At 42.5% G+C, this 143,060-nt stretch overlaps 1 protein-coding gene across 1 annotated transcript; it reads left to right on the top strand.

Annotated features, from left to right (window-relative positions):
- Positions 1-22,860: 22,860 nt before the first annotated feature.
- On the top strand, positions 22,861-104,723 carry EHD2 (EH domain containing 2). The gene is made up of 5 exons (XM_089684234.1): positions 22,861-23,489; positions 34,288-34,385; positions 62,792-63,204; positions 100,008-100,172; positions 102,605-104,723. Exons 1-5 carry the CDS (start codon positions 23,086-23,088, stop codon positions 103,139-103,141), a joined length of 1,617 nt encoding a protein of 538 aa, XP_089540360.1. The 5' UTR covers positions 22,861-23,085; the 3' UTR covers positions 103,142-104,723.
- Positions 104,724-143,060: the final 38,337 nt, after the last annotated feature.

Below are 143,060 nucleotides of genomic sequence, written 5' to 3'. Positions count from 1 at the left end.
TGTACTCACAAAGTGAAAAAAACAAGAAGCGCACCAACCTTGCGCATTACCTCAGTAACCAAAATTTATTAGTAAGAGAATGGTACTCACAAACGACGAATAAAAACAGGCATGTAAGTCCTCCAAGGGACTTCAGAAACAAGAGGCCAGCGCGAATCCCATCATGGGGGTAGACACTCAGTACAGCTGACGCGTTTCGAAGGACATACCTTCTTCCTCAGAGCTCAGGTACGTCCTTCGAAATGCATCAGCTGTACTGAGTGTCTAGCCCCATGATGGGATTCGCGCTGGCCTCTTGTTTCTGAAGTCCCTTGGAGGACTTACATGTCTGTTTTTATTCGCTGTTTGTGAGTACCATTCTCTTACTAATAAATTTTGGTTACTGAGGTAATGCGCAAGGTTGGTGCGCTTCTTGTTTTTTTCACTTTGCAGTATTGTTCGGGCTTCCCCAGCCTTGCTTTGGAGCTGCACGACCTTCTATGCTCTGGTGGTCATTTCCTTTGGGTTTGATTTCACCTACTCACCACCGGCCTGGGTCCTGGAGCGCAGGAGGAATCGTATTTTGTAAACTGTACTCACAACCAGGGGCGGACTGACAACTCATGGGGCCCCCGGGCAATAGGGGATCATGGGGCCCCTGTGTCCTTGCCCAAACAAAAAAGCGTATGAAAAAGGTACCATGGGCATCCCGAGTTTCCAAATGGTCAGCCCCTGCTCACAACACCCTTTTGCCACATTTAGGCAACTGCCATACTACAAGAGACTATAAAAGTATTGAGACCTCCTAGTGACACAGCAACTGCCCACACTATTTCCAACAATGGTACTCAGTTAAAAGGAATAAGGTATCTTACTTTTGCTAACCTGATTCTAGATAAATTCTACATGCCTGGTTGTCATCCTGATCTTTGGACCTCAATACTGATGGGATCATTTACCCAAGACAAGTATCCAGCTGGAGAAGTATTAAAACTGATGCTTTTTTGGGTTACCTGAATTTCCAGAACACAGACAGGTTGCATTTTGATTGTCAACAGCTGCAAAAACCACCAGTGTAGACAAATTCAGTATACCAGCTTTGGGTCAGTGAATAAAGCCGGCCATACATGGGTCAAATTCCAAAAGAATTTTCTTTTGAAAATCTTTTCTAAGAATTTTGGTTTGAATTTTGCACCATAAGGCTGGCCATACACTATACAATTTTCTTATAATTTCTTTTAGATTTACCATCAACTATGTAGTGCAAGGGCCTGTCTAATTGGATACAACTGAAAGTGTTGTTTAGGTCTGAACTCATATTATATGGTTTTTGGTAAATCTAAAGTATAATTCTCAAGCAAATTGTATAATGTATGGCCAGCCTTAGGCTGCCAATGCAAATATATATTGGTCATACAGTATACAGCTCTTTGCATCCTCTCCTTTTCTCTCTCTACTCCTTTTTATTCTTTCCTTTTTTTGTTTTTTGTCTGTGTTTATTTTCTTCCAGGGCTCCCGGGAATTGTGATGGAAGGCATCTTTTCATTTTTCCTTCGCCATGACGCTGAATTGGCTATCCTTAAATGTCCAGGGGATGAATTCCCTCCAAAAGAGGGCAAAGGTATTTAAATATCTTAGGACATGTCATGTAGATATCGCTTGCTTAGAGGAAACCCATTTCTCCTCAACATCCAGCCCGAGATATTTTGATGCTTGCTATCCTCAAGTTTTTCAAGCCACAGGCCCTACCAAACAATGGAGGGTCCTTGTCGCCTTGCACAAAAAGACCCCATTTACCTCTTATTACAAGGTACGATCCATGATGTGGATTTCACAATCCTGACCTACTATGCCCCCAATATTAATCCAGGGCCCTTTCTGACTCATGCCTGCTCCTTTTCTGGCAACCCATCAACAGGGTACCCTTATGGTAGCAGGAGACTCGAACTTGGTGTTGAATCCTAATCTCGATAAGTACCCCTCAGATGGTTCCCACCCATCCGCTGACCCTAGCACATTCTCTCAAGCTTTATGGATTCATGATCTGGTAGACCTCTGGTGCGAGCTCCACCCTGTAGACAGGAACTACACCCACAACTCTCACCCACATCATTCCCACTCTAGAATTGGTCATGCTTTTATGCTACATAAGCATCTCCCTATGATACACTCAATATCTAGTCTTACAGTATCTTGGTCTGACCATGACCCTATTTTTGTGGTTTGTCATTCTCATCTCTGTAAACCTCCGTATTCCCCCTGGGTTATGAATGACTCTCGCTGAAAGAGATTCAGACAGACCTCCTGCATAAATCTTTGGAATATTTTCAATTTAACTCAGGATCTGTCTCCTCTTCAGTAATGCTATGGGAAGCGTACAAAGCTGTCCTCCAGTGCCATATTATACAGATGGCATCAAAACGCAAAAGAGAATGACAACACAAACAGCGCCAACTTGAAACCCAACTGGCACACCTAAATTCATAATTTAAACAATTACCTACCCCCTCTAATCGTAAATTGCTGGATTAGGCCCAGACTGAATTAGACCTCTGTCTTACAGATGGAGCCGAGTGCTCCTTGAGCTGGACCAGTCAGAAATGGTATATTAAGGCAAATAAGCCGGATTCTATGCTAGCCCGCAGACTACGTTCTTTTACAAACAACCCCAAACTTTGTGTACTCGCCATAACATTCTTACTAGCAACCCCTTAAAAGTGTTAGAGGAATTCTGGTATCGCCTTGCTAAACTTTATGCAGATCCCACTCAAACTAACCCTCAAACTGTTACTAGGCGCATAAAAATCTTATGGACCGTGATATCCAGATAACGGAAGTCCTACAATGTATTGCAGACCTGAAGATGAGTAAATGTCCAGGCCCAGATGGTTATATGGCTTTGTACTATAAAAAGCTGGCTGACATCCTCGCACCTCAGTTAGCTGCCATGTAGAATTTGGTAAAGACGGGCTCGAATTTCACTTTGAATTTGCTAACTGCTAATATAGTTATGATTCCGAAACCAGACTGAGATCATTCATCTTGGGCTAATTATAGACCTCTTTCATCAATATAGACATGAAAATCCTTACTAAAATTGTAACTAATCACCTGAATTCCTTTCTCAACCGATTAATTAAAAAAGACTATGGGATTCCATTAAGTATTTGGCAGGTCTCATTTCATCACATATTCCTTTAATGCGTCTTCTCTACAATCTGTTATTTCCCCCGGGTTTTGACAACCCAGGACAATTCACGTTGGTTCCTATGACGTTTCAATAACGTTCACTCTTTACTCTCCCCTACTAGGATTCTCTCCTTTGATGCCCTTTGGTCATCCCATAACATCCCACTGAGGGAGCATTTTTGCTACCTTCAACTTTGCCATTTTATCACTACACTACTACATACACAACCCATGCCTTACAGATTGACTCCTTTTGAAAGCCTCTGTAGAACCAGACTTCATTCTCTGGGACTGATATTACTGATCTATTCTTCCATTATTTCCTACGACCCTATCACCAACTTCTGCAAACTGGATTAGGGGGCCGACTTGACCAGCAGGATTGGATTGGCAGATCATGACCCAAACATTATCCAAATGCTTGAAAAATTTACTTTTTTTTAGAAAATGCCTATAAAATACTCTATAGGTGGTACTATACACTAGCTTGACTGGCCCGTTTCATTCTATCTTACTCAGTGAATTATTTTCGATGTTGCCAACAGATCGGCAGCATGGCACACATTTGGTGGTCCTGTCCCAAGGTATGCAGACTCTGGGTCAGGGTCTGTGTCCTCCTTCGCATTATGTTTCACGCAAATATTAAACGCAACCCCTATAAGGCACTATTATTTAAACCAATAGAAGATCTACTCCGCCCCAAGCAACAATTGGCATAACATTTATTCACAGCTGCCAAACTGACAATTGCGAAAGCATGGAAGACCCTCGTCCTCAGTTTCAAAGCAGTCAAAATCAGATGAACTTTATAATGGTTAATGAGAAGTTAACAGCTATACTGCTAGACACACATGATAAATTCCTCTGGATTTGGCAACCTTGGATTAACATAGCCCAGCCATCTAGATTTGACAATGCCCTTCTGTCGCTTTAACGACCCTCTACTGTGATCCAGAGACCCTTTTTCTCTTCCTTAACTTTTTCTTTCTTCTCATCTGCTCTTCCTTTTCATTCTGTAATTGAGCTGAATATGATTTTTTATTGGAATCTGAAGTGTTTTGTATAATCGCTCGACCCATTTTTGGCCCAAAGGATTGGTGTATTCACACTTCTCTCATAGCTCTGTTTTCATGTTTACCTACGGATTCAAACTGATGAATCATAGACCTTCACATGCTAATCAATGCTGCACTTTGTTATGTATCTTATCATTTAAATACATATTGTATTTGCATTTCTTGTTTGCTTCTGTAACTCAGTGCATTTATTATGCTTTATGTTAACCTGAGGAACTATATGTTTATTTCCTCTTCACTGTTATTTCTACCCTTGGATTTATCCGATGACTTGATACTATCAATAAACTCCATTGCAAAAGAAAGTATTGAAACCAATGGATCAGCATAACAGCCAGGGAACTAGCATTTCCCAACAGTAAGCCTACATATTTCTGTTAATTCTCTGGTACAGTCACTCTTCTGATGAACACTAATAATTATAGCTGGAAATCACACTCTTTGGCTACTTTCACACTAAGGAGTTTTTGAAGCGTTTTTGCGTAAAAGAAAATGTGCCTGAAAAGCTCAAGAAAAATGCTTCCCTATGTATGTGAGTGTATACCTATGTATGTTTTCACACTAAGGCGTTGCGCTTGCGGTGCGGTGTAAAAACTCCTGCTTGCAGCATCTTTGGGACAGGTTTGGTGAGTTAAAAAAATGCCCCAAAAACACCTCTTCCCATTGAAATCAATGGAAAATGCCTGAAAAGTGCCACAAAATCGCCTCTGAGAAGTGTTTTTGGTGCAGTTTTTAAGTCACATTTTCTTTAAAAAATGCTCAGAAAGCACGGCAAAAACGCAGTTAAAACGCCTATGCATTTTTGCGGCGGATCAGTGTGAAAGTAGCCTTAATATAGTCATCCAATTCTAATTTACATTCATATTGTTGACCATTTCCATTTCAAATGGCAGCCAATTCTAAAACCTGACCACCTTTTCAGTTGTAAATTCTCCCATCTCCTTATTAATTTCTTCCTCCTTTCATCCACTGTCAGTAATGAGAAGACGGTTTTCCTTGGATTTCTGATCACGATACACATGGGCTGGGTCCCTTTCTTCTACCAAGACAGGATATTGCCAAACCTAACTATAAAGGTGTACTAAGTTATGAAAACTCATCTGGTGTCCATTATATACATTGGTGTGTAATGACCACTAATTAGGAACTTGCTTCAACATTTAAACAGCTTCCTGGAAATATATAGACTTGCTAAACCTATCCCTGTTTCCTGGAACATTAAATCTGAAGAAGGAGCCAGCCGAATGTGGATATTCAGGACAACCTGTATTCAGTTGAATGACAGATCAAACATTATCCATCCCTCATAAGTGTCTTTTGTTGGTACTGTTAGGAATGTATTCATAGTTGTAAAATGAACAAGGTGCGATTCAGACAGTTATAGGGCAGATTTGGAAGCCATTGTATACAGTATGTACTCTGCAACTCTAAAATAATCAATTGTCCTGGATGGGTTTTCCCAAGCAATCACTAATGTCACTGACACCATTACACCACAAAGTAGTAATAAACATCTACCAAAATTTTTATTAATTTTCCCCAGACACGAAGCAAGCAGCATACCTAAGCCAGTTTCAGAAATTTTTGGAAAACCACAGTGCACTACAAACCCAACATATCTCATTTACTAAAAAATACTTTAATACTTTATGTTAAAATACTGACTGAGAAAGGCTAGAGAATGAGTACACTTTATTTTCCATATTAATGGGTGAGTCAATGATATTTTTGGCATAGCTGAATCCTACAGGGCTGTGTCTTGGTCTAGCTTCTCAAATGTTTTAGATTTAGATAATCCAACTCTGAAATTTCCCTGACATAATTTCTTGACCACTTGGAAGTTTCGGGTGTTGTTGCCCACCTTTATGTGGTTCAGCACCTTCTAATACATTCTCAATAAAATAAACAAATTCCAACAGGGACAGGCCTCATAATGACCAAAGAATGTGTGCAAACCCAGAACTTAAACACAGATATCTCACCAAACATATCCCATAAAAACAAAATATTGAGAGGGCTGAATATGCTTTAGATATTGCAATGCTTTAAATTCACAGAACCGTTTACATCAGTCACTATGCACAAAACAGCTTACCCCTACCTTTGAAATACATCTGCACACACCCTGGCACCTTTGACGGGATTCACTTCATAAGCAGTCCACCTGTTCACTCAACCGAGGCTAATTGCAGGTACATAAATTTGTGAACTGAATTTCCACTGGATTTCTTAGCACAATTCCACAACTGGAGATTCACTGCTATCCTAATGAACATTGAGTGCAAGCTAGAGGACACTTACTTAAGCTAACCATACATGGTTTAGTTTTGTTTTTGATCAGCTGGCTAACTAAAAAAAATGAACCGATTCCCCCATCCACACATTGTATGGATGTGGAAATCCTCCCCTTTGTGTCACAGTGTTCTGGCAGCAAGACTCCCCCACTGTCAGATTACACTGTAGTTGATTGGTTGCATGCGCTGACTGAGTGAAAATTTACCAAGTCAGTTCATGAGAAGTCAATCAATAGTTTGACTTTTCATGAGCAGGAATGACCATACATGGGTTGAAATTTGGCTGGTTCCTGCTGAACTGGTCAGAAATCTCATAGACCCCTTTACCAGTCCAGTGATCAGTAAATCATATAGCCAGACTGATTGAAAAATGAGCACAAAATTCCAATTCCAGTCAATTCCAAATAAGCACACTCATTCCATTCCTTCCAGAATGTTTTTGGTGGAAACCCATGCAAACATTGGAAGGGATAAAAACTGCATACAGGTGGTGGCCCTCATGGGACATAAACTCAGGATAACAGAGCCGAAGGCAAGAATACTCATCATTTAGCCTTGTACAAGGTAAAATTTACATTAATCCTAGATTTTATTCAAAAGTCGATTGCTGTTTTTAACAAAAAAATATTATACATTAATAGAGAATACATTTCCAATATACATTTATTTTATACTGACATCAAAAGCTATCATTAATCATCAGGTTAATTTTCTACTAAAAAGATAAGAGAATACAACCAGCTTTCACATAAAGATAACTGTTGCCACATCTAGCCAGATAGGATTAGATCTGGATTCAACAGGCACTCCCTTTGCACTCCCAACACGCACTGCACAACAGTTTTCTTAGAACCAATAAGCTGTTTTGAATTTTTCTTGCCTTTTGCTACTGTTTTCACCTGAGATTAGCTGGCACTGGGAAGCTCTCTTTACTCTCCCCTTACTCTTCCCATAGGCATAAACATGCATGCTTGGCCAATCCCAAAGTGGTTATAGAAAGATCTTTCATTGGGGCATTCCTGTTTAGGGCAGAAGTTGTACCAAAATATGCAGTGACAAGGTTAGCTATTGAATCCGTGTTTAAAGATTCACTGATATTTGAGTATATAGCCAGTTTACAATCCTTTTCACTTGTGGAACTTCAAACAGCCCTGCTGCAGAAGAGCTGGATTTACCCATGGGTATCTGATCAGTTGGTTTTAGATTGTTACATTTTAGGAGTATATTGTGAATTTAATCATATCTAATATGTGACACATTGAGTGACATTTTGATTCACTTCAATTCCTTGACTGTTCAAAACCTTTAGTCGATAGTTTAGCCAAAAAGGTTTTTAAAAAATCAGCATGAGGAACATTACTTATATCTTCCTACCACTCCATCCCCCACAGCCACTTCCTCCTGTACCACTACCCCCTCCCTCCTAGATTGTAAGCTCAAAAGAGTAGGGCCCTCTAACCCCTCGTGTGCTGTTCGTAGTTGCTGTACTGTTTCATGTATTGTCCCCCCCTCTATTGTACAGCGCTGAGTAAACCCTTTGGCGCTATATAAACTCGATGTAATGTAATGTAATATCAGGGGTACTCAACCTTTTGAACAGCACGGGCCATTTAAGTGATTTTGTAACCAGTTGTGGGCAACAATGAAATGATCTGGCACGGTTTACCAGTTGGAATATTTACATTTTTATTAACAAAATCACCATTAATCCCACTCTCACTGTAACGTGCCTGGTGGTAGAACCTGAAGTGCAGAGGAAGGCCTCCCTTACAGCTCTGGCTCAGGGGCCCTGGTAGAGTAACAGGGAGTGTTCCGGTACAGAGGTGCACAAGTGCCTGATAGGACTTCTGCGGATGGATGTTGACGTGCATCAGGAATGCAGGAGCAGCTAAAGATGGATCACTGACAGAAATGCAGGAGCAGCTGGCAGATGGCACGTTGGCAGAAGTGCAGGAACGGCTTGGCAGTTGAAACTCTGGCAGAGGTGCAGGAGCAGAGTAAGGCAAGGTCAGACAGTCCGGGTCAGCAACTAGCAGGCAGAGTAAGCATAAACGGCAGGCAGAAGAATAGTCAAAGGGTAGGCCAGGGATCGGTACAGGCAACGTTCAGGCAGGGTCAATAACAGATCAGCAACAGAATCACAGGTAACAGGATGCACGGGTGCTCAAAGGTATTAGACCGAACAGCACTAATGCAAGGCACTAGCCCAGCTTAAATAGCCCATCTGATGCCAATGCGCCGTCACGCTCACCTGTGTGCGCGATCACACATGCGCATTTGCCAAATGGCCACAAGCAGGGCTAATAGGGATTCTGCGCCTGCACATAGATATGCACAATCGCTGACACTCACTCTATACCGGGGACTTTGCAGCCATCCCTTGAATTGCCAAAAAAAGGACTGTGGACAATCTAAACAAAAAACAACAGACCAGGGAAGCGCATGCCCTGCCTAGTGCAATACACTTCTTTATTATTATAATTTTTAGGTGCCATCAACTCATGTTCGAGTCCTAGCGACTTGATGAATAAGAGCTCTAAAAATAAATCAGCTTTTGCTAGTCTGGGGAGATCTTCCAGTATCATCTCCATACCTGTAGTCAATGTGTCCAACCACCTAGTAGTCTCCCTCTTTGCCTGGTTCCTAAGAAAGATCTTCCTAAATATTATTTAATCTCCAATGATCTCTCCCTTCTGATAATGTGACCAAAATATGACAGTCACAACATCATCATTCGGGCTTCTAGTGACATAATCAGTTTGATCTCTTCCAAAATTGATCTATTAGTTCTATGGGCTGTTCACAACACAAATAAAATCCTTCTCCAGCACCGAAGCTCAAATACATCGATCTTCTTCCTATCCTGTTTCTGTAGTGTCCAGCTTTCACAACCGTAATTGACAACTGAGAAAATGTGAGCATGGCCAGGTCTGATCTTTTTTTTTAGTGTAATTTCTTTGCATTTGAAAACCTTGTTGAGAGTCTTCATTGTGTAACTACCAAGTGCAATTCTTCAGGATATTTCCTACTTAGTTGCTTCCATGTTTATGAGAGATTCCAGGAGATTAAAATTCTTTACAACTTCTATTCTTTCACAGTCAAGTTCAAAATTGTCATAATTTTCTATGTTCTTCGTCTTGTTTATATTCAGTTCTAATCCCATGTTATGGCTTTTCTCAGTAAATACAGCATATCTTCCTTTGCTGCTTGTGATGTGCGTTGTGTCATCTGCATAGGGTGTTTATGTTTCGGCCTCCAACTTTGATACTGACAGACTTTATTTCCAAATGTACTTTTCTGAAGATGGCCTTTCCGTATAGGTTGAACAGGTAAGGTGGCAAGATACATCCTTACCTGTTGCCACATTTTATCAGAAACCAATGGGTGTTGCTGTATTCAGTTCTCAGTGCAGCTTCTTGATTTTTTTGTAGAGGTTTTTTATTATTTATTAAGTCCAATCTTTAACAAGCTCGTGCAGACTCCACCTCCGCAACATCGCCAAAATACGCTCGTTCCTAACCCCAGAAACCACTAAAGAGCTCATCCACTCCCTCATCATATCACGACTCGATTACTGCAACTCCCTCCTTACTGGCCTGCCTCGCCACAGGCTATCCCCGCTTCAGTCGATCCTGAATACGGCTGCCAGACTCATTCACCTTTCCAACCGCTCCGTTTCCGCCACCCCTCTCTGCCAATCCCTCTACTGGCTTCCGATTGCGCAACGGATCAAATTCAAAATCCTAACACTGATGTATAAAGCTGTCCACCATACTGCCCCGAACAACATCACTGACCTAATATCCAAGTACCACCCAGCACGCACACTCCGCTCCTTACAAGACCTCCTTCTCTCTAGTTCCCTGGTCTCCTCCTCCCATGCCCGCCTCCAGGACTTCTCCAGGGTGTCACCCATCCTCTGGAACTCCCTGCCCCAACCCATCAGATTATCACCTACTCTCCTCCCCTTTAGGCGCACCCTGAAAACCCACCTCTTCAGGGAAGCCTACCCCACCCCCTGCTAACTTGCCGACCTCCTCCACTCTTCCTACCACCCCATCCCTCACAGCTATCTCCTCCTGTGCCACCATCCCCTCCCTCCTGGATTGTAAGCTGGAAAGAGTAGGGCCCTCGATCTCCTCATGTTTTGCATTGTATTGTTGTTGTTCTGTCACATGTTCTGTCCCCCTTTGTAATGTACAGCGCTGAGAGAACTATTGGCGCTTTATAAATACTGTATAATAATAATAAAAAATAATAATTAACTGTGTTATGTGTTTAGGTATTCCCATTTGCAACAGAGTCCTCCATAATTTATCATGATCCACACAAACTATTTTCTGTAGTCAATGAAGCAAAAGTATACGGTCTTTTGGTATTCTTTGCTCTTCTCTAATATTAATCTAACATTGATAATAATGTCTTTTGTTTCTTGGCCTTCTCTGAACCCAGCCTGAGCTTCTTGCTCAATATATGATTGTATTCTTCTTTGTATTTTTTTCAGTGAAATTTTGCTGGCATAAATGCAATTGTTCCATAGTTTTTACAATCTTCGGCATCGCCTTCCTTCAATATATGAATGAACAATCATCTTCTACAGTAGATTGATCATGTTTTTTCCTACCAGATCCATTGACATAGCTGAGTAAGAGCAAAAGATAAAATGACACGCAATGCACTCACATGTTCCTAGAATGACACCAAGCTCATCACACAACTGTGAGAACCCACCTTCAGAATCCCTGTATGGATGCCACTGGATGTAATCCACTCAGATAAAGGCTCTTCTCCCCGCATTTTAAAACCCTACTAAAAATTATCAGCATGTATTCAATCAAACTGAATGTTTTTTTTTTTTTTATATTCAACATGAAATAATCAAAATGATCAGAAACAACTCTGCACACAGGATTTGGTTAACTGATGTCCAGCTGGACTAAATTGGAGAATGTGTAGCAAGCGGTTCTCTTACGGCTGCATTGAAGACTGAAAAAAGTCTTATTTTATGTCTAGTATGATCACAGTTGAGTACTGCCAATGATCATTTCTATTGGCACTAACAGTTAAATTTCAGGATAAACTTTTGATGGTTTACCTCTTAGTTCTAAGATTCAAGTAGTACTCATTTATGGCCAGTGGGAAGAATGCCCCTTTTATATACTGTATAGCTAAAAAGATAATTGGTTTCAGTGGGAACTTATCTGAGAGGCAAATGTTGTCCCTTGCTCAAGGAACGCTTAGCAACCTTTGAAGAAACTCTGGTTTTGAATGGCTGATCTAGTTCAACAAGTCTCTACCTCCATCTAGTGTACATGAGTAAATACTACATGTACCAAATTGCCTTTTATAATATGCTCCTTCATATCATAATTTTGTACTTTTTCCTTGTGTGTCATAAATTAGTGCAGTGAGAATTTCCAGCTATGTAGCCATGTGTTTGGATAGTAAAAACAAAAACATTTAATTTAAGGGTACTTGACGAGGAATCTGTGATGGAGAATAGGCTCCCAATAAAACTAAAGATTAAAGTAACAGAAGTGGCGCCTTCTAAATGCAGCAGCTTAAAAACCATTTATTAAAATGAGTGGTAGATGACTCACAAGACATATGATGGGAAAGCGCTTTAGTAATACAGTGCATCCGCTGTGAACCGGAGGGAACACGCATGCTCCGAACGCGTTCCACCTCCCGCTACCTGGATGACCAGAAGTGACTGCGGCACAACCTCCTAGTGTACCCGAACCCACAGGAAGCGCTGGGAGCCACCAGCACCGCCGTGCTATTCGACCATACACCACTGGACAGGGCTGCACGATCTGAATCACAGCAGATGCACTGTATTACTAAAGCACTCTCCCATCATATGTCTTGTGAGTTATCTACCACTCATTTTAATAAATGGTTTTGAACATACTGCACTTAGAAGGCGCCACTTCTGTTCCTTTAATCTTCCCACAGAGTTTCTTCTAGCTCTTTCTCAGCTGGCGGCTTCCAAGTCTATGGATTTATACTTCATTTTCCTTTATGAACGTTCATCCAAGAACACTTCTTACAATAATTAAGGACTTATTTATATACCTTGCCCTTGTCTATTACTCATTACCAGGTCTGTTTCATACCTCCCCCAGAGTGCGCCAAAATATTTGGTATTATTATTGTCATTATTCACAATAAAACTACAATCATTACTATTTAAAGTGATATTAAGCACAAAAAGTGATAGCAGCATTAGTTTTCTTTTTTTAGGTGTTCTTTCTCTTATTTTCACCCTTTGATCTGGCAAGTAAGTGTGTTGTTTTTCAAAAGAAAAAGTTCTCTGGCAGATGTAGCAGCTATAGGGATGAGACAAACCACTTACCACTGACAGGGATGCTTATGATGACCAGCTTTTATTTATTTATGGAAATATGGATTTATTTAAGGAAAAACAATGTTTTCTGTAGCTGCTTATAAAACGTTAGCTGGAGTTTGGCTTCAATTTGTTAGTGTATCTAAATCTGCTAGTACATCTAACACTCCCTTCCCTGCAGACTGACAATGCTGCTGTCCAATGTTGCTCCTTCATCCAGAGTGGGGGCACTTTAGCACAGGAGATGTGTAACTGGTCGGATCACCAGGTGAAAACAGAGGGGAAAAAAGCCAAAAAAGAAAACTATTGCAGCCACCACATCTAATGGTTTGGTAAGCTACAATATATTACATTTTTGGTTTTGTGGTTAATACCACTTTAATGGAACTGTTAAGAGATGTCTAGATCTTATTTAACAGAGCAGTGATACACAAAACAGATAAACAGGCTGCAAATCCACCTCCAGCAAATTCTAATTCAGTTCCCTCATCTTCTACCTACCAGAATGTTTTTGGAGCAGGGGCGGACTGACAACTCATGGGGCCCCCGGGCAATAGGGGATCATGGGGCCCCTGTGTCCTTGCCCAAACTCAAAAAAGCCTATGAAAAAGGTACCAGGGGCATCTCATGGAGCCCCCTACCGACCCTGGGCCCTCGGGCAGTGCCCGAGTTTCCAAATTGTCAGTCCGCCCTTCTTTTGGAGGGAACCCATGCAAACATGAGAGAGGATAACAACTGCATACAAATAGAGTCCCCACTGGGAGAAGAACTCAAGAATTGTAACCATCTGCCACTGTACGTGTCATGAGAGAAATCTTGCATTATATCCAGAAGTCAATCACATTATCATACATTTCTAGGGGTATACATTTATAAAGAGACCAATGACACATAGAAATGATGGTTTTTATTATACTGAAAAGCTATGATCTTTCATTGGGTTAATCTTCTACTAAAGATAACAGAATACAAAGGTAATTCTACGCCTCCGTGAATCAATATTGACGGTTATAGGGAATAAATTGGTTTCACTGCTTCAGAATGATAGAACCCAGGCATGACACATGCGGTTCCCACAGTCACAAGACATTCATTGCCACATCTAGCTAGATAGGATCAGATCAGGAAACAACTGACACTCCCTGAACACGTCTGACATCTGCTTAAAGACACATTTCTGAGAACGAATCGATCAGCTGGTTTAAATTTATTGCTTTTTGATATTGTTTTCACTTGAGCTTAGCTGGCACTGTGGAAATGTCTCTGTTTTCCCCCCCCTCACTCCTCCATAAGGATAAACATGCATGCTTGGCCATTCCCAAAGACCATGGTTATAGAAAGATCTTTCATGACAGCAGTCTTGTTTAGGGCAGAAGTTGTGCCAAAAGATGCGCTGACAACATTGGCCGTTCACTGCTGTATATGGCCAGCTCTTCAGGGACTGATGTGAATGTATAGTCTATAAAGCCCTGCATACATTGGTGGCCTTATATAAATATCTGTAATAATTTAGCCTATATCAGCCAATTTACTATCTAAAGTGATTGTTTAAAGGCAGATAATCAATGCTATTAACCCCTATTAGCTAGAAGACCGCTCTAACGTAGTTTAACTTTGTTACTAGGGACTTAAAGTGGTTGTAAACCTTTACCCTAGGTTCACACCTAAGCATTTTCTGCAGCATTTTGCAGAATCGCAGTACAGTCCATTTAACATGGTCTCCTATGGGATATGTTCACACCTGCGTGTTTTCACCCGGTGCGTTTTTTGGAAAGGGTCAGGGACTTTTTTTAACTCAAAAAGTTGTGTCTTTGTTTCTATAGACTTCAATGGAAAAGCTGCTGAAAAGCATGTATTGCTTTTTTGCTGAGTTTCTGTCATGTTTTTGATGTGTTTTGCATTTTAAATCTGCCTAGCAACAAGAAAATTTTCAAAAATTAAAAGAAAAAAATGCAAGTGCAAAAAACGCAATGCAGAAACAGCTCAAACCAAACTTGCCTAGCCTTACATATAGCTACTACTCTCAGATTATACACAGTGATGAAACAAATCTTCCTAAATATGTTGTACCTCTTTATCTACAACCATTTATTCTGTACAGCAGTTCAGCAGTTCGAAGTTCAGAATTTGCATAACATTTGTAGGCTTCAGAAGGCAGGGGGCGGAGAGCTGAAGTTTAATTCTGCAGAGCTCAGTGAGAGCTGATTGGAGGGAGGTGACACCCCCCTTCACACAGCATACAGGAGGCTGTAATCAAAGTCTGTGTGCTGGAGGACCCTCCCCTGTCACCTATTTATCTCTTGGTGTCAGGAAAACTTGTCAGGAGTGATTCATGCAGATAGCAGAGGAATTCGGCAGCAGAAAGAAATTACAGACAAGTACACACTATAGAGGGGTATGTTTTGTTCATATTTCATGTCAGGAGTTTACAACCACTTTACAGTCTGAACTAAGCCCTGTCCAACTGCCTCCAGTCTGGTGAGAACACCTTAATGGCTGTTGGGGGCAGTACATGGCTCTAAACAGAAGAGTTAAGTGTATTCTTACTTAAATTTTGGTGTGCTTTGTGCATTCCTTCCAAATCTGTGCTGTAATCTAGTGTGAACCATTGCCTCTGTGCAGGAGCTTCCTGTAATAAAGACTGGTCACTGATGCTCCCTCACCCTGTGCAGCCTGTCTTGTCTCATCTCCCTCCTGTAGATTTCTGCAGGCAGCTTGTAGTGAAGCTTCTGTGTCCCTTCCACAGGCTATGTACCACACAATGATGATGTCACTGCTACTTTTACAAAGTAATATTTGGCTTTGCAAAGGAATTTGATGAATACAAAGTGGGTTTATGCCCTTTGTTGCTATGGAGTTCGGCTTTATATTTTAAAATAGTTAGTTTTAAATGATCACAGAATTTCAGATGGTAATTTTAAAAGCAGTCCACTCTTGTGTATAAATAGCTACATTTTTGTCCTTATAAATCCTTATGGTATAGCCCTAACTTGTAGAAGACTGTAAAAATGTTTTCTCCCCCTACATGGGGCTCACAATTCTGTTTACAGCTCCAATGTAAGTATTTGCCAGAAGCCAAAACTAAGTGTATTACCTGTTGGGACAACAGGACGGTACAGCAGTGTAGAAATGTATAAGCATCATCATGTATTGTTTTATTGGTTAAAACTGAAGTTGAATCTAATATTTGCCTTCCCTCTTTTCTCCCTCCACCCTCATCAACATGTTCATAACATTTTTAACTAAAACCAGTTTTCATTACATGCCTTATTTTACACTCTGTGCTGTCACCACTCTGCACTTCTCTATGCAATGCAGGCATATCACGGCTTGTGGGAGGGACAGCACGATGCTTTACATAGCCTCTTGAAAACATTTCAGGACTCTGCCTCAGTATTCCTCTAACAAGTCCTCCACCTTATTTCAAGTAGTTGGTTGATTCTTGGAAGCAGTTATGCCCCCCTGGGCCTGACCACTAACATTTCCCAGAGCCCGCCTACTGGCTGTACCACCAAAACCGCCCACTGGCTGTACCACCTACTCTGCCCACTGGCCATCCCACTGAGTCCCATTGTCAGGATTTGTGCCATTACTTGGATCACCTGTTGGTGGCACTGTGGCTCTCAGAGTCAAAGGGCACAGTTGACTCACCAGCTGGTGTCTCCCAGCACCTGGGCTGCCCAAATAATTAGGCTGCACCTGACGTGGGCTGCTGGGAGCTGCATAAGCCTACCCATACCTGAGGTTCAGGGCTTCAGTATTTTTCCTGCAAGCCACATCCCTGCCTGAGCCTTGTTTCTAATCCTTGTACCTGACCTTGAGACCTGCTCCTGTGACCTGCTCGCTGTAGCCTGCCTTTTGTTCCTAGTACCTGGCTCCCTGCTCCCCTTGTCTCTTGTCCCTGTCCGGACCTTATCCTGTGTTCCCTCCATTTTGTAAATAGTTAGGTTGTTATTTGAGGTTTGCATGATCACGTTTTTTTTGTCACTTGCATCATTTATGTTTTACTGGTGTTGGAAGTGTGTTGTTGTCTCAATAAACCTATTTAAATCGTATTCCGTTTGGTTCCTGATTCCTTAAAGTGCAGCCAACTGATGTAATTATCCTTGCTGGATGCCTGCATCCCTGACACCCATCCCAAGTTCTCCTCCTTCTCCATCCCATGTCCTCCTCCTCAATCCCATGTCCTCTTCCGCGTCCAGTCCCATCTCCTCCATCCCATGTCCTCCTCCTCCTCCAGTCCCATGTTCTCTTCCTCCTCCAGTCCCTTCTCCTCCATCCCATGTCCTCTTCCAGTCCCATCTCCTCCATCCCATGTCCTCTTCCTCCTCCAGTACCATGTCCTCTTCCTCCTCTAGCTCCATCTATTCCAACCCATTTCCTCTTCCTCCTCCAGTCCCATCTCCTCTATCCCATGTCCTCTTCTTCCTCCAGTCCCATCTCCTCATCCCATTTTCTCTTCCTCCTCCAGCCCCTTCTCAATACATGTCCTCTTCCTCCTCCAGTATTATCTCCTTCATCCCATGTCCTCTTCCTCTTCCAGTCCCATCTCCTCCATCCCATGTCCTCTTCCACCTCTAGTCCCATCTCATCAATCCCTTATCCTCTTCTTCCTCCAGTCCCATCTCCTTCATCCCATGTTCTCTTCCTCCTCCAGTCCCATCTCATCAATCCCATATCCTCATCTTCCTCCAGTCCCATCTCCTCCATCCCATGTCCTCTTCCACCACCAGTCCCATCTCATCAATCCCATATCCTCTTCTTCCTCCAGTCCCATCTCCTCCATCCCATTTTCTCTTCCTCCTCCAGTACCATGTCTTCTTCCACCTCCAGTCCCATCTCCTCCATCCCATGTTCTCTTCCTCCTCCAGTCCCATCTCCTCCATCCAACTTCCTGCTCCTCTTGCAGTCCCATCTCCTGCATTGTATGTCCTCTTCCTCCATTCCCATTTCCTCCATCCCATGTCCTCTTCCTCCTCCAGTCCCATGTCATCAATCCCATGTGCTCTTCCTCCTCCAGTCCCAACTCCTCCACTGGGACAGGAGGGGGCAGTGTCACAGGAGGGAGCCAGTGTCACTCTGATCACTCACACCTTGATCCCCCTAGGCAATGCCCACAGGTGATACTGTGCCTCCATGATTTTTAGAATGGAAATGCAAAAAAAGAAAGGGGCAGGTCAGGGACAGTCAGGCTGGGAAGCAAAGAGCTTGATGATGCTGGAAGTCCTCCAGCTAAGAAATGAAGTGGCCTTATGCTGACTTGCTGCAACTTCTAATACACACTGTGAGACGCTCAGAGTGTGCAATGAAATCAGACTAAGTTATTTAAGTACAGGAGAGGAGCATGTTCAGCTATGCAAGACAGAAGATAAAGTTCAGCTTTAAATATATTAATGTTTTCATTGTTATCTACTGCGATTTATCCGGAATGACACCTGTAAGTGTTGCAATGGTTTCCACTGGATATTCATGCACTTCTTCAGTTTTTGGTGTTTAATATGCACAACAGTTCAACTACTAACGGCAGCAAAAAATATAGACACCATAAGATTAGTGAGATCACTGATATCAGTAGTAACAACAGCTGGATACGTCTTATAGCTTTGTGAGGTCTGTATAGGTCAGCCAAATGTACAGAAGCATTAGTCTGAAAATGAAACTAAACTGCAAGCCACAGCTAAACCCGCCTGGCTTGATGTCAAACAGTGTGTTAACGTATTAAATGCCTGGCCTAAGCAATGCCAGCCAACTAAAACGTGATCAGTGGTGGCTGGTGTGTCCTCAATAACAACAGGGCATGCTACAGGTTATGCACAGTGCATGCCTATAATAAGTTCAGTTTAAAGTCTATTTAGCTTCAGCAGCAGGAAATCATGGTGTCAAGTATATTAATATTTTCACAAAAGTTTCATTTTCCTCCCCTCAAGGGGTGTCACCATTTATGGATGATACGGATAATAAAAAACATTAGCAAGGCAACCTGCTTAAAGCGGTTCTTCACCCTAGAAAAAAAAAACTAAGTCAGTTACAAATACTGTAGCTGCTGACTTTTAATAAAAGGACACTTACCCATCCAAGGATCCAGCCCTGTCCTCACCCAGGACGGTTCTTCACCGGTCTTTGGCCTCCAGTGCCGGCACATTAGTGTGGGAAGCCAGCTGTGACTGTTTGCGGCTTCACAGCCAGCCTCCCACTGCGCAAGCCACGCTACACTTTGTGAATGTTCCCACAGCCTGCTGGGACCTTTGACGTATCCCAGAAGGCTGTGGGCAAAGAGGGGGGTCTAAACTTCTGCTCGGAGTCCCTAGGCGATCCGAACGGAAGTGAGAGCGGGTACTTTACAAAATTTGGTACCTGTTCCCCCCCCAAAAAATATGTGCCAAATGTGGAAGGTGGTGGGGGGAGAACTACATAAAGCGGGACTTCCCCTTAAGGGTGAAGTTCCACTTAAAGTACATTGTATTCAAGTGTTATAATATATGCATTAGGCTTCATGCACACGGCTACACAGGACATTCCCAAGACTTATTGCCGCCACCTACAGCCACCCATTGAGATGCATTAGAAAGGCGGCTGTACATAGTTGTGTGCTGGGGGGGTTGCTGCTCTAAACCCAAATAGTGTGTGTTCTGAACATACATCAGTGTGCATGCAGGGCTTTATTGAACTTCTGGCACACAGCCGTTTAGAGCCGCCTCAAGGGGCAAACATATACAGCGGCAGTGGTAATGTCATTACACAGGCTATGCATGCTGTACGGCCATGTGCATGAGACCTTAAAGTGCAACCAAGTCCCCAGCTTGCCCCATGAAATTGCACAGCATACTAGCACATTATGGCAGGCTTACCCTTTACTGTTCTCTAGAGGTCCGACCTACCTGTCATCACTTCTTCTGCCAGTTTCCCCTGGCCTTCTGTCCGATGTCTTTCCTTCTTAACAATTAGGAGGTCACATGTTTTGACGTTACATCATCTAGGCATCTGTGTTCAAAATAAAAAAAACTTAATATGACACACGTAAAGGAATTTTGTGACAGAAGAGATTATTTTACAAAACAATCTACCCATTTTTTTCTTTTTAAAGTGATTTTAAAGGCTTATTTTTTTAAAATAACAAACATGTCTATACTTACCTGCTATGTGCAGTGGTTTTGCACAGAGCAGCCCAGATCCTCCTCTTCTCGAGTCCCTCACTGGTGCTCTTGGCTCCTCCCTCCTGTTGGGTGCCCCCACAGCAATCAGCTTACTATGGGGGCATCCGCTGCTCAGTGTGTTCTTTCACACATGGAGCTTTGCTCATCCACGCCCCCTTTATCTTCTCAGTGGCTCACTGGCTCACTAGACAATGGCTCCTGCTTCTATCTCAGCCAATGAGGAGAAGGAATCCTGGGCTGGCCGAGACTCCAGTGCACATCCATGGATCAAGAGGGGGTTTAGGTGAGTATTAGGGGGGCTGGGGGGTTGCTGTACACAGAAGGTTTTTCACCTTCATGCATAGAATGCATGAAGGAAATAAACCTTGAGCCTTTACAACCACTATAAGTTTAGTTCTGTTTTAAAGGTGCAGTCACAGCAGTGGTGGAGGCCCTACGATAGGGTCCCAGCCAGATTCTGCTTAAATGATAAGTTCGCCTTTTGCACAAAAATAATAAATGAGCATTCTTTTACAAGTAAAAAAATGTGCATTTATTATTTTTGGCTGCAGGAGTCTGTAAAGCATTGCACAAGCGATCAGCAGATTGCTGGTGCCATGCAGGTCTCCTGCAGACCTGTCAGTATATCTGATTGTCCATAAAGGATGTACGGGCAAGTAGATATACTGACAGGAAGAACCTATTAAATACCATGGTGCTCTACAGCACTGTGGTAGTTAATTGAGAACTACAAGCTGACAGCCTCTAAGGCTGTCGGGACTTGTAGTCCATTCATTCACAGAACACTGTGAATGATGCCGCCATGTGGGCGGAGTCCCGCACAGCCACGCTGTTTTTGAAAAGTGACAGCTCATACTGCTGTCACAGGGAGGGAGGGCAACAGGTGGCGGTTGCAGCATTGGGAACATGTTACGTGTTCCACCCTAAAAACGGGTGGAATATGTAACATGTTCCCAAAGGTGAACTTATCCTTTATGGCAGTGGTCTCCAAACTGCGGCCCTGGGGTCGGATGTGGCCCTTTGCTTGCCTTTATCCAGTCCTTGAGACATTAATCCTGCCACGGACACCAACAATGGGGCATAATTCTTGCCACTGACATCAACAATGGGGCTCTCTATTCCTTCCACTGACACCAACAATGGGGCATAATTCCTTCCACTGACACCAACTCTTTCCCCTCCTAATAACAAAGATGGGGCATTGTTTACTCCCACTGGGCACAGTCCGGCCCCCCTAAAGTCTGAAGGACAGTAAACCATCCCTTTCTTTAGAAAGTTTGGAGACCCCTGCTTTATGGCATGAACACAATTTGGTCTGCTACAATTATTATGATCTGTTAATAATCATAATAATGATTATTATTAATGCGTATTTGTTAACCATAATAATATTATTATGATTAGTTCTTATTATTATGATATAATATGATTATTTCTAATCAACTCCCAAGTTAGCTAATTGCCATATTATCACATATAAAATGGAATATACATTGTTCAGAAATATGTAATGCAAAATTACCTTTACAGGAACAGTCCACCTCAAATGCAATCTCAATTAAAGGTGAAGACTAGTGTAATGAGTAATCCTCTGGTTTCTTGGATTTCTTGGGGATTCTGGTGGGGACATTTCCCTCTTCTAGTTCCTGGCTCTATTACTGTCCACTTTGCGGGTACAGTGTATTCACATATGCCTTTGGGTGTTCCCATTTCTCCTTTGCAATACCTTAACATAAAACAGATTACATATCCATTGGTAAAGCAGAATGCCTTTTGATGATAGATATGCAGACTTGGGAACTTAAAGGGTTTGTAAAGGCAGAAGGTTTACCTTAATGAATTCTCCGCATTACAGGTAAAAACCTTCTGTGTTCAGCTTCGCCCCAGCCCTCTGTAAATGCTTACCTGAGCCCGATCTCGATCCAGTGCTGGGCCCTAGAGCAGCAGCTCTCTCATTACTGGACTTGGAGGCAGCAGTAGGAGCCACTGGCTCCTGCTGCTGTTAAACACAGCCTATGAGGAGGGTGCGGGGGGCGGGGCTGAGCTGCACTGTGTGTGTATCAATGGACGCACAGAGCCTGGCTCAGGATCAAGCCCCCATAGCAAGCGGCTCTCTATGGGGGAACTCAGAAGCAGGGGGGGCCAGAGGTGCCGGTGGGAGACCCCCAGAAGAGGAGCATCGGGGCTTCAAAACCATTACACAGAGCAGATAAATATGACATGTTTGTAATTTTAAAAAGAAAATGATTTTACCTTTAGAATCACTTGAAGTGTGAGATTCTAAAAGAAATATACGATGTGGTTTAATTCTATAGAATCTACTGAAAGCTGTGATTGGGATAGTCTGAGCCTTTACCTATGGGACTATGGGAATTTTTGGCAATCATAAAATCTATTGCCGCAGGTCAATGAACACCCAATCAAGCACTAAACAAAGACATTTACAAAAATCCATTTTGTTCAAACCTCCTTGTACTATTTTATCTTGTAAAAAGTATCTGCAACTTTCATCCCACTAGGTGGCATACGATTTTGCATTATACTCAGCATGACAGTTCCATTAGTACAGTACATTCCTTTGGTGGGGTGGGCACCCAGGGAGTGTAATGCAGGGCAGACCTCCTCTCCAAATATACATTCTTTCCTGCACAATACATCTGTTTTCCACCGTTTTTTTTTTTCCTGGCTTCATACTTAGTTTGGAACGTGAAGTAAGCTTCCCCCACTTTTTGTTAACCTATTAACCCTTTGCACAGAAATGTTAAAGTGGTCCTAAATTCCCCACCCTCCTGCCCCTCCTGCCTCTTTCACACACACCCTGTTCCTGCCTGCCCTTTTTTCCAGTGGTTCTGTGAGGTTCTGGGATAGACTTTAGCTTCAGACTGACATCACAAGAGGAGAGTGCAGGCTTAGAAGAGCAAGACAGCCACACTAAGCAGACATTGCACAGAGACAAAGACTTATTAATATAGCCAGAAGGTGCAGAAATAAGAAAATAGCCTATTGCCTCTCTACATTGCTGTCCGTCTACATTAACTGTGAACATGTTCAGCTGGATGAAAAAGAATGACAAGAACAAGAAGACCCCTGAAGTCATCCACACTGTGACCGAGGGTCTCAAAGACCTGTATAAGAAGAAGCTGAAGCCGGTGGAAGAATACTACCGCTTCCATGACTTCCATTCTCCTGCTCTGGAAGATGCCGACTTTGATAATAAGCCCATGGTGCTGGTGATGGGCCAGTACTCGACTGGAAAGACCACCTTCATTAAGTATCTCCTAGAGCAGGACATCCCAGGTAGTCGCATTGGACCTGAACCCACAACCGACTCCTTCATTGCGGTCATGCATGGAGAGACCGAGGGTGTCATCCCTGGGAACGCGCTCATGGTAGATCCCAACAAACCCTTCCGCAAGCTCAACCCTTTTGGGAACACCTTCCTGAACAGGTGAGTGGATATGGTGTAAAGGCTGGGTGGTACAACTCCTGTATTAGTGCTCAATGCAGACAACTTCCTAGGAAGGTATGGGGCTTTTTAAGTAGGTCATATTTGGGTATCAACATCTACCCAACTACAAGTGGCATGGATGCACTTTCTAAGGACAGTTTCAGGTGATATTTAGGACCAACAGATGTCTTTCCAAGAATTATTATACTAAAGCATCCGCCCATCCTTGGACCTTTAAGTACCTGACATGAGTATTTGTACAAGACAGCTAACATGAAGCAATGGAGTAGTCATAGTTAACTGTTTCCTTGCCTCTTTTGCAATTAATTAAAGTATATACAAGTCCGTGTAAAACAACCCATTCAGTTTAAAAAGAAATGAAGGGCAAAACAATTGTATACAGATATAAAAAAAAAATTCTAAACACTTTTTTCCACCTTTTTTTTTAATAAGTGATCATATTCCCTCTGTTCTCAGCTGCATAAGGACTTAGGGGAGGAGAAACAGCAGAACACTGGTCTTCCTAGTGACTAGCTGTGCGGGGGGGGGGTTGGCATGTCAGCACAAGTCTACTCATTCGAGGAGAGTAAGCTGAGTTCCAAGCACAACTAGAATACTGACCGCACTGTGCTCTCCTGCCTAGTGTAGTCAGTTTTTAATAGGAAAGCAGAGGGACCAGCAGGAACACCAGGGATTTCACACAAAGGAAGCAGGAAAGAATACAAAGAGAAGAGGATACTTTTTCATACAAGTAAATGGTACAGCAGGCACATATCAGGAATATGAAATGTTGGGTTTACATATTCTTTAAGGCGTGGTTCACACTGTTGCGGGTGCAGGAATCTCAGCCTTTCCTGCAGCTGCAATCACCCACAGTCAAAACACACTGCTGTTTAAAAATGCACGGAGCTGCAATTCATTCTTAATGGCACTCCTATTCATCTAAAAACGCATTGCATCTGCGCATGCAAGAACCGACAAGACCATGTGACTACCCAGCTGCTGCATTTTTAAAATGCTGCAGGAATCTTCTTCCTGTGTGAAATGCAGGCACAGCAGCCGATTCAAATGAATGGGCTGCCATGCCGCGCAAACATAGGCCGCAAACCTGCAATAGTGTGAACCAAGTCTAAACAATAAGGCCCCAGCTCTCCCCAGTAAATCCCAGCAGTATAAGTTCTCATATACACTTGACATTTTTACAGTGTCTTTTTTTGGCTTTTGACATTTTTTTCTACAGCCAGTAAACCCCCCAGCATGTTATCCTATGTGTCCATGCACACATAGACTGTAATCAATGTTTTTTTGGCTGGGACGTTTTTTGGCTGGAAAAAACCCCAGGACTAATGGGTTACTAGAGGAGTTTTTTAGCTGTAAAAACGTTTTAATGCTGAAAAACGCGACAAAACACGGTAAAACGCCCAAAAAATTACGTTTTTGGTAAAAAAAAGCTAAAAACCACAAACGTGGAAAAATGCGGCAAAACACTGCTAACACTAATGTAAAAACACTAAAAAAAGGATGCAAAACTCACATTTTTAATGTGATGTTACACAGCTAACGTTACCAGCGTTATCAAAACGTCCCGTGTGTATGAGGGCGTAGGCTCCATACACACTGGGCTTAAAAAAACGCCAGTTCCCTTGGCAGAAAGAAAATTACCTCTGGCAGGAAACTCCAATCAAAAATGCAAATCAAAGTGTTTTTTTCAGCCTCCAAATGCTCAGCTTAAAACATGCCTCTAAACATCCAAATGTGCATGGACACATTTAACCGAGTTTTTTTAAGCCAGTGTGCACGGAGCCTTAAACCCAAAAACAAACACTGATTATATTGCAGCCTCCTGATTCTTAGATGTGATGGCTGCATTAGTTTTCTTTTTTAGTCTTTTTTGCTTCTGTTTTCATCTGGTGATCTGGCCAGCACATCTGCTGTTTTTCACAAGAGCAAGCTCTCTTCCAGATGTATCATTTTACAGGGATGGGACAAACTGTTTACCACTGGCAGTGGTGCTTAGAATGACCACATTTTATTTAGTCTTGTAAAACCTTTATCCCAAAAGGAAAAATCTGTTTGCTGTAACTGAATATACAGTGCGTGCTGGAGTTTGGCTTCAGTTTGTTAGTGTATCTAAATAGGCTAGTACATCTAACACCCCCACCCCGCCAGACTGACAATATTGCTGTCCAAATGTGCCTCCTGTGCTCCTTCTTCCAGAGTGGAGGCACTCTAACACAGGAGGTGTGTTACTGGCCAGATCACCAGGTGAAATCAGAGGGGAAAAGGCCTAAAAAATAAAACGAATGCAGCCACCACATCTAATAATTAGTAAGCTGCAATATATAAAATTTTTGGTTTTGGGTTTAATACCACTTGAAGGAACTACACACTAACATAATTGCTCAAGTAAAACCTTTGAAGTATATAAAGTACAGTGTCAAAGTTGAACATAAGTATAGAGATCATTCTGACATCCTGATTGAGGCTGGGTTTACATCTGTGTGGGTGGTGCCCCTGCAGATCTGCACAACAATCTGTGTAGCCGCACCACCCACACAGAAGAATGCGGACCCGCGGGCGGGGTGCCATTAATTCTAATGGACGCCGCCTGCACTGGAAATCGCAACCGCACTGGGAATCGAGGTTTCCGCGCGGGCTGCGTTTTCAGAAGTGCAGGGACTTCTTTCCTGCGTGTCCCAGGGCACAGGAGTCCATTCAAATGAATGGGCTCTCGTGCCCGCGCAAAATGTGGCCCGCAGGAACGCGGATATGTGAATCGGGTTAAAACACAAAAAGGTAATGTGCACAGTATATCTAGGCAAAATAAAAAATAAATATGCAATACATGAAAAACTTACCCATATTTGAATTTCAATTTCTGTACACCCTGCCTGTGCTGATCTGAAATCCTAAGTAGTGTTGTCATTCCTGCCCAGTTCTCCCCTTTCATACTACAGAACACCTCCTTACTATGTAAAAGAGAGAAGGGGGTATGATCTGTAGTCCAAAAAAAAACTGGGCAGGGCTAATAACACTTCCATGGATTTCTGTACAGCACAAGTAGAATGCACAAAAAGTTTGGAGCACACTTTCTGGCAGATCATTTTTCTGTACTTGCATGAGTTTTCCAGCTGCTTGAGATTGACATCTTTTATGGCCTAGGTAGTGGCAGAGACACAAATACCTGATGGAATGTCTTGTACTTGAATCTTTAAGAGGTGGGCCCTATTCACATATAGCATAGCGGGAACAAGAGTGAGTATCATGTGATTTTGTCTGTCATATAGGGCCAGCCCTTCCACTTGAAGAGGCTGCCCCGTGCACGTTTTTTGCCTGAAAAAAAGCTTCTGCTCCTTTTTGGGCAACAAGCTTCATGCAATTTTTAAAGGCACAGCTTGACACGCGATCCTGTTGTGCAACAGTCGCAAAAGAATCGCATTGTGTTTTGGGTGGCATCAAAGAATAATGGCACTAAAATGTGTGTTGCGTGTTGTGCGGCAACTGCCACGTGATTTGAAATTGCACAGATTCTGCCTACGATTCCAAATTGCCAAGTGTGAATGGAACTTCAGGGTTATTTAGCCCAATGGTGCCCAGTCAAAACTGGAAATTGGGTGGAGTTGAAGGAGTAAAACTATTTTAGATGCAAAACTAGTGACAAGAGGGACAGGAAGTGATGGGAAATCTCTCCAATTGGGATGCAGACAACAACTTTTAAACACTTTTATCATAGCATGGGCAAGGGTTAGAACTACTAAATGTAATTTGTATCTCAAATGGCTTATCATTGTAAGGGGGGGGGGGGGGTAGTCACAGATCCTTTTTCAGGTTGTCATGTCCCACATTACAAATTAGCTTCTCTTTGCTATAGGAATATCGCCAAATGCGTTAACTTGTAAAACAGTGATTTCAACAGATCTTCATATCAAAACAATATCCAGTTTTTTTCACTTACATACTTTCATGTACAATGAACATTTGTTGTTTAAATAGAACTGCAACCAGAATTAGGCTCCATGCACACTAGTACTTTTTATAAGCACAAAAAATGCTAGAAAAAAAACGCTGGATGAAAACCGCTGATAATAGCGTTTCTGTGCTGGTTTTTAGTAGTGTTTAGGAGCGTTAGCATTTTATTAGTGTTTTACAGTTCATGAAGAAAAAAAAAGCTCAATGAAAGCTGTTAATACAGTTTTAGTAGTGTTTAGGAGAAAAACAGGGAAAACACTCACAAAAACAATTTTATTTCTGCTCCTAAAAGCTGAAGCTTGAAAATCGCTTCTAGCATAAGATGGTGTGCATGGACACAGAAGATAACCCTATTAGCTTCTAGGAGCAGAGAAAACAATGTTCATAACAGCCAGTGGTGTATTTAGGTTTCATGCTGCCCTAGGCAACACAAAAATTCCTTGGAGAGACCCTGACACTGACAAATACCCCCCTCCCCCATGATAGGAGCCTGACATTGACCAACAACACCCCCCCATCCCTCCCACCCAAGAGAGCCTTCTACTACCACCTCCTCCCATATACTGGTAACTCCCCCCCACCCCGTTGAGAGAGAAGACACTCACCTTCACAGCTCTGGACATCCACGAGTTAGGCTCTGAATACACCATCAAGCAGCCCGCAGCCTCTCTCAGATCCCACCCGGTCTACATGCTGCATGTGTCCTTTCTTCCATCTCCTCTTTTGGGGGCAGTGCTGCCCCCTTGAAAAATGCCACCCTAGGCAAATGCCTTTTTTGCCTTGTGATAAATACGCCCCTGATAACAGTTTCTAGGAGCTTAAAGAAACGCTAGTGTGCATGAAGCCTAAAGAGACACACAAGGCAAAACATCAGTGTGCCTAGGCCAGGGGTGGACTGACCATTTGGAAAGTCGGGCACTGCCCGAGGGCCCAGGGTCAGTAGGGGGCCCCATGAGATACCCCTGGTACCTTTTTCATAGGCTTTTTTGAGTTTGGGCAAGGACACAGGGGCCCCATGCTCCCCTATTGCCCGGGGGCCCCATGAGTTGTCAGTCCGCCCCTGGCCTAGGCTCGAGTGGAAGCAGCAATAACCTGATTTGAGTTATATCTATTAGTTTCATGACAGCGATCTGAGAAATAGGATTCACTCCACTGTCCTGGAACTAGCATGCAGCCCATAGGTCAGGGAGTCGCTTCTTCAATCAAAGCCTCTTGACAAGTCCCTTTATAAGCAACCTGCCAGAATAGGAATATATTGAACAAGCTACCATTATGGGCTTCTTTTATTTTTTTTTAAAGAAGCAAGCCACAGAGCTGTCATTCTTATCCTTCCTTCACTACTTGGCAAGTCACTGAACTAGAATATGCGTTTCAGGTTTCCTGGTGCTTCACTGGTTACATGCTTGTTGCAGGTCAGTGACATTAAAGGCTTGTGTCAACAGGCTTTGGGCTTGTGTTGATGGCATACGTTTCACATCAATTTAGGATGATTCTGAGATCATCCTGAATTCACTGACAGGTGCGTTTGTCCTGCAGTTTACCTCCTTCTGACCTGCTGAAAGTGCATTTTGCTTCCTAATAGACTTGAAGCAAACCAAAGTTTGATGACACAGGCACTTAAAGTGAAACTTTATTCTGAAAATTAGGTCCTGCTAGATCTGTTCAGGCTGAGCCCTTTTGCAGGTATAGCTATGTAAAACTAAAAATAAGAGCCTATACTGTTTGAAATCCAGTAATACACTCTCTCGCCCAGCCTGCACATGCTCAGTTGCAGTCTCTATTTTTTGGCACTGTGTAAAACATGTAGAGACTGATCTGCTGACAGCCTAAATATTTACTGCTGCTCAGGTGCTCTGGGATTCAGTAAACTGGCAGCCTCCAGAAAGAAGGAACAATGCTGGAGGTAATTTACAGCACGCACTAATTTTGGTAGCATAACTATTAATGTGCAATGTATGTTCCTTGCTAAAGAACATTATTTTTTATCAAGTTGTTATGGGTAAAGTTCCACTTTAAAGTACACCTTAAAGTACACCTAAAGCTTCATGTAATCCCCAGTACAGCAGCACTGAGAATGGGAGGGGAGAGGCAGAACTAGAAGCCAGTCATGTGTCTTTGTAAGACACATATGCTAACATGGAACATGCTGACAGCAGGAGAGAGCAAGTTCACCTCAACAGTCTGTAGCTGCCAACCAATGGCTAGCAGCAGGGAGGTGACCAAACTAGCTCTAATATACAAAGGCAGTAGACTAAAGTCAGCCATAGATGGATTGAAATTCGACTGGTTTAGCACCAACCAGCCTTTTGGATTTTTTTGGTGTGATCACTGCAGGCAGCTATAGCCACTTTGCTGCCGGTGGGGAAGGCTCCCTGCCACCAGAATACAATAGCTCCGCAGTAGGGATTCCCCCATCAATAATGGTATTCTACCTGTGTTGAAGGAAACCACAGATGGAAGAGAATTATCTAATGTATGGCCTGCCTAAAGCCCCGTATACACAATGAGAATATTGGACGAATGATCGTCCATTTTATTTTTTTGCATGCTAGTCTCATATCAAAAATGAAGAAGTTACTAAAGTTACAAAAATTCTCGTATGACAAAATGCAACTTCGAAAGTGATGTAATCTATTGTATTGTATTTCATTCTGGTATCATACAAGAAAAAATGTTGCGTTTCTCCCTTCAGCTATTGTTGCATTGTCACGATTGGCTCTCAAAATCTGTGTATTAATGATCAGATTATCAGACAATCACTGTGAAAGCGGAATTTTTCATCCAATTTTTTCAACATGTGTATGAACCTTAAGTCAGGTCACCAAGCTGGCTGTTCCGTATGGCAGAGCAGTGTAAATCCTAAGAATGGCTGGCCAAAAATACAAATCCTTTGGCAGGTAAAACACCTCCCTTATATGTATTTCAATTGAGTATTTAGCTGTTTCTATTGAACTCCGCTTTAAGTCATAAAGCAAGGAAGGAGAAAGATGACAACCCAAGAGCTTGAACCATCAAAAAACAGCCAGCAATTGAAGCTCCTAAAATTCTGTCCTGGCAGGTTCTCTTTTTACAAGGGATTGTAAATAGGTAGCCAACAAATAGGTGTCAGTACCAAGAAATTGTATCATATATGGTGTAAATACTTGGAGAGAATTCTAGAAAGAAGAATCTTCTATTTGTTCTGCTCTGAATGTTGCTGGGATAGATATACCCCGCTCTCCACAAAGTAGCGTGCAAATGAAGTTATATGTTCAGACCACTTAGACATTTCCTAAGATTATATGATCCTGGGTATTATTAGAGTGACAATGTTTATATTTGCTGGGAATGGCTTCCTCATACACGTACATCTAGGATGGTTTATAAACAATGGGTCCTGAATGTACCCAGAATCCTCTATTCCAACCATCATTTTCAGGAACTGTCGATAAGATCACTCAGCAGTGCTAAGAAAGGAAAACGTCTGCACTGCTCCTGTTAGCCAATCAGATTCCAGTGGTCATTTTTCCGAGTCAGTAATACCAAACTCACTCACTAAAATTTCATATAAGCCTCAACATGTTGATGTATTTCAAAAGTTGTTTTTACGCTTGTGCAGGTTTTCTTACTTGGTTATTCTGCCATGAAAGCTCTTATTCTTGCACTTCCTGTTATAGGGTGACAACTGCCTCTCATTTGTGCTTGTACATTGCCACACCATCACATGGGTCCCAGATTAAAGCAGAATTAAACCCAAAAGCAAACAAACAATTATTATATTGCAGCTTACCAATTCTTAGAAGTGGTGGCTGCATTCGTTTTTTTTTCTAGGCTTTATTTCTTTTATTTTCCCCTGGTGATCTGCCCAGTAAGTCTGTTGTTTTTTAACAGAACAAGCTGTCCTGCAGATGTAGCAGTTACAGGGTTCAGACAAACCATTTACCGCTGACAGGGGTGCTTACAATGAGCAGGTTTTATTCACTTATGTAAAACCTTTATTCCAAAAGGGAAACAAACTGTTGCTGTACTTCTTATAGTGTTAGCTGGAGTTCAACTTTAAATTGTTAAGTGTCCCTGTTGCTCATTCATCCAGAGTGGAGGCACTCTAATACAGAAAGTGTGTTACTGACAGATCACCAGGTGAAAACAGAGTGGAAAAAGCTTAACAAAAGAAAACAAATGCAGCCATTACATCTAAGGATTAGTAAGCTGCAATATATTACATTTTTGGTTTGGAGGTTAATACTGCTTTAAGCCTAGAAGCTGATAGACATTGCAGAGGCAGGGTCCAGTGCTATCTCCATCAGGACATCAAGAAGTTGGTAGGGAGCACTGGTGTGCAACTGCTGCCGGAGCAAGTACATGCATTCAGGAAGTAATTGAAATAGACTGGAGGAGATCAGCAGCACTGAGAGCAAAGAGCAGAAAAAATACACAGGGCAACTCTACAGCTTTTCTATCCACATTATTTATTTATTTCAGGTACTTATATAGTGCTGTCAATTTATACAGCGCTTTACACATATATATATTGTACATTCATATCAGTCCCTAACCCTCAAGGGGCTTACAATCTAAGGTCCCTAGCTTACATTCATACATACACATATTAGGGCCAAGTTAGACAGGATCCAATTAACCTACCAGCATGTCTTTGGAGTGTGGGAGGAAACCCATGCAAGCACAGGGAGCACATGCAAACTCCATGCAGGAGGTGCCATGGTTGGGAATCAAACCCATGACCCATTTACTGCAAGGTAGATGTGCTAACCACTAAGCCACTGTGCCGCCCCATCCACGTAACAACAAATTGCAAATACATGCTGAAGTTCCAATTGTACAACCGCTAGATCGACAGCATTTGTTTCAGGCACTAGTTATTTTCCTGAGGCAAGTGATGTCACTTTGGATGCAAGGAGACAGAACATGTCAGCTACACTTCCAGGAAATAAGACCACACAGGTGCACTTGCAACCGAGCAAAGCTGTGTGGTGTGTTGAGGGGTGCTTCTGGGTTTTGTTTGTGTGAATCATATCAGTGTGAACAATAGGCACACTCAAGAGGTACACTCACTACACAGAGGGTGATGGCAACTGAGCTCTGCCACCACTCAGCATATAAAATGCACACAAATCGGACTTCTATCAGGGGAGGAGCAGAGGAGGTGGACAATTATAACTATAGATTGGATTTTCTTCATAATATACTTGTGGTTCAAGACAAAGGATGGTAATTATTAATTGCTTACCTGCTGAACAGGGGCGGACTGACCATTTGGAAACTCGGGCACTGCCCGAGGGCCCGGGGTCAGTATGGGGCCCCATGAGATGCCCCTGGTACCTTTTTCATAGGCTTATTTGAGTTTGGACAAGGACACAGGGGCTCCATGATCCCCTATTGCCCAGGGGCCCCATGAGTTGTCAGTCCGCCTCTGCTGCTAACCCATAGCAGGGCGGCTTCACTGTGCAAAATTATATTAATATATGTGATTTTGCATTTCTGAGTAGGTGGCGCACACCGTCCTACCCTCGCCACTATTGACTCCTGAGGATGTTAATCACCGGGTTCCGGCCAACGATAAACAACACAGGTCTCTCTCCTGTCAGCGTGGACATGCTGCTTTTTATCTCTGCACAGCAGAGATAGAAAGCAGCATGTCTCCTAACACTCCCTAACACACAGTTAACCCTTAGATCGCCCCAGATGTTACCCCCTTCCTGCCCAGTGTCATTAGTACAGTGTCTGTGCTTTTTATTAGTGTCACTAGAGATGTCAGTGGCAGTCAGTTCCCACCCAGTGTCAGAATGCCCACCGCAGCCCGCTAAAGGTTGCTTATCGCCACCATTACCAGTATGAAAAAGTTAAATTCCAGTATATATACCATCATTTGTAGATGCTATAACTTTCACGTAAACCAATTAATACACACTTATTGGGATTCATTTTTTTTTATTTTTTATTGGATATGTTGTATAACAAAAAGTAAAAAATATTGTTTTTTTTCCAAAATTGTTGCTCTTTTTTTGTTTACAGCGCAAAAAAATAAAAAACGCACAGGTGATCAAATAGCACCGAAAAAAACTCTACTTGTGGGGAACAAAATGACATATATTTAATTTATGTACATCATTGAATGACCGCACAATTGTCAGTTAAAGTAATACAGCGCCATATTGCAAAAAAGTGTCTGGTAAGGAAGGGGGGGGGGGGGTGAATCTTTCGGAGGGCAAGTGGTCAATGTATTCACCAGTATTTAATTTTTTATTCATCATGAGGGTTCTTCTTCAAACAGCATATTCATGCACAAAGTCAAAGCAAAGAGTGAATAACTAATGCATACAGCAACACTCTTAATACTGCAAAATGCATTCAGTTTATCTAAATATGAGTTCTGCTGAAGTGTGCTGTAGCCAGAATCCAAGGAGCACCTCACAGAGTCATTGGGAGTGCAATTGTGCAAAGTCCTCTCTCACTGCTTCTTTTATCACAAATCACATGAAAACTTCCATGGCAGGTCTCAATATCATTAGTTGCTGTAAAAATGACTGTTTTTACATTCGGTTTTTAACCCATTCACCCAATCAGTAGAGACACTTGGTTGGGTTAAAGCAAAGCACAAGTGGGTGGACTTTTCAGGTCATAAGATTGGTAATAGAAGGACTATAATTCATTATTATTATACAGTATTTATAAAGCGCCAACAGTTCGCTCAGTGCAATTCATCACAGCAATTTCTGGAATAATTTTAAGCTTTGATTTTTAATCAGTACTTTGTAATGTATACCTCTTTTCTCATCCACAGACTTTTGCTTATGTTCAGTTTTTCTAATTCCGCTGTCTTCTGACACAGGTTCATGTGTGCCCACCTGCCCAACAAAGTCCTGGAGAGCATTAGCTTGATAGACACTCCTGGAATCCTGTCTGGTGCCAAGCAGAGGGTGAGCAGAGGTGAGTACATGTCATGTACTAAAGAGAAAGTCGCTTGTTACTGTACACATCCAAAAACATCCTACTGCTTTGTTAGGAAACACTAAACGGAGTCATACTACAGTGTATCTAAATGCAATGGGGCTGGTGTACAGAAACTTCACCATTAGCATCTATTTTATTAACGGTTGTAACGGTCTTTGCAATATGCATTGTTCTCAGTGGGGTACTTAGCTTGTTTTTATTGGGATTTATCTTTAGTAATTTACAATTACGTGACTTTGCAATTTTTGCACATATAGGGCATTCCATTGTGTCAGTTTCTACTTGCTTGCAATCAGAAACAATTTGCACTGTGCAAAAAGGATACTTCAAGAGCCTTTTTAGGAATATGAGGACGTCTTAAGTACTAAGTAGTCTAATGCCTCACTGCATGACACAGGGTCAACAAAGTGGAAGGAAGCTGTAAAGTAGGTAGTTTTAGATTTAGGATTAGGTGACTTTGAGGAAGATCTGTCCAGTGAGATGGGTCAGACACAGTGCAGGATGTCCTATCCTGTGTGTCTAGAGAAGGGAAGGGCAGAGGGCAGCAGGAATCTGCACCCATTAACTGATCTAAACATAATCCGCTATTGTTTATGGAAATATCCCCTCTACATAGGAGCGGCTCAGGCTCCAATTCTGGCTTTGTGCCTCCTGGCTCCACTGTGTAAACACTTAGTAATAGGAGCCAGCAGCATAGTGTACGCCCTTAGGAGATGGGCTACCTATTGCTGATGTGCCTATCTGTTTAATAATTCTATCTAAAAAAGTCAATTACATCCAAAAACGTAATAATGTAACTGGTGGCTAGCAACTGGGACTTGCAGGACCAGAGTCCTGGGAATGGTTACCAACAGAGAAACTATACTGTATGTAATCTCTAAGTGTTTCCAGGTGCCTAATGCTAACCATGCATACATTGATTTCTCTTGTTTAGCCTGTGGGCTGCAGAGAAATCTAATAGATTCCTCCATCTTTGCTAAACAGTGTGGATGAAGGAATCTCCCCAACACCTACTGTATTCAGACAGCTGCAGTGCCTGCAGCTGTCTGAATATCCAAACACTGACATCTGATAGGATGCACTCACTGATCGCCTAACATTTTCCTACCTGGATCCTTTGATTTTTCTGTTGAAGTTTGTGGATCTGGAAAGCGCTGAAAGGACTTGAATTTTGTTGAATCTGATAAAATTCAAGCAATGCATGTCCAGCTTTAGTGTTTTCCAACAATGCAAAAAACTAAATAGGTAGGTTAACTGGCTTTTAACTCACAGTTAAATGCAGTCAGATGTAGAGGAGGAGAGGTGCTGGCAGTATCTGTTTCAGAGGGTGAAGCATGGCCTGGTTGGTCTGGTCCCAAGAGGGAAGCTCCGTTCCAGGATAGCAAGCCCCTAATCTTTTCCTCCTAGTCAGAAACCTTTCCTTATCACTAGTTACTGTCCCTAACAAGCAGGGTCTTCTCCCTATACTAACCACATGCAAGAAGCACACCAAAACCCAGGGGCAGGGACTTAAATAGACCCTGCTGACCCAAGATGGCCACCAAGGGCCACATGGTTTCAGCTCAGCCAAGCAGGATGCTGCTCCATTGACCCGAGAAACCACAGAAAAATTTTGTTTCCCTGGACTACAGGCTGTGGTACCACTTGATTGAGCAGCACCCACAGTGGAGGATATAGACTGCACCTTCCTACAAACATATAAGTATAACCTAGTTTTATTAGACAGTGTTCTATAGCATATAGAAAGGGCAACCTACCACTGTTAGAGTAGCCAGTAGAAGGAGCCTATGGTCTGGTGGATGTTCAGGGGCCCCAGCTACAACCTTCATGATCCTGCAGTCAACCAAGTGGATAGTGCAACTAATCCAAACTGTGGGTTCACAATGGAAGATGTACTTGACGTCTGATGAGTCTATGCCATGCCCCAGCAAATATTGTGGCTTCTCTGTACCTATTACATTTCTTATCAATGTCAGTCAAAGGGATAAGGCAGCCAAAGCTGCTCTCTTGCCTACAGCTCCTTTCCACCATAATTGATCTGTGGTAGGTAGATATTTTTTAGTCCTTGCAGCACCGGCATCTGCTACATTCTCACCCCAAAGTGACAGTGATAAAGTGAAGAGAGATAGAGTGGACCTCATTCACAGGAATTTCCTATCTAGTTGAAAAACTCCCTGTGCTATATGGATGGTTTGGTGAAGCACCTAGGACACGTCAAACACAAGGCCTGCTTTTCAAATGTGGCACACCAGGTCATTTCATGTGGCCCTCGCACCACTCCTGAAGTTGTGGCACTCTCCTTGTCCCTGCCCCCACCTTGTCTCAGCAGTCAGCAGTAGAGAGGAGGACAGAACTCTTCTGCCAGATCCTGAGCTTCTCCATGCAGCTGTGGAGAGGCTCATCTCTGCCCCCTATCTCAGCAGTCAGCAGCAGAGAAGAACACAGAACTCATCCTACAAATCTTGCACCTCTCTGTGCATCTCCGCCTCCCCTGGTTTCCATATTCATCAGACTCCAGCCCTCCTCTGGTCCTCCTGTAGACCCTTCACCTTCTGCTTTCCAGCTCCACCACCAGCAGCACACGGTATGGGGGGGTGCACTGTAATGTAACAGAGGGTGGTGGACTCTTGACTTCTGATGGTGGGGGGCTCTTTACATTTGATGTAAGGGGAACTGGGGTGCTCTGGATATCTAGCCTTGCAGATACAACTGACCCTTTGAGGACAACCATAATGCTGATATGGCCCACAATTAAACCCCTGACTTAGGAGATCAGAAACAACCAGATAATTGGGAATGTTTCCTATTCCTATGAGACCTATTATAGATAGCCTAAGCCCTCATTCACACCTGTAAGGGTTTTGTTGTACAATTCCTAGAAGAATCCTATTATTCTCAATGGGCCCGATCTCACTCAAAAAAGCACATTAGCTTCTTGAGAGCAGACTTGCAATTCTGGCCCTATAGACTTTAATGGAAGCATCTCAAAAACATGTGTTTGTGTACCTTTTTCAAGTGCTCTCATTTAAACACCTATAGGGTAAAAAATGCATGATTCTGCTATTAGGACTCATGCACACTTGGTTCATAGTAAAACGCTGTTTCTCCTGACAAGAGAAAATCAACATTTAAAAACTCACCTAAGCTGTGTTTTTTTTTTAAACAAGTTTAGCAGAGTTTGGTGTTTGGGTGTTTATTTATTTAATTGGCCAGAAATGTAATTTATTCTGGCTATTGAAATGAATAAACACTGAAGTGCTAAAGGCGCCTAGCGTTTGGACATGTTTAGATGCGTTTAGCAATGTCAAACATTTTTTCTGCCAAAACTCTGCTGCTCCTGGACACACTGGCAGAGGGGTTTTTTTCCTGCCTCTAAACTCCCCTGCCACTAAATGCTGCTAAAAGCCTATGTGTACATGGACACATAGGCTAACATGCAGAAGTGTTTAGAGGCAGGAAATAAAAACGCTGGATGCCCCTAGGAGCAGCTGTAAAAATGTCCAGTGTGCACAAGGCCTTATACTACAAGTTTTGCGTCCAAAAAAGCACAAAAGGCTCTAAATGGCCTGGCTACGCTCACGCTAAGTGTGAATGGGGGCCAAGGCTCTGTCCTGTAGAGTGTCAATTGAGTAACAGTCTACTGGGGGTGCTTACATTACATCCAAGATGGTGGTGCCCAGCCAGGGGCGGACTGACCATTCGAGCACTTGGGAACTGCCTGAGGGCCCAGGGTCAGTAGGGGGCCCCATGAGATGCCCCAGGTACCTTTCATTGGCTTTTTTCATAGGCTTTTTTGGTATGGGCGAGGACACAGGGGCCCCATGATCCCCTATTGCCCGGGGGCCCCATGAGTTGTCAGTCTGCCCCTGTGCCCAGCAGAAGTCTCTTGGCTTTTGGATGTCTACACAGTAAGGCTTTCACGGGTCAATAACAAGCATGTAATATGTTAAAGGCACATACAATCTTATAGGAAGATTTTTTTCATTGAAATAAGGGATCTGGTGACAGGATGCCTTTAAAAGTGTACTGTAATGTATGTAAGAAGCAGCCTAGAACTGTGAGGTTCTGCATTATTATATATTGGAAAGGCAGCTTGCTACCGTCAGGTGGTGTACTGTATTTTGTCTGTGAAAAAGCATTCAACGGTCAAGATTCTGTACTGTTATATACTGGAAGGGCAGCCTGCTGCTGTCAAGCTTTGTACTGGTATATATTGGAGGGGCAGCCTACAGCTGTCAGGCTCTGCACAGTCTTATATTAGTGGGGCAGTCTGCTATTGTTATGCTCTGTGTTGTTAAATATTGTAAGGGCAGCCTGTTACTTTCAGGCTCTGTACTGTTATATATTGAAGGGGCAGGCTGCTACTGTCAGGCTCTGTACTGTCATATATTGGAGGGGCAGCCTGCTACTGTCAGGCTCTGTACTGTCATATATTGGAGGGGCAGTCTGCTACTGCCAGGCTCTGTACTGTCATATATTGGAGGGACAGTCTGCTACTGTCAGGCTCTGTACTGTCATATATTGGAGGGGCAGTCTGCTACTGTCAGGCTCTGTACTGTCATATATTGGAGGGGCAGTCTGCTACTGTCAGGCTCTGTACTGTCATATATTGGAGGGGCAGCCTGCTACTGTCAGGCTCTGTACTGTTATATATTGAAGGGGCAGGCTGCTACTGTCAGGCTCTGTACTGTCATATATTGGAGGGACAGTCTGCTACTGTCATGCTCTGTACTGTCATATATTGGAGGGGCAGTCTGCTACTGTCAGGCTCTGTACTGTCATATATTGGAGGGGCAGTCTGCTACTGTCAGGCTCTGTACTGTCATATATTGGAGGGGCAGGCTGCTACTGTCAGGCTCTGTACTGCCATATATTGGAGGGGCAGCCTGCTACTGTCAGGCTCTGTACTGTCATATATTGAAGGGGCAGCCTGCTACTGTCAGGCTCTGTACTGACATATATTGGAGGGGCAGTCTGCTAATGTCAAGTTATGTACTGTAGTACCGGGTGATCATTCAATCACTGTGAGCTCTGTGTTGTATATTTGAGAATCATCCTGGTACTGTCAGACAATATAACATAACACACAGCAGGAATAGCCTACCACTGTAATACTGATATATGCTCGTGGAGCAGGATGATAGAAGCTGACCACTGTCATGCTCTGTATAATAATACACAGGAGGAGTGCAACCCTGCCAGCTGTGAGACTCTGTAATGCAATACCTATAGTGACAAGGGGCAACTTGCCAGCATTGTGCTCAATAGAGTAATATTTGTATATTCCATATTTGTGGTACATTTCTGAACATACTGAAACATTACTCATTAATTTCCATTTGTGGCCTCTGTTGCTATGTTTTTGCATCACTGTGTTATATATGAATACAGGCTCTGTTGGATGTTGAGCATTGGGCAGGGCTGTTTAGCAGCAGCTGTTTAACGGTTTGCCTGCTGGCTGACAAAGATGAAGGATGCGTACTAGCATAGAAGAAGAAATTTCTGGTTTGGACATGGTTCTAAATGTAGAGAAGAGTGAAGAGGAAAGAAGAGTAGAACTAACTTTGCCCATGTTACTTTTTTCTGTATTACAAACATTCATACTGAAACTCTTCTTCTGCTAGACATCTCAGCACTTTAACTGGGGTTATTATAAAAATAGCTCTGCCAGTGGAGAATCCTTTGCAGAATCCAGCAGTTGTATTACTCTCTGCTCTCTGCACGGCTCCCCCCTACTGATCTGAGCTCTGTAATGGACTGTTACTAAGCAGCGGCACAAACAGAGGTGTTCCCCAAGACTGGGAGAGAGAGCTCTAGCCTAGGGCAATGATAATATTATTCCTTCACTAAGAACTCATAAACATTACTGTATGTACTTGGTGGGATATTCAAAGCTGGGGGTAATCTGTCAGAATCCTTGCACTTACTGGAATGATGGCTCTAATTACATTAAATATATAGGGAGTGGGAGATGGAGACAAAATTACTCTTCATATCCTTGTGAACAGGGTTTTACTGGTACCACACCCCTAATGAGAAATGTATTGAATAAGACCCTAACCAAGAAAAACTAATGGGGCTTTTAGGGTACCAAACCATATAAATCAACACTGGTTATACAAAAATATATAAATACAATTAATAAAATTGAACACCTTTTATTGGCTTAAAAAACCACCAATAGGTGGAACATGACCATCAAACACATACATAGAGGATCATAAAATTCAGTTAATTGCCAGTGGTGTCCTAGACGCAAAAGGGCGTCACTGGCATCAGCTACAAGTCAACAGCAGCTACAACCTCAAAACATCAAGGCTAAACTGTGAATGGTTAATGACACCTAAATAAATGGTGTCGCATCATAAGTAGCAATAGACATAATGGTGCATAGCTTCAGCCTAGAACAGTGGTTCTCAACCTGTGGGTCGTGACCCCTTTGGGGGTCGAAGGACCCTTTCACAGGGGTCGCCTAAAACCATCGGAAAACACATATTTCTGATGTGTAAAGAGCAGCTACTGTGTAGAAAGCAGCTACTGTGTTGAAAGCTACAGTATTGGAGGTAAAACGACACCTCATGAATTATAATTACTGGGTAAATAATTTTATGGTTGGGGGTCACCACAACATGAGGAACTGTATTAAAGGGTCACGGCATTAGGAAGCTTGAGAACCACTGGCCTTGAATCATAAATTGGTACTTGGTTGATATTACGACACCTAGAAGGATGGTATCGCATCGTAGGTATCAATAAACATATTGGTACATAGCGCCTTAGAACCACGAATGAGCACTTTGTTGGTATTTACAATGTGTTTCACAGGACAGTGCTCTCTTCTTCAGGGAAAACAAAACACAAATTCCTTCAAAAAAGCAAATATAGAACAAAAAGCATATAATCAATATATAACCATACAAAAAAATTCATCAAAACAACAAAAAATAAACAAAAGGCTTGACAGCAATTACCAGTTGATGACACTAGCACACACCCAGAATGGCCCATGCAAGGTATATAGGTCATATCAATCGTATCTGGATGGAAAAAAGGGATACCTATGATGCGATACCATCCTTCTAGGTGTCAGAATATAATTTATTGCTACTTATGATGCGACGCCATTTATTTAGGTGTCATTAACCATTCACAGTTTAGCCTTGATGTTTTGAGGTTGTAGTTGCTGTTGACTTGTAGCTGATACCCGTGACGCCCTTTTGCATCTAGGACATCAGTGGCAATTACTGTGGCTTTTTCATTAGCTGAATTTTATGATACTCTATGTATGTGCTTTATTGTATTAAAAAACCACCAACAGGTGGAACATGACCATTATTATTATTATAAATCCTGTATAATAATAGTAATAATAATGGTCATGTTCCACTTGTTGGTGGTTTTTTAACACAATAAAAGGTGTTCATTTTTATTGTCTTTATATATTTTTGTATAACCAATGTTGATTTATATGGTTTGGTACCCTAAAAGCCCCATTAGTTTTTCTTGGTTAGGGTCTTATTGAATACGGCTCTAATTACACTTGTGTTTTAAGAGTAAATGGGATCCTAGCTGACCACAACAGCAAGGTGTGGTTTTGACTGCTGGGCTTCTGTTACAGAAAGTGGCAGTTTCACTTGATCCTCAAGCTGTTTTGCTAGTGTGACACGAGCCGAAATATGCAGCATCTGTGTGTATACTGTATGTCTTCACTGGATAGAAAGCATTTAAAACGGCATAACACCCCAAAACAAAAATCTTATATATTGCAGTTTACCGATTCCTAGATGAGGTGGCTGCATTCGTTTTCCCTTTTTTCTTTATTTTCATCTGGTGATCCAGCCAGTAACACACATCTTGTCTTCCATTGTCTCCGGGGTCAGTAGGGGGCCCCATGAGATGCCCCTGGTACCTTTTTCATAGGCTTTTTTGAGTTTGGGCAAGGACACAGGGGCCCCATGATCCCCTATTGCCCACGGGCTCCATGAGTTGTCAGTCTGCCCCTGGTCTACACTATATACATCTCTTCTCAAGGTGGCACTTCTGGATTTGTTCTCTCTTCAGCAAAAATGGCTCTCGGGTATACCAGACTTTGATGATGAGGACTGGTCTGATATGTGGAATATTCTGTTAGAGACCGTTTGATTCAACTTAAAATCACGCACAGAGCCTATTATACCCTTCACAGACTCCGCAGACTCAGCCCAACTATCTCTACTGCATGCTGGAGATGTGATCACCGACAGGGGGATTTTTTTTCATATATTTTGGACTTGTCCAGTTATCACAGGTTATTGGCACTGGTGGATGTCATAGGCTCTGTAGCTCAAATCCCTCTACTCCTTAATCCCCGAATTTGTCTGATAGGCTTAGTGGATGGTCTTTTGCCCACAGTGGCTGGGAAGATGCTACTTGGCTTACTTCTGTTTTATGCTAGAAAGGCAATAACTCTCCATTGGAAGAAACCTCCTGCCTCTACTATTACTTACTGTAAACAGCTGGTTAATAACACTCTACCACTTTACAAAGACACTTATGCACATAGAGGTTGTGTTCAGAAAGTTTACAAAAATTTGGGCAAAGTGGCTAGAAGATATTGCCACTGCGTAATTATCGCATTGCTTTTGCTCTGCCCTGAGGTTGACTGGGACTAAGAAGTATCTATTCTGTGCCTTATACTGTGGGAAGGGGTCCCTTAAGGGTTACTTATCTTTTTGAGATACTGTACTAGCACGAGCCACACACGGTTTAATTTGGACACATTTGTCTTGTTTGTTTTATCTTATTTCATTTTATTTTGTTTTCTCATGTGCTGTAAGTACTTGCACCTAAGGTTCTTAGGCTTGCCTGCTCCTGCGTGAGCCAGGCCGCCTATTTTTGTGACTGTAGTGTGTTTTGCACCTTTTGAAAACAATAAACAGTTTTCTAAAACAATTTTTTGTTTAAAGTTGAACTGTAGCTAACTGCTTAAAGTGGAACTAAACTCTTCTGTTCTCTACAACCAATGAAGTTGCCATCTTAGCTTCTGCTTGATCTGCAGGCTATATGCTGCAGCACATGACATTAGCCATTTGATTGTTTGTCAGTTCAGTTGTGAACACAAGCATCTTTGACAGTTACCATTCATGGTACGCCTAGAATGTAACTGTTTAGGGAAACAGTTAAATCGATTTGTTTAGTTCTGCTTTATAGTAGTTACAGCAACTGTTTGTTTTCCTTTTGGGATAAAGGTTTTCAATAAATTAATAAAAACACCCTGTCAGTGGTAAATTTGTTGAAGGGAGTTGAAAAATAACAGAGTTACTGGCAGGTAAGCTGCAATATAGCAAATTTTTGTTTTTGGGTTTAATGGGGATGTAAACCTTGTTTTTTTTAACTAAAATAATAAACCAGTTTATACTTATCAGCTTTCTGCAATTGTATTGCATAGAACTCCATTCTTTCATGTTTTCTGCTGGTCATTGACTCACAAGGAAATATATTGAGGAACAAGATTATAGTCCTAGAAGTTGACTATAAAAGTTATTAGCGGAATCTACCATTTTCATATCCTCACGCATTCCCTTCATAGGAAGCTTGTCTAGAGAGAAATATGGGCCTACCAAAGCTGTGCATCTAAAAATATTGGTTGGTTTATTACTTTCTGAGTCATCTGTCTGAATCAAGTATGTACAATAGGTCAGGAGAGTTAGAAACTGTCATCTACATACTTGTTTCAGGTCAGTGAATCAGAGTATAGAAACAAGAGCATCAACACGGTAGCTAGGCAGTGACATTTGGCTGGACTTACCTTTTCACTTTATCTATTAAAATCAATTAAATGTTTCTTGAGAAGATGCCACACTGTATACCAGTATTTAAAAAACAAAATGGATTTCTGCATTTAGTATTCTTGTTTTAAAGAATAAGTGTACATTCCAAATAGATTCACTTACACTTCTGCCTATCCCCCCCACCACCATCATCACCGCCTCCTATAATAAGTACTTATCATCTACAGTGTTCCAGGGTGGAACCGGTGCTGAAGTGTAAAGATGTACCTGACTTGGCCTAAAAAGTTTCTGAGGTAACAACTGTGGTGATGAACATGCACCTGTGTTAGTTTTCAAATCTGTCTTTAGAACTCCCAGGTTGTACCATCTACCCAAGTTATAACATCTACCCAAGTTATAAGGAGACCCTGCCCCCTCCTTATAGTAAGCCCTGTCATTTAGATTTCAAGTTCCAAAACTTTATTGCCCAGTTAAGTTCTGCCATTAGACAGTAGAGGCATAGCTTTTTGTCATTAGGGGTAAGGGGTTAAATCTCAACTTAAGAAATCAAGGCTCCTTACACAGCCTGATCCTAGGATGTAAAGGTGCTCTGCAGGCTGCAGCCCAATACATGCTTCTGGGTAAGAAAAATGTTTCAGGTGTGACCTCTTACTGCATGTGTGTACAGGCTCTATGGGGGTTGTATAGTAAAACTGCATGGTGCACAATCTTGTGTAGCTGTGCATAGTAACCAATCAGCTTCCAGGTTTTATTTCCAAAGCTTAATTGAACAAGCTGAAGTTAGAAGCTGATTTGACTACCATGCCCCTCTGCACCTCATTCTGAAAGCTCCAGTTTTAGTAAATCTCCCCCTATGTGTTCTTCACCTAATCAGGTGTGATAATAAATGTGATCCTTTAGAATACATATACATAAATTAGGATAGATAAAGTCTGGTAAAATAGATGAGGATATGTCAAAAATAAAAAAAGAGGAGTTGAGAAATGTGAGGAATAAAAAGCCACAAGAAATATCCATATAGTGTAGCAGTTTAAAGGGTAGTATTAAGCATAAATATATATAGTACAATACTCATATTTAAGGCTGCTGAAAGCCAACATGGAACCATATTTTTATCATTATGAATGGTATTATCATTGATTATATATGAGTTCACATATGTACTGTCCTGTAAGTCCTATTATATGCCTCTTATGTTTATTTTCAATCCATCAAGATTTCCCTTGACCCTTGGTTCATATATCCATGTTTCTGCGGGCCGTGTTTTGCGCAGACACCAGAGCTCATTCATTTGAATGGACTCCCGTGCCCCAGGACAAGCAGGGAAGAAGTCCCTGCACTTCTTCTGAAAACACAGCCCGCACGGGAACCTTGATTCCCAGTACGGTTGCGATTTCCAGTGCGGGCGGCGTGCCATTAGAATTAATGGCACCCGCCCGCGGCTCCGCATTCATCTGTGTGGGCGGTATGGCTGCATGGATTTTTGTGCGGATCCACATATGTGAACCTAGCCTGAGTAGTAAGTCACACCATAATCAGATATAATCTACACATTATTATTATTATTATAATACAGTATTTATAAAGCGCCAATAGTTCGCTCAGCGCTGTACATTACAAAAGGGGACAGAACATGTGACAGAACAATACCAATACAATGCAAAACATGAGGGGATCGAGGGCCCTGCTCTTTCGAGCTTACAATCTAGGAATCTGTGTCAAACAATATTCAAGGCTTTTTTTCAGCAGGACCATGGGATTTTGCAGTTCTGGCATGGGGTGCTGGGGTGTTCAGGAGGGCCTACTGATGTTGGCTGCTGGGGCATCTATTGACACTGGAGGAGATCTATTTATTGTGGGGGTCTATTGTTGCTGGAGGGAAATATATTGTTGCTGAGGGTCAGTTGTTGCTGAGAGGGATCTCCTGTTGAGGGAGAGGTCTACTGTTGCTGGCTTCTGGAGGGTCTATTGGTGCTGGCTGCTGGGAGATCTGTTGTTGCTGCAGGGGGGTATTTTGTTGTTGGTGTGGTATTTTGTTTTGTGGGTTCATTGTTGCTGGGGGGTCTATTGTTGCTGGGGGGAAGGCTCTGTTATTTCTGGGGGATAGGGTCTATTGTTGCTGGCTGCAGGGGATCTATTTTACTGCTTTTCTTGTTATCATTAACCAATTTCATACAAATGATACTTGATTCTGTATTATATAAAAGGGGCAGTACTGGGAGGTGAGTAGGGGGTTGAACCAAGGGATGGTGCTCGGAGGTAGGTAGGGGTGGAGACTAGGGGTGACTCAGAAGGGAGGCGTTCCTATACCTATTCTCTGAGAAAAAAGCCCTGACGATATAAATATATACATCAATGATATTATTTACATCACCAATACGTGTTATACCCACTATAGCTCTCCCCTTCTCCTTAGTCTCAAAAATGTGTGCATTTCAAGCCTTGATTGTATGTCTTGGCTCAGCTAGAGAGGAAGGTTGCAGAAGCTTTATAATGCTGAAATTCATAGTACTGCAGCTGCACAGGGAAAAAGTAGAGAAAATTGATCCTACCTGTAACCCCCTTCTTCTCCTAGCAATTTTGGCACCCTAGGACAGGGACATATTACTTCCTACATATTACAGAGGAAGTGTTCTGTGGTCACAGGGAGAACTTGGTACAGTATGAACTTATAGTAGTGCAGCACAGATAGAGAGCACAGAAAGTTACCTGATCACAAGATTTATGGCAGACTCAACAGGTATCTTTTGTATTTATTGAACAGATATCACAAAATTCTCTGTATTGTACTCTTTTGTATATATAACAGTAAAAAGGGAAACAACCAAATGAGTTTGTCATTAGGGTTTCCATACATTTTAAAACATCACAATCTCATGTACTGTATACCTGAAAATGAATCAGTTCCTTTTACGAAACTTAAAAAAAAAAACTAGAAGTGTTGTTAAATCAGGAAATCAGTCTGGAAAATATTGCTCTAGGACTCAGATATTCAAAGTCATTCATCTGGCTCTATTACTAAATGCCTGTATGCAAACCATGCTGAATGATTGAGTTTGCAGAAGAGGTCTGAAAAAAAAAAACATTCCTTTTATTATTTATGTGTAACTCATGTCTATGTTCCGTGGTTTGTCTAAGGGATGGGCTTTTGCTCCAAGCTAAGCTTTAAGCAGGTTTTGTATTCCCATACAAGTCTATAATAATATAAAGCCTGCTTGAAGCATGTCAACTTCAGGTAAAAAGCACTTGTCACTGAATTCTGAATGCTCCCAAGCATCTCAAACTGACATCTATCTGATGCTACTTGCACAAACCCAAAAAGCCAAGGGCACAGGCCCTTAAAGTGGAAATTAATCTAAAAAAAAATTAAAACAGCTGACAGGTAGGGTCTCTTCTGTCATAACTGCTTTTCCCTGACTGTCTACCTGTCTTATATACTCACCTGTTCCCGATACAGTGAAATCTTGGCTGTATGTTTTCCTTATTGCCACACACCTGCTTGTCCAACTCTCCACCAGCCCATGCATGCACTCTGGGATCTCCATTCAAATACTGCACCAGGTCACCACCAATGACTGTGTAGAGCTACCCTCAACCAGGGTTGCTAGTTTATTGTTCCAGGTTCTATTCCTGCTAGTGCAGTAGCCAGGCAAACAGCAACTTCACACACTGACCCTAGAAACAGTCCATATAAGTTGCCTTTTTTAAGGTTTATTGCAGCATTAACTTGCATGGGATATAGGGAGCTATGGAATACTCTGAACTCCAGCACTGCAGAATGTGAGGACTGCTATATTTCTGGCTACTATGAACAAGATTCTGGCTGTATTGCACAGCCTTAAACTGCACTGTACTGTCTCTCAGTAGAATCTGTACAACTACTGGCTCCTCCTGGCTCTTTGGACACTCCTGGTTGTCTTGCACAGCTACTGACTGCTCTATGCACACTTAGCAGTATGACACACTGCCTGCTGTCTTGCATAGCTTCTGGTGGTGCTGAATTAAGTTGCTAGATTAAAACTCCACAAGCACATCTCCACAGTGTAGCAGGATCAAGTACTCAGTCCCAAAAAGTGGAGAGTCACTCTCATTCTCCTGGCTCTTTCCAGACTATAACCCAGACTCTCTCATTTTTGGTAGGACCTCCAGCTAAGCCTAGCTGGGACCTTGACATCTACTCAAAGGACTCCTTTGCCTATCTGCCCCAGGGGTACAGCCCCCAGCACAGGGGTCTCCTCCAGAAGGCTGGACCCTGAAACTCTCTCCAAGCTGCCAGGCCCCAGAGTATTTATGGCCTCCACCTATTGGACACACCTCCCCAGAGATTGGCTGGAGATCCATATATATTCAGGTTTCCTGCCCTGCTCTTCCTCCCACTATACTTCTAGAACTAGGAGGGTGCTACATCTGCATATCTTTCAGCAACTAGAGCACATGTAACCCACCTGCTGATCAGTTTGCAGAATACTGTTCTTCACTTATTGCTTTTTCAGTGGGTGTAGAAAAGAATCACCCCCTTTAAAATAATCACATTTTGTCGCTTTGCTGCATGAAATGAAGACTGACACAGTTTTTGTTTTATCCAGTTGTATTTACTCAGTGCAACTTACAACATACAAGTGAAAGCTATAACACCAACATGTCAGAAAAAAATACAAAAAATTCAAAAACAGAATCACTGAGTTGGAAAAAGGATCACCCCCTTTTGCTGAACTACTGTTTGCTTTAATTACAGCTTTTAATCTGTTGGGATATGTCTCTACTCACTTTGGACATCTAGACAATATTTGCCCAAGTTTCTTTTCAGAACTACTCAAGTTCAGTTAAATTTGATGGTGACCATTTGTGGACTGCAGTCTTTAAAGTGGTAGTAAACAGTGGCTAAAAATAAATAAATAAATCCCCTGCAAGGTAAAGGCATAATGTGCTAGTATGCATTGCATACTAGCACATTATGCAAAACTCACCTTAAAATGAAGAGCTCCAGCAGTGCACTGTCACCGTTGTAGAGGCTTTCATCTTTACCCAGTCCTCCTTCCGGGTTCGTGAGCTTCGGGTATGCCGTTCCTTCAGAGCGCATGTGCTGCTGTAAGAAACACCCAAATAACTCCTACACGGTGCACGAACATTCTTTTTACCTATAGGTAAGCTTTATTATAAGTTTACCTGTAGGTAAAAAGTAATAAAGTGGCTTTTTACTACCACATTTAAGTTATTCCACAGATTTTCAATGGGGTTTAAGTCTGAGCTCTGACTAGGCCATGCAAGGACATTCACCTTTTTCTCCTTCAACCACTGTGTGCTCATTTTTGCTGTGTGCTTTGGGTCATTGTCATGTTGGAAGGAAACCTTCTCAGACAACTTTCTGGCAGAGGGCAGCAAATTTTCCTCAAGAATGTGACAGTATTCTGCCCTGTCCATTTTTCTTTCTATCCTAACAAGTGCTCCAGTCCCAGCTGCAGAGAAACACCCCCATACCAGAATATTACCACCTACGTGCTTTACTGTAGGAATGGTGCTATTTGGATGGTGAGCTGGATTGGATTTCCACCAGAAGTTGAGGCTGAATAATTAAATTTTAGTTTCATCTGACCATAACACCGTTTTCCATGTGGCTTCAGAATCTTCAAGGTGTGTTTTGACAAAGCTCAGTGGTGACTACATGTGGCCTTTCTTGAGGAGCGGCTTTTTTCTTGCAAACCTCCCATACAAGCCACATTTGTGGAGAATTTTTGATATTTGTGGAGAATTTGTGATATTGAATTTGTGGAGAATTTGTGATATTTGTGATACTGAATTTGTTGAGAATTTGTGACATGCATAGTTACATAGTTAGTCAGGCTGAAAAAAGACAAATGTCCAACTAGTTCAACCATATAAAAAAAAAGTTAGAATCCTATACCCACAATTGATCCAGAGGAAGGTGAAAGAAAACAGCAAAGTATTATCCAATTTGCTCCTGCATGGGAAAGAAATTTCTTCCTGATCCCCCGAGAGGCAATCGGATATTCCCTGGATCAACTTTACCTATAAATGTTAGTATCCAGTTATATTCTGTGTATCTAGGAAAGAAGCCAGGTCTTTTTTAAAGCAATCTACTGAGCTAGCCAGAACCAACTCTTGAAGGAGTCCATTCCACATTTTCACAGCTCTTTCTGTGAAGAAGCATTTCCATATTTGGAGATTAAATCTCTTTTTCCTCCAGACATAAAGAGTGCCCCCTTGTCCTCTGTGATGACCTCAGGGTGAATAACTCTACACCGAGTTCACTATATGAACCACTGATGTATTTATACATGGAGATCATATCCCCCCTTATGTATTATACATTATTATTATTATACAGTATTTATAAAGCGCCAATAGTTCGCTCAGCGCTGTACATTACAAAGGGGGACAGAACATGTGACAGAACAATACCAATACAATGCAAAACATGAGGGGATTGAGGGCCCTGCTCTTTCGAGTTTACAATCTAGGATATACATGGAGATCATATCCCCCCTTATGTATTATACATGGAGATCATATCCCCCCTTATGTATTATACATGGAGATCATATCCCACCTTATGTATTATACATGGAGATCATATCCCACCTTATGTATTATACATGGAGATCATATCCCACCTTATGTATTATACATGGAGATCATATCCTCCTTATGTATTATAAATGAAGATCATATCCCCCCCTTATGTATTATACATGGAGATCATATCCCCCCTTATGTATTATACATGGAGATCATATCCCCCTTATGTATTATACATGGAGATCATATCCCCCCTTATGTATTATACATGGAGATCATATCCCCTTATGTATTATACATGGAGATCATATCCCCCTTAATCTTCTCTTTTCAAGAAAGAATAAATTCAATTCCTTTAATCTTTCCTCATAGCTGAGCTCCTCCATGCTTCTTATCAAGTTGGATGCCCTCCTCTCTACTTTCTCCAGTTCCCTAATTGCACACAATAACTATTTTTGTCATAAATTCCTGTAACTGCTTCAGAGTTGCTGCTGTAGGCTTCTTGTAGCCCCTCAGACCAGTTTCCTCCAGGCTCTTTCATCCAGTTTGAAGTGACTTCCTAATCCAGGGAGGGTCTGTGTTGTACCAAATACCTTCCACTTCTGAGTAATAGACTTCACTGTGCACAGTGGTGTATTTAGGTTTCATGCTGCCCTAGGCAACACAGAAATCAGCCCCCCTCCCCCACAGAGAGGTCCTGACACTGACCAACACCGCCCCCCCCCCCCCACGAAGAGAGCCTGATATTGACCAGCAACACCCCAGACCTACCCCCACCCAAGAGAGCCTTCCACTACCACCGCCCCCCCCCCCCCCCATACACTGGCCACCCCACCCCCACCCCAGAGAGAGAGAGAGAGAGAGAGAGAGAGAGAGAGAGAGAGAGAAGACACTCGCCTTAACAGCTCCGGACATCCCCGGGAATGAAAGTCAGGCTCTGCATACACCATCAAGCAGCCGCAGCCTCTCTTGGGTCCCCATGCAGCATGTGCCCCTTCTTCCATCCCTTCTTCTGGGGGGCAATGCTGCCCCCTGAAAAATACCACCCTAGGCAAATACCTTGTTTGCCTTGTGGTAAATACGCCCCTGACTGTGCATCTAGACATTAATAAAGCCTTTGAAATTTTTTTGTATCCATCTCCTGTCTTGTGCCTGTCCACAACTTTATCCCGAAGATCTTTTGACAGTGCCTTGCCACTAAGAGTTGATTGTTTGCTTCAGTTGCACTACCAAGGATTGAAATGCTCCAGAAACGCTCTTTTCATGCTGCACTAATCAAAATGACCATAGCTGATCACAGTTGAAAGTCAGATGGCTTTGTGTGCCATTGAGAAGGTAATTAGCTATACCTGGTTGAGTTTACAAGTTATTTTTAGGAGGGGGGGTGATCCTTTTTCCAATTCAGTGATTTGGTTTTTGGATTTTTAAAAAAAGTTTCTGACATGTTGGTGTAGTATCTTTCACTTGGATGTTATAAGTAAATACAGCTGGATAAAACGAAAATTGTGTATGTCTTCATTTCAGGCTACCAAGTAACAAAATGTGATTATTTTAAAGGGGGGGGGGGGATAATTTTCTATACCCGCTGTATGTAGTTACTGATTTTGTGAGTATCACTATGTTTTTTGAATTTTGAAGGCAGCATTTAAACAAGGTTTCATTTTCAGTGGCGTGTCTTGCCCAGAACTCCACTGATCATTGTTAAAACAGTTAAAGTGGTACTAAAGCCGCATAAGTAAAATCAGTCTATGTATGCAGTAAAGCATGCTGGTTATACTCACTGTGGATCCTATGGAACATAAGGGGTTAATCTTCCACATTGTGTAAAAGGCTGTTTGATCCTGTTTTCTCCGATCCTCCCCTTCTTCTTCTGTCCCCAATCCTTCTGCTAATATCACAGAGCTTTAGTACATGATCTGTGCTCTGCACATGCTCAGTTTAGTGTGTATGGGTGGAGAGGTTTTTTTTCTATTTGGGAGGGTGCATGTGATCAGCACAGGGCTAAACAGTGCTATTCAAACAGAGGGTCAGGGGTTATGCAGCCTCATAGGACAGTCAGAGCAGAATTGAAAACTCCTCCTACAATATTTAACCAGTGCTCGGCAGGACACTGATAGAAGTCACTAGACTGCTATATACTGCTGATGAGAAAAGGTATTTACCAGTTTGTACTTACTAAAATAATTGAATTTCCATATTGTGTGTACTGTGGGAGACCAAATATATTGAATATAGGGTCCTGGATTTAGTAACACTTTAACCTTAGATTGTACACCCCTTGAGGGTTAGGGACTGATGTGAATGTACAATATATATGTAAAGTGCTGCGTAAATTGACGGCGCTATATAAGTACCTGAAATAATAATAATAATAATAATAATTGGTGGGAGCTCTGAGCATGGCACCTCTACCAATAAGCAGCAGAGGAACAATTCCTTTTATGCCTTTTTGCTGAAAAGTGGAATAGCTCTTAGGAATTTCAGTGTAACTATGTAGGATTGTAGGAAAACGTGGCTGTGATTGTCACTTTGATGTACAGATTCTTCCACTTGGATCCATGCAGTTGTTGCAAATCTCCCCTGGGCTCTGCTCCCTCCCAGATCTAAATTTCCTAAAAAGGCTTTAGGTTCCCTGGGTTTGCTGGAAAGTTTGAGTCCAAGAGAGGGAGAGGCAACTCAGATGCAGGGAAGGGGAGGAGGGAACGTTCTTGTTGCCAGAGAAGAAAATAATGAAATCATATCCCTTGTGTGAAGTGAGATTTCTTTTTCCACTAACAAAGAATCATTCCCTTATCTTTCCCTGTCAGTGGGTACATTTCAAAGCCATTGCAGGTCTGGGCCACAGGGGAAGGAGACTTCAATCCTGCGGACATGATTTAGTGACCATGTTGTGATTGCATCCTCTCTACAAAGTGCCTATGGCTTTTCTGTTGATCATAGACTGTTTATATATTCTAAACACTACAACCCTCATGGACATATATGTGAAAGTAATTAGCCTAATGTAAATTAACTTATTACTATGTGGTTATATTTTAAAACCACTGTCCCAGGGGCGGACTGACCATTTAGGCACTCGGGCACTGCCCGAGGGCCCGGAGTCAGTAGGGGGCCCCATGAGATGCCCCTGGTACCTTTCATAGGCTTTTTTGGGTGTGGTTTGAGTGTGGGCAAGGACACAGGGGCCCCATGATTTCCTATTGCCCGGGGGCCCCATGAGTTGTCAGTCCGCCCCTGCACTGTCCTAGGATTTGCCTAGTAGTGCTCTGGTTGTGCTTCACTGCTCCCCTCTGTCAATGGAAGTCTACCAGTCCAGACTGAATTACTAAAAGCAATGTGCTGTCTGTGTGCCTATGGTCTTAAAGCATCACTAACTCCCCGGTCACATCAAAGCCGATTTTGAAATCGTGCAACTTACAGTGAAGTCGCACGATTTCAAAGTCGGGTGACTTGCCAATTTGAGGTGCGATTTGCAAGACATCTGACACAGATGTCTATGCAAATCGCACCAAAAGTAGTGCATGCACTACTTTAGAAATCGGTGCGGCTCTGACCAAGTCTGGACTGCACTGATATGACCGCTCTAATAATGGACAATAGGGTGCGACCTGGCATACAATTTGCAAGTCGCATGGCATGCAAATCACATGCCAAGTCGCACCCGATGTGACCGGGGGGGGTAAAGGAAAATCTTTATTTTTTTAGATTTGGACAAGGTGGAGAGGGATCAGAACACCTGTCAGGTTTTTATTCCTGTCTGCATTCTCATTAGGGAGATTTACCTACTCTATTTGTCCTGTTTACTCTTGTCACAGAGGGTAAATGTAAAGGAACATCCCAAATTTTCAGTTGTCAAGAGCACAAGAACAGGGGAGGACTCTTCCAATAGGGACATTAGTTCTGGTTACTCCAGTGACAACCAGGGATTCACTTTCTGTGTTGGCTATTTGACAGAAAGTGAAGGGAAATCTTCCCAATGGTACAAGAATGGCAAAAAACCTGGGAAGGGTTATACATGTCCCTTACGCTATCAATAATAATAATAATTATTATTAGTATTATTAATAATAAAAAAATTCCTTTAGTTCATTCACCAAAAACTGCCTATGCAGATAAGAGTCTGTAGAAAAAAAAACAAACTGTGTGGCTCTGAAATTGGATAATTCCCTTGCTATAGGTGTAGGCCATTTATGTACCTCAAGAAGCCTGACTGGAATACTCCCAGCATATTGGTGAATGAGGTCTAGTCATTACTGTTCACCTCCACCATCACAGGAATGAGCTCTCAAATGCTGACTGGGGAGAGAGGGAACATGTAAGGGGATTTGAATAAGAGAAAGAGCTCACTCCTGTGATGGTGGAGGTGAGCAGGAATGACTAGGCCTCTCTTAGCAATGTCCTGGGAGGACAGTCAGGCTTCATGAGGTATGTAAATGGACTACACTTATAGCAAGGGCATTATTTAACGTTAGTCAGAGCTGCATAGTTTGATTTTATCTACAGACACCCCTTACCTGCACAGGCACTTCTTTGGTAAAGCTGAAATAACCCTTTAGGCCTGGTCCACACCTATGCCTTTTTAAGGGCTAGTTCACACTAGATGCAGTCCAATACGTTTTGTTTCTGCATCAAAAATGCATGCATAGTGTTTTCCATGTTTTCCAATTGCCCTAGTTCACAATAGTTCAGTCAGTTCCACTCAGTTTCCGATGCAGAAAAAAAGAAGAACATGCTGCACTTTTTCTGTACTGAACTGTACTGGAACATAGCAAACTGCATAAAAACTTCACTGGAACGGAATGTGGTGTGAACCAGTGGTGTATCTGGTTTTGTGCAGCACATAAATCGGACACCCCCCCTCCTCGGCAGAGAGAGCATGACACTGACCAACACCAGACCACCCCTGCCCCATCCCCCCCCCCCACTCAAGAGAGCCTTTCACTGACAGACACTCACCTTCACAGCTCTGGACATTCCTGGGAATGTCAGTCGGGCTCTGCATACAACATTAAGCAGCCCACAGTCTCTCTCGGATCCCAGCTGGTCCCCATGCTGCATTGTCCATTCTTTGGGGGGGGGGGGGTTCAAATGCCTTATATATGTCCCGTCCCTGGTGTGAACTGTAAGCAAAAATCTATCCAGAATGCATCCGAGTGCATTTTTGTGGTGTGAACTGTCCCTTAGTGCATTTTGCAGAAGCACACTGCAGTCCATTTAACATGGTTTGCAATGGGACACGTTCACATCTATGCGTTTTCAGTCGCGGTGTTTATGGGTGAGGAACTTTATTCCTGCAGCAGATTGCATTTTTGGTGCAATAGAATTCAATGGGACCGCACCAAAAATTCAAGTGTTGTGTTTTGCATTTTTTTTTTTTTGGTCAATAAGAAATTGAGTATGACTTTGACGTGACTTTACATACACTCTGTGGCACTTAAGTTGCATCAAAGTCGAATCAAAGTAGTGCAGGAACATTTTCAAAGTCGCTGCTGCTTTTAAAAGGTCCCTGCACTACTTTGATGCAACTTTGATGCGACTTTCAGTGCCAGAGAGTGTAAGGTCACATTCAATACTTTCCTATTGGCAAGTAAAACGCAAAAGGAAACAAAAACACATCTTCAAAAATGCAAAATGCGCCAGACAACTGCATATAGGCCATAAACCCGGCCTCAAGGAGAAAAATACTGGGATCATGTGTGGAGCTTAGAATGTATCTAAGTGATCAACTACAAGCAGCAGCTGGAGACTAGATATAGTTACTTTCTAGGTAAAAATAGAAACAAAGTGTCAACAACACTTGACTCAATCTATAAAATTATACAACAATTGATATACACATACAGTATATTGTACTTGGACATAAAACACCTGAAAAGGTATCTCTATGCAAAAACTTTTGTTTTAATTTTGAGTGGGGAGGGTTAGACATTCTGCCTAGTTTTTATTGTAGTGTTGATCCCCATTTAGTTAAGTTACAGGTATTTATGTAGCACTGTCAGTTTACACAGCAATTTACAAACACATATATATTGTACATTCACATCAGTCCCTGCCCTCCAGGAGCATACAATCCAAGGTCCCTAACTCACATTCATACATACACTCATGGGGGCCAATTTAGACAACTGTCTATACGGGAAATTCTACTAATTTGGGAAGATTTCTACCACTTCCCCTTAGTAACTCTGGGACAGGAAAGGAGGGGGGATTTTCCCAATGGTACACATACAGCCAGGGGCGGACTGACAACTCATAGGGCCCCCGGGCAATTGGGGCCCCTGTGTCCTTGCCCAAACTCAAAAAAGCCTATGAAAAAGGTACCGGGGCATTTCATGGGGCCCCCTACTGACCCCGGGCCCTCGGGCAGTGCCGGAGTTTACAAATGGTCAGTCCGCCCCTGCATACAGCAATAAGGAAATTTTCTAATTATAATAAAAGGTCCGAACATTGAAACCGTATCCAAAAATCCCAACCGGTAAGGAGTGATGGTAATGGTATTTATTTGTGTTAACACAGAGCCAAGCAGTATTAATCCCAAAAGCAAACATTATCTTGCAAATTACCAATTCTTAGATGTGATGGTTGCATTAGTTTTCTTTATTATGTTTTCTTTTCCTTATTTTCACCTTTTGATCTAGACAGTAAGTCTGTTGTTTTTAAAAAGAACACGCTGTCCTGCAGATGTAGCAGTTAGATGGTTGAGACAAACCACTTGCTACTGACAAGGGGAGCTTGCAGTGATCAGCTTTTATTTATTTATGTAAAACCTTTCTCCCAAAAGGAAAAAAAATGTTTTATGTAACTGCTTAAAAAGTTTTAGCTGCAGTTTGGCTTCAATTTATTAATATATTTAAATCTTCTAGTCACTGCATCTAACAGTCCCCTCCCCCTAGACCAGTGGTGGGCAACCTTTTTTTTCAACTGAGCCAAATCTCGCCAAAACCACGATTGAAATTTATTTTGAGAGCCACATTTTTAAAACTGAAAATACATCTCCCATATAGTAATTCATCCCCCATATAGTAATTCATCCCCCATAGAGTAATTCATCCCCCATAGTAATTCATCCCCCATATAGCAATTCATCCCCCATAGCAATTCATCCCCCATAGCAATTCATCCCCCATATAGTAATTCATCCCCCATATTAATTCATCCCCCATAGTAATTCATCCCCCATATAGTAATTCATCCCCCATAGTAATTCATCCCCCCATAGTAATTCATCCCCCATATAGTAATTCATCCCCCATATAGTAATTCATCCCCCATAGTAATTCATCCCCCATATAGTAATTCATCCCCCATAGTAATTCATCCCCCCCATAGTAATTCATCTCCCATATAGTAATTCATCTCCCATATAGTAATTCATCCCCCATATAGTAATTCATCCTCCATATAGTAAGTCCCCCCCCATATAGTAAGTCCCCCCCCATATAGTAATTCATCCCCCATATAGTAAGTCCCCCCCCATATAGTAAGTCCCCCCATATAGTAAGTCCCCCATATAGTAAGTCCCCCATATAGTAATTCATCCCCCATATAGTAAGTCCCCCCTGTGTCAATTCACTTTCCTTTGCTCCGCGCGTTCCTCTCGCCGTGCTTCCCGCGCCGTTCTGGTCTTCAGGGCGGACTGTGAGAGGAGAGGAGTTCGTCACGCTGCCCCGCCTACATCCTGGCTGCCCCGCCTACATCCTGACAGCTGCAGAGTCCTGACTTTTGGGGCGGCCGCCCGAGAGGAGGGAGGGGAGCGGGCGGCCGTCCGAGAGGAGGGAGGGGAGGGGAGGTGAGGGGGCGGCCGCCCTGCACACGCCCGTCCGAGAGGAGGGAGAGGAGGGAGGGGAGCGAGCGCCCGGCACACAGAAGAGCCGCATTTAAGCTTGTAAAGAGCCGCATGTGGCTCGCGAGCCGCGGCTTGCCGACCACTGCCCTAGACTGACAATGCTGCTGTCCAAAGGAGCCCTTGTACTCCTTTATCCAGAGTGGGAGCACTATAATACAGGAGGTGTGCCACTGGCCAGATCACCAAGTGCAAACAGAGGGGAAGAAGCATAAAAAAAGAAAACTAATGCAACCACCACATCTAATAATGGGTAACTTGCAATATATGACATTTTTGGTTGTGAGTTTAATACTGCTTTAAGCTAGCCATACATTTATAGATATCCCCCTTCCCCCACTGCTGGGCTACTGTATTCTAACAGCCATGAGCATCAGCTGTCAGAATACCTGAACAGTGCCTGCAGCTGATCAGCTGCAGGTGTTGTTCTGCCAACAATTTTCAGCCTGGCTCCTCTGACAAAAGACCATTGAGTAATCAACTTTTGCTGAGCTAGCAGGGCCACCCACTGTTAAAGGGCTCATGTACACTGCAGCTGATAAACTCATGTTTAGGTTGCTGTTCAGCATTTTTTTCAGCAGCCCCTGAACTCTCCCTAATGTTTTCCTATGTGTCCATGTACACATCGTCGTTTACAGGCAGTTGAGTTTACAGTCATTTTTTTGAACACAGAAAACTTGGATTCAGAAGATTTTATCAGCGTTTCAAACGCAAAATGCTCGTAAACACGTGTAAATGCGGCTAAACGCGTTTATGTTTCAAAATTGTTTTTTAACTCTTCCATTTCCAGATGCTGTCCAGAGCCTTTTTTCATCATGAAAAATGCATGCAAAGCATTTTCCCGGTACTCAAATGGACCTGGTACACCATACTTTGAGGTTTTGCATGAAAAAAAATATGTTAGACACTGCTGCAATAATTTCTGCACAGAAATGAGCTGGAACACATCCAAACACCACAAAAAAAAAAAAGAGACAGCTAATCTGAACAAATACTGCTCTATCTGCTTCTGCTCTCTCTATTCCTTTCAAAATGTCTGAAATAGTTAATTTTTTTACTGTTTTTCAGTGCTGGAAGGTCTCCTGAGGTTATCTTTAAAAAACTCTTCTAAATGCAAACGCTCACAAACGCACATAAACGCGGTATGCAAACGCGGCTAAACAGACTTTTTTTAACCTACGTTTTCCAGCACTCAGTTTCCATCATTCAGAAGTGTACTGTGTACATGGGGCCTTAGAATTTTGTTTGGTTCCTCTGAAACAGCCGAAAATGTAGTGTATTGCTAGCTTCTGGCATAGGATCTTCTTACTTGTTTTCCCAGAATCATTGGGTTAATGTAGAATTGATGTCTTAGGTCTTAAAGAAATCATATACAACCTGTTTGTAGTTATTATAAATTAGATTCCTTTGATCTAGTAAAACATGTGTAAACATGGATGTTATAGGTACAGTGTACTGCACATCAAGACTTCAAAATCTTGGTGTCAGAGACACATAAAATGGAAGGATTAAAGTATTGCACCTGCATCCCTGTCACTGTAAGTCAAGAATTGTGGCTTCCAGGGCTTGAGCGACCCATTTTAGGATGAACAGATATATTTTTGCTTGTATATGACCAAAAAAGTCAAAGTGAAAATTGGGCTTTTTGTCATGGAAGCTAACCAACAGTTCATCTGACACATACTTCAAAGTTGGAAGTTTCTACTTTTCTTTGCTCCAGTTCATAAATACGAATTGATACAGTCTACATACCACTTTTCCTGTGCTGCTTTAGTCTATGTGCTGAGCAGGTGTCACGGTGGATATTTAACAGATCCTGGAGAACAGCGTGCTGGATTATTAGAATCCAAACTTGCTCCAGCTTAACCAAAGTGAGGATCATGGAAATATAGAAGAGAAAGTACACCTATTAGGCTTTAATTACATTTTAATAAACATTTTGCAGTTTTCTGCAGCTATTGGCTTGCTCTCCATCATCATGGAATTATTTGCTGTCCAGTTCTGCATAAACTGTTTATGTCTTTTCTTATGACAAAAAAAAAAATGTTACCGCCAACATATTTTCATACTCAAGTTAATTTAAACAGTACTGCTGAAACCAGATTGGGCTAATGCAATAATGCAGCCATATTACCCATATTATCCAATGAGATTTGAATCTATTGTTGTCAGGCTAAGAAAGATAAACACTGATTGGTTCTTGAGCTTATTAAAAATTTCTAATGAGAGATTTCTTTCCTGTGTTGATGGGGGAATCTCTCCCATGGAGTCATTGTGTTCTCCGGGGGGGATTAGGGGATTAGGGGAAGCCGTCTTTTACCAATAGAACAATTACTGCTGGTTGTATCAATCAACTTGGGTACATTCCGCCTGCCCATACATAGTTCAAATCTTGGCCAGTCCCTATGGTGGGCTTTACAGGTCATTTTATTCATTTTTATAAAAATATCTTCGGTCATAATAAATATAGATAAGGAATGTACAAATGACAAGAGGGAAGGATTATTTTATTTTCATACAGCAAGGGGTTCTTTAAAGAAAGAGTGGTCAAAACTGAATTAAACTCTGTTTTTTTTCTTTAATTAAATGTTCCCCCAGGTGGTTTATCCACAATGTGCTAGTATGCCCCACATGTTAGCGCAATATGGCAGACTTGCCTGTCAAATGAAGCCCTCCAGTGCTGGGCTGTCAGTGGTCCTGGGCGCTTCCATCTTCTCCTAGTCTTCCTTCTGGGTTCTGTCTGTTTGAGCACTTAAATGGCCAGGGCGTGATGACGTCACTCCTGTACACGTGCATGGAATTCACATCATCACGCCACAGAGTGATGCCATAAATGTATGCTGAGCTATGTATGCACAGCCAGTGTACATTACAGCTGACAGGCAGGAGGAAGCATTTATGACAAAAAAAGACCAATAGGGTTATTTCTGAAATAGAAATCCTACCTGTCAGTGATTTTTAAAAAATGTGCCTTTATCCTGCTTTAATGTCTATCTTAGCCCATGATCAAAACTGTAATATATTGTAACTTACCAGACTTTATATGTAGTGACTGTATTAGTTTTCTTTTTTCAGGCGTTCACATTTTTATTTTTACTTGGTGATCCTGCCAGTAACAAAAAAGGACTTGATTTTCTTACTATATTTTCTTAAAATACTAAAGGCAATCTATGGTCACAGTATGCACTTTCATTCTCTAACATCAGCATCGTAATAGAAATACAAACAATAGTTATTTTTGACAGTCCAATAAAAAGAATACAAAATCTCCTTTTATGTTGCCAGCTGGCCATCTATTTTCACAAATTCCTGGCTTCCCTTTCCAATGACTGCATATCCCAGGGTACCTTGCTGCCTGCAATCAGTGATTCCTATACTGAGTCCACCTCCTGAAACTCCTCCTCCCCGCTCCTCTTTAGTTCAGAATGCAGGCTCTGTAAATTTTGTGTACAAATGGAGAAACAGAAAAAGGGCGCACCGACCTAGTGCATTATCGTTTATAATAATTTATTAAAGAAACAAAAATAGGTATCATACTCACAATGGACATAATAACACAGGCATGTCAAACTGAACAAGGTGTATGATCCAAACAACATCTGAGTCCATACGATGGAACCCTGGATGACCAACTGTCTATACGGGAGGACACAACCTCTTCCTCAGAGCCCTGTGAATTTTGTGACACAGCAGTGCCTACCCACAGGGCATGGGGAATACATGTCATAGAATTCAAGGAAGTAAGTTTGTGGGGTACTTCACAAAGCAAGTTTACAAACTTCAAGATTGTTCAGATTAATAGGAGTAGGCTACAAAAAAATGAATTCCACATTTTCACCTACTGAAATCAAACGTAACGCTCCACCCTCCACTTAGGGATTTGTTGAGTTGAAGATTTTCAAGGCATCCATGACAGTCCTTGTAATTGAGACTTCATGCAGAAGACTATATGACACAGTGAATACCTTCCTTACCCCTCCCTCCTAGATTGTAAACTCCAAGGATCAGGGCCCTCCTATCCCTCTTGTATTGAACTGTATTGTTGCTGTATTGTCTCCCGTTATATTGTAAAGCACTGAGCAAACTGTTGGCGCTATATAAATCCTGTATAATAATAATAATACCTCTAAAAAGAAAGACTGAGTTGAACTTATATTTTGTTAGCCTTTAATGCATCCACTGTAATGAGTCTATGAGACTAAACTGCATCCATCTTTTTCATCTTGTTTCAGGTTATGACTTTCCATCGGTCTTGCAGTGGTTTGCTGAGCGAGTGGATCGCATCATCCTTCTGTTTGATGCCCATAAGTTGGAGATTTCTGATGAGTTCTCAGAAGCCATTAGAGCCCTCAAGGGCAATGAAGACAAGATCCGTGTTGTCCTCAACAAGGCTGACATGGTAGAAACACAACAACTCATGCGTGTCTATGGTGCACTCATGTGGTCCCTGGGCAAAGTGTTCAATACGCCCGAAGTGCTTAGAGTCTACATAGGCTCCTTCTGGTCTGAGCCACTCATGATTTCTGCCAACAGACGCCTGTTTGAGCTGGAAGAACAGGATTTATTTCAAGATATTCAGAATCTGCCCAGGAATTCAGCCCTACGCAAGCTCAATGACCTGGTAAAAAGGGCTCGGCTTGTTAGGGTAAGAATTTTATTAATTTTTTTATACATCAGCATGCGTAGCTCTTAATAGAGCACACATTGCAATCTGATTGTACCCTGTTAAAAAAATGCATTGTTTTGATTTGGACTGTGTCACGGATCCACCCACACGCCACACCCACAGCGACTAGCTAACCGAGACGCGCACGTGTGGCCGTGACTTGGGGTACGAGGGAATAAAAGGGAATTAACTTTGAATATATAAAACTGTATATAAGATCAGCCGTGATACCCTTTTACAGCCCACACTACCTTTGGCCACCACCACATGGAGACTCCACTCCAATCCTGCTGGTCGACCACACACTGGCAGATACAAATCTTACATACTGATGCACTGATTAGAGTTGAGGACCAGCTTAGTAATTACACACCCTTCTAAGGTCCCTCCAGCTACCTACAGCTTGAACCCCGGTATTAATCACCCTTCCACTGTCCACCCCCCCCCCCCCCCGCACCAGACACACCACAAAAGGTAGCCTGCCACCACCCAACAGTTTATCCACAGAACGGTCTGCTGGGACACCCCACACACAGATCTCCGTCTGGCCGATCTGTTACCTTTTACAATCTGCACGCAATCTGCCCACACACAGTGTAATTGCATACAGATTGGCAATGAGCTTGACCGAGCATTTAAAGGCACTAAAATACAATACAATCTAATCTAATCCAATCTAATCTCTCCAATCTAATCTCTCCGAAGATATGAGCACGTGCTTAAATACACAGAAGTCACTAATTTTAAGATTTAATTTCCTGAAAGTGGGCAGTGCATAAAATATGTACAAAATATAAAAAGTTACAGAAATACAAAAAGTACAAGAAGACACACAAATGACTATTCACTATAAAATAAAAAAGGAATAAAACAGAATAAACCTTTTACCAAGATCTATCCTGCGACTGGAGCAAGTCAGAGCGTCAGCAATCCGTCAGTCAAATCGAACTGCTCCATACGAATCACAAATGTTTTAATGTCCGGGTACTCCTTTTATGGGAATATGGACATGGGGGGCTGCTCCTGTACCTGCCCACAGGATGTTCTGGATGCCGACCTGCCCAAGTTCAATCGGACTTAGGCCGGCTTGAAACACCAAGTCGGGGATTGGATTACCGACACCAGCGCATCGGCCCGATCGCGACAGTACCAAACACCATTCGACTGTCACGATCCAGCGCCACCTAACCATTTCCTGCATTTTCCTGGCCTTCTGCTTAAACCACAAATGATTTTTAGTGCCGCTGTAGCCTACAGAATGCCCAAATAGAAGGGGGTATGTTCATCTCTCTGCAACTAATATTTTAGCTTTTATGAGAGATTAAACATACCCCTTTTGATGGATGGATATATCTTTAGCTCCCTGCGGTCATGAAGCCAGAATGTCTGGAGCCACTTCCTTTAAACCGGTTTCACCAGAAGGTGACAACCTTATTAACACAAAGGTGTCACATCCCCGAAGGCAGGCTTTTCAGCCTAATTGATGCCTCTGTGTCTGAGTACCTCTGGCTGAATATACATCCTTAATGATAATGGAATGTCCCTACAGAATATACATCTTTAATGACAATGGAATGTCCCTACAGTTACGATTACATATTGCTACTGATCACATCTTATCTACTCAAATCTGTACATTTATGTCACATGTACGTTATATCATGTCACATGTACATTACAGACTGTTAACACCAGAACATTGTGCACTAAAGCATTTACACCTAACATTGTAGCCTAGGGCATATTGCATGTTGCATATATTGGCCATTCTAAACACTTACAAGAGTGCTTTCAATACCAACTTTTTAAAAAATCTGACAATTTACAATTCTCATTTTGAGGGCATGTGGCCTAGTGCTGTTCAGGAGGAAGAGTGGACAACACGCTGTCCCAAATGTTGCATTTTCTGGCCTGCCAGGCTGCATGCAGGTGAGGGTTTGGTCTGGATTTTGAGGAGAACCCAAGTAGTGTTTTTCTTTTTTTGTGTGGTGCTCCCCTTCAAAATTTAAGGGGGAGGCCATGTTGATTTTATTTTTGTTTTATTTTGTGTTTTTTTTTTGTATGGTGTCCCCCTTGACATCCATACCAGACCCTCATCAAGGATAAGGGTGGTCTGGTATATATCTTTAGGGGAACTCCACATTTTTTTTTTGTGTGAGGCCCACTATTAACATAAGCTGTCATTTGCCAACAATAAAAAAAAGCATTATTTCGATATGGATGTGTCAGTTTTGTTATAGTAGGTTGTATACATCGTACAGCTTGTATTTTAATGGGGTTTGGATTCAGTATCTGGATTTTGCTAACCTCCGACGAATGTACCTGAACTGTACCCAGGTATATTTGGCTCATTGCTACTCTTCATAAAAAAAAAAAAAAATGATAAATTTCAATGAAAAGTTTTCATTTGTCTCAGTGATGGAGAGAACAACACAGTCTCTGTTCAGGTCCAGTTTTGTACTGTGCGGTGGGTCTTCAGACATCGGTCTACTTGGCTGATGGATGTATCAAGTTCTTTTGAAAGTGAGTCTTGGGGGAACTCCCTCTTATTGAGTCATTAAGCTAGACAGCTGTTGTTACACATATCTTGTTATCACACGTGTTTTATCCAAGTAACATGGGCACATGTTTAAAAAGGGAAGTGGATATATAGACCTCTCATTGTGAATGGACTGATATCCATAAACACACAGCATGGGCTCAATTAGCAAGGTCACACAATCACAGAGCAGGGAGCAATACTAAGGATGTATATGGCTCTATTAGCCATATTAGGGAAAATGGGTCACATTCGTACATTATAGGACTTGTTCAAAAAAAGGAGTGGTACAGCTAAGTTTCCAAAGCAGCACTTCAAGAGACATACATTTATTTAATCCGGTATTATAACTTATATTGTGTCAGTTTTTCATTTAATGGTAACTATCTAATCTCAAATATACCACTAACCCTGGTTGCAAGAGGGCATATTTACAAACCATTGAATGTTTCTTCCACCAAACATTTATTAGTGGCTAATCAATCACTATAATTTAAAATACATGTACCTGACAGATTCACCTGCAGTGACAATTTAGTGAATGCCAGATTCCCTGCTATATAGATTTGCTCCTGTAGATTTCCTGTGAAGACTAGCCTAACTTTATCTTGTGTAAAACATTAGTTAACAAAAGACAGTAGTGTAGCATCTTTTTGTGACTGCAGGTACCTGTGTTAGGCCATACATGGATCAAAATTGGGCTGACTCAGCAGGGACCTGCAAATTTGGATACATATATATGTGACCCTGGTTGTATACAAGTTGATCTATCAATTGACTTGTGTACAGCCAGCCTGTCAGATTTTTCCTGAATGATTAGTGCAGCCAGCTATAGCCAGCAACACTGATGATTGTGTTCTGCTGGCGGGGAAGGCTCCCTGCCAGCAGAACACAATAGCACTGTGGAAGGCATTCTCCCATCAACACTTTCTGGGGTTTATTTACTAAAGCTGGTTCACGCAGAATCTCCTGCACTTCTGTATGGAAATCAGTTGGTTTCCAGGTTTTATTGCTAAAGCTTAATTGAACAAGCTGAGGTTAGAAGCTATTTGGCTACCATGCACAGGTGGACGAGATTCTGCGTGAACCAGCTTTAGTAAATCTCCCCCACTGTGTTGATGAGGGAATCAAGCAATTTTCTGTCCTTCCACTAACAGTGGAGTGAAAGAAAATTGTATAATCTATGTCCTGCCTTAACCACTTGCCATCCGCCCTATAGCAGCTTTACTGTGTTTGTGTATATATGTATGTGTATATATATATATATATATATATATATACACAGTAAAGTATATATATGTGATTCTGCTTTTCCAGGTAGGGGGCACACACGCTTACCCACATTGTCATTCGCTCCTGTACATGTCAGTCACCGATCGGCGGAGAAACTGACAGAAGAGAGATCAGTGAAGGCAATAGCTGCAGCAGGAAATTTTCCATCCATGCTGTATAGCAGGCTGAATGAAAGATAACTTTTAGGGGGGGTTTACATTTGTGATTGGGTATAGTAAAAACATGCAGTTCAGCTTTGGTTTTACTGTCGCATTGTATTGTTATTGTACTGTTGCATGTTCTGTCTCCCATTGTAATGTACAGCGCTGAGCGAACTGTTGGCGCTTTATAAATACTATATAATAATAATAATAATACTGCCCTGACCACTCCCCTTTATGCTGCGAAGGCAGTGGTAAGGCGTGTATACAGGCCACGGCTGTGGCAGGAATTAAATCCTCTGTTGCATTCGATAGGCACTATGACACACTGAACATGACCCATTCAAGTGAATACTGCCATAGATCAGTCTTCAGTAGACAACATAAACTATTGCCAAAAGTATTGGTCGGCCTGCCTTTACACGCACTTGAACTTTAATGGCATCCCAGTCTTAGTCCGTAGGGTTCAATATTGAGTTGGCCCCGCCCTCTGCAGATATAACAGCTTCAGCTCTTCTGGGAAGGCCATCCACAAGGTTTAGGAGTGTGTCTATGGGAAGGTTTGACTGTGTGATGTCACAGGAGAAGGCCTGGCTCGCAGTCTCCGCTTTAATTCATCCCAAAGGTGGTCTATGGGGTTGAGGTCAGAAATCTGTGCAGGCCAGTCAAGTTACTCCATCCCAAACTCGCTCATCCATGTCTTTATGGACCTTGCTTTGTGCACAGGTGTGCAGTCATGTTGGAACAGGAAGGGCCCATCCCTAAACTGTTCCCACAAAGTTGAGAGCATGATATTGTCCAAAATGTCTTGGTATGCTGACACCTTAATAGTTCCCTTCACTTGAACCAAGTGGCCCAACCCCTGAAAAACTATCCCACACCATAATCCCCCCTCCACCAAAATTTACACTTGGCACAATGCAGTCAGGCAAGTACCGTTCTCCTGGAAAATGCCAAACCCAGACATGTCCATCAGATTGCTAGACAGAGAAGCGTGATTGGTCACTCCAGAGAACACGTCTCCACTGCTCTAGAGTCCAGTGGCGGTGTACTTTACACCACTGAATTTAATGCTTTGCATTGCACTTGGTGATGTAAGGCTTGGATGCAACTGCTCAGCCATGGAAATGCATTCCATGAAGCTCTCTACACACTGTTGTGCTAATCTGAAGGCCACATGAAGTTTGGAGGTCTTTAGCTATACACTCTGCAGTTAGCAACTTCTGCGCACTGTGTGCTTCAGCATGCGCTGACCCTGCTCTGTCATTTACATGGCCTACCAGTTCGTGGCTGAGTTGACTGTGGAATATTTAGTAGCAAGGAAATTTCACGGATGGACTTATTGCAGAGGAGGCCACGTATCACGGTACTATGCTTGAATTCACTGAGCTCCTGAGAGCGACCCATTCTTTCACAAATGTTTGTAGAAGCAGTCTGCATGCCTACGTGCTTGATTTTATACAGCTGTGGCCATGGAGGTGATTGGAACACCTGAATCCAATGATTTGGTGGGGTGTCCCAATACGTTTGGCAATATAGTGTAAGTGTAATGGAAGCCTCAGAGTATGGCCTGCTTTAGTCTTCAACTTCCCTGTGTTTATGCAGCACTGTTAATTTTGATGTAAAATGTCATCTTAGTTTTAGTCATAGTCTTTTGACTAAAATGTCTTTTTACATTTAGTCATACTTTAGTCTTCTGAATTCGAAAAAAATATATATAGTAAACTTGATTACCCTCTAATCAGTATTAGTGTATAAACATAAAGTCCAAAGCCCTAAAGAAATAGTAAAAAAAAAAACAAAAAAAAAAACAATAACCATCCAAAAGAAAAAAACAAAAAGTCCAAAATAGAGTCCCAAATTATTATCTGTGATATCTTAATTCTTCATATCTTCCGAAATCTTTGTGATATACTTCAAACCAAATCTTCATATACCTCAAAGAAAAAAACTCAACATGTGTGATATCTTCAAAGAAAGGGGTATATAAAACGTGCCACACGTGTTTCATGCACATAAAAAATTAACGTGCCACCACAACCGTGAAAGAGGAAATCCCTCAGCCTTAGGAGTCAATCCACTGCATACCACTAGAGGAAGTGCATAGTTACCCTCAGAATGGTATCAAGGGTCTGAGTACTTCTTTCCAACCTTTAAATATTCCTTCAGCCTTTCCAGCCACTTCCCACAGACCTCATAAACAGACCAGGGATCAGTATGTATCATAAAACTTATAGCACTTTATTGTAGCAACTTACATTCAAATAAGATGACATCAGCTTCCACATCACAAACGATATGTTCACAATCCTGCCTCTCCTCATAAGTGTATAGATTCCACACTATCTCACTCCCAAGGGGGAACCGATTGCCTGTGGTAAGTCCCCAGTACCTCAAAGCCCCATGAGGATTCCAGGAAGCCACAGCCGCATGTACCAGGATCAAAAATGGCCGTCGCCGCACTTCCGGAAGAGCGTCACTACGTCACCACGTCACGTGCCCCGGACGCGTTTCGTCACATCCGGACTTTGTCAACAGGGATACGGACGTGTCTCCTCATTCCCCTTAAATACCAACCAGGGCGGGGAAATAATTGCCGTGGCCATCTTACATCCTGGAACACTGGATATCCTCACTCACCTATATGAGGCATATCAGGGCAGGTGAGACGGAACACAGAGAAGCCATTATCAAAAACGGCAAAACTGTCACCAACACCCCCCCCAATCTATAAACCACATTTTCCACCAAAACATCATAACACTTCATAGAACTAATTTCAACAATAAGAGTCCAAAGATAAACCCATATACAGACAACTATTATAAAAATATATAGATTAAAAATTATATCAATTAAACTATGTTCCCTCCCACTAGCAATGTAAACAAATATATCCTCTTTTAAAATATATTCCACCCCCTAAAATTCATCTAGATTAATAAAAATATTAATACTAAATAATCCTAAATAATAAAAAAAATCATAAAATAATCTGAATAAAATAAAAAATAAAAAACTAAAAAATAATAAAAAAATATTTTTTTGGCCAAATGGGAGGATGCAGAAATCTTTGGAAAAAAGTGGGGAGGCCTGAAGGTGTGGAGGCGGTACATTGACGACATCTTGGTAGTATGGGAGGGTACTGATGTAGAATTTAACATCTTTGTAGACCATATTCACACAAATAAATATGAACTAGGTTTTTCGATTGCTAAGAGTAGGGAATCGGTGAATTTCCTAGATCTACACATGTTTAAATCTGAAAACAAATTGTGTTTTAAAACCTTCTTCAAAGATACAGACAGGAATGGGTTCATCCCTACCAACAGTTGCCATCACCCTTCATGGATTCAAGGAATCCCAAAGGGCCAATTCATACGTGTTATGAGGAATTGTTCGAGGCTGGAGGATTACATTATACAATCAGAGTTGATAAAAAATCGGTTTGTGTCTAAAGGATATGATCCTATACAATTGGAAAAAATTAGATATAAAGTGAGTCAGAATTATATAGGGGATAGGAAGATAAAGAACACTATAAGTAAGAGATACCGTGATGGTAAAGAAAACAAAGTAGTGGATTGTGCCTTCATCTCAAAATTTAGCTGTCAGTACAAAGGGGTAGAAAATATTATTAGGAAGCACTGGCCTTTATTACATAAAGATCCCATGTTGGGAAAGATTTTACCTGAAAAACCTCGGTTTATTTATAGAAAAAGTGAGAATTTGTGAAATTTATTGGTAAAAGGGGTGATTTCTCCCCCTAGGAAGCCGAAGATGTTCGGACTCCAAGGTTTTTTTCCTTGTAAAAAGTGTAAAATTTGTAAAATCACAGGTATAAAAGAGAGGAAAATCACAACATTTATATCTTGCGTGACGGGAGAATCTTTTGCAATTAATAAATTTATTACTTGCAATATGAAATATGTGACTTATCTATTAGAATGCCCCTGTAAAATTCAATATGTTGGTAGAACTAAAAGAGATCTAAAAATTAGATTGAAGGAACATGTTGAGAATATAAAAAAAGGGAAGAAAGAACACAGTGTGTCCAAACATTTTCGTGAGTTTCATGGTTCGGATCCGAGCCTTCTAAAGTTTTGTGGTATCGATGTCCTGGAATCCCATTGGAGGGGGTGCAATAGGGTACAGGAGATATCCAAAAATGAAACTTTTTGGATTTATAGGCTGAATACTCTAAAACCCAAGGGTCTTAATATTGAATTAGACCTAAATTGTTTTATTTCTGACCAGTAATTGAATGCTCGATATAACGGGGAAAAGTAATATTTTTTTTTTTTTTATTATATTTTTTTATTATTTTTTAGTTTTTTATTTTATTCAGATTATTTTATGATTATTTTTTTATTATTTAGGATTATTTAGTATTAATATTTTTATTAATCTAGATGAATTTTAGGGGGTGGAATATATTTTAAAAGAGGATATATTTGTTTACATTGCTAGTGGGAGGGAACATAGTTTAATTGATATAATTTTTAATCTATATATTTTTATAATAGTTGTCTGTATATGGGTTTATCTTTGGACCCTTATTGTTGACATTAGTTCTATGAAGTGTTATGATGTTTTGGTGGAAAATGTGGTTTATAGATTGGGGGGTGTGTTGGTGACAGTTTTGCCGTGTTTGATAATGGCTTCTCTGTGTTCCGTCTCACCGGCCCTGATATGCCTCATATAGGTGAGTGAGGATATCCAGTGTTCCAGGATGTAAGATGGCCGCGGCAATTATTTCCCCGCCCTGGTTGGTATTTAAGGGGAATGAGGAGACACGTCCGTATCCCTGTTGACAAAGTCCGGATGTGACGAAACGCGTCCGGGGCACGTGACGTGGTGACGTAGTGACGCTCTTCCGGAAGTGCGGCGACGGCCATTTTTGATCCTGGTACATGCGGCTGTGGCTTCCTGGAATCCTCATGGGGCTTTGAGGTACTGGGGACTTACCACAGGCAATCGGTTCCCCCTTGGGAGTGAGATAGTGTGGAATCTATACACTTATGAGGAGAGGCAGGATTGTGAACATATCGTTTGTGATGTGGAAGCTGATGTCATCTTATTTGAATGTAAGTTGCTACAATAAAGTGCTATAAGTTTTATGATACATACTGATCCCTGGTCTGTTTATGAGGTCTGTGGGAAGTGGCTGGAAAGGCTGAAGGAATATTTAAAGGTTGGAAAGAAGTACTCAGACCCTTGATACCATTCTGAGGGTAACTATGCACTTCCTCTAGTGGTATGCAGTGGATTGACTCCTAAGGCTGAGGGATTTCCTCTTTCACGGTTGTGGTGGCACGTTAATTTTTTATGTGCATGAAACACGTGTGACACGTTTTATATACCCCTTTCTTTGAAGATATCACACATGTTGAGTTTTTTTCTTTGAGGTATATGAAGATTTGGTTTGAAGTATATCACAAAGATTTTGGAAGATATGAAGAATTAAGATATCACAGATAATAATTTGGGACTCTATTTTGGACTTTTTGTTTTTTTCTTTTGGATGGTTATTGTTTTTTTTTTTTTTTGTTTTACTATTTCTTTAGGGCTTTGGACTTTATGTTTATACACTAATACTGATTAGAGGGTAATCAAGTTTACTATATATATTTTTTTCGATGTTATTTGTACTTCAGGGGAAGGATTGTGTTAGTAACTTGGTGGGGATTTTATTTGTAAAAGGATAGTGCTAAATGTTGAATATAGTCTTCTGAATTGTTTTAGTCATATTTTAGTCGATTTAAATCTCCAGTACAATCCAGTAATCTCCGGGCAGCAGGCAGACAGAAGGAACCTGCGTCTTGCAGCCAATACAGCTTGCCGATAGAGTCAGGGCGCTGGAGCTTTAACAGACAGGCGGAGCTCCAAGGAAAGCTGAAAGTGATACTAAAGTCTTGTTTTTTGTTTTACATAACAAACATGTCATACTTACCCGCTCTGTGTAACTGTTTTGCACAGAGCAGCCCAGATCCTCCTCTTCTCAGGTCCCCTGCCGACACTCCAGGCCCCTCCCTCCTGTCAGGTGCCCCCATAGCAAGCAGCTTGCTGTGGAGGTAACCCGACCAGGCGTGCTCCTGAGCCACAGCTCTGCATGTCCATTCGCACACAGAGCGGCAGGTTGGCCCAGCCCCTCCCTCTCCTGACTGACTCACTGATTGTGATTGACAGCAGCAGGAGCCAATGTCTCCTGCTGCTGACTCAGCCAATCAGGAGTGGGAGACCCCAGAAAGCCGAGGCTCTCGTGGATATTGCTGGATTCAGATGGGTTTCTGGTAAGCCTTGGGGGGCAGCTATACACAGATGGTTTTTTACCTTCATGCATACTATGCATGAAGGTAAAAAACCTTGAGCCTTTAGACCAGCGGTTCTCAACCTGGGGGTCGCGACCCCTTTGGGGGTCGAACGACCATTTCCCAGGGGTCGCCTAAGACCATCGGAAAACACATATTTCCGATGGTCTTAGGAACCGAGACACCGCTCCTCTGACTCAGTCGATGTGTGGGCGGGATGACACGCTGCCCTGTCACCTGGCCACACCTCCGGGATCCCTCAACAACTCCGCCTCCTCGCCGCTGATTGGCCACCGGAACTGTAGCTCAGGAGAGGCACACAGGCGGCCAATCACCAGCGAGGAGGTGGAGCTTGGAGAGGAGGAGCCGAGCGGCAGCGCGCGTAGATCTAAGAAGATCGAGGGAACTGCCGGAGTAAGTGAAGAGGAGAGCGGCCAGAGAAGGAAGACAGCTGACAGGTAAGTGAGAGAGCGAGCCCAGGCTGGAGCAGGGGTCAGCAAGGTAAGTATCATTGGTGTCAGTGGGAGGAATAGTGCCCCATCATTTGTGTGACTAATACCAACAATGGGGCACTATTTCTCCCACTGACACCAATGATGGGGCACTATTTCCTCCCCCCCCCGCACTGACACCAATGATGGGGCACTATTCCTCCCCCCCACTGACACCAACGATGGGGCACTATTCCTCCCCCCCACAGACACCAACGATGGGGCACTATTCCTCCCCCCACTGACACCAAGAATGGGGCACTATTCCTCCCCCCACCGACACCAACGATGGGGCACTATTCCCCCCCCTGACCCCAAAGATGGGGCACTATTTCCCCCTCCACCACACTGACATCAATGATGGGGCACTATTCCTCCCACTGACACCAATGATGGGGCACTATTCCCCCCACTGACACCAATGATGGGGCACTATTCCCCCCACTGACACCAATGATGGGGCACTATTCCCCCCACTGACACCAATGATGGGGCACTATTCCCCCCACTGACACCAATGATGGGGCACTATTCCCCCCACTGACACCAATGATGGGGCACTATTCCCCCCACTGACACCAATGATGGGGCTCTATTCCCCCCACTGACACCAATGATGGGGCACTATTCCCCCCACTGACACCAATGATGGGGCACTATTCCCCCCACTGACACCAATGATGGGGCACTATTCCCCCCACTGACACCAATGATGGGGCACTATTCCTCCCACTGACACCAATGATGGGGCACTATTCCCCCCACTGACACCAATGACGGGGCACTATTCCCCCCACTGACACCAATGACGGGGCACTATTCCTCCCACTGACACCAATGACGGGGCACTATTCCTCCCACTGACACCAATGACGGGGCACTATTCCCCCCACTGACACCAATGACGGGGCACTATTCCCCCACTGACACCAATGACGGGGCATTATTCCCCCACTGACACCAATGATGGGGCACTATTCCCCCCACTGACACCAATGTTGGGGCACTATTCCCCCCACTGACACCAATGTTGGGGCTCTATTCCTCCCACTGACACCAACGATGGGGCACTATTCCCCCCACTGACACCAACGATGGGGCACTATTCCCCCCACTGACACCAACGATGGGGCACTATTCCCCCCAATGACACCAACGATGGGGCACTATTCCTCCCACTGACACCAACGATGGGGCACTATTCCTCCCACTGACACCAACGATGGGGCACTATTCCTCCCACTGACACCAACGATGGGGCACTATTCCTCCCACTGACACCAACGATGGGGCACTATTCCTCCCACTGACACCAACGATGGGGCACTATTCATCCCACTGACATCAGTGATGGGGCACTACTCCTTCCACTGACACCAATGATGTGGCACTAGTCCTCCCACTGCAAAATTACAGTTATGAAGTAGCAACGAAAATAATTTTATGGTTGGGGGTCACCACAATATGAGGAACTGTATTAAGGGGTCGCGGCATTAGAAAGGTTGAGAACCACTGCTTTAGACTGACCATTGTCTCCCATTCAAGTCTATGGTGACTTTCCACAAATGAGCTGCAGGGTGTTTGCAGTGCGGTTGCGGCACTTTAATAACATTACAGTTATTATGGACATTTTTGGTGAGCTTTAACACTTGTAAAATGCTTATAAAATGCATCAAATCTGAACATAGGGCATTTGGGGAGCTTTTTTTAACTCCTGTAAAACACCTGTCTAACGCCCATACTAACGCTATATGAACGTTTGTTAAGAGTTAGAAATTTAGTCAAGTGTGAACAAGCCCTAAAACTGGCCATTGATGAATCGAAATTCAGCGGATTGTGTCTTTTTGAGAAGAGGGGCATTCAAGGTATGTATTAAGACTTGGAAACACTGTAAATGTCTGAAATTTTTTCCAATGGTTTTCGCTGCCATCAATCTGCCTAGTAAGAAGGGAGAGAGCAGAGAGATCTGCTGCTCTTGTGCAAATCGCTGATCATGATCTGGCTCAGATAAGTATAAGGGGGGCTGGGGGGATACTCTGGCTCAGAAGTTTTTTTACCTTAATGTATAGAATGCATTAAGGTAAAATCACTAAGCCTTTACAAACATTTTATTGATCTGATTTGTTACAAAGGAATTGATTGTTTAGATTTGTTTTAGATTAAATAGTTTTGTCAAGGCTAAAGGAGACTGTATTATTATTATTATTATAATACAGGATTTATATAGTGCCAGCAGTTTGCGCAGCGCTTTACAATATAAGGGAGACAGTACAATTACAATACATTTCAGTACAGAAGGAATGTGAGGGCCCTGCTCGTGGAGCTTACAATCTAAAGGAAGGGGGAGGTGATACAAAATGTGATAGCTGCGGGGGATGATCTGGTGGAGGTGATACAAGTACAGTTCTTAGGTGGAGGTGGGGTAGGCTTCCCTAAAGAAGTGAGCTTTCAAAGATCGCCTAAAGGCAGACAGGGTGGGGGCTGACCGGACATGCTGTGGTAGGGAGTTACAGAGGATGGGAGGGGCTTCGGAGAAGTCCTGGAGGCGAGCGTGGGAGGAGGTGATGAGGGAGCTAGAGAGGAGAATATCATGGGAGGAGCGGAGTGGGCGATTTGGGCGGTATCTGCGGATGAGGTTGGTGATGTAGCTGGAGGCAGTGTTGTGGATGGCTTTGTAAGCTGTGGTTAGTATTTTGAATTTTATACGTTGGGTTAGTGGAAGCCAGTGGAGGGATTGGCAGGGAGGGGAAGCAGTCGCTGATTGGTTGGTAAGGTGTATGAGTCTAGCAGCAGCATTCATAATAGACTGAAGGTGGGATAGCCTGTGTAACGGTAGACCAGTGAGGAGTGAGTTGCAGTAATCGAGGCGGGATATAACCAAGGCGTGGATAAGTTGTTTTGTGGTGTCATTGGTCAGGAAGGGGCGGATTTTGGAAATGTTCCAGAGGTTGAGGCGGCAGGATTTAGCCAGTGAGTGGATGTGGGGCCCAAAGGAGAGGTCAGAGTTTAGGATTTTGCCTAGCACCCTGGCATGAGGGGAAGGACCACTGGTAGTGCTGTTGATCTTAATGGTAAAGTCATGAGTGGGGGACCGGGGAGGAGGAAATATTACAAGCTCAGTTTTTGAAAGATTGAGTTTAAGGTAGTGATGTGACATCCATGCTGATATGTCGCTTAGTAGATTTGTGATACGTGAGGAGATTGATTGTACAATCAGGTTGTATAGTGTATGGCCTGCATTAGTGTCATCATACACATTACAATCTGACTGTACAATCTTTCTACTATCAACATTAGATTTACCAAACCTATTTATTGTGGGGACCTTTCTAAATTATCCATTCAATCTGTATCTAGTCATAAAGGCCCTTGCACTACACAGTTGTTAGCAGATCTAAAGGAGATTATACAAAGAGATTCTAATATGTTGACTGAGCTTTGACTTGCCTTTGACAGGCAGATCTTGCACATGGCATTTAGTATCCCATACCACCACCACCACTCCTAGAGTCACCTGAACTTCCTGTATTCTCCATCAGAATATATGGAGGACACTACTACTTGCATTCAGCCAAGAAAAGTCTGTCACAGCCAGGACGGAAGGATATGAAGATCTCCATGCTGAAGCTTTAGACCCCATCCTCTGCCCACCAATATGAAAAACTTTTTTTTTTTGGTGAAGTTATCCTTTTAGGTGGTTACGTTTTTTTTCTCTCGCATGGGTGTGGTTTAAGAATTGTATTCTGTTTTAGCAAAGGGAGGACTGCATGAGCTACATTATACTGTTTTCTAGTAATTGTTGTGATTGCACCTGAACACATGAAAAGGTTTGTCTGTCTGTGAGGTACAAGAAAGGTAAAGACCGTGGCAAGGACAATTAACATGGAAGAACAGGCCTATTCTGACACCAGAAGATTCTGCTTCTCTTCTGGTCTCTGGCAGACAGACTGGGAAAATGGTGTGTGACCCAAAGCCAGCACATTCCTGTCAGTTTACTCATAGAAACAGAGAGTATGAGTGGGGGAGAGAGGAAAGAACAGCATGTGAGGGAGAACAAAAGCTGTAGTGTAAGAGAAAACATTATGGAGAGGAAAGGACTGGGATGGTAACAGACATTAAAAAGACCTGACACCTATCAATCATGGTTGTAGGAAAGAAAATCACTTCATCTATGGCCAGCCATACTCTCCTCCCACAAGTGACTCCTGATCTCCCTTCTACAGGGACTCCTAATCTTCCGTCACCATTAAAGCTGGCCATAGATGAGTCAGCCCCAGCAGGCTGAACGAAAAATAACTGACCTAATTCTCCCATCCACACATTTGTGGTGGATGGGGGAATCCTCCTACTGGGTCATTATATTCTGACTGCAGGGAAACTTTCCTGCCATCAGAATACAAAAAACCAGTGCTGCATGCTATAGCTATTCCAACAGGGTGGTTGTACAATCAGTAGATCAACTTCTGCTCAAATATGGTGCCCATACATGGATTAAAATTCGGCCAATCCCTGCTGAACCGGCTGAATTTCTATCCATGTATGGGCAGCTTAAAGCTGGCCATAAAATGAGTAAGTTTCAGCTATGAACCGATGTTGCCACCTCCCAACCTACATCCCTCAAATATAAAATAAAAGGAGTCGGGTGGAAAATTGTCAGCTGAAAATGCTTGTATACAGTCAGAAACAGTCACTGTCTGGGTATTTTAACAGCTAGCAAATAGCCAAAAAAAGATTGGATTGAGGAATATGTTCGTTTTTTTTGCAGTTATATGTGTATGTCAAGCTCAACTCCTGGTCTCCTGCCACCAGTGCCTTCTGATCTCCCTTCACCTGTGACTCCTAATCTTCCTTCATCAGTAACTCCTAATGTTGTCTCAACAGTGACTTTAGATCTTTTATTGCAAGTGTAGTTTGATTTTCTCTCACACCACTCTTGATCTTTCCTCATTTGTGACTTCAGATCTCCCCTTTATCAGTGATTCCTGACCAGTGACTCCAAAATTTCTTGAGCAGTGTTTCCTATCTCCTCTCAGTAGTGACTCCTGATCTCCCTTTCCCAATGACTTCTGATCTCTTCTCATCAGTTGCCTCCTGTCTTCCTTCACCATTGACTCCTGATCTCCACTGACCAGTAAATATCGATCTTCCTTCATCTATGATTCCTGACTTTCTAGTGATTAATGTTCTTTCCTACCCAGTTATCTACAGTTGTGTTCAAAATAATAGCAGTGTGTTGAAAAAAGTGAATAAAGCTCAAAATCCTTCTAATAGCTTTTATTTCCATACACACAAATGCATTGGGAACACTACACATTCTATTCCAAATCAAAACATGAAGAAAAATAGATCAAATTTGTGTTGTTCCTCTAAAAAAATTGAAGAAAAGTGATTAGACTGTTCAAAATAATAGCAGTGTTTGTATTCTTCTTTACAAACTCAAACATTCACTATATAAACTGAAAAATGTTTGAAGATTTTGCTTTCCTTTGAATCACTTAATTAATATTTAGTTGTATAAGCACTGTTTCTGAGAACTGCTGTACATCTGTGTTGCATGGAGTCAACCAACTTCTGGTACCTGTGAACAGGTATTCCAGCCCAGGATGATTGGACTACATTCCACAGTTCTTCTCTATTTCTTGGATTTGCCTCAGAAACTGCATTTTTGATGTCACCCCACAAGTTTTCTATTGGATTAAGATCTGGGGATTGGGCTGGCCACTCCATAACGTCAATCTTGTTGGTCTGGAACCAAGATGTTGCACGTTTACTGGTGTGTTTGGGTCGTTGTCTTGTTGGAACACCCATTTCAAGGGCATTTCCTCTTCAGCATAAGGCAGCATGACCTCTTCAAGTATTCTGATGTATTCAAACTGATCCATGATCCCTGGTATGCGCTAAATAGGCCCAACACCGTAGTATGAGAAACATCCCCATATCATGATGCTTGCACCACCATGCTTCACTGTCTTCACAGTGTACTGTGGCTTGAATTCAGTGTTTGGGGGTCGTCTGACAAACTGTCTCCGGCCACTAGACCCAAAAAGAACAATCTTACTTTCATCAGTCCACAAAATGTTGCGCCATTTCTCTTAAGACCAGTCAATGTGTTCTTCGGCAAATTGGAACCTCTTCAGCACATGTGTTTTTTTCAACAGTGGGACTTTGCGGGGGCTTCTTGCAGATAGCTTGACTTCACATAGCCGTCTTCTAATTGTAACAGCCCTCACAGGTAACTTTAGACCTTCTTTGATCTTCCTGGAGCTCATTGTTGGCTGAGTCCTTGCCATTTTGCTATTCTTCTATCCATTCGAATGGTAGTTTTTCGCTTTCTTCCACGTCTTTCAGGTTTTGGTTGCCATTTTAAAGCATTTGTGATCATTTTAGCTGAGCAGCCTATCATTTTCTGCACTTCTTTATATGTTTTCCCCTCTCCAATCACCTTTTTAATCAAGATACACTGTTCTGAGGAAAATGGGTCGTTCCAGATATTGTTCAGACGAATTTCAGAGAGAAATGCACTGTAACCAGCATGTACAACATTTGCTGCCTTCCTTCCTTAAATAAGGGCAATAATTGCCACCTGTTTTTCAAAGAATGAATGACCTCACTAATAGAACTCCACACTGCTATTATTTTGAACATGCCCCTTTCAATTAGTGATTCAATTACACAGAATCAGCAGCATGCATGTCATGAGTGTTGGGTCTGTTGGATTTCTATTACTCTACTACACCTGCTAGTAAATTATTTTGCCATGTAGAAATATCATTTCTACCAAAAACAGTGATTGATCAGGTTAGTGATGTCTGACTGCTATTATTTTGAACACAACTGTATCTACCCTCCTTAAGAAACTCTACTTTTCATCACTAGTGACTCCTGATCCTCAATTACCAGTGATTCTTCATCCACCCCCCAGTGACTATTTAATTCTCTGTCTCTTAATTTCTCTTCTAACTAGTGTCTGCGGAAGTTTTTTAAATTTTTATACAGACCATTAACATACTTTACATGGCTCTACAAGGTCCTATGTACAGTATACACTGCTGTGGTATATTAAACAGCCCGAGAAGAAGAAAATAAGAGAAACTCGTGGTCAGGGTTTACATTATTATTATTATTATACAGGACTTATATAGCGCCAACAGTTTGCGCAGCACTTTACAATATAAGGGAGACAGTACAATTACAATACATTTCAGTACAGAAGGAATGTGAGGGCCCTGCTTGTGGAGCTTACAATCTAAAGGAAGGGGGAGGTTATACAAAAGGTGATAGCTGCGGGGGATGATCTGGTGGAGGTGATTCAAGTACAGTTCTTAGGTGGAGGTGGGGTAGGCCCTGAATAAGTTGGTTTTCAAAGATCGCCTAAAGGCAGACAGGGTGGGGGCTGACCGGACATGCTGTGGTAGGGAGTTTACATATACTTTAGGGCTTGTTCACACCTGCCTCAAAATGCTAACTCCTAAAAACATTCATATAGCGTTAATGCGCATTAACAGATACATTTGACATATTAAAAAAGCTCCCCAAATGCCTTATGTGCATTTTTGCTGCGTTTACTGTGTGTTAAAACTGCACCCAAAATGCCTATAATAAACTGTAATGTTATTAATGTGCTGCAAACGCACCATAACCGCGCCACAATCGCCTGTCAGTGCGTTTGCAGAGCAGTAACATAGACTTGAATGGGAGGCATTGAAAGGCTTCATACTCTCAGACTCAACATGAGGCTTTAATTTTAAGCAAAGCGATGCCAAGGCTTCACGTAATGTGAACAGCACTGTTCATATTATCATTTGCACAGGCGTTTGAGGAGCGTTAAAAACGCTCCTCAAATGCCTGCTTTCAATGCTACTGTGAACTAGGCCTTAACTGTAGAAATAAAGTTAGTACAACATTGAAGGATACCCTTGTCCATCCTCTTCTGGAAAAACAATAGAGGCCTTTGGAGCATTTAAACGAGGAGTATAGCCAAAGCTATTTTGGCTATACTGGGGATCAAAAGGGTGTAGTTTGTTCTGCACTCCTTTGATCCATTTTCAATTTACAGAGGGCTAAAGGCCATTGTCGGCTGACATTACTCAGCTGGTCCAGGCTCTGGAAAGATCCTGACTTTAAAGTTGGCATCCACCCAGATGCCTGGACCGGCAGCTGGCCTAGCCTTTCAGTGTGCCACTGACAGTCTGAGCCAGCCACTTCCGCCACCTGCACAGTCCGGCGCTCCAGTGAGCTCTAGAAGGGCAGAACATAGAGCAGGAAACTGACAGTCATTGCATTTTGCTTAGAGCGGAGGGGAGAACTGAGTTCAGCAATGTTTGATTGCTCAGTTCCCAGTATTAGAGCCGGCTGGGGACAGATGCAGCATCAGTTTGATTCTGCATCTACCTAGGTGAGTATAAATGTTTTTTTTTTTTTTTTTTTAAACCCATATTTCTTTTCTAACCTGTCAATCCTCCTCTGCTCTCTTTCCATTCTTTACCAGTACCTCAACAAAAGTCTCTATTCTCACTCTGTCTAGGATCTCTCTTCTTCTCCATTGTTTTTTTTTCCATTAGGCTTATCTCCACCTGGACTCTGTGTATGTTTACTTATAAGATGATTTATTTGGAATATTGTTTGTAAATGGTTACATCAGCTCCTGCGGAGTTGGCTTACTTTGGAGACTAACAATTATTTGGAGCCTTGTTATGTTGGTAAAGGGGTGGGGGAACATTGTAGGTACAAGTCTTTCTGATTACATTGGGAAATTGAGCAATGGCTCCAGAGACAGCCTGGAAACATTAGGACCTCCTTATCTCTTCCTGTCACCTTCTAGCTGTGTCCCCCTGCTTTGTCCTGTTAATGAGAGCTGAGCATGGGACTTCCTCACCAAGAGGAGGGAGGTGTATATAATCCTAGTGCACGGACATCTGTGAAAATACTTCATGTAGGGCCTGGATGTTAAAGCTCACTATTGCCCTTTACAACTACTGTACATGAAGAAATACCATATTTATTTCCTATTTTTTATACACAAATACATAAATATTCATTAAAAACTAGCATTGGATCAGAATTAGAATATATTAGTAGAGCTGTGTTGATAGAAAGAAATAGTTTGTAATTTTTTCAGGGTAAGAATGAAGACTGGCTCTTGTTTGTCAGAAGTGTACAACTTCTTTTTCGATTTGTTATATATTTTATTCCTTTTTCCAAAATTTATATATGAGGGCATTTATATATATTATTGCAATCCACCCAAGTGACAATTACAAAAATGACAAAACAGGTCAGATATACTTTTTTCTCCTGAAATTCTTTCCAAACATAAGCGATACCTTCATCATGTGTTGTCTGCCAAACGGGAGGATCAAAGTTTAGAAAACCTTCTGGGTCTGCCTAAGTGTCACTTTTTCTAATAATTTGGCAGTTCTAATGCTTTTCATAGACAACAGATGACAGTTGGGCGTACAGATATCACATTGCTACTGAAAGATTTCTTCATCACCCATGCATGAAGGTTTATGCCATTGGATATGGGAGGTCAAAAACAGGAGGACACCCTTGTTTCCAGGTTAATTTTGCAGCACAAGGAAAATCCAACATAATAAAAGATCTCCTTGAAGCCTCCCCACATGCTATACACCAGTTGGTATCTGAAAAAGCTGCAAAATGTTTTCAGATTAATACTGAATTCTAAAATAGGCATCAAGAAAACAGAAACAGAGAAATGAAGTAGTTTGGTTGATGAACACTGGCAACAATGCAAGTATGCAGCTGCCATATCCACAGCAAGAGGACCATAAGGATTCAGGCCCTCCAACAATGTTAATACCAAGCTGTATTTTGTGAATCGTTCATAGAATTCACAGCATTCTGGATGTGGCCATCTTGGTAGAGGCAGAGTTTTGCTTCCTCATGTCAGAACCACCAGTATGAAGAAAGGTAAGCAGTACAGTAGTGACCTCACCGAATCTCATTCCAGATATCTTGAGACAGGAATTCAGAGGCAGCAGTGCATTAGAATTTTACTGCAGATATACAGCTGTGAATCTTTAGCTATGATTCTGTAGGCATAGAAGTGCCTAGGCATCCTCACTTAACAGGAAGTAGGACATCCAGACAAAATGTAACATTTTCAGGGTATCGCTTTAGACACAATTACTATTTCTAGATTTTCCCAATAACATAGCAAATTTTGACTTTTTTGAATTCAGCCAAAATATTATTAGATACAAAGTATGTTCACTCCGGACAACATATTTTAGATTTTTTTTTTCTTACATTTGTCATATATACAACAGATTGAATAGAGCATGCATTACATAGAAGAAACCCTGGGACCTACTATATTGCTTGTGATGTACAGAACCTATAGCTGGTTCACACCAAATGCAATCCAGTGCGTAAAATATTTTAGATTTAAATGGAGTGAGCAAGTTTATATCTTCTGTCAAACTAGTTGGGTATGTATTCCCCATAACATGTCCATTTGCCAAGGCATATGGGGAAATCTCTCCAGTACAAGCACAGATGGCAAGGAAAACCTGACACAGGTTCTATCCATTCTCCCCTCTATTCAAAACAAAACAAAAATAGCTTGGCTGGAATTCCAATTTTGAAGTATACCTCCAGCCAAATCTTTTTGCTTTGTTTTTCCAATATAGGAGGGAAGGGATAAAACATTAGTCTAACTTGCAGGAAAAAACATGCAAGTTTTATAGCAGGTGGTCAACATCAAGGGCATTTTCAAGGACAGTTTTTAAAATGTTGAAATAAGTCAAAGACACGTGGCCATTGTTGTATTTGTGTTTTTGGCTCTTCTATCGAAAATTTGTACTGGGGTTGGACATTAAATTATGTTGACAGGTTTAAGTGGTTATACTGGTATGATGACTGCAGCTACAGGCATCATCCCAATATCAAAGGTTTTACCTGGCGTTGGGCTTTTCTGTAGAAGGGATTTAAGTCGCTATCTAGCCACTCGATCACTTCTACAGGCGGCGGAAAGGGGTGCCCCTCCTCCCCTGCCACCTTTCCTGTGCTCTCCCATCCTATCGAGGAGCCCGGGACTGCTCCCATCAGCAGCATTCTGTGTTGTTCATCCCTTGTGATAGCAATAAAGTTGATCAAAAAAATAAAGGATCAATGTTAACAAAAGTTTTTAATAAAATGCTAAAAATGTAAAGCACCCCCATCCTATTGTGCTTAAGTGTAAATGCAAACGCATACGTAAGTCCCACATGCATATGTAAATGGTGATGGCGCCACACGTGAGGTATCATTGCAAACATCAGCACCGGAGCAATAATTCTAGTGCCAGACCTCCTGTGTAACTCTAAACTGGTAAACTGTAAAGGCTTTTAAAGCATCGCTTATGGAGAATTCTGGGTATCATAGTTTGGCGCTGTTCCACAAGTGCACACAATTTAGAAGTTTGATATGCTAGGTATCTATTTACTCAATGTAATATAATCTTTTTATATTTTAACAAAAATGGGTATTATATTGTGTTTGTGTTCACTAAAATTAATTAAAATGTATTTTCCGAAAACATTACGTTTGTAAAACCAATGTGCAAATACCGTGTGACATAAAAATTGCAACAACCAGCATTTTATTCTCTAGCACATCTGCTTAAAAAATATATAATGTTTGGGGGTTCTAAGTAATTTTCTAACAAAAAAATGCTGATTTTTACATGTATGTGAGAAGTCAAAATTGGCCAGGTAGGCAAGTAGTTAATGTAAGGCTGTCATGAGAGATAATAAGGGAACCACCATTGCTGACCTACAAAAAATATCAACTGTCTAGCTGTTATATTGACCTTCTAGCTTCAATTCACTTTAATTTACTGACCAGAGGCAAATATGCAGATTAGGAAAGTCAAAGAGATGTCAGAATTCCTTATCTGCATTCTTGTTCTAGGTATATGATTCAAAGCAAGACTTTTATCACAACAGCTAAACAACCAGCCTGGAGGTCAGCAATAGCAACCTTCATATCTCTCCCATGAAGTGTTTCCATTAAAGTAACTAAGTCACAATTACAAACACTACGAGTCCTACTTTATGTGTGATATTTTAGGTTGACTGAATCAGGTTCTTGATGCTGAAAGTAAGTGATCCATTAATATGAATAGTTTTGTTATGTGTTTATTTTATTCTTTCCTCCATTTCTCAGTGTGAGGTAAGACATATGAGAAAACCTTGCCATAGATACAAAGATCAGGACCTGTTCAACTGTATTCAGTCTTAGCCACTTTACTGTTTAAAGACATGGACAAATCCCTATGAGTGTCCAGAATAGCCTTTCTCAATCTTTTTACTCAAATGGAACCCTTGTAGTAATTTTCAGGCCTCACGGAACACCTGCTAAAATTAGTTCATTGGTGGTCACTGGGAAAATGCCCCTTATGTTACTGATGATCAGTAAGAAGAATGCTTCCCTTACAGTGGTAATCAGAATAACACCCTTACAGTCATGTCTCTGGCTCTGCCAAGTGGCATTGGCCCTGGAACTGTGCAAGCCCCATCATATGGGAGGTCAGTTAGCCACTGCTTAAGGAACCCTTGGCCACCTTTGGAGGAAGCCTAGGGTTCCACAGAACTCTGGTTGAGAATGGCTTACAAAAGAGTCCTATAAAATGACCTCCAGCAGGCCACTGGTGTGAATGTCTCTAACCAAACAATCAGAAACAGACTTCATGAGGGTGGCCTGAGGGCCTGACATCCTCTAGTGGGCCCTGTACTCACTGCCCGGCATCATAGAGCGTGATTGACATTTGCCATTGAACATCAAAATTTGGCAGGTCCGTTACTGGTGCCCTGTGCTTTTCACAGATGAGAGCAGGTTCACCCTGAACACATGGGACAGATGTGAAAGGGTTTGGAAAACGTTATGTTGCCTGTAACATCGTTCAGCATGACCAATTTGGTGGTGGGTCAGTGATGATCTGGGGAGCCATATCCATGGAGGGATGCACAGACTTCTACAGGCTAGACAATGGCACCCTGACTGCCATTAGGTACTGGGATCAAATCCTTGGACCCGATTTCAGACCCTATACTGGTGCAGTGGGTCCTGGGTGCACGACAATGCCCGGCCTCATGTAGCCAGAGTATGCAGAAAGTTCCTAGAGGATGAAGGATTTGATACCATTGAATGGCTCCCACGCTCACCTGACATAAATCCAATAGAACACCTCTGGGATATTATGTTTTGGTCCATCCAACCCCGCCAGGTTGCACCTTGGACTGTCCAGGAGCTCAGTGATGCCCTGGTCCAGATCAGGGAAGAAATACCCCAGGACACCATTCGTTGTCTCAGGAGCATGCCCCAACGTTGTCAGGCATGCATACAAGCACGTGGGGGGCATGCAAACTACTGAGTACCATTTTGAGTTGCTGCAATGAAATGTCACCAAAATGGACTAGCCTGCTGCATCATTTTTTCACTTTGATTTTCGGGGTGTTTTTGAATTCAGTCCTCTGTAGGTTGATAATTTGCATTTCCATCAAATGATGGGGCATCCTTACATTCCTAACATAGTACCTAGTCCATATCAGTATAGATATCCAGCATATTTTCCCCATTGATATCTGATGTGTTTTTAAATTGTTCCTTTAATGTTTTTGAGCAGTGTATTTATATATCTCATACATTTAGAGGTTTAGGATATTCGATCTCTTTAGGGTGTAAGACACATCTATCTTGAGGTTCAATGACTATAAAGATCTCTGAAGTTTGTGTTTGGGGTCTTACACAGGTCATAGGATTTGCGTGACTTAAAGTGCAGGAAAGAGATGCAGAATTTATGACCTGAGTTTTGTCCGGTACACAGTGGGACAAGAACTACAGCGATAAATCAGGCCAGGGAAGATCTATGGTTTCCCTACCAACTATGAGACATTCCTCTAAGTTCTGACTCTTCCTCACTTGGGAAAGTACATCATTATTAAAGTGATACTAAACACGCACTGGGGTTTATTTACTAAAGCTGGTTCACTCAGAATCTTGTGCACTTCTTCATAGAAACCAGCTTACAAATTTTTTTGCTAAAGCTTAACTGAACAAGCTAAAGTTAGATGCTGATTGGCTACCATGCACAGGTGCACAAAATTCTGAGTGAACCAGTTTTAGTGAATAAACACCACTGTTTCATTTACACGATCCCTTCTCTTTCTGTATTTGGATTATAGCACTGTAATTTTTTTAATACAAAAAAAAATCTAAGTACCTTTTTTCCTAAGCGATATACAGCTGTCATATGACCCAGATCTTTCCCAGCCTGTCTGTAGGGAAACAGTGGCAGGAGGAGCTTCTAGTCTTCTTCTGCTGGTCACATTAAAAAAAAACAGACTTTATAATACAGAGTTAAAAATACAAACTTACCACTTTTTTTGGCAATAACATGGTGTGGGTGGATTTCTGCCAGCCACAGGCTGTGCCCCACCCCTCTAGCCTATGTCTTAGAACAGGGGTGTCAAACTGGTGGCCCTCCAGCTGTTGCGAAACTACAAGTCCCATCATGCCTCATCCTTTAGGAGTCATGCTTGTAACTGCCAATCTTACAATTCCTCATGGGACTTGTAGTTTGGCAACAGCTGGAGGGCCACCAGTTAGACACCCCTGTTCTAAGACATAGGCTAGAGGGGTGGGGCACAGCCTGTGGCTGGCAGAAATCCACCAGTGTCTTAGAATAACAAGGATGTGAAGCCTCCATCAATCAAGATGTAATATCCCACCTCATTGTGTTTACCTGGTTAGTGGGCTGTCATTTACCACTGTGTAAACACCCACATGTGTGACTCTATAGTCACATGGGCTGTTCAGATGTGATAGGAAGGAAATGCTCAGCATAGAAACACACTGAAAATTGCCCTACACTGTCAGGGCCTGGACTTGAACCTGGGACTTCTACTGTGTCAGGCAGTAACTCTTCTCACTGAGCTACCTGGGATGCTGGACAACACTCTGCCTCTTCTATTGGATAATCCTGCCTTGTGCCTTATTTGCTCTTGAACCTTGAACTCCTTGCTCCTCCCATGAACTTCCTATATAAGCCATGTCCTTGGACTTCCTCCTTGCCAGATTATTGTGCCTTTCCAGCCAATATCCTGCTACTGTTCCTGCTGCTGTCTACTCCTCCGCTACTGATCTTTGGCTTGTTCCTGACCACGATTTCGTCTCATCCTAACGTACTACGATTGATCTGCTACCATTTGTGACCGACCCTTGGCTTGTGACCGACTCTGCTTTCGTCTGATCCCTAACCTGTTGATCCGCTATTGGTTCCCAGTCTGCTCATTCCCTGGTGGGGTGATCCTGAGATCTGCGACCTGGTATTAACACGCAGCCCAATCCATCTCCACCATTAGGAGCTCTGGTGAATACCGGTTAATACTTAGACCCCGCACCTCAGGTGAGCCTGCGTCATTCCCAGGGGGATCCGCTGGTGTACCTATCCTGCTGGTTCCAGGTAAGCCTTTTACTGCTATAGCAACTGGTCTCTGAACCTGACCTTACACCGTGACAGAATAATCTGGCGCACACATGGAGGCCGCTATAGCAAATGCCATGGCTCCTGTCAGGCAGCAAATTTCAGAGCTACAAGAGTTTGGGGTTACCTACCAAAAGAAATTTGCTGAACTGCAAAGTGTAGTAGAGGGGCAACAGGAAGAGATCCATGCTCTGCAGACACGATTGCTGGACATGTGCTCCCGCGATGTTGCTAATACACGCATGCCTCTGCCACTCAAATTCAATGGAGACCGCCGCCACTACAGGGGTTTCCTTAACCAATGCCGCATTTATTTCCAGATGCAACCTGCTGCATTTAATACTGAGAGGCAGAAGGTATTGTTTGTTATAAACCTCCTGACTGAGGAAGCCCTAGCTTGGGCCTCTCCCTATATAGAGCAAAACAATGCAATGTTAAACAGTTTTGCGACTTTTGTGACTGCAATGAACCAGGTCTTTGATGATCCCAACCGCTGCGCTACCGCTGAAGCAAAGCTGCATAGTTTGAGGCAGGGTAGACGCCCTGTTGCGGAGTATACAACTGAATTCCGACGCTGGATCTCAGATACCACCTGGAACCCAGCAGCGCAAAAGAGTCAGTTCCGGCAGGGGCTCTCTTAACAGATGAAGGATGAGCTCGCCAGAGTAGAGACTCCTAACGATCTTGAGGAGTTCATCCAATTATGCATTCGGATTGACCGGAGACTGACAGAAAGAAGAAAGGAGAGATTGGGAAGTAATGGTGGCATGCGTTTTTCTGCTAATCAGTTCAGTCAGAAGGATTTAAACATTTATTCAGATTCTAACACACCTGAACCTATGCAAGTAGATACTATTAAAAGATCCATTTCTACTCGAGAGAAGACGTTTGGAGAATTTATGTTTATATTGTGGGGACTCTGGGCATTACGCAGTCAATTGTCCTAATAAAGTCAAAAGAACTGAACACATAAATTCAATTACCCAGTCTATCTCCTCATTGATCGATGAAGAAAATAAAGTTGGTCCTAAACAGTCTCATTTTGTTGTCCCTATCAAACTTTTCACTGAGGGCCATGAAATTCCTTGTTCTGCTATGCTGGACTCTGGGGCTGGGGGAAACTTTATGGACATAGAGTTTGCCCACAATAATAATATTCTCAGGAGAAACAAATCTGCCTATATTGATATGGAGACAGTTGATGGTTCACCTTTATCATCAGGACCAGTTACTCATGAAACAGTTCCTCTAGTACTCCAATTTCAGGCTGACCATTTTGAGACCATCAGCTTTCAGCTGATTACATCACCTAAATTTCCTGTCATCCTGGGCATCCCTTGGTTTTCTACCCATAATCCCTTCATCAACTGGGGAGCACGGTCCATAAATTTTACATCTCCCCATTGTGAGGAACATTGTAGGAAACCATGTGCTACAAGTTGTCTACCAATCAGGAAATCACAGGCTGATATGGTAACTACACAGTCATATGACAATCTGCCTCCACAATACCATGAGTTTCGAGATGTCTGTGATAAGAAAAATGCGGATCAACTACCTCCTCATCGTCCATACGATTGTCCCATTGAACTGCTTCCAGGCGCAGAAATACCATTCAGCCGCATTTTCAATTTATCAGAACCTGAGTTAAAGGTGCTGAGGGAGTGGCTTGATGAGAATTTGGAGAAGGGCTTTATCAGACCCTCAACATCTCCTGCAGGAGCAGCCCTGTTCTTTGTTGAGAAAAAGGACTCCACCTTGCGTCCATGCATTGATTTTAGGGGCTTGAATAAAATCACTGTTAAAAACCGTTACCCACTCCCTTTAATCGCAGAGATGTTGGAAAGACTCCGCTCTGCCAAAGTCTTCACAAAACTTGACTTACGGGGGGCATATAACCTGGTACGCATGCGTCAAGGCGACAAATGGAAGACTGCCTTTAGAACCAGATATGGACACTTTGAGTCCCTAGTTATGCCTTTTGGCCTATGTAATGCTCCCGCGACTTTTCAGCACTTCATAAATTATGTGTTTCGAGATTTGTTGGACCAGTTTGTTATTGCTTATCTGGACGATATCCTCATCTTTTCGGACAACCTAGTGGAGCATCGCAAGCATGTCTGCACTGTATTCAAAAGGTTAAGGATGAACCGACTTTACATCAAACTGGAGAAGTGTGAGTTTGAACGAGCCCAGATCCAGTTCTTGGGATATATCGTTTCTTCTGAAGGAGTGAGCATGGATCCCGAAAAGATCAAGGCAGTGGTGGATTGGACTGCCCCTGGAAACGTTAAGGAAATACAACGATTTATTGGATTTGCCAATTTTTATAGGAAATTCATAAGAAACTTCTCTAAAGTAATAGCGCCAATTACACAGCTGACAAAGAAAGGACTGCCCTTTGCATGGTCATCTGAGGCACAAACTGCTTTTAGTAAGCTAAAGACTCTCTTCACATCTGCACCAATATTGGTACATACTGATCCTGAGCTACCTTTTATTCTGGAAGTGGATGCCTCAGACTCCGCCGTGGGAGCTATCATTTCTCAGCGACGAGGGGAAAAAATGCAGCTTCATCCCTGTGCTTATTTTTCTCGTTTGATGTCATCTGCTGAAAGGAATTATGACATTGGGAATAAGGAGTTGCTGGCAATTAAGGAAGCCTTTTCCGAATGGAGGCATCTGTTGGAAGGGGCTAAGCATCCTGTGACTGTCTTCACGGATCATAAAAATCTTGAATTCATCCGTTCTGCCAAGAGATTGTCTTCTAGACAAGCACGTTGGTCACTGTTCTTTTCTAGGTTCAATTTTATTATCTCATATCGACCTGGGTCAAGAAATGGCAAGGCTGATGCCTTATCACGAATGTCGTCTGGGCCTCTCCAGGAGAACACTTCTGAATGCACAATCCTGCCTCAAAAGAACTTTCTAGGGGCCACAAGTCCTAAGGCATTCTTGAATCTTCTTAAAGAGGGGTATGAGAATGACCCACTTCTCAATCATCCACCTACGGACATTAACCTGACTTATAAGAATGGCTTTTGGATTCAAGGACATCATCTTTATGTACCTGAATCTGTTCGGGTGGAAGCTCTCAAGTTGGTTCATGATTCCAAACTTGCTGGGCATTTTGGAGTCGCTAAGACTGAAGAACTATTATCACGTTCCTTTTGGTGGCCGGGGTACAAGAAAGATGTCAAACGCTATGTGACCTCATGCTTGACCTGTGCACGCAATAAGATTCCCAGAGCCTCTCCTTTGGGGTTGCTTCAGCCACTCCCTGTTCCATCAAGACCATGGGGGTCTATTTCTATGGATTTTGTGGTGGATTTACCTCCCTCAAAAGGAATGACCACCATTTTGGTAGTGGTTGACCGTCTCACTAAAATGGCCCATTTTGTTCCAGTTAAGGGGGTGCCCACTGCTGAACAGACTGCAGAACTAATGGTTCGAGAAGTCTTTAAACTGCATGGAATCCCTGATGATGTAGTGTCTGACAGAGGTGTGCAGTTTACTTCAAAATTCTGGAGAAGTTTTTGCTCAGCCTTAGGTGTTACAATTAATCTGTCCTCTGCTTTTCATCCCCAGTCTAATGGTCAGACTGAGAGAACAAATCAAACAATGGAACAGTATCTTCGATGCTTTGTCACTTATCTTCAGGATGACTGGGTGGACTGTCTTCCCACTGCAGAGTTTGCATACAACAATTCTAAACATAGTTCCACCTCTCAAAGTCCTTTTTACTTAAACACCGGTTACCATCCAGTTTTTATTCCTGATCTCCCTATCACAACTCCAATCCCTGCTGTTACCAATAGACTAACTACATTGCAGGAGATTCAAGAGAAATTGATTGAGACTTTGAGGGAGGCTCAGGAATATTACAAAAAGGCTGCAGACAGACATCGGAGAACACTTCCTACGTTTCATGTGGGTGACAAAGTTTGGTTATCAACAAAGAATTTGAAGGTCCATGTGCCATCTGCTAAGTTGGGTCAAAAGTTTCTGGGTCCTTTTCAGATTTCTGCCCAAATCAACCCAGTCACCTTTCACTTAAAGCTTCCGGATAGTATGAGGATTCACCCTGTTTTTCATATATCACTACTCAAACCGTTTCAGGAAAATCCTTTCCCTGGAAGAATTTTTCCACCTCCTCCACCTGTTGAGGTACAGGGTGAAGAAGAATTTGTGGTGGAGAAAATCCTTGATTCCAGGATCTTTAGGAATAAGTTACAGTATCTGGTTCAATGGGAAGGATATGGGCCAGAAGAAAATTCTTGGGAGCCTGAGGAGAATGTTCATGCTCCTAGACTAACAAGAGAATTCCACCAGAGGTTTCCACACAAGCCCAGTCCTAAGACATCCAGAGGACGTCCTGGGAGGAGGGGAGTACTGTCAGGGCCTGGACTTGAACCTGGGACTTCTACTGTGTCAGGCAGTAACTCTTCTCACTGAGCTACCTGGGATGCTGGACAACACTCTGCCTCTTCTATTGGATAATCCTGCCTTGTGCCTTATTTGCTCTTGAACCTTGAACTCCTTGCTCCTCCCATGAACTTCCTATATAAGCCATGTCCTTGGACTTCCTCCTTGCCAGATTATTGTGCCTTTCCAGCCAATATCCTGCTACTGTTCCTGCTGCTGTCTACTCCTCCGCTACTGATCTTTGGCTTGTTCCTGACCACGATTTCGTCTCATCCTAACGTACTACGATTGATCTGCTACCATTTGTGACCGACCCTTGGCTTGTGACCGACTCTGCTTTCGTCTGATCCCTAACCTGTTGATCCGCTATTGGTTCCCAGTCTGCTCATTCCCTGGTGGGGTGATCCTGAGATCTGCGACCTGGTATTAACACGCAGCCCAATCCATCTCCACCATTAGGAGCTCTGGTGAATACCGGTTAATACTTAGACCCCGCACCTCAGGTGAGCCTGCGTCATTCCCAGGGGGATCCGCTGGTGTACCTATCCTGCTGGTTCCAGGTAAGCCTTTTACTGCTATAGCAACTGGTCTCTGAACCTGACCTTACACCGTGACATACACTATGTGCACAATTATTAGGCAAGTGAGTTTTTTTGAACAAATCATCATTTTTATGCATATTGCCCAACTCCAAGCTGTGTAAACTTGAATCTTTATTGGATATAAGCATATCAGCTGATGTGTATTTGTGTAATGGAAGGAGGGTGTGGCCTAAGGAGATCAACATCCTATACCAAAGTGTGCCTAATTATTAGGCAGCTTCTTTTTTTCAGGGAAAATGGGCCCAAAAAAAGAGATTTCACTGACTAAAGTTAAAAAATCTTTCAGAGGGAAGCAGCACTCTTGAAATTGCTAAGATATTGGGGAGTGATCACAGAACCAATTAAACATTTTGTTGCAAATATTCAACAGGGTTGCAAGAAACGTTTTGAGAAAGAAAGATCCGACCACCACTGAACAAGACACATAAGTTGAAATGTCAAGACTAGGCCAAGAAATATCTGAAGACAGATTTTTCAAAGGTTTTATGGACTGATGAGATGAGAGCAGGGGCGGACTGATCATTTGGGCTCCCGGGAACTGCCCGAGGGCCCGGGGTCAGTAGGGGGCCCCATGAGATGCCCCTGGTACCTTTCATAGGCTTTTTTGAGTGTGGTTTGAGTGTGGGTGAGGACACAGGGGCCTCATGATCCCCTATTGCCCGGGGGCCCCTTGAGTTGTCAGTCCGCCCCTGGATGAGAGTGACTCTTGATGGACCAGATAGATGGGCCTGTGTCTTGAAAAATCTGTCTTCAGATATTTCTTGGCCCAGTCTTGACATTTCAAATTGTTTCTTGTTCAGTGGTGATCGGGTTTCAGGCTTCTTTACCTTGGCCATGTCTCTGAGCACTGAACACCTTGTACTTCTGGGCACTCCAGGTAGGTTGCAGTTCTGGAATATGACAGCAGTGGAGGATAATGAGTTCCTGGTAGCTTCAAGTTTGATTCTTCTCAAATATTTGGCAATTAATTTGCGTCTTTTTTTCTCAACACATTTCTTGCAACCCTGTTGACTATTTGCAACAAAACATTTGATGGTTCTGTGACCATGCCCCAATATCTTAGCAATTTCAAGAGTGATGCTTCCCTCTGAAAGATTTTTTAACATTTTTTACTTTAGTCAGTTAAATCTCTTTTTTGGCCCATTTTACCTGAGTAAAATAAGCTGCCTAATAATTATGCACACCTTGATATAGAATGTTGATCTCCTTAGGCCACACCCTCCCTCATTACACAAATACACATCACCTGATATGCGTAAATCCAATAAGCTTTTAAGTTTATACAGCTTGAAGTTGGGCAATATGCATAAAACTGATGATTTGGTATAAAAAAAACTCACTTGCCTAATAATTGTGCACACAGTGTAGCTGCCAACACTGCTCTGAGAAATCCCCAGCTGCAGTGGGGACATGCACAGAAGGGGAACACAAAGAACATCAGAATCAACCAGGTGTTTTGCAAAATACAGAAAATGAATCCCATAGTCACTGAGTATGAACAGCACGTAATATTTATTGATTAATTGTTTTTAATGATGTGGGTTGAATGACACCTGAACGTTTAAGGACATTTCCAATTTAAAAGAAAAGAACACAGTAGAAAAGCATATTGTTAATTTGGAACAATAAAGGACTGTTTTAGTTGCCAAGAGATTTGTGAAGTAATGTGCATAATCTTATGATCCAGCCATCCCTGCTGTGCTATGAGTGTGTGAGCACAAGGAAGATGACAACACCTATTGCAGCCTGCATTATAGATTATATTTCAGCCACTGCACTGCACTGCACAGGTTGTTCTTTAAACTGTTACTAAACATCACCACACTGGCAATATCCAGCCTGAGCTCTCCCTCTCTTGAAAGTGCACCTATTACCCCCTCCCCCACTTGCTATACCCACTAACTTACACAGGAGACACTCCCAATGTAAGCCTAGTTTTCACTCTGTTTTCATATGGTAACTTCTTGGAACCCTACCTTTAGTGAAGTTGTTCTTTTAAGGTTCCTCGCACGTGTAACACACATAGTGAAATACATTTAGTCACACTTAGGAGATCTTCACTGTATGGCCCTGCCTAGTGCTGCACAATGTTTCCAAACACAAAAATTAAATGTCCTAGCCAGGCCCTGCACTTACTGCACACATGACACAGCAAATTCATAGCTGGTCCATCCTTGTCTGGAGTAAGTGCAGGTCCCAAATGGGCCTTTTTTGCACAGCTGTGCGGTGCCAAACAGAACGATACAGTAAAGATCTTCCAAGCAGGGCTAAAGGTAATTATTTATCTATGAGGGAGAGTTAGTAAAACTGGAGAATGCAAAATCTGGTGCAGCTCTGCATAGAATCCAATCAGCTTCCAGGTTATTGTCAAAGCTTCATTGAACAAGATGAAGTTAGAAGCTGATTGGCTACCATGCACAGCTGCACCAAATTTTGCACTCTTCAGTTTTAGTAAATACCCCCCTATGTGTTTTATACTGAAGAGCGAGAGGAAAAGCTTTAAAAAGACAATGTTGCTAAACGTTTTGCTTTAATGAAAAAATGACTGCACATTTGCCTACGTGAAGTGTAATCTCTGGGAAAACATTTCATGTAATTTTCCTTTCTACAAAAGCAAAAGAAGGTCATAGTGTATGTAATATGGGAGCTAAATATGTGCAACTAGTAAGGCTGGGGAGAGTGCTATCTTATCTTGGATCTGATTGTTCCTGCCACATCTGAAAGAGATAAGTGTGTCTGTGTCACTAATGGTGTCAGTCCCAAAGGAAACTCTGAGCTTTTCGGTCATCCTGTCCCCTTGAAGTGTTAGATGTCCCATGCTCCCTCCCTCTTGGCCTTCCTACCATTCTCTTTACTAATATTATGGTCTTTGGTACTCACTGCCAACTCAAGAGAATGCTTCAGGCTTCCTCGGCAGGAAGAGCACAGGATGCTGACAGACGGGCAGTGACGTGGACAGAGAAGAGACACTACAAGTGCTAGCTGTACAGTTTATTCTTGAGCTTGTCTGTGCCAAGTGTTATGTCTTTCCATGAAAAGAATGAAGACAACAAATAGTGAGGTGGGAGGCAACTGCAGTGATAGCTAATTAGGTTGCAACCTCCTACAGACAGGTGCCTCTACCATCTAATACTAATCAAAAACCGCAAATGGACATGAGAGAACATTATAGTAATTAATATGCACAGCATGCCTGCTTTTTGGGATCAACACTTAATAAATTACGTTTTTCTCAGTGGGTGTCAGGCATAGAAACCATTACATACAACTCCATTTTATCCACAATGATCTGCACAATAGACAGCCATCGTAAGGCTAGACCTAAGACAAGTGCAACACGTGCATGTACGATCCAATTGCAAACAAAAATTCTGGGCCAAACAGGAATGGTCACACAAGCACTCCTGCTTATGCAATGGAAATGGAATAAGAGAGGGCAAGTTCGTATTTATGGTAACAATCCCAGTGCTAGTCTATAAGGAGAAGCGATACCTAAACAGGCATGTCTGAGAGAATTTTGAGAAAAAGAGATAATTACTCAAAGCAACAAAAACACCTAATTGGAAAGACTGTCATCTAACGTTTTGATGACATTACTTTCTGCCTAAGTATTGGAAACTCTAGGCCATAAGACCCATTTAAATGTATCCAAGCTAATAAAACTAGGTAAAGCTGAAGCTTGGGTATGGCAATCTTTACATAGTAACATAGTTTAGCCATTGTAGGTATGTATGGGCCATAACTCTGAATCACCCATGGAAGCTGAATATCACTATAGCAGGCACTGCTATTACAGAAAGCTCCACTAGCTTCTGGGGCCTGTCCCAAAAAGGTGCTCTGCTGCTTACTGAACAGAGGAGGTCACCTGCTCTGCATTTTCTCAATGAATGCAAAGCATTCATTGATAGGACACATCAGAAATTGTAATGCCAACTCCCTTCCCACCTTTCCATCTCATTCAATCAGCGAATGCGTTGCGTTCATTGAAAAAAGTTAAAACGTGTTACCTGAATAGCACCAAGGGCAGCCACTCAGAACCTAGAAGCTAGTGGAGGTTACTGTAATAGTGGTGCCTACTATAGTTATTTCCAGCTTCCACAGGGATCCCACAAGTATGGCAATTACATACATACATTGGTCCAAGCTGGAGCAATGTAAGTATGTACAAATTCCCAGACTAAACTTCCACTTTTTTGGTACCGAAATTTGACTTGGTATCAACCTCTAGCATCCCCTTATACCTATAAAGTAGCACACAAGCTAGAAGAAAAAGGAGCATGACACACAAGCTAGAAGAAAAAGGAGCATGACAGGGGGTTAATCAGGTTTAATGAATGCAAATGTGCTGAAAAAAACATGTTGATGAGTTGACTCCATCACTTACATAGTCACATAGTCTGGCTGAAAGAAAGACAAAAGTCCATCCAGTTCAACCATAAAAAAAAAAAAAAGTTATAATCTTACACCCACTTTGCTGCTGCTCTTCTATCGCCCAATCAGTAAGATTGGGCTGGGAAAAGGATGCTACTGTATTCCCTAACTGTAAGTGGTGTCATCCACCTGGCTATATGGCAGGGCTGTATAAACCCCAGGAATGGCTGGAAAGAAATACCTTTGGCAATAAAACAGCTCCCTGTGTATTTATGTGTTTAGTAGTTTGCTTAAAGTTTTGCTTTTAATTGTTAAGCTGCTGCTAAACCCTGAGTCTGTCCTCCATCTTGTCTTTCTGTTCACGTGTATTCAATTAATTTATGTTGTGGGGTGAGGACTTGAAGATCAATTTCAGGGAATAAGTAAAGTCAACCAATGACCTATTACTGTCATCCAAGAAACACTGGAACTGTTCAACAGTTAGACGATTCAATCAGTCTGATTTTTCTATAATTCAATACCAGATTTCACATCAGTTTGGATGGGCCTGTTACCTGGAGAATGTGTTCTGTATAATACTTTCTCTCTGCTTGATGAATTCCCAATCAGATTCAAACTTCAAAAGCAGGTTTAAATCTGTTTGATACCTGTGAAGAACTTCACGATGTTGACACTTTGATGCATACAGTCTTTAGCATATAACAGACTGAAGGGATTCTGCAATGGGAATGTTTAAGAAAACCTTTCTACCTCTCTTTGAACACGGGTGGGAAAAAGGGGTTCCCAGATTCTTGGCTATTAGAGTCAGAATGTTCTGCAACAGTACAACACTACAGCTATGCTTTGGTAAAAACAGAAGCCCTGAGCAAGAACACAATCACTGTAGATCCCTAGGGATCTCTCACAAACAGAAACCCCACTGCATCAGTGCTGGAGTCCACTCTGCATGTGAAGATCCCTTTGAAATCTGACTGTATTGTACTGCATAGAATTTCGATTAAAGTGAATTCACTGAATTTTCTTTGAGTGGACATTCTATGCATAATTTATAGTTTTTATTAGTAGCTGTTTGCTTAAAAGAGATGTTTGTAGCATAGGTTTAATGGTTTTGTGCTCATTACAGGTTCACGCTTATATTATCAGCTACTTGAAGAAGGAAATGCCATCTGTCTTTCGCAAAGGAAACAAGAAGAAGCAGCTTATTGCAGAGTTACCTGTTATTTATGCCAAAATACAGCTAGAACATCACATCTCCCCAGGAGATTTTCCAGACTGTGCCAAAATGCAGGTAAGTGCATCCAGACTTAGGGGTGTATTTAGGAAAGAAGAATTGCCTAGCTATTTATCCAGCAAAGCTGCCAGTAAATTTGTTCTTTGAGAATGAGGCAATGGTATTGAAAGTTTTCAGGTTATTCCATCTACAGGTTGAATGTTACTCATTCATAATATTTAAAGCAGGTCAATAAAATACTGAATTAATAACATTTAACTCGTAGAAGAAATAGAAGAACGTTTGGCTTTGCTTCATTACCCCAGAACAATTGTAGCAGCAGTTCCGCTAGATGAATAGCTATGCAATCTTTTTATAAATGCATCCCTTAGTTTACTGTTTGGTTAACCACTTGCCTACCAGGCACTTATACCCCCTTCCTTACCAGGCCAATTTTCAGCTTTCAGCGCTGCCGCACTTTGATTGACAATTGCGCGGTCATGCAACATTGTACCCATATGAAATTTTGATCATTTTTTTCTCACAAATAGAGCTTTCTTTTGGTGGTATTTAATCGCCACTGGGCGCTTTACTTTTTGCGCTATAAATTAAAAAAAGTGCAAAAAATTTGAAAAAAAAAGTTTATTTGTTTCTTTTATAAAATTTTTCAAACAGGTATTTTTTCTCCTTCACTGATTTGCGTTGATGAGGCGGCACTGATGGGCACTGATAGGCGGCACTGATGGGCACTGATAGGCGGCACTGATGGGCACTGATAGGCGGCACTGATAGGCAGTACTAATGAGGTGGCACGGATAGGCGGCACTGATAGACAGCACTAATTAGGGGTCACGGATAGGCGGCACTGATATGCAGCACTGATAGGTGGCACTGATAGGTGACACTGATGATGGGTACTGATAGACGGCACTGACTGGCATTACTTCTGGGCACTGACTGGCGGCACTGACTGGCACAACCCCTGGGCACTGACTGGTGACACTGACTGGCAGCACTGGTGGGCTGCACTGGTGGGCAGCACTGGTGGGTGGGCACATGTGGGTGGCACTGCTGGGCACATGTGGGTGGCACTGCTGGGCACATGTGGGTGGCACTGCAGAGTGGCACATGTAGGTGGCACTGCAGAGTGGCACAGGTGGGGGCACTGCTGGGAACGGGTGGGCGGGGCTAGTGGGCGCACTGCTGGGCGGAACTTGCGGGTGTCACTGCTGGGCACCGATCATCAGGGCACTGATCATCAGTGCCCTGATGATCGGTGCCGATCCCCGCTCTGACAACTGCCGGTTCTCGGCAGTACTTTCCTCACGATCTGACAGCGTGAGGAAAGTGCAGCCGAGAACCGGCACTTGCATTTCCCTGTGATCAGCGTGTCGGTGGGATCGGCCTTTCACCACATCACGTGATCAGCTGTGTCCGTAGGACACAGCGATCACGGAGATCGCCGGGTGCAGGAGAGCGCGTTCTGGGAGGACGTCATATGACGTCCACTCAGAACTGGCCGGCCGCGGTGAAGCCGTCATTCGGCTATGCGCGGTCGGCAAGAAGTTAAAGTGCTATTAAAGTCTGAAAAAAAACCTTCCCCCTGCAGGTTAAGGGCATAATGTGCTAGTATGCACATTAAAAGTCTCCTTCCAGTGGTGCATTGCCACTGCTGACAAGGATTCCATCTACACCTGATCTTCCTTCCGGGTTCACGGAGTCACACTTACATCAATCTCATGCATGCGCATGTGGGACCAGCAATAGGGAAGCTCATAGTTTGGGTATGAAGGACATCCTGTCTGTAGACTATTAATTTCAACAACAACGTTCCTATAAGATTATATGTGGATTTATTATATTTTAGGCATATTTACCCTGACATGGAAACCCAAACTCATGGGGTTTCAGTAAAGCCAGACATAGACGGAACCATGTATAGGCAGGCAGATTGTACCCAAGAGGACCCGTCAACTGACTCGGGTACAACCAATATGTTGGATTTTTAGAATGCGATTATTGCCAACTATAGCTGCTAGCAATAATCACCCACCAGAACACAATAACTCTGCGGGAGGCATTCCCAAAACAACACTGAACGTGTTGATGGAAAAATCGAATGATTTTCTTTCCTGCAACCTTTGGCTGCAGAAAAGAAAATCGTATCACCTATGGCTGACTTAACATTTTGACTGCTGAAGTTATTAGTCTGTGTAATTAGTAATTTAATTAAGTAGGTGAAAAAAGAGAGGAAAAAAATAGTGTATAGAATAGAAAAAATAGTATTGAAAAATATTTCTAAATCTTGAGGGAGCTGTCGCCGTAGACACTCATACACTGCCAATAAAAGACCTGACTCAGGCTTAGCCTCTATTATAACAATATAATGATTTAACACCATATTGGTATAGTGTCTCTAAAACCTGAGGTGCCATTTTAACTTTAGTTGTAAGATGCCTGTAATAAGTACTAATTTTCTTTTATTCACAATTTTTTAAATCATTTAACAGGAGCAGCTAATGATTCATGACTTCACAAAATTTCATTCCTTGAAGCTAAATATGATTGAAGTTTTGGATGAGTTGCTTACAGTTGACATTGCAAAACTCATGCCACTGCTGAAGCAGGAAGACTTGGATACCACTGACAATGTGGTTCAAGGAGGAGCCTTTGACGGAACTCACAATGGTCCCTTCATTGAAGGCTCCATGGATGGCATCTTTGAAGGCCTTGACGATGAAGACTGGGTAGTTACAAAAGACAAGCCTAAATATGATGAAATCTTCTTCAACTTGGCACCCACTGATGGCAAATTAACTGGCACCAAAGCCAAAAACTGGATGATAACCACTAAGTTGCCCAATTCTGTACTAGGTAAGATATGGAAGCTCTCTGATGTCGATCGCGATGGTATGCTGGATGATGAAGAGTTTGCCTTGGCAAGCCACTTAATCGAAGTCAAACTGGATGGGCATGGCCTACCCCCAGAATTACCTATACACCTGATCCCACCATCCAAGAGGAGACAGAAAGGTTCTGCTGAATAATTCCACCAAGTTATGCTATCTTGTTCATATTTTTTTTCTTCAAACCTTCCATTGTTGACAGTGACAAACCCAACTTTTTACATGCTCACAAATGTAATGTCTGTCGCCAGAGCAGGTTGACAGGAACATTGTTACTAACACAAGCAAATTCTCTTCTCATACACTGTGTCTGCTTGAATAATACAATAAACATTGCTCTATTCGACTTTAGAAGCCCGGAACACTGTTATCAACAGGCAAGGATAGTACAACAGTGAAGACATTAAAGGGACATTCCACCAATGTCCCACTAAAGCTCCTTAATAACATAAAGAACCTTTGTATGTCACTTCCTATAGACCACGTGTAACAGTACTTGCAATGTTCTGCACATCTTTTTGTCCTGTATTGTTTGATATAGCCAGTGTTCCATAACCCACGCTAGAAAATAACCATTGCTGTTTATATCTTTTGCTTTTTTCACTGAATGAAAGTTGAGCTGCAGGTCACCTTTGTACCTTATTGCTTTAATATAAATTTATATATGCTGTATGTATGTATACATGATTGCTAAATAATACCATAGGGTAACTGTGGCTAGGGCGAGAATGAATGTAAATGAAAAAGAGTATTTTGTAATGCAAAAAAATGGTATTGGAATTAGTGATACATTGGATGAAAAACATTTCAAGAGATTCAAATAGATATGAATATAAAATGTGTGTATTTTCTCTTCGCCTGACACATTTTGATATTAGATTTTACAGCCAACATCTACCAGCTTCTTTAGGAGTTCCCACTTGATATGGCTAGTACATGAGGGTATCACTGATATATTTTCTTTTGTTTTAATTGATGTTATAGAGAATACAGTGGAAGACAGATTAAATGGCTGAGAAGTAAAAAGTGGAGAAATTATGATAGGGATATTTCTTACATGGGCTCCATAAGTATTCAGAGCATTTAGTCCATCAATACCTACCTAAAAAATCAATTTCAGGTAGGCAGCCTATTAAAGTTTAGTTCTAGCCAGTTTGAGTTTTTAATAGTCAGAATCACCACTGCCTTCTAATATCTCTAGAGGCATCCAATGGCAATGGCACAGGTTTTTGTGCCTTCATCTCTCCCCACATGGAGCTAAGGAACAAATCACCCACTCATAGCTGGAAATCTAGAATTATTTACCCATGAGGTCATGCCTACAGCTGTTGAGCACAACTGCAAGTTCTGGTGAGAATATCTCCCCAGTGGACTCCTGGTGACACACAAAGTCAGCAAGTGATTAAATGATACTAGATGGATATCTAGTAAATCAAGGTGTAGAAGCTGGAAAGTGTTTGCAACATCTAATAATTCTGGAATTATGTTCTAAATCCAATTCTAACATGCACACCTGACTACTATATAATACTGGTGCTTACAAATTAAGTACACCCACTATTGGATATTAATATATGTCAAATGCAAATATATTTCTGAGCTAAACAGTAAGTCTGAATTATAAATAAAATTAAGTGTTCATATTAAAACTTTTCTCCAGCAAATTATTTGTCCTACTGTTTTGCTGATGGCTGTCATCATTGAAATATGCTTGTCAAACCAACTGAATTCCGAAGTTTTAATGGGCTTACTCGAACTGGTAAAGAGCTAAAGGGCTGTACAAAAAATATGGCTGCCATTGCTGACCTTTATTCCCAGAATACTAGTTCTTTGGCTCTCACATTGAATCAGTGGCTCCAGTATGTTCCAAGTCATCAACCTAGAACATAAATGCAAAATAGCAGCTGTGACTCTACTTTCCCGATTTGCATGCTTGTTTTGGATCAGTGCCTGAAAACATATTGAAGCAAGGGTCTGACAGGCAATTCAAAGTTAAGTAATCAAAGGCAGAACCTACACTTTGACCAGTACAGGTTTACTTTAATGGAAAACTGCAGTTATGAAAATACTGCACATGGCTGAAGAGCATAAAGGGAAATCATAATGAAACACCCTATGCTCCATAAAAGCTGGTTTAGAACTTGCCTACAGGGTGTTGAGCCCAGGTAGTGGATTATACCCCATTCACCTTTAGTGTACACCTTGGCAATGTATAGAAGCATGTACAGAACAGATCTTACTTCCCCATATCCCAAGTGCTAGGGGCTGCAGGGGTGTAGAAAATTTAGTCAATAACCAGTTACTAAGGACCCAGGAAGTTGTAAAATAGAAAAATTATATTCTGCTTTGATAACCCTTATGCAGGTGTTTTGCTGTGGAAGCTGCACTCAAAATGCAAGCAGAGGGCAACAGATAGGTCACCAGCATTGCATGTAGGCTCTGTGCAGCTGTTCTTTTTCTCATTACTGACTTACTATACCCTGTGCTGCACTGTGTCTCTGTGTGGAGGTGACCATCTTGATAGAGGAGCAGGTCCTAGATTCCGGATAGAAGAGCTGCCTCTTTTGGCTATCTCATGAGACTAGCAATCAGAGGACGAGGTTCCTCACATGATTGCACACTACAGATAAACAGTTATGAATCTACAGAACAAAAGTGATAGGCACAGTCATATGTCAGGAAGTGCAATGCTACTTTCCAGGAGGAATTCAAGACAAGAAGGCACATATTTCAGGGTATGGCTTAGGCATACATTGCATTTCTAGATGTTCCCTATATGCATACCTGGGAACATTTTGGATTTTGCCCAAAGACTTCGGCTGTTCAGTCTCGTCTCTGTGCTGTCGGGAGCTTCCTCTGGCTCAATCACTAAAGTGATCACTGCCTGCCCTCCCTCCTCCCACTGAAAAAGTAAATCTGCTTGGAGTTCCTTCTGGCTCCACCATGCAACATCAAGCTGTACCACTGGGTAAGGGTCAGGGCAGAAGAAGGCACTGAGAGTGTGTGCTCGGTCATGCGCTGTGCCGGAACAATAAAGAGTAGCTCTTTGCACAATGCAGGACTTCAGGATCCCAGGTGAATAAGTGGCACTGCTCTCTGGAGTCTAGTCATAATACTGGTGTATGAACTCTACTCCCAGGTAAGTGTCAGTGATATTATTACTGCCAGCCGCAACTTTGGCTTGTATAACAGCAAGATTGGTGCTGGGCCATCTGAACGTTAAAATAGTGACGGCTAAGAAAACTGAAATGTACTGGTTAAAACTGGGGAAACTGAGATCTATACTAACCACTAATGGGGAAACTGAGAACTGTACTGGTTACTGTTGAGCACACAAAGTTCTGTACTAGTCACTGCTGTGCATACAGAAGTCTGTACTGGTCACTGCTAGGGACACTAGGCAGGAATGATAATTATATATCACTCTTATTGTCTCTTCTGTCACTTTTGCTCTAAAATTATTCTAATAAATTATTCTAACAGTTGCTTATTTGCAGTCTAGGTATTATCAGGAATGCTCTTTTATCATCCTCTGTAATGTAAGGCAGCACTGTTTCTGTAGAGGGTCATATTACTATACTTTAATCTCTTGCAGGCCTGTCACTGTTAAACCATAGCACTGTTAGCCCCATATTTGGTTGCATGTACCCCTATTAGGTTATTGCTCTCATTTCAGTATTGTGTGCTCTGTGTGATGCTATTAGTCCCTCCCTTTTCCCTGACCATCGTCCAACCCCAATATCAGGCTCAAGGATTTTCAAAGCTTACAGGTATGTCTACATGGCAGAAAATCTTCAATTTATGAGTTTAGGGCCACTTTATGCTCTACAATATCTAACGTACAGTATTTAAATAGGCAAATGTTTTTAAGACTGTAGTTATCCATTGAAACAAGGACAGAGCTTTTAATTGTGGGCGCAGTTAGTAACTGTGCAATGCAGGAGGAATACAGGCTTGGGAATATCCTCCAATGAAAACAGACACTTGGCAAAGACTAAAAAAAGCTAAAAATGTCGATAGAAACATACGCCTAAATAGAATGTGGGCACAGTCACCAATCTTGAGCAGAACTAACATATTTATGAACTTTTATGGACATACACATTATAAGAGTTATAAAAATATAACTCCTTAGCTATCTATAATTTATTTCCCCAATGGACTAGTGCATATGTGTAATCAGGCCTGCAGAACTTCAGGGCCTATCTTTCACTTCTGATTGATTCTCCCCTCCCTATTTCTTACAAGTCAGGGACATCATCATATCCATTTCAAATGGTCACTCCACTAAGGTTGGAAGAAGCATATCAATCACCGAAGTTGGTGGGAACATAACTAAGAAATCTCACTGTTGAGTCACCAAGACCATTAGGAAGCACTGGTCCATTCATCTTTATTAAAAGAATGAGGCACAACAAATAACATTCAGAATGAGCAAAAGTAGAGCTCAACAAAGTTAGCATTAAGAAGTTTCACAATCTAATTACCATTAGAAAAGTAAGATGTAACAAGGGGAAGCAAAGGCAGTTCCCTCCGCCCAAGAGATTAAAAAGGTGATATGCAGTACTGAAAGCATTCAATTGTTAAGTGCATTCAAACCGGTTAACAAAAGGGGTAGCTTATGAATGGATCCAAAGCAGCAGTGAGATTGGCATATATAAACGTTTATAATCTCAAAATACCAACCAAACCACTTCTTTGGTTCTCTCAAGACCTCCTGCTCTCCAACTCTTTTGTCTCCTCCTCCAATGCTCGCATACAAGACTTTTTCAGAGCCTCTCCCATCCTCTGGAACTCCTTACCCCAATATGTCTATCTCCTAGTCTATCCATCTTTAGGCAATCCATGAAATCCCATCTCGTTATAGAAGCCTATTCTGCTTCTAATATACTGTGTTTTTACTTTCAGCTCATTCCCCACAGTTATTACCTTTTGTATCATTTGACCCTCCCTATTACATTGTAAGCTCTAATGAGTAGGGCCCTCTGATTCCTCCTGTATTGAATTGTATTGTAACTGTAATGTCTGCCTTCATTTTTGTAAAGTGCTGCTCAAACGTTTGGCACTATATAAATTCTGTATAATAATAATGTTTAGTGGCCTGGTTGATTTTGAGAGAATGGCCTTAAGGGATACAGCTTGCCCAACTGTGAGCTTATAGCCTATCTGGAGGTAATGCTTAGCTGTATACAGAGAGATGGAACCTCAGAAACGCAGAGAGGATGACATCTTAACCATCATGGGAGCAAATGACCAAATACAAGATAGAAAGAAAAAGATAGAAAAGAGAGGGAAAAAAGAAGTGTGTGTGCGTGGGGGGGTTAACATACCAATTAGTGTTTGTTTTTAAAGAGGAACTGTATTCTGGAAGCTGTACCCAAAAAAAGCAGGTAATAGACAATAGCCTAGTGGCCAGCATTGCCTGTGGTCTCCATGTTTTCCCTATTACCATGCCTCATTCTGTGTGTCTGTGTGGAGGCAGACATCTTGGTGGAGGGGGGGTGTTTGCTTTCTTATGTCAGAGCCTCCAGAAAGAACAACAGAGCAGCACAGTACAGTGTGTATACAATTATTAGGCAAGTGAGTATTTTGACAAAATCATAGGGAGGGTGCGGCCTAAGGAGATCAACACCCTATATCAAGGTGTACATAATTATTAGGTGGATTCTTTTCCTTACACAAAATGGGCCAAAAAAGAGATTTAACTGACTCTGAAAAGTCAAAAATTATATAGCCTTCCAGAGGGAAGCAGCACTCTTGAAATTACTAAGATATTGGGGCGTGATCATAGAACCATAAAATGTTTTGTTGCAAATAGTCAACAGGGTCGCAAGAAACATGTTGAGAAAAAAAAAAAGACAAATTAACTGTCAAATCTTTGAGAGGAATCAAATGTGAAGCTACCAGGAACCCATTATCCTCCAGTTCTGTCATATTCCAGAACTGCAACCTACCTGGAGTGCTCAGACACATGGCTAAAGTAAGGAAGGCTGAAACCCAACCACCACTGAACAAGACACATAAATTGAAACGTCAACACTTGGTCAAGAAATATCTGAAGACAGATTTTTCAAATGTTTTATGGACTAATGAGATGAGAGTGACTCTTGATGGACCAGATGGATGGGCCCGTGGCTGGATCAGTAACAGGTACAGAGTTCCACTTCAGCAAGGTGGAGGTGGGGTACTTGTATGAGCTGGTATTATAAAAGATGAGCTAGTTCGACCTTTTCAGGTTGAATATGGACTCAAAATCAACTTCCAAACCGACTGCCAGTTTTTAGAAGACACTTTCTTCAAGCAGTGGTACGGGAAAAACTCTGCATCTTTCAAGAAGACCATGATATTTATGCAGGGCAATACTCCATTGCATGCACTGAAAGTACTCCACTGGTGGCTAGCCAGTAAAGGCCATAAAGATGAAAGAATAATGACATGGCCCCCCTCCTAACCTGACCTAAACCCTACACAGAACTTATGGGCCCTTTTTAAATGGGAGATTTAGGGTGAAGGAAAACAGTACACCTCTCTGAACAGTGTCTGGGAGGCTGTGGTTGCTGCTGCACAAAAAGTTGATTGTCAACAGATCAAGAAACTGATAGACTCCATGAATGGAAGGCTTATGACTGTTATTGAAAAGAAGGTTGGCTATATTGGTCACTCATTTTTATTTTGAATGTCAGAAATGTTTATTTGTAAATGTTGAGATGTTTGTTTATTATTCTCACTTTAACAGATGAAAATAAACAAGTGAGTTGCATAATAATTCTGCACACTAATAGTTGCCCAATAATTGTGCACACATAGATATTCTCATAAGAAAGCCAGAACCTCACATTTACTTTCCTAAATATTCAGGTTTGAGGTTTATTAACATGTTGGACTGCCAAATAGCACTGTGGTTGTTCAATAATACAATCCTCAAAAATACAACTTGCCTAATAATTGAGCACACAGTGTAGCGAAATCACCATATCTCAGTCCAGATCTAGCAGCTAGAGGCAGCAGTAGCTTGGATCTTACACTGCAAATATATAGCTAAGGGGCTGTGGGCAGAGAATTGCCTAGGCACAGTCACATACCAGGAAGTGCTTTGCTATTCAAGTAGAATTCTGGACAATTCTAGACATTTTTCAGGGTACTGCTTAAGTATTAAAGTGGAACTAAACCAACTGATTTAACTGTTACCATTACTAGAAAGACTATGTTAGCTCTTAACAAAATTTTCAAGCCATCAAATGGCTGGTGTCATAACTGATCTCATGAGCAGCACCAGGGCAACTGCAGATCAAACAGAGGCTAAGATTGCAGTTTCCCTGGCTGTAGGATAGGAAGGTTTCGTTCCCCTTTATCATTCTTAAATTTTTCCCTATGCATAGCAAATCTTCACATTTTAATTAATTCTCATTTTAATTGAAATATCACTTTTGGAAGAAATGAGCAATAATAGATGGTGAAGAAGATCTAACAAACATAATTTCGTAACTGCTTCTGATGTAAATCCACAGCACAATTCTTATTGATTGGTTTTATCAATCCAAAACCTAAAGAACTCCAGTCCTCTGGAAAAGAATCATTATTTTAAAACAAGCTGTTGCAAAAATTGCTAAATGCGTCCAAATAACACATTCCCCTCTTTCCTTACAGTGAGACAGCAGCTAATATACACAATATTGCCAAAAGTATTGGGACGCCTGCCTTTACACGCACATAAACTTTAATGGCATCGCAGACTTAGTCCGCAGGGTTCAATATTGAGTTGGCCCCGCCCTTTGCAACTATAACAGCTTCAACTCTTCTGGGAAGGCTGTTTACAAGGTTTAGAAGGGTGTCTATGGGAAGGTTTGAGCATTCTTCCAGAAGCGCATTTGTGAGGTCAGCTACTGATGTCTGACAGGAAAGCCTGGCTCCCAGTCTCTGCTCTAATTTATCCCAAAGGTGTTCTATCAGGTTGAGGTCAGGACTCTGTGCAGGCCAATCAAGTTACTCCACCCCAGCCTCGCTCATCCATGTCTTTATGGACCTTGCTTTGTGCACTGGTGCGCAGTCATGTTGGAACAGAAATGGTCATCCCCAAAACTGTTCCCACAAAGTTTGGAGCATGAAATTGTCCAAAATGTCATGATAACTCCTTAAGAGTTCCCTTCACTGGAACTAAGGGGCCAAGCCCAACCTCTGAAAAACAACCCCACACCATAATCCCCCCTCCGCCAAAACTTTATACTTGGCACAATGCAGTCAGGCAAATACCGTTCTCCTGGCAACCGCCAAACCCAGACATGTCCATCAGATTGCCAGACAGAGAAGCACGATTCATCACTCCAGAGAACACGTCTCCACTGCTCTATAATCCAGTGACTTTACTAGGAGTGCTGTAAAGTCCCTAACCCCCATCCCCCTCAGAGAATAATTTGTAATTTTTCGTCCCATAAAATACCTTTAACCACTTGCCTACCGGGCATTTTTACCCCCTTCGTGCCCAGGCTAATTTTCAGGTTTTAGCACTGTCGCACTTTGAATTACAATTGCGCAGTCATGCAACACTGTACCAATATGATATTTTTATCCTTTTTTTCACATAGAGATTTCTTTTGGTGGTATTGATCACCACTGGGTGTTTTATTTTTTGCACTATAAACAAAAAAAAAAGCAAAAAATGGGGAAAAAAAAGTTTTTCTTTGTTTTTATTATAAAATTTTGCAAACACTGATCGGCACTGATAGGCTGCACTGATGAGGCGGCACTGGTGGGCATTGATGAGGAGGCACTGATGCTGCTGCACTGATATGCAGCAATGATGGGCACTGATAAGTGGCACTAACTGACAGCACTGACTGGCAGCACTACAGGGCACTGCTACACATGGAAAGGAACGTTCATGACAACATGCCCTCCATTATTGCAGGCAAGTAAAAAAAACAAAAACTAAACATGAGTTTTAAACAGCATGTGGGACTTGTAGTTCCTCTAAAGCAAGCAAAATCCTCTCTTGTATTAAAAGAGGTATAGACTCCAGAGAGAGAGAGATATCATTTTACCCCGGTACAAATCATTAGTAATACCTCATCTGGAATATGCAGTTCAGTTTTGGGCACCAATTCACAAAAAAAACATTGGGGAACTGGAGAAAGTACAGAGAAGGACAACCAGACTGATAAGAGGCATGGAGGAGCTCAGCTATGAGGAAAGATTAGAGGAACTGAATTTATTCTCTCCTGAGAAGAGATTAAAGGGGGATATGATCAATATGTATAAATACATCAGTGGTTCATATAGTGAACTTGGTGTAGAGTTATTCACCCTGAGGTCATCACAGAGGACAAGGGGGCACTGTTTACGTCTGGAGGACAAGAGATTTAATCTCCAAATCCGGAAAAGTTTCTTCACAGTAAGAGCTGTGAAAATGTGGAATAGACTCCCTCAAGAGTTGGTTCTGGCCAGCTCAGTGAATTGCTTTAAAAAGGGCCTGGATTGTTTCTTAGATACACAGAACATAACTGGATACTAACATTTATAGGTAAAGTTGATCCAGGGAATATCCGATTGCCTCTTGGGGGATCAGGGAGGAATTTTTTCCCCTGCAGGAGCAAATTGGATCCTGCTTTGCTGGGGGGGGGGGGGTTTGCCTTCCTCTGTATCAATTGTGGGTATATAATTAAAACCTTTCATTTTGGTTGAACTGGATGAACTTTTGTCTTTTTTCAGCCAGACTATGTTAACTATGTCAACAACTGATGGACTGCTAACCTTTCTAAAAATCTCCTGAAAATTTAAGCTAAAATAATTTTTAACCTTACGTTCCTCCAAAGGCTGTAGAGAACTGTCATTGCTCATAAAAAACATTCCACAAGGTTGCTGATATGGAATGTATATAGTATATAAATATATATGTTTAATATGTTTGGCCTCTGTCCAGGCCAGCCAACACCCAGAAATGTATGTGTCCATGTATTAGGTCTGTGGTGCCGCAGCAAACTGTTCTGTCTCCATTGTTAGGTTTTAGGCTGTCTGCCAGGCGCAGGGAACTTGTTCACAAGCAAGGTCATGTCTGCACATTATAAATTGGAATTCCATGCACAAATGTAAAAGGCCAACTGCAGACCCAACTTTTTGTTATATTTTATATAGAGTGGAGAAGTGTTATGAGCTCTGGTGGGTTTGTGTCCCCATCAGGTGGATTCCACTTCACCTCCTGTCCAGATGACAGAAGCAAAGAAAGTTATGGAAAAGAGACATCAACGAGAGCAGTTTTTTTTTGAATAGTAGGGCTGGATTAGAACCTGTGTTATGTTTTTATTTCCACCTGTATTTTCCTGTTCTGAAGTAATCTGTTCAACTCAATTTTCACTGAGATATCTGGAGTTGCAGATAGTAAAAAAAACCTGTAGAGAGTTCTAACCTTTCCCCAATATTGAAAAATCCCAATATCATTTTATGAAAATAACAGCCTTAGTAAAATAAAACTTCTTTTTCATGGTGGCCATTTGTTCCCTATTTATGACAACATATACTAATTGACCACAAAATATAAACCTTCTCCTGTAGTACATGTGTCACTGGTATATGTGGAAGTCTTTAAACCAAGACATACAACAGCAGCTCCATTACCTCTTTTGATTTACATGCAAACATTATTTAGAATTGGCCCAGATGCTGACCTAACAGATGCTGAAAAGGCTAGATCATTGATGTCGGGAAGGATAGGTTTGGGAGCTACCTAAACTGTAGAAGTGCTGAGCTTTTGTCCAAGTCGGATAGTTTTAGCCTTCACTGTGGAACAAAAAAAATGGAAGATTTAAGGGTTACTTGCAAGCTCCTACTTCATATATCAATATAAATATGGCATGTTCAAAATAGGGGGCAGGATATCAGAATTTTTCCCGATAGGCCGAGGCACCAGCCCCCTATCCCCGAGGCTTTTTGCTCTTATGATGGAGCCCATTGCTATGGCATTGCAAACATCTTCCTTGGTTTGGGGTATCAAAATGGATAGTCTAGAAGAAATAACAGCCCTTTACATGGATGATGTAGTATAGCACAAATCTAAGGTCCTCCCTCTAGGTAAGGTGGTAAGGCCACCCCTTTGTGTTCTCCTTTTTCACCTTTACAATGGGTGACACAAGTTAAATATTAAGGTATCACCATCAGCAACTCAGTATTAGATTTCATAAGGCTTAATGTGTCCCTGCTACTCGCCCATTTTAAGCAAAATATCAACCCCTGTAGAAACCTCCCTCTCTCGTTGATTGGGAAAATAAATTTAGTTAAAATGAAGTTCCTACCACTTTTATCTACAGCAGTTAGTGCAGTCTTCTGACGTCTATCAGTGTCCAGCAGAGCACATGTTAAAGCTTGTAGGAGGAGTTTTCATTTTGCTCTATGAGGATGTAAGACTCCTGACCTCTGTCTGGACAGTGCTGATTGGCCATGTGCTAATCACATGCACTCTCTCAAGAAGACAAAAACAACACACCAAACTGAGCATGTGCAGAGTGATTCCACATGATATGTCTTATTGGGAGAGAAGAGGGGGACACTGGAAGAAGGGGAGGATCAAACAGCTTTTATACACAGAGGATTAACTCCTTAGGTTCCACAGTGAGTATAACAAATATGCTTTACTGCATATACTGATTTTACGGTTGTGGGTTTAGTAACACTTTAACTCTTTTCATAGACTGGTCTCTGAATTTCTTTGGCAAGGTGGCACCCCCAGACTCTGCCTAGCAGTTTTACAGCAGGGGGGAGGGGGCCTGATTGTGCCAAATTTTTATAAATACTTCTTGGCTGTCCTACTTGTGTTTGCGCCCAGGTGGCTGACTAGTCCCTTTGATGATGCTACCATGGCACTGCAGTGGAGGGCTCTTACGAAGCATTGGCCCATCTAGTTCATAGGAGTCCTCAGTCTCCACATGCTAAAACTACCTCTATGCAATCTGTCTTGCGAGCCTGGAGGGTGACTCATGGAGCAGAGTTTGGGGGTTCTTTTCCACCTTCTACTCATGCTCCCCTTTGGAAAAATTCCAACCTACCCCACTTTTATACTTATGATGACCCTATTGTGTGAATGAGGTATGGGTTTAAAAAACTAGGTGACATTATTAAGAATGGAATATTAAGTCCTTTTGATTAGCTAAAATCCCTGTATCAGCTCCCAAACACTCAGTTCTTTTGCTATATACAGCTGTGGCATGCATAAAAGACACAATATGGATGTGCTCCAATCTCCTTTCGTCCCTCGACAATGGAGTCCATGTTATGGGATGATGATCTTGTCAAGCCTTTATCAGCCATTTACAAATATTTATTCCCTGAGAATACCAATTTGCTCAGTATTTGTAAGGTTAGGTTAGGTATCCACAGTTCCAGACCTTGAGGAGTGGGAGGATTTGTGGGAAGCTCCATTTACAAGGTTAGTCTCTGCCAGTGACCAGCCTATATACACTATAAATTTCTATACTGCATATACTTAACTCCCCCCAAACTTGCTAAAATCTACAGATATTATTCCTCCTCCTGTTGGTGCCTCTGCACTGCTGGGACGGACTTTATGCATATTTTCTGGCACTGCCCATTTATTCAGATTTATTGGAGGTCCTTCAATGTATCCAATCTGTTACTACTATAACCCTTAGCCTCTCTGTGAGAACTTGTCTTTTAAGTCTAGTGGATGGACCGGCCCCTACTCGGGCTATACGCACCCTAATTACTCTACTATTGTATTATGCAAGGAAACTCATTATTTTTGCATGGAAATAAGCTGCAGCTCCAACATTGGCAGCTTGGAAGGTATTGGTTATTAAGGCCCTTCCTGTTTATAAAGTAACTTACTCCAATAGAGATGTACGCCATAAGTTTGACAAGGTGTGGAAGGTGGGGGGTGGTTTGAGTCTCCTCTCACAGTCGCTGGTTAACTGTGTTCTCTCTATACTCTCCATTTTTTGTTCAGTAACCTGAAATTGGATACATGTTCTCCTCTAACAATCTAGATTATACAGTTCTACCAGTTTTGCTCTTTATGAATCCTTCTAGAAGCTAATGTGTGGAGTGTACTATTATGTCACCTTTGCCTTCTGTATGTAGAGAGGTTTTGTAACCTGGATTCTCCTTTGTGTATGGCAGATTCTATATTAGTCACAGGCACTCAATTTTTTTGTTTTTAGTCATGACTGCTTGTTATCAATGGTATAATTGCAGGCAGTTGTGGTTTTGTAATTTAGGAATTGTATTGCCAAAATTGAATAAAAATAATTTTCTAAAAAAAAATGGTATGGTATGTTCACTTTAAACACAAGTAAAGGTGGTGATTGTGAGCATGAGCTAATTTCAACATCTCCTTAGTTTAAACTATCCCCATTTTTAATCAGAGGTCATTTTTGTCATTACAGACAGGAATAACATCAGAGGAGTCAGATTAAGTACATATGGAACTGTTTTTGCTGTCAAAAATGTATTTCTTTCCATCCTTAGCGTGGTTCAGGGCAGCCACTTGGCAAGGCACCTGAAGGTTAGCAGCAATCACTTTAGTAGTAGTGCCTACTACAGTAATTTCCAGCTTCCACAGGGATTGGTCAGGTATGGCACATACATATTGTACATAAGTAGCATTACTCTCAAAGGGGCTGCTCGGTAATTTGGGTTCTCTATTCTGCGCCTCGACTATAAGAGCAACCTCAGCCCCTCTGGCACACCTGGTTGAGTGAAAGTTTCTGCATGCACTTATAGGAACAAAACTGTGGATAACGTTAACTCGATTGTGAATTAGTATCAGAAAATAAACACAAAACCATTTAGTGGTAAATTAACTCAATTGATAAGTAAGAGCTAATGGTGGTTTGAGTATATAAGAATGAACACACAAAGTTCAGACAGTCTGCTAAACAGTTTAATCACTATGCCAAAGTAACTGAGAATAGAGTTATCTACCACTAAACTGGAATTACCTCATGAATCAGCAAATTCAGCAATAAACTGCATATAAGCAGTAATTGCAATGTGAATAATAATACTATAAGTAGTCTAGAGGGTACTCTAGGATGGCTAGGAAGTGGTGCAATGTACCTTGAGAGGTACCTCTTAGCACAGGCAATAACTAAAAGTCTATATGTAGCAGCTGTAAAGAGACAGGCTTTAGTCTTAACTATTCAGCCAGCTAGCGTTGGGGCCCAATTGTATCATTGGTGCACATGAAAATAGTCCCAGGCAAGCCTTCAGGCAGCAATGCAGCTACTAGGAGGCTGCATGGTCAAGTCCCTAAAGGTCTCAATCTCTCTAGCAGCTGACAGTAAATTCCCACAGCAGCAGTTCACCACTCCCAGCAATATTACAGCTCACCATCTGGTCACACACAGTGATTAATGCACTCTCTGCTCTGCACCCAGGTGACTCTGATTGTCAGCACCTCAAACTTGGCACTCTGGATCCCAGACAGATTGCCGATATGCAGCACGGTGCACACTAGACAGCGATGTGCACTCTCTGTTCCCCCTCACGGCAACAAGAAGAGGTCTCCTGTACAGCTTGAGAAACTGCATCTCTTTCTCCTCTTCCTGGCAATCTCTCTCTGGGAATTGCAGTTCAAAAGTTCTTGTTTACAATAGAGTCTCTCTTCTTGGGACCACAGTTCCCACCGTGCATTGCTGCCTGACTTAGTCCATTAAACTCTTCCTACTCAGCAGCTTCTTCCTCTCTCTGATACAGCTGTTAACCAGGTCAACACCACAGACAGCAGCTACACAGTGATTACATACTGAAAGATCCTTTTAGTTGCTAATATTCTAAATCAAAGCTTAGGGATATTTTACTAATGATCTAATGATCATGTCCAATGCTGTCTTTGGGTGTCTGAGCAGCCAAATGCCACAAAGAGTCAGGAGAGAGAGGCTTTAGCCCTATCAGTTTTCCAACCAGATGGACTTAGGGCTTACACGTCTTTTTCTGTTTGTTCCTGTGTGTGAATCGAGCAACAGGGAATAAAGGCCCGTTTACAATATAAAGTGCAAAAAAATTCTATAAAAATGCTTCTCTGTTGGCCTGCAGTCACATGTATTTCTGCATGTTTTTATGCACGTTGATGTGTGTTTTTCTGCATAGTTTTTTTTTCAAATGCACGTTTTCTCTGACCTATTTGTTGTGGAAAATACATACATTGCAGTGCATTTTTGCGCTTTAACATGTTTATGTGCGTAATTGTGCGATACAATGCAAACTTGTATTTTAATGCACATCTCTGGAGGAAGTTTACAGAGCAGCCTCATTCATGAATGGGTCAAGCTTGGCAGGTGTATAAGTCTTGTTGCAGCCACATATCAAAGCATCATGGATGCTACATATGCCCTCCCCCTTTGTGCCGGCTTCTGCCTCTGCAGCTAAAGTGGGAGAATTTGAGGGGGGGGGGGGTGTTCTGGTAAAAAAAACGTGGTTCAACTACAGGGTTATACCACCCCTAAACTGCTAGTGTGAATGAGTCCTAAAAGGTTTTTTACGTTTAGGCAAACAAATAGCATACATTTTCAAATGCATAACTTTGTGATTGGTGGGGTCCCTTCACCTTGTAGTATGACCATTGACAGGAAAAAGAATAGACCTTCCACCTTCTCTCTGAGATGTCATGTTTTATGCTTTGCAACTGCGCTTTAAATGGTCTGTAAACGTCATGGGTGCATTTACAATGCGTTTACGCACACTTGTGGTGCAGTTCAACAGAAGTGAATGCAGGAGGTTACAAAGTGTCAACACTTGACAAAATCTGCAGGAAGCGATAGTTTTGCCTTACCGAAACACAAGGTAATGCTAACACTGGTGCATACACCTCGATCCACTCCTTATTTTAACAATTTTGAGTGGTGTTGATAGGTTGTTGGGAAGCGGTAAAAACATAAACCAATCACCTATTTATAACGCCTCTATAAAGAGTCTATAAAGAGCCTTAAATGCTTGCCCTTATTTCTGCCCCCCCTGCAGAATGTTTCTAGCAAGGGCAGTGCAGCAGGCAAGTAGGATAGTTACTGCTCGGCTTCCAGCACCCATGTGTATGCACCCTTGTGTATTCAAAATAACTGGTTCAAATTCAATGTTTGTGTGGCTAGCATAAGGCTCAGAGCACTGCCCCACCTACAAGCAGCGAGTAGTACAGGCCATTATGGAGATCTCTGTTCTTTGCTCGTTTTTCCACTCCGGAATATTGCTATGTTTTTCCCAGGAATAACATGTTCTATAACATTGGCTCAGCACATCTGAATCACTGTGCATGACTCACATTCTCCAAACAGGAAAGCAAAGCAGAGCAGCAGGTAACACAAAGGAGCTAAACACTGAGAGGAGGGGGACACATCACTATTGCCAATGATATAAAGAATCTACGTCCTATTATGAAAGTTCTATTGCTTGCTGAGTATGTGCAGTGTGGTGTGGCAGGCAGTAAGCACACAGAGTCCAGATTTGACAAACACAGTGTATTGCAAAGTAGTTCAACAGTACAAAAAGACCTGGCAGGGAGGCTCACCCGACTGGGACACTTGCAACAGTTCTGTGCAGAAACAGCAGTGTTTACAGCATCTGCCACGAGGAGCAAAGTGTGGCCTGGCCAGTCCAACCCAAAGGGGAAACTTCCTGCAAAGGAAGGCATGGTCCCTGCTCTCTCCCTACTCCACCAGAACCTCTCTCTACCGCAAGTGCTGTCCCTGGCATACGGGTAACCTATCCCTACACTATTCACTTGCATATAACGCACCAAAACCCAGGGACAGGAACTGAAATGCTTGATCCAAGATGGCTGCTAGGGTCACATGGGTCCAGTGCATTCAAACGAATCACTTCTCCAGGTGACCTAGGAAGCCATAAAGAAAACCAGTTTCTCTCAACTTCCTCCCCAGCTGCATCGTCAATACAGTCCAGAGCCACCTGCAGTGGTGAATGTAGACTATACCTGCCTACATGCTATTTTATTAGCTAAATGTCACAATTATTTGTGTTTTTCTATGTTTTATCATATATATTAGCCAAAATCGGAATAAAAAGGAACAGTTTAAAGCAGGCCCTAGATGGATCAAATCTCATCTGGTTGGACTTTTTTCATGTGGTCACAGCCAGTAGAAAACAATTGTGCTGCAGAAGGGATTCCGCCATTATCACTTCACCTGTGGTGAAAGCAAGAAAATTGCATAATCTATGAGCCGCTTAAGAGTTAGATAGCTATGTGACAGCGGTCTAGTTTAATTCTCATTATCTGACCCATACATAAACTGTTCATGTTAATTATTTGACTGGCGCACTGGGGTTTATTTACTATACCTGGAGAGTGTAAAATCAGGCTGGCTCACTTCTGCATAGAAACCAATCAGCTTTCAGATTGTATTGTCAAAGCTTAATTGAACAAGCTGAAGTTAAAAGCTGTAAATAAGCCCCGCTGTGTGCACTGAACAGCACAATAGCCAGACTGCTCCAACATGTTCCCCTTCCAGTAATTATTAAGACTACTACTCACAGTCAGAAGCATGCAGGGGCATGGAAGGGGGAACATAAAAACATACTGGAAGAGAATACACTTTGAGCATTTTTATTTTTAGATTTGGCACAACCATATATGAACCTAAAATAGCTCATATAATGTTCTTGAAAACATCACTGGTGATTTACTGTACCATTACAGGGTGCCTGACAGCAATGAAGATGCTAATGGCCTCCTGGATGTGAGCAGGACTTTTCTGAACTGCATGCAAAAGCAAAAAGCGCCCTTGGCTGTCTAAAAACCAGAGTGGTGAAACAGACTGAGTACGAAGCTGCAGACACTGCCTACCCTGCTAAACATTAACTTATGCAAAGAGCAATAGTTGCAAGACTTCAGCCGTGTTCTACTCTGTGCCATTTCCATGCATTGTTGGCAGTGGGACGGAGCCTGTAGATGCTGCTCTGTTAGGGCAAAGACATAGCCAAAGCAAGTGGGGTGGTGTGTCACCTAGAAATTTATTATCTCTATTAAATTTCTTTACAATAAAAGGTACGTTTCTGTTCTACCCGCTGCACAATAACACTTTAAAATAAATCTGGGATCTGACTCATATTGTGATTAAATAAAGATCTCTAAACTGTTAAAAAAAAAAGCTATAATTTTGGATTATTAATGTACTGAAAACTGCAAAAATAGTAGCAGTAATCTTCAATCATCAAAAAACCCCAAAAAACTACAGCATGATAGTGTGCAATAGCTTTAAAAAATTAGTCTTCATAAACAGAACTGGCCTTACTGTGAGATACTGTATGTGGCAGTCACCATGGGCACGTTTTAGATTTGTCATGGCAAAAGTAAAAATACCTGTACACATATGGCTACGCTAACATTTACTCACACAATTATTTCATATATATGAGAATAACCTTTTTCTCTTTTTGCATTTGCACAATCAATGCTTGGCAAGAAGAGCCATAACCCCACCCTCTCTTGTCAGCTCTGCCCCAGATTCCTCAGCACAGTGCAAGTATGCTGGGTCAGGGGATCAGCAGATTAGATGCTTCTAAGAGTGCGCAGGAATGAGACACTTCGCTCTCACTGAACAAACAGTTTCCCTCATCACTATATTACTGACAAGGAATAGACACAACCATGTAGAGCTGCATAGCTGCATAAGAACTACAAAGTGCCTAATGATGTTTTACGATATTATATAGAGTGTATGTATATATAAACAAAATATAGTATAAAAAAATGTATTGGAAGGGAACAATAACAGTGATTTGTTGTAATAGAGAGCATTATGAGGTATGGATAGAATAAATTAGTGAAACACCTGCCAAAATTTCCTCTTGTTTCCTTTACAGCCATCACCTGAACATGAAGTAAGCAACAATCTCCTTAATAGCAAAAAGCAACAAAAGCAGGTAGATTAGGTCCAGGACCAGTCTTCTGTCCCTAGCCGCAAGTAACCTTCTGGATGTGCCGATACACGCAAACAGCGGAGGACAGTCACGGACAGTTACAGCTGCTGTCAGCCTGTCATTGCTTTGTACAGACTAGCTAGCGGTAGATGTCCACAATCATCTGTGATTGACTCATACTTCACACAAATCATCAAGAAACCTATTTGAATTACCAGATCATTTTACTTTGGCTTTAGATTATTTTGTGTATAAAAGGTACATCCATTTTCCATGAGTAGCAATGCTGAACAATGTTGTACCTTGCTGTGGCTCTTATCTCACTGCAATAAGTCAGGGCCTGGCTTATGCCTAGTACACACGATCAGAAAATCGTACAAAAAATAACATTTTCAAAGCGATCATACGATAATCTGATCATTAGTACACAATATCGTCTGAAAGTATTTGAAGGGACAAGCACAAACATTTTTCTCATACGACACCAGATCGCACAATTTTTGTTTAATTTGCACGGTTTATGTCTGCAAATCCAATCCAATACAGGACATCACTTCTGAATTTTTATTCTGTCCTATGAGAATTTTCGTAACTTATTGAGACTAGCATGCAAAAAAAAAAAAGGACGATCATTCATCAAATATTCTCATCATGTGTATGAGGCTTAACTGAAATTAACAGATCTTCTTAACCATTTCCCTCCCGGCCTATGGCCAGATGGCGGCTGGCAAAATCCTTCAGCATTCCTGGTGGACGCCATATGGTGTCCTCCTGGGCATGCACAGTTTGCGCTCATGCAGAGCCACGCAGCGGCACGATCTGTCACCGGCCGTGTACCTCGGACACGGCCGATGACAGATCTGAGTACCGGCCCCGTTGCCGGTACCATGTGACCTGCTGTGACCAATCACAGCAGGTCACATGACAGTTGTATACAATGGATGGCTTCATTCATGCCATCCATTGTATATTAGTGTGCCTAGCTGTGAATGGTCACAGCGATCACATGCACAAGCTGGGCCAATCACAGCCCAGCTGTGTCATGTGATTAGCTGTGGCCAAATCACAGCCAAGCACAAAAAAAAAAAGCCCTGAATGAATCGATGTCATTCAGGTAAATGCTTGCTTATAGCAAAGTAATTCTTTGCTATAAGCAAATTGTGTAGAAAAAAAAAATACTGATCACTTCCCCAAAGTAGTACAATGTTACCATAGTAACATTGTACTACTTTGGTCATAGTGAAATATGAAAAAAAAAATCTTAAAAAAAGAAATTTAATAAAAAATTTAAAATAATAAAAAAAAAAAAAAATGTTTTCCCCCATACTGTCACCAGTCAGTGTCCCTGATCACCGCCATGCCAGTTATACGATGATGCTGTACTGCACTGGTGACAGTATGTAAAAAAAAAAATAGTGAAAATATTTTTTTTTAATCTTTTCATTTTCCGAAAAATTCTGACAAAAAAAATACAACTTCAAAAAACTCGCCATTTCTCTTATGAAGTACGTTGGACTGTCTACTTTGCAAAAAGGGGTCATTTGGAGGATATCTGTACTGTTCTGACATTCTTGGACCTCAAGAAATTAGATTGGCTGTCAGTACTTCAGGATTGATCAATTTTCAGATCTATACCATAGTTTGTGAACTCTATAACTTTCCTAAAAACTAAAAAATATATCCTAATTTGGGTTATTTTCACCAAAGACATGTAGCAGAATACATCTTGGCCTAAATTTATGAAGAACAATTATTTATTTCCAAACTTTTATAACAGAAACAAAGAAAAACGTGTTTTTTTCAAAAGTTTTGGTCTTTTGTTGTTAATTTAGCAAAAAATAAAAACCCCAGTGGTTATTAAATACCACCAAAAGAAAGCTCTAGTTGTGTGAAGAAAATAATAAAATTTTAGTTTGGGTACAATGTTGTATGACCGCGCAATTGTCATTCAAAGTGTGACAGCGCTGAAACCTGAAAAATGGCCTGGGCAGGAAGGGGGTAAAAGTGCCCGGTATTGAAATGGTTAAGCCTTTCATTACATGAATCCCTCACATTGTTCATGGCAGAAAGAGACCAAGAAATCTCTGCATCAGGAGTAGCAGGTTTTTGCTACATTTTTACTGCATTTTTCACCTGTGATAAAAAGGACGTGCGACTCACAAATGCATTGCGTTTTTGCCGCATTTTCCATTCATTTCAATAGGGAGGTATACTTTTGGTGCATTTTTTGAGTGCAACAAAAATGTAGCAAGCAGGACTTTGAAACTACTGTGCAGAGTTTCATTGGATTTAATGGTCATGTGTTTTTCTTCTGCTTTTTTTTAAAGCAAAAATTAAAGAAAAACAGATTAGTGTGAATGCAGCCATAGGTGGGAAAGTGATAGAATCTCTGCCAAGTTTGTATTCAGGTCTGTGGCCTGCTAGAGAGATATGCTGTCTGATGGGTGCAGAAGAGCGTAGGACGTGAGAGATAATTTCCCCTGCCGAGAACAGATGCAATAAAAACTATTTTTGTTTTCCATCAGGAGAGAAGTGTTAAATCTGCTACAGATTTTGATTGCTTTATATGTTTAGTTGAGAAGCACCAGACAGAACAGGAGATAAGCATAAGCCATGCAGAACAAAGAGCATTGGACTTCTACTCAGATTCTTTTTTTAATCCCAAGTTTTCACCAAGAAAGGAAGTGAGGGGAAATCTCCCCAGGTGGGACACTGTAACAATAAAACCAGACGGAGAGGTTTTGGCTGGAGTTGGGCTTTAATGTTGTGTTACCGCCACTGCACACACTGAAGTCACACTTCCTTTATCTAATACAGAGGTCTCCAAACTTTCTGAGCAAAGGGCCAGTTTACTGTTCTTCAAACTTTAGGGGGCTGGAAGGTGGCCAGCGGGAGCAGAAATGTTCTGGTATCAGTGGGAATAAATACTGTGCCCTATTTTTGTATTAGGTGGAGGAATAGGGCCCCATTTTTGGTATTAGGGGGAAGAACAGTAACCCATTATTGGTGTCAGCGGGAGAAATAGTTTCCATTCTTGGTTTCAGTGGGAGGAATAGTGGCCCATCATTGGTGTCAATAGGAGGAATAGTGTCCCATATTTGGTATTAAGGGGGAAGAATAGCGAACCATCATTGTTATCAGTGGAAGGAATAGAGCCCCATCATTGGTGTTCGTGGGAAGAATAGTGCCTCATCATTGGTGTCAGTGGGAGGAATAGTGATCTTCTCACTAAGATCTTCTCAGAAGCCCGCCTCACCACCTTCCCCCTGGACCCTGTCCCCTCACAACTCCTACGTTCACCCTCTCCGTCCATCCTACGCTCCCTCACTCACATCTTTAATCTCTTCCTCTCTACTGGCACCTTCCCCTCTAAAGCACGTGCACATCACTCCCATACTTAAAAAAACCCTCCCTGGACCCCACCGACTTGAACAACTTAAGAACCATCTCCTTGCTGCCATTTACATCTAAACTCCTAGAACGCTTAGTCTATAATCGCCTGAGCTCCCACCTCACTGACAACAACCTCCTCGATCCTCTACAGTCTGGCTTCCGCCCCCTACACTCCACCGAAACTGCCCTACTCAAACTCACCAACGACCTACTAACTGCCAAAAACAATGGCCACTATACAGTACTCCTACTCCTCGACCTCTCTGCGGCTTTTGACACGGTTGACCACCCCCTCCTCCTCAAAAAACTACACTCTCTTGGCCTCAGAGACTCCGCTCTCTCCTGGCTCTCCTCCTATCTATCACAGCGCTCTTTCAGTGTTACCTATAACGCTGCCACCTCCTCTTCACTCCCTCTCTCTGTTGGGGTCCCTCAAGGTTCTGTCCTCGGTCCCCTTCTCTTCTCCATCTACATCTCCTTCCTTGGCCAATTGATAAATTCCCACAGCTTCAATTACCATCTCTATGCTGACGACACACAAATCTATCTCTCTACCCCTCACTCCTTCAGTCTCCGCTGGTATCACAAGCCTACTAAGTGACATATCGGATTGGATGTCACTCCACTTCCTCAAACTCAATCTTTCCAAAACTGAGCTCCTAGTATTCCCCCCAGCCCGCGCCCCCCCCCCGACTTCTCCATCAAGACCAACAACACTATCATCAGTCCCACCCCTCAAGCCAGAGTACTAGGTGTCATCCTAGACTCCAATCTGTCCTTTCAGCCCCAGGTCCAATCGCTGACAAACTCATGTAGACTTCACCTCCGCAACATCTCCAAGATACGACCGTTCCTAACCTCGAAAACCACTAAGAAACTCATTCACTCCCTTATTATATCACGCCTCGACTACTGTAACTCCCTCCTCATTGGCCTACTTCACCGCAGGCTATCCCCACTTCAGTCTATCATGAATGCTGCGGCCAGACTCATCCACCTTACTAACCGTTCCGTATCTGCCACCCCTCTCTGCCAATCCCTCCACTGGCTTCCAATTGCCCAACGGATAAAATTCAAAACGCTAACACTGATGTATAAAGCCGTTCATAATACTGCCACAAATTACAGATCTTGTCTCCAAATATCACCAAACCGTACTCTCCGCTCCTCACAAGACCTCCTACTCTCTAGCTCCCTTGTCTCCTCCTCCCATGCTCATCTCCAGGACTTCTCCAGGGCTTCCCCCATCCTCTGGAACTCCCTACCCCAATCCATCAGACTATCGCCCACTCTGCTCACTTTTAGGCGCACTCTGAAAACCTATTTCTTCAGGGAAGCCTACCCCGCTCTCAGCTAATACCGAAATCCTCTACTCTTCCAACCACTCCATCCCCCACAGTATTACCTCTTGTACCACTATCCCCTCCCTCCTAGATTGTAAGCTCCAAGGAGCAGGGCCCTCAAACCCCTCTTGTATTGAATTGTATTGTTACTGTACTGTCTTGTGTACTGTCTCCCACCATAATGTAAAGCACTGAGCAAACTGTCGGCGCTATATAAATCCTGTATAATAATAATAATAATAGTGCCCCATCATTGGTGTTAGTGTGAGGAATAGTGCCCCATCATTGGTGTCAGTGGGAGGAAAAGCGCTCCATTGTCGGTGTCAGTGGCAGGAACTATGCTCCACACTGACAGTGGGGAGGAATAATTCCCCAACGGCAGGATAAAAACAAGGGCCACACTTTGGATACCCCTGATCTAATAGAAAACACTGTAACAAAGTATGTTGCAGTGTTTCCTACTGAATGAAGTAAATTCAGAACGGAAGCACCACACTCTGACAAAGTCCAGATCACATGACCGAGCCGACATCTTCGGCTCTTTCCGTGGATCGGTGATCCGCTGTGTCCGAGGGACACATCGCACCTTTGATCGCTGCGCGCTACGGGAGCTGCGCATGCGCGGTTAGAATGGGAGGATGTCATATGATGTCCTCCCAGAACGAGAGAATCGCCTTGCGTCCGTCATATTACTATATGGCGGGCGGGAGGCTGTTAATCTCTTTTCAAAGTGTTGCCTTTTAAAACTGAAATAGTCCATCTGACACAATCATGAAAAATCTCTCCATAGGTCATGACATCTGTCCAACTCCAGCCCAAGGCCTGGCACATCTAAGACCAGCCTTTCTCAACCAGGGTGCCCAGGCACCCTGGGATGCTTTGAGGTTTCTTCAGGGGTGCCTTGGCAAAATGTCTAAAAATTGCCCTAAACTTGTATACAAACCAACGGGTGGAAGAAGCCTACCTTTTAGTTACACAAAGCCACAGATTTTCATTGTATACCATTACGACCTTCTAGCCGCCCGCGTCCAGAAAACCAATGACATCGTCAGTTGATAAGGAGGATGTCAGCTGTCTGCACAGCATCCTAGTTTGACCCTCCCCTGCCCTTCTCCATCAGTACTGGGGTCACATTAGCTTAGTGATGGATAAAAACTAAGGGAGAAGAGAAACACTAGAATACTAGTCAGTACCAGTGTGCAAAAGTGTATTTGCTTTGGAAGAATGAATCACCTCCAATGTTGGGTGTCCTACATGTGTGGATGTTGCTGTGTTATATAAAACTATCAGAATAGTTTTTTACATTTTAGAATGGGGTGCCTCCAGACTGTCCATAATTTTAAAGGGTGCCTTGACTGCAAAAAGGTTTAGAAACACTGTCTTAGACATAACAAAACAACCAAAGACTACAGCTCATCCAGAATTTATATGGAGTTGTAGGATATATTACACACACAAATTCAGTACATGTTGTTTAATAGGACTCATTTACACACATTCCTAGAAAATCTCCTATCCAGCTGCCTGGTGCTTCCCTCAATTGTCCTGCCCGGCATATTTTCTGAGTGCGTAAGTAATGACTCCGTTGAGAGGTGTTTAATTCCTTGGATTTTCTCTGGGTATAACCCAAATGTGACCCTGTAGATTCTGGGTGTGCCCATACAAGGGGGAGTCAAGGGAAACTCTGAGTAAATGTTCAGATAGCGAGGGGTGTGTGTATGTGGGGGGGGGGGGGTTATTTACACAGAGAGGAATGTTCATATATGGTCTAAATCTGGAGAACTTCACACACACTTCTCACTTCAGTCACACAACACTCAACCTCTACATTCAATGCAGCCACCCTTTCAATGCCACATGCAAGTGCTCCCGTATGGTACTGAAGCTAGAGACAGGCAACATCAGATGTTTATTAACTGTCACAAAATACATTTGGGAGGTTCCACTTGTTGATATAGATACAAATTCCAGGACTGCCACCCTTCCCTGCTGTAAGAGTTCCTTACCTGGAACAAGTGTATGTCTATCTGCTATTAGAATACCTGAAATGCATATGACTGGTCTGGATCAGTGATTTGCAGAGTAGTAAAGTAAGGATATCAGTAATGCCCTAGGGCTCTAATCACACTTATCTGTTTTGATGCAGCAAATATCTTACATTTTCATTTTACTGCAGAATAATGCACGACAAGCTGAAATCCTAATTCTTTTCTATGGGGCTGGTTCACATCTATGCAATGCAGCTTAGTGTGAAAGACAAAGAGAAACTCTGTGAGCCCAGTCACACCTAAAATTCATTCTCACAGAACAGTTTAAATCCAGCTTAAAGTGGTTGTAAACCTCAAATGTAATATATGAACAAAGCATATCTTTCTATAATGTGTACTTGTCTCAATCCAGAGTACTAAGTATCATTTCTGCTGTCCTTGTACCTCTGCTATAAGTATGAGTCACTTCTGACAAGTTTTCCTGACACCAGGAGAAAAATGGTGACAGGGGAAGGCACAGCCTGTGATTGACAGCCCCAACTTTTTTCCTATATGCTGTGTGAAGGGGGCATGCCCCTTACCTCCAATCAGCTCTCCTCACTGATGTACAGTAACTTCAGCTCCCCAACTTGAGAGATCCTGTGTAAATTCTGCACTTTGAATGGATGTAGGAACAGACAGCTATAGATAAACTGGTACAACTTATGTAGGAGGATTTGTTTAATCTCTGTGTATCACCTGAGGCCAGTCACTTCACTGTGTATATGTGAGGGTTTACAACCACCTTAAAGCATTCATCTTAAAAGATCATCAATGGCAGCTCATGTTTTCCATTCTGACATGATCTCATTAAAGCTGAACTCCAGGTAAGGATTTTATTACATTGTTACAGTGGTTCAGCTTGAAGCATTGTATTTATGCATATGCCATACCTGTGGAACTGCTGTGGAAGCTGAGAATAACTGTAGTAGTCACTGCTACTACAGTGATTGCACTGTCTTCCAGGTACCATGTCGAGGGACTGCCCTGCAGCATAGTGACCACAGGGGGTCACTCCCTTGGCACGGGCAACATTCACAGAATGCCTTGCATTTTTTTCTACGAATGCAAAGAGGTCTCTGACTGAACCAATCAGAGAACGACTTGCATTCACTGAGACAAATTCAAGGTGTTCTGTGAATGGGGTCTATGAAGATTGAGAGACTACCTGTGTTCACTATGCAGGACTGCAGCCATTCAATATGGGACTCAGAAGACAGTGGTGATCACTGTAGTAGCAACAACTACTATAGTGATTCTCCCCTTCCACAGTGGTATGGCATATGCTTACTTACAGTGATCAAAGCTGAACCAGTGAACCTATGCAATAACATCCCTACTTGGACTTCAACCTTAAAGCTGAACTACAGTCAAACAGCTAAATACAAAGATGAAATAAATATATACACCTACCTTCTCTAACTCCTTCCTTGACCCATTCTCTTAAGGTTTGGGACTCAGTCAAATACTCTGGTGGCCTGCTATCTCCTTATCTTCCATTGTTGAGCCTGACAAACTGCCCTCTGTTCCCTCCTGGCTTTGAAGCCCCCAACAGATTTTCTTGGTGGACCCAAAAAGGAGTTACCAACCTCTGTTCTCTGCTAGATTCTAAAGGTATCAATCCTTTGACTATTTTCACAACACACATGAGGCGCCATCAGGGGAAATATTTCATTACATCCAACTCAGACATTTTGTCCACTCCTTCCTCTTAAACAAACCCACCCTCTTCACACTCACGTGGTTTGAGAGTAAATGACCCGCAGATACACACTCCCTAGGCCTTATCTCACTCTTAAATTCCAGCCTCAATTCTTTCACATCCATCCAAAAAACAATTTACATGATGAACTGGGAGAGAGAGTAGCTATTTCAGAAGAACACTGGAAGGCTATGTGGGAGTCCACAGCCACCTGCTCGAGTATTGTAATTGCACTAGAAAACTCATCTCATAAAAAAGTACTTATACGCTGGTATCTTACACCGGCCCGTATCTCTAAATTTGTACTTGGCTACTTACCTCTCTGCTTTCAGTTGTGTGGACATGTGGGCACAATGGCCCACATCTGATGGACCTGCCTGAGAGTGCGCAGGCTCTGCATCAGGGTGTATTCCTTGATAGACATGCTTCTCCACTATAACTTGCAACAAGACCCAGTTGAGGTGCTATTGCTTAAAAACATATAAGCAGTTCGTAAAAAACACGCTAAATTGATCACATTCTTGTTTATTGCTACTAGGCAAAGTAAGCATTGCATACTCTTGGAAGTCACCCTTCCTCAGCTTCCAGAAAGTCGAACATTGCCTGACTGGCTTCGTGGTCAATGAAAAATTGACAGCCATACTGGAAAATAAGCAGGACAAGTTCTTGAAGATCTGGTCTCCATGGATAAATCATTGCCAATCTGATTTGAGAACACTGCAACTATGATTATATTACATTTTTTCCTTTCTCTCACTGTTGCAGGGACTCTCCGAGGTACCATCCTCCTCTCTTATTCCACCCTATACTGTTCCCTACTACTCCCTCTTTTCTTCTCACCTACTCCCCTTCTTTTCCCTCTCTACTGACCCCTTCCACTTTTCCCCCAGACAGGCCCCCCCTACCCCATGTTGTAATGCCGGAGGGTAATCCTGCAGGTGCCCCGTTCTAATATTGTCACGTACCTGATGGTGGAACCTGGGATGTAGAGGAGGGCCTCCCTTGCGGCTCTGGCTCAGGGGCCCTGATAAGGTGACAGGGAGCGCCGGAGCACAGAGGTGCACGAGTGCCTGATGGGAATTCCGTGGATTGATGTGCGTCAGGAAATGCAGGAGCAGCTGCAGGATGGCACACTGGCAGAGGTGCAGGGTAGTCAGGCAGGGTAGCCGGTAGGAAGCAGGATCAGCGTAGGCAAGGTCAGGCGGTTCAGTTCAGCAACAAGCGGGCAAGATCAGACAGAATTGGCAGGCAGAAAATAGTCGGTGGAAAGGCAGAGGTCGAGGCAGGCGGCGTTCTAGCGAGCTCAATTGACAGGTTGGATCAGCAAGGCAAAACAGATAGCAGGATACACAGGAGCACAGGGTAAAGACCAAATGGCATTGAAGCAGAGTCCCATCTTAGTGTAAATAGCCCACCTGGCGCCAAAGTGCCAACAAGCATGTGCACCTGCGCACGACTGCGCATGCGCACCCGCTGACCGGCCGTGAATGGAGCCGGCAGGAGCCCCGCGTCTGCAGACATCCATGCGCCTACCCTGATAAATATGCAAGCACTGCAGAGGAGTAACGCCTTGATGTGTCCACAGAGCTCTGTCTGACCCTGGTGGCCCTGGCTGCCCTACTGTTATCTATTACTCTTGATGCCTGCAGTAGAATGCCCTTGTCCCCCCCCCCCTTTTGTTTTAATTATTATTCTGTATCCCTGATTTCCGTTTTAACTTTATTGTACTTTACTATGTGTTCCATTTTTGTTAACATGTACACTCTAATAAAAAATAATTGAATCAGAAATAAATATATAGAAGATGTTGTATCTGCTGAAGAGTATATATTTCTGTCTAACCAATTCCCAGTAGAACTAGGGGACCTTTTTTTATGTTACAGTTAAAAAACATTTTTGTCCCTCCCCATGTGATTGGACAGTGAAAGGAGAAGCAGCAGATTTATGTGCTCATTTCTCTCTCAGTCTGCTCTCTCTCCTATCAGCATGTCCATTGTGAGCACAAAACAACTGAAGCACAACTGAATGGCTCCTTGTGATGCTTCTCCCTCTTCCAGTCTGTGCTCTGGTGTACAGGGGATGGCAAGAGGCTGACACCAGGTCAAATTCCAGTGCTTACACTGCATTTAAAAAAACTATAAGAAATGATGCATTAATAAATACAGAACTGCATTAAGTTGTGTCTTTTATACTTGCCTAGAGCTTTACAGTAAGCCTGTCAGCATTTCTAAACATCTACAACCAAAAGCCCTGCCAAAGGGTACCCATGACATTGCAAAGCACGGCCCGACTGCTCTTCAGCTCCTACAAAGCCCGAGCGTTTCATCAACAAGAACATTCAGCAAAGTTGTTTAAATCTCTCCTGAAGGTTCTAGTTCAAATCAATTAGGATGGGAATTAGGATTAGAGAATAGAGGCGCTGTAACATTCTGCTGGTGTCACTTATTTTAGCAGTGCACTATAGTGACTGAGCAGGTTTTTTTAATCTGGCAAATTGACTGTCCACCCACCGAGGTAGTGTTCAGACATGGGATTATAGTCATGCCAAATCAGGTGACTGTCATCTTGTATCTAATGCCCCACACACACAATAAGAAAATTGTATGTAAAATTTCGCGGAATCACTGGTTGAACGATTTTCTCTTCGTTGATGAGCAGGATGTTTTAACCAATAACGATATTGTGAATGAAAAAATTCCGGTTGAACCATAGTGAAAAATGTTGTTGTTTTGAAAACTAATGACCGATTTCTTATGTGGTGATATGACGGTCATACGAAAAAAATCTATCAAGCGCTATCACGCATGAGCGGAAACAGAAGATGATCCGGATGTTTATGTCCAAGGAATCTTCGTAAACACGAATGAAAAATCCAAATGTTAAAAGTAGATTGGCCTAATGAGATAATGAAACCAGAATTCTGCAGATTATATTTTATGTATCACTATTTATGTATATAGTTAATATAATAAACTATATTATACTCATTGCTGTTAATTGTTGTGTATATCGCTCGTTCTGGCCGGAAGGGCGTGGCTACAAGGTCACACGCACACTGCATCACTTCTACTTGTATGGAAGACTTCAACACTACGTATTGCCTGACAAACGATTTTTTTAGATTGGTTAATGTGGGCCACGATTTCCACCAACGAACGAACGCCTCTCAGTCGTCGGATGACCGATCGGTCAATTTTCTAATCGTGTATTCCCACCTTTAGAGTAGTTTACACCTTTGCATTGTAGGTGTATCCTAGTGCATTAAACTATTCCACAGGTGCTGCAACAATATGAATATAATAGTTGGCAGTAGAGATTCCTCCATCCATGCTGTTGCATGGATGGGGGAATTGACTAATTTTCTTTTGTTCAGCCCGCAGGTTGAATAAGAGAAAACCAAGCTGTGCACAGCAGTTTTAATTCCATAAGAATAAACCATTTTGTAAAAGTCACTCACAGAACTTCCAATACACATTTACTGCTAGAGTGTGGGAGATATCATAATGAACAATTAGGTGTTTCTGGTTCTAAACTCTTATGCTCAAAGCAAACACTATGAAAACATTGTTTCACATTTCAACTGTCCCTTGCAATCAGGTAAGAGCTTGCACTGCTTTGCTGATTTAACAGATTCAGTCTGATAGAAAATATTCCCTGTGAAGCAAACGTAATGACAGAAGAGAATAACCAGCAGAAGGAAAACGATAATAAAATCTCCATCACCACCCTGAACCATCTATCATCTAGAGGAGGGAATCCTGAGAGAGAATCCATCAAACATCCCCCATATAGGAAGAGAGATAAGACAGGGAGTTCCCTTTCTGCAAACCTGAATTAATAATATAGAAGTGCCCTCTACTGTCAAGTCCTGAAAATGGTATAATTGGCACAAAGTACAGATGTGGGTGTAACTAGGACCGTAAAGAAATTTGGGCTTGGAGGGCAGATCTGAATTGCAAAGGAATTTAGTTCTGAAGGAGTAATCTGTAGGCATGCCCTATCATGTGTGAGAAAAATTAACAAACTATTTATAGCAAGCGAGAGAAAGCATTAAGTCACATTTTATTCTCAATGCTACTCAACTGTTCTATTACTCTAGAAAGACTACCATAGAGAGAACAGAGTACAAACTGCAGTAACCCATATGAACCCATTGACGCAGGTCCTTAACTATTGCCCTCCAGAGGATTTACCCCCCTTCCTGACCAGGCCATTTTTTGCTTTATGATGTTTTGTTACTTTAACTGGCAATTGCGTGGTTATGAAACGCTGCACCCACATGAAATTTCCCTTTTTCCCCACAAATTGAGCTTTTTTTTTGGTGGTATTTGATCGCCTGTGCAGTTTTTATTTTTTGCACTATAAGCAACAAAAGACTGACAACTTTGAGAAAAAAAAACTATATTTTGGACTTTTTGCTATTAAACATGTCCAGTATAAAATGTAAAAAAATCAAATTTTGTCATAAATTTAGGTCAAAATGTATTCTGCGACATGTCTTTGCTGAAAAAAAAATCCCAATACGTGTTAATTAATTGGTCTACGTGAACGTCATAGAATTTACAAATGGTCATATAGATACTGGGATTTTTTTTTCCCCTACTAGTTATGGCAGCGATCAGTGACTTTTAGAGGGAATGCAGGACTGCGGCGTTCATTCTGATACTGGGGGGGGGGGGGGAAACTAACTTGGTGTCACTGACATCCCCAGTGACACCGATACAGTGATCAGTGCTAAAAAAACAGCACTGACACTGTACTAATGGCACTGGACAGGAAGGGGTTAATGTGAGGGGCGATCAAAGGGTTAACTGTGTGTATGAGTATTTTACTAGGGGGCGGGTGTGCTTCACTGTAAGCACACTGATCGGGATGGCTGCGCTTTTTTTTTTTTTTTAGAATAGAATGGTGAGGATCAAAAAGGAAAAATACATTTTGGTTTTAGCTATAAGGTAACCTAGGTGTTCTCAACTGGAGTTCTGTAGCACCCTTGTAGTCACTCGAGGGTTGCTAGGGGTTCCTTGAGTAGTGATCTCCATCTGGCAGTGTCAGTGGTGTGGGACCATTGGAGTCTCTCCCCTCTTCTCTCTGATACATAACCATTGACATCTTTTGGAATTATGGCCAAAAAGTTCAATCTTGGTTTCATCAGACCATAGCACATTTTTCCACATGCGTTTGGGAGACTTCAGATGTGTTTTTGCAAAATGTAGCCGGGCTTGGATGTTTTTCTTCGTAAGAAAAGTCTTCCGTCTTGCCACTCTACCCCACAGCCCAGACATATGAAGGATACGGGAGATTGTTGTTACATGTACCACACAGCCAATACTTGCCAGATATTCCTGCAGCTCCTTTAAATGTTGCTGTAGGCCTATTGGCAGCCTCCCAGACCAGTTTTATTCTTGTCTTTTCATCAATTTTGGAAGGACGTCCAGTTTTTGCTAATGTCACTGTTGCGCCATATTTTCTCCACTTGATGATGACTGTCTTCTCTGTGTTCCATGGTATATCTAATGCCATGGAAATTCTTTTGTACCCTTTTCCTGACTGATACCTTTTAACAATGAGATCCCTCTGATGCTTTGGAAACTCTCTGTGGACCATGTCTTTTGCTGTAGGATGTGACTAAGAAAATGTCAGGAAAGACCTACTAGAACAGCTGAACTTTATTTGGGGTTAATCAGATGCACTTTAAATGATGGCAGGTGTGTACTGACTCCTATTTAACATGATTTCGAATGTGATTGTGTCAAGGTCCTACCTTTCCTCAGGGCTTGTGCTGCTCCATGTGCTGGCATCCATTTTAGGTGTCTGCAAAGCATTGTGGGATCCTTTATGCTTTCAGTTCCCTGTGGCTCCTCCCCCAGGAGGAGGTGGCTTATCACATATAAGTCTGCTGTTTGTAGCTGTCCATTGCATTCATGTCCTGTCTGTTGCACAGCAGCAAGCTCCTGTTTAGTTTCTCATTGCTCTCCTGGATACCGACTCGGCTTCAGCAAGACTCCTTCCTGGCTTCTGACCCCGGCTCTGGCAACCATCCTTCCTGGCTTCTGACCCCGGCTCTGGCAACCATCTTTCCTGGCTTCTGACCCCGGTTCTGGCAACCATCCTTCCCGTCTTCTGACCCCGGCTCTGGCGATCATCCTTCCTGGCTTCTAACCCCAGCTCTGGCGACCATCCTTCCTGGCTACTGTTCTACCAAGTCATCCGCTGTTGCTGTTGGACGTGCATAGACTTTGTCTTGTTTTTGTATAATAAACCTACCTTTAATTGCACCTCCTTGTGTGTCTGGCTCCTCGCTCCCTGACACTACACGAATGCCATGAATCCTGACGGTTCAGGTACGCCCTCGCTCCCTATGTTGGTTGCCAGACTTAATCAGCAGGATCTCTTGTTGGATCAGTTCGCTCAGGCGTTGCAGACGCTGCTTGCACGCACAGCGCACCTTACTCCTGGTGCTATTAGGCCGGTTGTCACTCCTCTGGTCGCTCCCGCTGTTGCTCCGGTTGTTGCGCCTACCTCCGCATCTGCTGCCGCACTTGTGGTGCCCAGAGGTATGACTGGTTCAGCCCCCCTTCCAAAGCGCTTTGGGGGTCAGCCGAGTCAGTGTCGGGGTTTCCTTAACCAAGTGGGCATATATTTTGAATTGATACCCCACGCTTTTCCTACAGAGAGGTCAAAGGTGGGCTTCCTAATCTCGCTGCTCTCGGACAAGGCCTTGGCCTCGACAAATCCCTTATGGGAGAACGATAACCCTGTGATTCACGAGTTTGCCGGTTTTGTTGCCTCCTTCCATACGGTATTTGATGTGCCTGCTCACTCCGCCTCTGCTGCTAAGCTGCTCATGTCCATGCATCAGGGTTCACAAACCGTTTCCGAGTACGCCATAGAATTTCGTACCCTGGCGGCAGAGGTGGGTTGGAACAATGAGGCTCTGGTGGCTGCTTTCTCTCATGGTCTCTCAGATGCGTTGAAGGACGAGATTGCAGCCAAAGAACTGCCTGTGGAGCTTGAAGCACTCATTTCCTTCGTAATCCTGATTGACACCAGGCTCAGGGAGAGGCCTTCACTTAAGGAGCGTCTGCGGAGGCGTCCTAACCGATTGGCGCCTACGTTTTCTGTCCCACCCGTTCCTCCTTCTCCTCCCACGCCTCCTGGGGATGGCTTGTCTGGCGGTGAGCCCATGCAGCTGGGGTTTGCTTGCCTTTCCGAAGGGGAGCGGGCCTCTCGGCATCGGGAGGGTAGCTGCCTGTACTGTGGTCTTGGTGGGCATTTTCGGCAGTCCTGTCCGGTCCGTCCGGGAAACGCTCACACCTGAGATCCTGTCAGGGGTAGATCTTGAGATCTTGGGTAGAGTTTCCTCATCCCCGGTTTCCCGCAAAGAAAAACTGCTAATCACCGTTGTCCTCTCTTGGGCGGAAGGCTCGGTGATGGCCCAGGTGTTGGTAGACTCTGGTGCTGGGGGGTTGTTTATGGACAGTTCGTTTGCTGCCCAGTACTCCATTCCTCTGCAGGCTTGAGTTACTCCATTGGTCCTCGAGGCGATAGATGGCAGGCCCCTGCAACCGCCGCAGGTTACCCACGAGACCCTGCCGGTTGAAGTAGCTATTGGGGCTGTTCACAGGGAGTTGGCCTGTTTCCAGGTAATTTCTTCCCCGCACTACTCCGTGGTTTTGGGATATCCCTGGCTTCAGAAGCACAATCCGACCTTTGATTGGCGCTCGGCCGAGATTCTCTCGTGGTCTCCACAGTGTGGGGCCGGTTAAGGTGTTATGTGCCTCCTTGGACTCTGTGTTGCCTACTGACTATGGGGAGTACCTGGACGTGTTTAACAAGGTGCGCGCCGGTGCTCTGCCTCCTCATCATCCATACAATTGTGCCATAACCTTACAACCCGGTGCCACTCCTCCGCGTGGCAGGGTGTATCCACTTTCGGTTGCGGAGAATCAGGCCATGGAGGAGTACGTTGCGGATGCGCTATCCCGGGGGCACATTCGCAAGTCTACTTCTCTAGCAGGAGCTGGCTTTTTCTTCGTGAAAAAGAAGGGCGGTGAATTGAGGCCTTGCATTGATTTTAGGGGTCTCAATCGAATCACGATTAAGAATGCTTACCCAATTCTGTTGATTACCGAGTTGTTTGACCGCCTCAAGGGAGCAACGGTCTTTACTAAACTCGACCTTAGGGCTGCGTACAACCTCGTATGGATCAAGGAGGGCAACGAGTGGAAGACCACATTCAACAACAGAACCGGCCACTATGAATCCCTGGTTATGCCCTTCAGGTTGTGTAACGCGCACGCGGTCTTTCAGGAGTTCGTTAATGATGTTTTTTGTGACTTGTTGCAGCAGTGCGTGGTGGTTTACTTGGACGACATCCTGGTTTACTCTGCGTCTATGGAGTCTCATATCCAGGATGTTAAGCGGGTGCTGCAACGGTTATGTGAGAACAAGCTTTTCTGTAAGCTCGAGAAGTGTGAATTTCACCGATCCCAGGTTGCCTTTTTGGGCTACATCATTTCCACTGTGGGATTTTCCATGGACCCTCAGAAGGTTTCGGCGGTTCTGCAGTGGCCCCGTCCCAGTGGTCTGCGGTCCATTCAGCGCTTTTTGGGATTCGCCAACTATTATCGGAAGTTTATCAGGAACTTCTCCACGCTGGCCAAGCCTCTCTCAGATCTGACCAATGAGGGGCAGTAATCCCCACGAGTGGTCATCCGAGGCCATCTTAGCTTTTGAAGCTCTGAAATCCGCCTTCGCTTCAGCTCCGATACTGTCTCATCCCAATCCTGGGTTGTCCTCGAGGTTGATGCATCTGAGACGGGAGTAGGCACCCTCCTGTCTCAACGTCGGTCGCCCGATGGACCCCTACTTGCCTGTGGGTTCTACTCCAGGAAACTTTCCTCCGCAGAATGCAACTACCAGATTGGAGACGGAGTTGTTGGCCATTATTCAGGCTCTCAGAGAATGGAGGCACCTGCTCAAGGGTTCTGCGGTTCCAGTCCTCATTCTCACTGACCACAAGAACCTGACGTATCTCTCGGAAGCTAAGAGGCTGACGCCCCGTCAGGCCAGATGGGCTCTGTTCTTGTCGCGTTTTAACTATGTGGTCTCCTATTTGCCTGGCTCCAAGAATGTCAGGGCTGATGACTTGTCGCGGCAATACTCTGAGCTGTCTAGGGAGGACTCTGAGCCGACCTCGGTCATACCTCCGGATCAGATCCTGGCTGCCATTCGTACCAGCCTGACTTCTCCCCTTGGGGAGCAGATTTTGGCGGCTCAAACTGATGCTCCGTCTGAGAGACCGGCTGGTAGATGTTTCGTACTTGAGGGATTGCGCACCCGCTTGCTGCGTACCTACCATAATTCCAAGACTGCCGGTCATCCAGGGAGGAACCAGTTGTCCTGGGTCGTTTCTCGTTTATTCTGGTGGCCATCTCTCCATTCGGACATCGCCTCATATGTAGCGGCATGTTCTGTCTGTGCCCAGAATAAATCTCCTCGGCATCTTCCATTGGGCCTTCTGCAACCCATTCCCAATGGGGAGCGTCCCTGGTCACACCTGGGCATGGATTTTATTGTAGACCTCCCTGCGTCTCGAGGCCATACGGTCATTCTTATGGTCATTGATCGTTTCTCCAAGATGTGCCATTGTGTCCCGTTGAAGAAATTGCCGACTGCGCAAGAACTGGCTATGGTTTTTGCCAGGGAGATCTTTCACTTGCATGGGTTAACTAAGGTGATTGTCTTGGACCGTGGGAGCCAGTTTGTGTCCAGGTTCTGGCGCGCCTTCTGCTCCCAGTTGGGTATCAAGCTCTCCTTCTCTTCGGCCTACCACCCGCAGTCCAATGGGGCTGCGGAGCGTTCCAACCAGGCCCTGGAACAATTCCTTCGCTGCTATATCTCAGACCATCAAGACAATTGGGTTGATCTCCTGCCATGGGCAGAGTTTGCTGTCAACTCCTCCTCCGGGATGTCTCCCTTCATGGCCAACTATGGGTTCCAACCCGCTGTATTGCCCGAGTTGTTCTCACCACAGGACATTCCGGCTGTGGATAACCATCTTGCTGCCCTGCGTTCCTTGTGGGGGCAGATCCAGAGGTCCTTGAAGGACTCAGCTCAGCGCCAGAAGCTCCAGGCTGATCGTAGATGGTTGCCTGCTTCTTCATACCAGGTCGGAGATTGGGTGTGGTTCTCCACTCGTAAACCTCAATCTTCGGGTGCCCGCACCTAAACTGGCTCCCCGTTTTGTTGGTCCTTTCCGCATCCTCCGCAGGGTGAACCTGGTTGCCTATGCCCTTGCTCTTCCTCCTGGGATGCGTATCTCCAATGTCTTCCACGTATCCCTGTTGAAGCCTCTGGTCTGTAATCGCTTTACTGCCTCTCCGCCTCATCCTATCCGGGTTGACGGTCATGAGGAGTATGAGGTGAGCTGCATTCTGGACTCTTGGTTGGTTCGTGGTCGGGTGCAGTTCCTGGTGCATTGGTGTGGTTATGGTCCCGAGGAGCGTTCCTGGGTTCCTTCCGCGGATGTTCATGCTCCTGCCCTCCTCCGCGCTTTTCATGCCCGCTTTCCCCAGAAGCCTTATATCGAGCCGCGGAGGGGGAGGGGTCCTTGAAGAGGAGGTACTGTCAAGGTCCTACCTTTCCTCAGGGCTTGTGCTGCTCCATGTGCTAGCATCCATCTTAGGTGTCTGCAAAGCATTGTGGGATCCTTTATGCTTTCAGCCCCCTGCGGCTCCTCCCCCAGGAGGTGGCGGCTTATCACATATAAGTCTGCTGTTTGTAGCTGTCCATTGCATTCGTGTCCTGTCTGTTGCACAGCAGCAAGCTCCTGTTTAGTTTCTCATTGCTCTCCTGGATACCGACTCGGCTTTGGAAAGACTCCTTCCTGACTTCTGACCGCGGCTCTGGTGACCATCCTTCCTGGCTTCTGACCCCAGCTCTGGCGACCATCCTTCCTGGCTTCTGACCCCAGCTCTGGCGACCATCCTTCTTGGCTACTGTTCTACCAAGTCATCCGCTGTTGCTGTTGGACTTGCATAGACTCTGTCTTGTTTTTGTATAATAAACATACCTTTAATTGCACCTCCTTGTGTGTCTGGCTCCTCGCTCCCTGACAGATTGCTTAATTCTTAACACAGCTACATCCCCAGATATAAGAGGGTGTGCACACTTATGCAACCACATTATTTTAGTTTTTATGTTTACTCCTCCCCCATAAAAGATTTCAGTTTGTTTTTCAGTTGGAGTTGTACAATTTATAGGCCACATTAAAGGTGGAAAAACTTCTGAAATTATTAATCTTTGTCTCATTTTTTTACATTACAGAAACCTGACATTTTAACAAGGGTGTGTAGACTTTTTATATCCATTGTATATCATAGGTGCAATCTGGCACCAGAAAAAAGTGAGCGGAATGGTAATGGTGATTTGATTGGATTAAAAGCTGTTAAGGATAAAGCACTATTGTAGTTTTTATGAGATGGAGTGGCTTTGGAGGAGTGGAGCGGAGTGTGTCCATTGGTCTGAAACAACAGTCTGCATCATCAGTGTCCAAGAAGGGACAAAATGCTGCATTGGACCAAGCAGTGATGAGAAGTCAGATTTATAAGGTGAGTGTACAGCAGGTGGGGGCTTGATCACTGTATGCAGAAGGATCAAGCACAGAAGGTGGCACTGTTTACAAGGATTGAATTTGTGTTTTTCAAAGACTTTATGTAAACTCAATCATAACACTTGATATGGTTGATTTGGATTTTATTTCATTATATGAATTTAGCACATGATTTTTTTAGTTCGGAATATATGAAATTTATATGGGTATTTTATGCATTAATATAACACTATTTTTTTTTTGTTTTTGATATATTAATTAGTACACCTTATAGCACTGCACATCGATTTAAATGTATTTTTGATTTTGCGGAGGTATATGAGATTTGCATTTGGTGCTTGGCGCCTTTTTTTCATATTTTGTTATTTAGAGGGGTAGTTAGTTTTGATCTTTACATAAATCATTAATCATCAAGTCAAGTGCCTTTAACACGTGGCAATGTGAGATAAATGATAAGTTACGAATGTGATGTGAGTCCAACCTTTGGACAGACCGACACCTTTGCATTTATGCTTGATGCCTTTACCATTGAAATCAATGGAAGTGCCTAAAAATCTCAACACATGCATCAAGATGCAAGTCAGCACTTCCTGACACATGTACAATGGATATAAAAAGTCTACACACCCGTTAAAATGTCAGGTTTCTGTGATGTACACAAATGAGACAAAGATAAATAATTTCAGAACTTTTTCCACCTTTAATGTAACCTATAAACTGTACAACTCAAATGAAAAACAAACTGAAAACTAAAATAATGTGATTGCATAAGTGTACACACCCTCTTATAACTGGGGATGTAGCTGTGTTCAGAGTTAAGCAATCACATTCAAAATCATGTTAAATAGGAGTCAGTACACACCTGCCATCATTTAAAGTGTCACTGATTAACCCCAAATAAAGTTCAGCTGCTCCAGTAGGTATTTCCTGACATTTTTAGTTGCATCCTACAGCAAAAGCCATGGTCCACAGAGAGATTCCAAAGCTTCAGAGGGATCTCATTGTTAAGGGCCGGTTCATACTATAGAAACTCAGTCCAGATGTGTTCTGGATGTGTTTTTGCATATGCTCATTTTTGACGTGTTCCGTTGCATTTTTTACACGTTCC

This window comes from Staurois parvus, unplaced genomic scaffold (assembly GCF_062004578.1).
Source record: "Staurois parvus isolate SC_StPar_1 unplaced genomic scaffold, SC_StPar_1.0 ptg000340l, whole genome shotgun sequence".
NCBI lineage: Eukaryota > Metazoa > Chordata > Amphibia > Anura > Ranidae > Staurois > Staurois parvus.
This window is presented reverse-complemented; position numbering and strand designations above follow the sequence as displayed.

Bases quoted from the DNA above. Each gene is read 5' to 3' on its own strand.
- EHD2 (XM_089684234.1), top strand. From the start codon at position 23,086: ATGTTCAGCTGGATGAAAAAGAATGACAAGAACAAGAAGACCCCTGAA. The intron at 23,490-34,287 runs GTGAGTGGATAT...CTTCTGACACAG, and splicing joins GGGAACACCTTCCTGAACAG to GTTCATGTGTGCCCACCTGC. The intron at 100,173-102,604 runs GTAAGTGCATCC...ATCATTTAACAG, and splicing joins CAGACTGTGCCAAAATGCAG to GAGCAGCTAATGATTCATGA.